General features: G+C 43.2%; 2 protein-coding genes across 7 annotated transcripts; one reads left to right on the plus strand and one right to left on the minus strand.

The window, feature by feature from the left end:
* Nucleotides 1–1,705: 1,705 nt before the first annotated feature.
* SRGAP2 (SLIT-ROBO Rho GTPase activating protein 2) lies at nucleotides 1,706–115,343 on the minus strand. 6 transcript variants are annotated; one of them, XR_012046152.1, is made up of 24 exons: nucleotides 115,260–115,343; nucleotides 113,696–114,238; nucleotides 76,553–76,745; nucleotides 66,661–66,823; nucleotides 51,642–51,704; nucleotides 47,691–47,906; nucleotides 46,648–46,776; nucleotides 41,686–41,910; nucleotides 39,886–39,987; nucleotides 38,755–38,952; nucleotides 34,080–34,164; nucleotides 31,279–31,306; nucleotides 29,297–29,327; nucleotides 27,200–27,260; nucleotides 25,132–25,209; nucleotides 23,053–23,187; nucleotides 21,578–21,683; nucleotides 19,888–20,112; nucleotides 16,456–16,535; nucleotides 12,063–12,243; nucleotides 11,503–11,649; nucleotides 9,059–9,386; nucleotides 5,983–6,474; nucleotides 1,706–3,785 (listed from the first exon to the last, which is right to left on the minus strand). XR_012046152.1 is itself a non-coding variant. In XM_072886249.1 (23 exons), the coding sequence occupies exons 2-23, from the start codon at nucleotides 113,760–113,762 to the stop codon at nucleotides 6,091–6,093; spliced, it is 3,222 nt and encodes a 1,073-aa protein (XP_072742350.1). In that variant the 5' UTR covers nucleotides 113,763–114,238; nucleotides 115,260–115,343; the 3' UTR covers nucleotides 1,706–6,090. The 6 variants fall into 6 exon arrangements, 5 of the variants coding, with proteins under 5 accessions (XP_072742350.1, XP_072742347.1, XP_072742348.1 ...); XM_072886249.1 differs by having other exon boundaries at nucleotides 1,706–6,474; nucleotides 41,686–41,907; XM_072886246.1 differs by having other exon boundaries at nucleotides 1,706–6,474.
* A 433-nt stretch (nucleotides 115,344–115,776) lies between these two features.
* Nucleotides 115,777–120,742, plus strand: FAM72A (family with sequence similarity 72 member A). The gene is made up of 4 exons (XM_072886252.1): nucleotides 115,777–116,038; nucleotides 117,013–117,090; nucleotides 118,208–118,332; nucleotides 119,254–120,742. Exons 1-4 carry the CDS (start codon nucleotides 115,887–115,889, stop codon nucleotides 119,346–119,348), a joined length of 450 nt encoding a protein of 149 aa, XP_072742353.1. The 5' UTR covers nucleotides 115,777–115,886; the 3' UTR covers nucleotides 119,349–120,742.
* Nucleotides 120,743–142,545: the final 21,803 nt, after the last annotated feature.

Raw genomic sequence — 142,545 nt, forward strand, 5'->3', positions numbered from 1 at the left:
TCTTCCTCACCTACTTACCGGTGCCAGTCGCTATTGAAAGAAAATTCCCCAGGACTCCCCCAAATTCCCCAAGTTGGTGCCCCTGCCGGGAAGGCACCCGCAGGCGATGCTCACCCTCTCTCCCGTTCAGACGCAGGCACCCGCGCTCGCAGACGCACACGCTCGCTCACGCAGACGCGCTCGCTCTGTACATCACGTACCGGTGTCCGTAGGTCAGTATTTCCACCATACCCAAAACATTTATTTCTCCAAAACTATTGCTAATGACAATGGATACATTTTGTTGCCCCAGTATGGATTTAACATTTCCAACACATATACTCCTAATACTGTACAATACTGTACCAAAAGGAAAAAAAAGGATGTACCTCCATATTGTACAGAGTTATATATACAAAGTACAACTTTACACAGTTTAATATATACACCATATATATATTGGTGTAGAAGACATGAAACAATGGAAACTGTTTTAGCAAGAACATTCCATCCCACCATTAAACAACTGCTCTTAATAAAAACCCAAAACCCAACGCACCATACGAGCCCGAGCCCACTATTGCAGGACTGAGGTTTCCGACCAACAGAGAAAACAGAGATTGCTAGACTTTGTGACCCAACTTTCCTACATTACAGCCGAACCATGACATCACTGCGATCCTTTAAAATGCGTCAGAGATGGTTTTCAATAATTGCCCTATTTTGGCTACATAGAGCTGGTCTTTCGAAGAACCTGCTGCTCACAAGTATTGCTCCAGCAGTTTGGCACACTCACGAGTCCAATCCCATTGGACTTCGGTTATTTAAATTACAGGACTCTGCCTGGAGAGAAAGGCTGGTGAAGTCCGCTTCAGAAGTAAGGTTACTATAGTGCCTTTAAAAGGAAGGGTCCATCTATTATTTCCATTGCAAACTGCTAAATATTTACCCTGTATGAAGCTTGGTATATCAAGTATTAGTGCAGTAGGGAGCTGCCCTCCCTCTCCGCCTTCACCTCTTTTTGGCCCATCGTTGAAAAACACCACTCTCGTCTCAAACTATGTTATAGGAAGCACAAAATATAACAGGGGAAAAAAAAATAAAAATCTTACATTTTCCAGGCCTTGAATTGCTGTTTTGGCATCTCTAGATCCACCAAAACAGACTCCTAGAACCAAGCCTGGAAAATAATTCATCTGCCTTCTGGCGGGGCGGTCAGCGGAGGCAGAGGTGAGCGATTAAAACCGCCCCTGCAGCCGCCGCCGCTTGTGCGCGACGCAGCTGCCGGACCATCCCGGCCCCGTGGGAGCCTCAGCGGGCACAAGGCAATGGGTCAAGTTTGGTTTTGGTGGGTTTTTTTGTTTTTTTTTTTTCAAGTACCAGGTTGTTGCACACACAGAGACACAAGCAGAAAGCTGGTCCAGAGAGGGGATTATCTTCAAAAGTGATATGTAAGCTCAAAGCCCAAAGTTCAGTCCAGAGCGCCAGTAAGTGCTGGGCGTTTTCCCAGACCCGGAGGCTGGAAGCATCTTGCGGGGAACGACCTTCACCCACGAGAACATCGCTCCCTTCTGCGAAGGCCTCTAGTGCTACCGGTCCGCTAAAGAAACAGCTTTATGTCTAGAACACTAGAATTTGTGGGATGTTAGCCAAGGCCAGATAAGCCCACAAAAAGGCTCATTATTTTTGCGAAAACTAAAAAAGTCAAAATAAATAAATCCCCAGCTTGTTAAACTCATTTTCTGTTCTGGACAGGCTCACTAGTGATGGGAGTGCCCAAATGCTTCTGTTTTCCTTTTAGTTTTGTTTTTTTTTTTTTTTTAAAGCAGTTTTCCTAGCTTGCGGTTCACAGGCCAGCGAGTAAATGTATTTGTACTTTGCAGCACATCCCTATACAGTCAGGGCTCGATCCTGCCAAGCGCAGGTACCCCTGGCCCGGCCCACTAAACCAGCACCGCACGCTTGAAGGCAGAGGGGTAACGGGCAGAGGCTGCTCCCGCGCCTAAACTCAAGGCTGCGCTCGCTGATGTGCTGGCCGGGGGCCAGACAGCTCAACGTCTTACCCAGTCGATCAGACAAATTGTCTCGATGGCTGTTTTTCCATCATTCCCGTTGCCTTACTAGCAAAGTACGCCCTGCTGAGAGCATAATCTCCTTTAAGTGTTCCCTCAATACGTATTTCATCAGGTGACAGAGCATTCCAGTCTATCAGGTACGCGTATGCAAAGGATCTGAAGTGCTAACTAGAGACATTTATTTCTATGGAAGAACATCTCTCAAATACTTAACAAATCCCCAACACCTATACAATGTTCAACTGAATTTGAGGTTTTGACACACAGAAGAAGAGAAATAAGGCAGCAAACTCCATCTGCAACGACCTCTTTTGTCTTAATATTGCTAGAGCTCTTCCAAGCGCGCAGGCGAACAGCCGAGCGACTGCTCACCCTGTACCAAGTGCAAGGTGGGGAACTATAACAGATGGAATTTCTTGCCAAACTCTGAAGTGTTTTGATTCGGTAAATAAATTTATGAGAACTCGGTTATCTTAACCTACTTTTGTGCAAGAACAATCTTGCCTTAAAAAAAAATTAAAAAAAAATCAACAAAAACTCCCCAAACCCAACATATGAGGTATTCATCACAGGAAACCCAAAGACTCTTTTTGAACAGGTATCAAAATACATACATATACAACAATTTTTTTCTGCTGTCACAGTGCACTCTAATTATTTAATCACTTTAATTGCAACAAAATATCCAGTACAGATAAAGTGAGAGAGTTTGATCATGTCCCACTGCTTTGACATGAAGAACAAATTTACAAGTTATAAACTGCGAGCCTTTGGATTACCTTAGAGAGGCAGAAATTTAGCAATCATTAAAGCACACTGCTCAATTCCCAACTAGGGAAATAAAACATAAAAGGTTAGAGCTTCAGAAACTATTAAGATTGATCACCTAAAATCGTATTTTATTTTAAAAGTTTTGCTTTGGATTATTTCAATCCAACATCTGATGAACAAGAATCCTTTGTTCATACAAAGCACTATCAAACAGACATACATTATTCCAGTTATCAAACACTTCTTGTCTTTATATTTGACACAAACATTACATAAAAGTCATGAAAGAATTTCCATGGAAGAGCTAATATTTCTTCTGAATATGAAGATATGAAGTAACATTGATACCTCCCCAAGCAAACCACTGTGTCGTCCTTGTCCACTCTACATCGGTCTCTCCTACAAGACGCCCACCGGTTTTGCAGGGAGCGGTGCTGACATTTCCAGTTTCTCCTTCCCACCTCTCCTGCAACGACTGGTCATAAAACAGTTGTGGCAAATGTTCTCTCAGCCTTGTATGTTCACAGAGTGAAGCAGACAAGCTAAAAGTTTCCTTTTTTTTTTTTTTTTTTTAATTCTCCCCTGTGTGTGTGCGTGTGTGAATTTTCTGCTGGCTGGCCAGACCCAGAGCACGTGGAAGAGGAAGGACGATCTTCAGCCTGCCATATTGCTTGCTGTAAGTGTAAGTGTCAATCACAGTGCACACCAAAATTCCAGTTGAGTTGCTCAATATACAAGTTATCCTGCTAAGCACATTCCCCTTGACAGTAGGATTGTCCCAGAGCTGTGGATGCTAGAGATAAGCACAGTAATTCACATACAGACAGTTGCTGTTACAGTAACCTGAAGTCTTTTTTCTCTCTTAATTTCCATTCATACTTCAGACCTCGAAGACAGAAAAGAGCATCTCCTCCAAATGTGCTGTGCGTGGCTGGACACTTATTCTTAGAAACATGAATGCTAGGCATAAAAATATGAAGAAAATAAGGCATTACAAATGAGTCGAAGTAAATTTACAGAGATCCTGCTCTTGACACAGATTAACTTTGGTCGTTCATGACCAAAAAGAAAACAAAACCAAAAACTCCCTACTTAAAGTAAATGCCAGAAAGTTCTGCCTGAGCAAAAAATTACAAGTTTAATTCTACTTTTCCCCAAAAGAACAAGTGATTCCTTGGTGGTAGAAGTCCATCAGAACCTGAGAGCAAAGGTCGCTGGTCGCACTGTTGGGGATCTTCCCCTGCGAGAGGAACAGGGTAAGGTCCAGTGACAGTCACACACGTACTGCGGTGCTTCCCAAGGGGAACTGCTGCTACAGATCAGCTAAGGAAAAACGAGTAATAGGCGTGTTCTCACTGAAATCTTGCCGGTGTTCCCCAATTTTCATATGTTCTTAATTTAGGGCACAGAGGAAGTTGGTCTTTTCAAAAACCATCATTAATATGGATATATTACATCTGTAGAGATGGGGGTGTGCGCATGGGATGGACAGGGACACAGTAAAACCCTGTTCATTTCTCTGAGTAACATCCTAAATGAATCAGAAGAGTACATTGAAGAAACCGTTCTTAGAAATGGAAGTTTTGTTTCTTCTTTTTTAATTACTAAGTGCCAATTAAAACAACATTGCAGTCACAAGGAAGCTAAGTGGGAGAAACCCACAAATTTAAAAGAAACTCAGCTAAACGGGAGAAGAAAATTATTTTTCTTATCTTGTCCTTGCCTGAATTTATTTGATGAAAACATAAGATGTGCAGCTTTTTTTAAATCCCAGAAAAGTTTGGGAACAAGGTGAACTGAGGGTCAGCCAGTCTCTCCTCTCTTGCAGGACCACGAGATCTTCTTTACTGTTGTAAGTGGTACATGCCTTTTTTTTTTTTTAAATTAAATAAATGTTAGCATTGTGAAAAATTCTCAGTAGAGTACAAAAGAGTTCATGCAGCCTGCTAGTGGCTGAAGCATTTGCTGCCTACCATATAAATACAAATACTAAGAATTCATTCACATGTCTGTGGAGTCCTATGGAGGCATGCCAGTCTACCAACGAACACGTAGGGAAGCCACTCCAGAAGCTGCATGCTGTCACATCACCGTCCCCAGCAGCGTTTCCTACACCGCTCTATAAGAGCGGAGGTCCCTAAAGCAGTTCACAGCGGTCACAGCCACCGACCGAAGCATTTGCAACCAGAAAGAGGGAGAAGATACAAAGCTTGAGAACTTCTGATTGAAGTTTTTACAGTGCTTGTAACTGGGATTTTGGTAAGGATCCATCTTGATATATGATCAAAACAAGAACGTGTGCGTTAGTAAATGAACTCCCATCAGAGTACCCTTAGTTTTCAAAAGTTAACTTGTTTTTACATTCAGTCTCCTGAGACCACACACCACATCATAGCCTATGGGCTGAAAATTACACTGAAAAACAATGAAGCTGTTTTTCAATATGGGAGAGCAAAGGGGGAAAACAGCTAGATTGTCCGTAAGCAACAACTGGGCTCTTTCTTATGTTCCTAAACCTCAGGAACATGTTTGTTTATATTTGCACAGACACATATTACGTATAACTCCACAAAATCTAAGAGTGTTCCAGAGTAAACTATTTTTCATGACAAGTGTCGACTAAAGGATGAGGCTGGATGGCCAAGAGCTTTGGCCCTGGGGGGAGGAATGAGGGAGCAAACAAACAAAACCAGAGGATGTGATGGAAGTCGAGACAGACCCTTAACCACCGTGGCACCAGCGGGCGACATAATAATAATAGTAATAATGCACAAGAAACAGGCATGTCCAAGCTCCACGTAAACAGTGGCACCAAAACATGCAGTAGACTAAAATCTATCCTATTGTTTCCCTGTGATAAATGAAACACAGAATATATAAGTCACTACACCAGTATTCAGAACATGATGCCACCAAACATTTCTTTCAGTGGCCAAACACTTGAACAAGGCATCAACTAGAAACCAAGATCCAACTCATCGCTTTTTACGTGTTTTCCTCCTCAGCTTCACAGTGACCCGATACTGGATTTCCTAAGCGTGGCATGAACTGTTTTGCCTTACGAACATCACTGATGCGGGTACATGGGACAAGGTTGTTAGCACTTAGTTTACTCCCAGGAAGTGCTCCCAGCAGTAAGGAGCAGTTCACAACTAACCTTCAGCAAAAGTTCAAAAAAATTAGTTAAATAGGAATTTTAATGTCTTTAACAGCGTCTCTTCATCTGAAACAATACAGTTATATCCACAGAGCAGCATCAAGTTTATCAGACAGTACAGGACTTGTCAGTAGGCTGCTGAGATGCAGAGGAGGCAACGCCGGGGCTCGTGGCGTTTGTTTTGGGGAAAACTGTAGGCTTCGGCCGAGTTGCCGGAGGTTTCACCTGGGTGGCCATTTTGACCGACTTCACTGGCCTGAAGGTGCACGGTATGTCGCCGGCTGTGCTAGCGCTGCGCTGGAAAGCTGGTTCAGTGTCCTTGAGGATCTGAGTGTGCAGAGGGCTGGAAGGTTCAGAGGTGGGGGCCACCACTGGAGACGTCTTCAAAGGCTCCAGGGTGTCGAGGACAACATCTGGCGTGTGCTTTACGCTGCTTTGCCTTTCCAGCTCCCGCAGCTCGTTCAGAGCAGAGTTCATAGTAGCTTCAATATCCTGCAAACACAAAAGAGAAACCGAGTGAATAACAGAACCCAGACACATAAATACAGAGATAAAAGTCAGTCTTTGAGAACGACGTATTTGTTTTCAGCCTGTAAACACCAACACTCAAATCAACTGGCGGGTCAAGGACCTTTAGGTGTCAAAGTGAAACCCATGCCAAACTACACAGCATTACATACTGAAGCCAATAAGCAGTAATATTTTCCATCAACAGGAAGCAACATAATTGCCAGCACTTTCTCGATGCTAATCTGGTCCTAACGCTGCTTGGACTTCAAAGACAAGTACAATCCCAAAATGCAGCAATGAAGAGAAAAGCATGTCATTCAAAGTATTAGGATCCCTTCTTGTACTTTATTTGGCACGTGAGATTCAGAAGAGTAAATTCTTGAAGAAAGGATTGATGATTTTGACACTGGCTGGTGGGCCACACACCGAATACTGAAATCTTTGTGTGCTCTTGCTGCCTCATTGGTTTTCCTGCTCTCCAAGTTGTCTTCCCTTCCCAGAAAGGTATCACACAGGACTCAAAATGTTAATGTTTTGGAAAACACAAAGATATCAGAAACATATACAGAAATTCAAGTTGGCACTTCTCCTTCCTCTTATAAAGTATTACAGTTATTAACAAATAAATATAAACAGAACTTTGAGATAAAAATGTGGTTTTTTTTGTTCTCAGCTGTAGCAGGACCTACAAGTTTGCTACAGCCCGCGCTGCGGAGCCCACTGGTGCAGAGAATTCACTGGAGAGCAGAAGAGCTCAGCCTTTCTGTGACTCACAGTTTGGCTACAGCTTTTTAGCTTCCTTAGAGGTTTTTCAGGGGGTGGGGAAGGTAAATCAGTCAAGGAATGGTGGAAGAAACCAGAGACAGTAATCCGACACCTCCGAGTCTATCTTGAGGCCAGGCAGATTTTACTTATGAAGTTAGGGAAAATATGTAAAATGCATGATGATTATTAGATGGTGTTTGAACAGATACTACAGGAAAGAGAAACACTAATTTAACACAGCCCCCCCCTTTCTTTTTTTCCCCCCGACTCTTCTCCAGTGAAAACAATGGAGTTAACGTTCTGGCAGGAAGAGGAGACAGAACAACTTCAGTTAGAACTTAATTGAAAAAACAAAAGAAACTGATTTATGTCAACCAAAGCCTTGGAAGGACAAGGAACTATGAAGACACCAAAAACCGTATATTATAATTCCACTGGAATAAGGGGGCTAAAGATATTTCATAATGGCAAAACACAACTTTCCATCAGAGTATGTATCACATTTTTATTTGGACCTTATTTACTACTTGACATTGCTGTTTTGTCAATAAAAATGATGTTTGACTTTCACCGATCTTCCCCCAGCTCTTTAGAAACCTACAAACTCCTGAACCAGGCAGAGAAGTCAGCTCTCCCAGGGCTGGCTTTGTAATCCGAGACCCAAGCATTCCTTGGCTTTAGATAGATCCATCACATACTGAAAACAGTTGGTACAGGCAACATACATGTGCAGACACATCTAACAGCTTGGAGTGGGAGAAAGGGAAGATCCTTCATGGAAGAGGGAAATCTGTAACATTTACATCATTCACCCTGTTAGTAGCTGCCACTTGTTCAAATCTGACTTTCAGTTGTTTTCTGTTCTACTTGTGAAACCACAGACGCACGGATGCGAAGACACCACTCGCGTTTGTGTTAACGACGCTCACTGCTGTGGCAGCTTACAGTCCCAGCCACGGGGACGGGACGGATCTCTGCGTATAGAGACGCAGAGAATACGCACAGAGACGAAGAATCTGTAATCAACCAGTCTGTGTCAAAATTAGCAAAGATGAAGAAAAATACTAAGAACACCTTTCCCTTTAAGCTGCACAGAAGGAATTTGAGAAGATGGTTTCCTTGTTGTCTGGTCAGCGTGTGGAGTCAGTCCCAAAAGCAGAGCTCTTTGCAAAGTTAAAACACAGCTGCATACGCATCGGTAGCCTGCCCTCATTTCAAGGCACTTGTCTAAATAACTAACGAACGAAAACTAGCAGTATTATGTTCAAAGTTGGTTTCTAATCACACACTGAACCCTGTAAGCATATAAAGATGCCACTGTGAGCACTGTACAACTCAGCAGCCTGCTTTTATTTTGACTGTACTACTCCATATGCTTCCAATGCCTAACCACAGGCAAGTTTGCACAACTGACAGGAGAATGTTAAATTGACACTAAATACTTTACTTTTCTCATGTCTTGAAGTTATGATTGTTTAATTTTTTGCTGACAGCTTTGGAATCTGTGTAACTTTCTGAAACGGACGTTTTTATTGTTGAAACTAAATTCTGAATAACGAACGGGGCCAAGTTTTTATGGAGGAAGGACCTGACTGTTTATCTTCACTCATGAAAGCAGCCTCAGTGACTTGCACAAAGCGAGGTTGAGAGACTAGACTCAAGCTGTGGAGTAAGTTAACATTGCATTGTGAGAAGGGAAGGGACACGAGATTAAATCAGACTTCGCATTAAAACATCTCATCGTATCCAACACCCTTTAAGTTTCCAAAACAAATCTTTAAGGCAAGGCACTCCTATTTACCTGTGCAATAACTTCAGGGTCCATGGGCCGATGGTTGTTGAAGCTCTTGGACCTCCCTGCTGTCACAGTTTTCCGGATCTGCGGGCTGTCTATCCTGTTCTTCAGAGACGAGTGTCGGCTGATAGAATTGAGGCTGCCATGGCCACTGATGGAGCATTTATCTGGAACCTCCTTGGGAAGACTTTGGCTCATAATGGGCTGAGATGAGGGTCTGGAACCGGCTATGGCTCCTGGGGAGGCTGGTTCTGCCATTGAACTACCTAGTCCATGGCTGTCACTTTGACGGAAGGCTCTTCTGATGCTGCCTGACTCTGGTTTCTTTCTTTGCCTTCAGTCACAAAAGCAAAACAAGTCAATACAAGCAGATACACATAACGGGCTGTAATTTGAAGATATCCCCCCAAAACAACACAGAGGACAACGGGAAGAGACATAAAGATACCCAGATTACAAATACACCCAGGATTTTAGGAGTCATTGTGAAACAGTAAAATTATCAATCATTCCAGTTTAACACTTCTAACAACAGGACTAAGTTTCTGGCAGCTGTGCACATTCATAGCAAAACCAGAAAACTTGGATGGAATGTAATTAACTTGGTCAAGAAGAAAAGAATTTATATTGAACAAAAAAAACCCTCTGTGCCATCAACAGGTTTTGATGATGTGTTTTTATTACATTAGAAGAGCAGAGCTACAATTTTTGACTGGAGGACACAGTATAAGTCTACTAAGCTCCTGGCCCAAGGCATCAAGTGATTATTTTCAGAGATTGGCAAGCAAAGAACCCCTTAGTTTGGGGTTAATGATAGTTTCCAATATTTGCTGGTGGTAACAGATGTTTCTTTTTCATTGCTTTAGCAGGACCATGAGGCATTATCTATGTAGGGCTACAGATATAACAAAAGATGATGTCAAATGGATGAGCTGGTCCAAACAATTTAGTTTCTACCCCAGCACCATGCGGTCTGACAGCACGATTCCATTCAAATCATATGAAGGCCAATGCAGCAGAATACTTTATGCCATAGGTCTGAAGCTTGGCATCCATTATACAGGGAAGGATCCATTTATATATAGCACCAGCCCCATGAATAACTGCAAGAAAGTGTTAACTCCAGTAGGATTTTGGCATCCAAATAATAATTCAGTGGGTGGCACAACTGTCATTGCGAAACCATCTGATTTAATTTTGCCCAAGTCTGTTCACACATAGGTCAGAAGATTCATTCCTAAAGAAAAAACAACAAAATGAGTCTTATGCTACTATTGCTAAATATCAGTTTCCCTAGTAAAGGGAAAAAAACTGGAGTGGACATTACCCAGGCTTCTTAAAAACACTACATACAACACTACCAAAGCCAGCAGATGGTGAAGCTCCAACATAGCTCTGTTCGTTATACAAATCTTTCCGTAACTGGCAGAATGGCATACTTCATTGGTTCATACAATAAATATCATAAAAGAAAGCCCAGATCCCAAGCTGATGCAGATTAACATAGCTTCACTGATACCAACGGAGCTCTGCCGACTCCCATAAACTAAGGACCAGGCTCTGTGTAGGACATTAGCAGGTCCAAACCTTGAAAGAGGATGCATTTCTGTTAATGCCTTTATAGACTACATTCTGTTAAATTAACCGAAGGTTAAAAATATCTGCTCCCATAAAACTGTAATTATCATATTAATACCTTCACTGCACAATAGAGAGACATGGTTTTTTTAATACTAAGGAAATAATCAGAAGGATATGGGGGATAAGTCTGCCCTAGAATAATTAAATAACAGATCAAGAAATTTAGTCTGTTACTAGCTTAATTTCCTAGGTTTTTTATTATGTTGAGTGTTGGCTGAAGTAGCAATTTCTGGTTGAGGAGGTAAAGTTAGAGCAACAGGGAGGTGTGTTGTTTCACTGCAAGCATATGGTTAGTAACCCAAGGTGAGAAGTACTGGAGAAACAAAAGAATGCTACGGGCAATGCCAGATGGCGGGACTTAAGGTATGTCATTTAGCACAAAATATGACACTAGTTTCTGAAGAAATTGTCCCTCTCCCCATAAAACAAAACATGTTAAATGTAAATAAGACATAACAAATCACAGAACATAACAAGGAACGGGATCACACGATTACAAGAACTCACTCCGCTATTCCCCTCCCTTTGTCTGTGTGCTTAGCTTATAAAATAGGACATATTTGGGAAAACGGGAACAGATGGCACCTTGGGGATAGGGAAGAGAAGCCAGTGGGATTTTAAATGAGCACTGGCCACACTGGTGACACAGACAGAGAGGACAGCAACACGTGAGCAAGTTAGAAGAGGGGGAAGCAGAGAATAATGGCAGCAGCGCTCATTAGTTAACCTTTTCCAGGGAAGGAAATATGTTACTGGACTCATCACCAAGATCTTTACAGTTAAGTAAAATAATGCAAGGCTGTTCTTACTTGTTGATGTTTGCAAGGTAAATATCTGCGACGTGACCCCCACTTGGGCAACTGGCACCAGCTCTAGCAGTCACTTTTTCTTCCGGTGGCTCAGAATTTATTTCTATTTCAGACTTCGGACTGGATCTTTCAGAGATACCATCCTCACTAGGAAGGAGGAGGGAAGGAAATCACAACCAAAACTGGACCAACACCACTGAATTTCAAATACAGCACTGTGTATGTAAGCATACGTACAGGACAACAGCACTGTGCTAGCATCTTTCTCTTAAGAATCATTACATATCTTTCAAATGAGAGAGCCTGATTTCTGCGAGCAACCTGGAGATCCCAGCTCTGCATCTTTAACAGGCTGGCAGCACCAGAACAATTTTTATATCGTGCCTCCACATACGTGGACACCTAATGCCTCTGCTTGTTTCAAGAGGACTCCCTTTTTGCAGGGAAGGTCAAAGGATGAACTCTCCCCACCTGGTGTCAACACCTTGACACAAACACTCCATTCCACACCTGAGTTTTAAGCAAGCCCATCTTGCAGATGGGCTTAAAGTGTAACATACGTGTCTTGAACGACGATATACTGATGAGGAATAAGGCCGTCAATTCCATTGTGGCGTCCCTCCCACCAGTCATCTGAGGCCCGCTGATAGAGTAAGAGAGAAGCTCCTTTTTTAAAGGACAGCTCTCGTGCAGTCCTGCCAATGTAGTCGAACTTCGCTATTGCTTCTATGGGCTCACACTCTAGGAGATAGAAGGGAATAAACAATAATTCACTAAACACTTGGCCTCAGGAAAGTATTCAACAGTTTAAACCTACCATAAAACAGCTTATGAAGAAAGCATGGAAGAGGATAAAGTGTTGCTTCTTAAGGCAGCAGAGGGTTGAAGCAGTAAGATTCAGAGGGCAACCCCTATAATATGAGGATGTTGCAATTTCACCATTTACCTAATCTCTACGTGGTGGACACATTCACGTTTTCCAAGTCATAAACCCACTTACAGCAATTCAAGTGTACAAAGATGGAAGTGGCAATGGCAAAATGAGTATCTCATTAAAATAAAAAAAATTTCAAAGCTGGGTAGCAATCAGCTATGTTTCAGACAAAAATCTGTGTATGGTATGCTTTCTAAAAGGCAGCTAAACTAAACCTCCTGGGCAGGCAAGCAGGAGTTGTTATTAGCATTTAGGGAGGGAAACATCCTCTGATTCCAAGCTGCTTCAGAATAAAGCATCTATTCAGAGGGAAATTTCTGCTGCCTGTGAGGTTCACCTGACCCAGGAGACCGGATTCTGGCACCGTGGGAGGCCGTGCTATTCATCGAACTGTCATGGAAGCTAAGGAAAACATTCAGTGCCTCCACCACTGCGGTTTGTGCAGCGATCAGGAGAGCAAGCGGCTCCCCCGGGCTCCGTACAGCTGGGCTGCGCCGTCCACGCCGAGCGCAGCAGCACTGCGCCTGGAGCTGCACAACGTGCTCCAAATCTGACTGCTCCGACTTGAAAAGCTCACAGAAGAACTACAGCCATGCTGTGTCTGCAACCAGCCACTAATCCGGGTCCCTGTAGGACTCTGATATTATACAGAGGGACAATATGGGCATTTAGACACTCAGGAAAATCAATATGAAATTCATGTGGATTATTTTTAAGACTTAGAAAAACCTGCCGTTGGCTGAGTCTAAATATATATTAAGCCAGTTCCCAATTCTAGGCAGGAATCAGGGGAACAGAGATGAGCTCAACCACACAGCCCCAGTGGACTTCAGCCTCTAATTACTTTAAAGGAGCTTTAACACAGCCAAGCGGTCCATGGAAATTGAGTTCTTTCCTGGAGAAAGAGATTTGTGGTTCCTCTTCCTGGACAAGGAAAGATATGCCATTTCATACAGAGATCTCCTCTGCATCACGGGAAGCTTCTACAGTGCAAGAGCCAGCCAAAAAGGACTGGAAGGCCAAACATGAGCCACAGCTTTTACAAGTATTCCTTGGGAGAGCGTATGCTCAAGAATTAGGTCTCCAAGGCTGCCCATAGGCAGGCAAGGGAGAAAATATATAGTGTAAATCCATCTGAGCAAGCTGATGCTGCAGTACCACTGTCTCATCAGCCGGTCTGAGAGAGCAGAGCAGAAGCATCCCCCACTAAAGAGCCCCATCAGCATCTGTAGGTACAAAGCACGAAGTGACCGAGCACGGAGGACAATCACAGCAACAGGATCTGCTAGATCGACCCCCAACAATTAATTTCTCCATTATTAAATCAGACAGCTCAGAATTCTGTCAAATCACACATTTCAGGTAAGCCTGTGGTCAGCCTCACACGAATCCCGTTATCAGCCCTCAGCAACTTGCAAAGAGATTTGCAAGGGTGAGAAAAGCCTGGCCCATGTTTGCAGCTTGCAACAGCCGCCTTGCTCCAGACTCCCCAAAGCACATGGTTATCTGGTTTGGGCTCCTTCTTTCCTCTTGCTGGTTTTGCCTCTAGAGCCAGCTTCTTCATAACACTAAAAAACCCGATAATGCTGTTTTTTGGTGTCCCCCTCCATTTATGAAGGGGATGGGAGTGTGGTTTTGTAAATTCCATCTGTTTCATTAAGAAGTGTTTATTGTTCCAGATGAGTGCAGCACTCAGGTTTCTTATGTTTCCAATTTGCTTTTTAGGACTCTGGCTTTCGTCCAGAGAAGTGATTTTAGACTCTAATTTCCAGTAGCTTTTTCCTACTACGCTTATGCTCGGAGAAGAAAGCTGTGCGAATAAAGAGCAATAAGGCTAAGCCAAACAATTACCCCTGCCAGTCTGACAGCCTGTGCAGGAAAGCAGCAGTTTAAAATCTTTCCACTCATACACATAATTTAATGGACATACAGCCTGCTTGTCTTTCAGCATTTCTGACCTCTTATGCCTGTCTCAAACCGGAGTGTCCACTCACTCGTACAGCGAGGCTGACGGTGAACAGCAGGGATGCTCTGCGAAACACGACCTCTCCCCCCACCCCAAAACCGATTCCTTCCTTCAACGAAGGCATCTGGGATGACAGCTTTACTTCGAGAGGACTAGTGCCAGCCTCACAAAAGAGCTAAAGGAGCAAGTGCCTGGTCGCATCTAAAGACTGAAGGAGTGAGAAAAACCTAAGAACATCCGTCCCACTGAGTCGCGGAGCTGTACGCTGCACTTCTGACAAGTACGCCCGAGGTGTGACGCTGCACAGCTCAATTAGAAGGACATGAGACTCCTTAGTTAACCAGACCTTGTTGCTCCCTGAAAAAGATAGAGGCCCAGCTCCCTCCTCTGCTTTGGTGCCAAACGCTCCCTCCCAAATGCTTCCTATGGAATATTCCATGTAGGTTGCAGAACTCCATCCAAAACTTCTCCAAATTTTACCTTGCTCAGGGGCCCCACATGATCTAGTTCCAGAGGCCGTAAAACAGTGTCCTTCTCTAATCTCTAACTGCTCATTTTCCCATCTTTGTGCCCTCACAGCTACATGAGCAATCTAAAAATCCCATGCAGAAACAATGCAAGTACACCCCATGGTGTTTCAGCCTGCAGGCTTTAGTCCCCGGCTTTACAGATGCTGGAAGAGTTAGCCTTTCCTTCATTACAGCAATGAAATTGCTCTTTATTTAGGTACAAACTCAAAAAGGACATGTTTTCATGCATTTTTAAGAAGCTAACACTTTTCAGAAAGAACACGCTGTTCAAGACAGACAGCGAACTCATGGTTCATTCCCATAGGCTTTATGTTTCCTCCCAACAACCTTGGTGAGGAGTCGCTGTGACAGTGCTTGACCTTGCTGAGGGAGAACTGATTTTCCAGTGTTTCTAGCAGTGCTCAGCATCATTTCGTTTGTTATTGGTGTGTGAACACCATGAAGGCAGCAGGAGCACAGCAATGCCATGGGAAAGGTTTGTTAGGCAACTGCTGGAGGAAAGAGAGCAAAAAGCAGCACAGGAGCACGTGGCAGGGCTATTGAGCAAATTCCTAAAGACCAGCTCAAAAAGGATGCCACCTAATTTTAAGGGAATGCTACCTTCTTCCCACCTGTACAGCTGAGGCCATCACAAGTAAAACCATCGCAGAACTTTCTGTAGACAATTGCAAGGGGCCAAAACCTAAGGATAAAACCATATTCTGTCCTGTTCTGGTCAGTCTGCTTTACATGCTGGTCAGTATTCTGGGGATCCCTGTTTCACATCAGTAACACAATCTTTTCCTCTGCTCTGGATGGAGCTCATGTGCAGCTGTTCCCCGTCGCAGAAAGAGGCTTTGGAAGTATCAACAGACACGCCAAGACCACGGTGTCACCTTTTCCTTAGGAAATAGCATGAAATTCTCAGCACTGGCACCTCTTTTTTCACTGATCAGACAAGAAGGGTAACAGAGTTTGCCAAAGACGACCCAAAAAACTAGAGAGGCCACCAGGACCCCCTAGCCTAAAACCTGGCTCCCAGTGGAAGACAGTTTTTGATTTTATTTTGCTTGCTTCCTTAAAGCAGAAGCACTGGGCCTTAAGGCACTCAACAATTCCCTTGCCAAAGCTACCGAAAGGGGAAATGCCTGGCACACGCAGAGGGGAGCAGGAGCGCACGCTGACACGTATCCAGCCTTTGGCTCTACACTTTCTCCATGACTTCCAACTCTAAGATCTTTCTAAGGTACAGATGAGCTCAAACAGTCATGCAAGTGTGGAGTGTGTCTAGGCCTGCTGCTAAGATAAGATACCCTTGAAAGAGAGATACTTTAAAAATAGTCAGGTAACTTCTAAAGATTCCTGTTGATCCCAGACCTTTTTACTTCTTGGCATCAAATGCTGCATGTGATGTTTCAAGTGACTATTCTGATCTAAACTCCACCTGGATCTAACTTTGAACTTAAATTGCAAGGCACTATCTCCTCTGCCTCTCCCACAGCAGGTTGCACCAGTTAACCAAGGAGTTAATAGACTTTGCATACCATCATCACTGGTGTGGTGTTCAGCTGTAACGTCCTGAACCGAGTCTTCTGTTGAGGCTCTCTCTCCGTGAGGACTTTCGCTACAACAGAAGGAAAGAGAGAAGATGCTTTACACTGGTAGAAATTGGATTTCCTCATTTACAAAAATCAGAGATAACTTAACTAGGAACATCCATATCGGATGTCAATATCTGCGTTCCACTGTGACAGACACTTTGCAGATGCATTTGCACATACTGAAGTCAGTCTGTCTAAAAATCAAGCTAAGTTCCTACTTGATCAAGCAAACCGAACATCTTCATTAACCTTCTTGTATGCTATCAGGAAAGTCCAACTTCAGATCTTACAACCTGGACCTCTGGAGATGTTCAGAAGTCAGCTAGCAGCAGCATGTTGGGTCTAGCTTCTCTCTGCCATGCCAAAATTATTCCCTCAGCTGTATAGTCCATTGCTCTAATTAGCTAATTAGATGACTGATGAGATAGCTGCCGCTTCCTGGAGGAAATTATTTCTCAATTCATACTGATATTTCCAGGTCTGAGTTTGTCATCTCCCTCCTTCCCTTTTATCACAATCTTAAATGTCCCATTCATTTAACTGAGTGACTCCCATAGCCAGATTAATTGCTTGGAACCTTTTATTTACAGAGCACCTAAACCACCAAGAGTACTCATTAATGTTTTGCATGAAGAAAAGCTTTGAAAGGATCAATAGACAACAAGTGGCAACCAAAGGTTATGTTTTTGTCAGAAGCTACACGAGCAGTTCCCTCAGGACAGGAGCAGAAAGGAAACTGGAAGAGGATCCATTGCCTCTCCCAAGCAGCTCCGCAGACCTGCAGCCAGCTGGCAGCGCTGCCTGCCTGCCCTGCCTGCTCGTCTTAGAAGAAAAAAAGTGCTCACTCCTCATCTTACCAGATGCTGTTGCTGAAGACAAAACGCGTTTGCTGCACTCTTACACTGTAACTCATTAGAAGCGATTTTTAATTCTCTTAACACAGTAATAACTTCATCCCTTGTTTTGGCCTTGCAATGGTTAAAGTAAGTGGTCACAGATGTAAAGTGCTCTCCCTTTGGTAATCTACCTCCTATACTCTTTTAAAGGAGAAAAAAAAAAGAAAAAGGAGAAGGGGTAAAATGTTTGGATAATTCTGGCATCTCATTATGCTTAATCCACATGACACGAAGCTGCCCCACCATCTTCTGAGTCAGTACCTCAGGAATCAACCTTTCCCATCCTTTGCAAAGCCTTTATGCTAGTTAATAAAGTTTACAGAAGAATTTGAAGCCAAATGGAGGTCCCAAGAGGAACACAGCATTGAGGGCTAAAGTTTCATGCAGACTGTGAAGTAATGTCGCGTACAGCCAACGCTAAAGATCCAAATACTGCATAAAGACCACGTGCCTCCTCCTACCCATGCCTCCCAACAGCACTTTCCACCAAAAAAACCTGTCCTTGCTGCAGGCTCAGTCTCTCTGTCACGTGAGCCCTGGGGATGCCGCAGTGGTTAGTGCTAGGCTGCTGGGTTTCACCCCGAGAGCTCCAAAAGTGTAAGCAATATATACCACCAGAGGAATGCAATGCAAGTTGAGCATCTATAAGCTATCTTCTTCCCTGCGATTCCAATGGTCTCACTTGCTGGTATGCAGGACTCCTAGACTCTCCCCATGCTGTCCTTGTGCAGTCTCAGATGGACAGGCAGATGCAGCACAGTCCTAGGCTTGACTCAAAGGCAGTATCCCAAAGATGCCTGCAGCACAGCCCTGAATTTGTCATAAACTCTGAACCTTGCCCTACCCTCCTCTGCCCGAGGCAAGCTGTTTGAAAGCTCCTCGGCAGCTGCCGACTCGAAGCGAGTGCTGCTCGCAGCGAAAGCGCAGGCACGGAGGCGCAGAGCACACGAGCCGTGGCGTCAAGCCCAGGCAGCCTCCACGCCAAAGCACCGCCTGCGAGTTCCCCGGCACAAAGACGACTCAGCCCAGTGAAGTGGCACCGGGAGATCACAAACATAGCACGCTCCATTCCCTGATGAATCAGCTGAACGACAAGGATTCACTCTGCTACTTGCACGCTTTGTGGCAAGGAGCCCTATGGGCAATAACTAACAACTATCTTAACACCGGGGCTATGAGAAGGCTTGAATGGGAACCAGATGCTTCCTCCTGGCTTTGAGCAGTCTCCCTTCCTTGCTTCTACCCTTCTCTGCTTAACAGGGTCTCAGGTCAGGGTGGTTAGGGAGAGCAATGAAGAAAAACCAAATGCCTTCAGAAAATTGATGTTACCTTCCAGGACATTTTGCCTCCTATATACTCACGAAGCATCACCTGTACTGAGCGTACCGATCATTTCACATTTTTATTCCCTTTACCTTATGGGACAAAACCTCTTGTCAAAGTTAATGTGTTTCCTTAAGGTCATAAAGATTCTTAAATTTTTTTTCTCTACAATTCTTTCACATACAACATCAGCTAAAAACATCAGAGTGAAGGGTAAAATTAACAGAATTTCCAAAAGAGGCTCTGGCAAGTCTCCTGCATACAGCAGTTAGTATAGAGGAGCCTCTCCTCACCACACGTACGTGGAGTGAGCTGATAGTTAAAGCTACTCTGAAACGAGTCAGGGAAACAAGGCTAGCTCTGTCACCGGAGTGACTTCATTTAAAAATGTATTTATTTTAGTATATGAAAATAATCATTTGCATTCCTGGGACACTGGAGGAGGGAAGGAGCAGGGGGAGAAGCAGGACACAATTTAACATTCCTCATTTTCAGAGGGAGAGATCAGCTTGGCCAGTAGGAAAGAAAACACCTCCTTTCCTTCCCCCACTCCCCAACCTTCCAACCCCAGATGACAGGAGCCGCTCTGCCTGAATTGCTTCCAGATGTGGCTTTCAGACTGAACACACGGCCGGGCCTCTCGAGCTTTAAGCTGGATGGAAACGGTGATTTTGCATTCCTCCCTCTTCCCTCCCCCACCATCAGTGCTGCCCTGAAAATTAAACCATGCCACAGCTTTCTAGGTTCAGTTGCAAGTGACCCCTGCATCTGAAGCAAAGGCACTCAAGACAAGCAGGAAAAAAAAAGGCAAAAGCAGGAGAAAAAAAGAAAAAAGAAAAAAAAGAAAAAGAAAAAAGGTTGATTTTGTCAGCTACCATACCAGAACATCCAAGAAAATCCCTACACAACCTTGCTCTTCAAGATAAGTGAGCTAGGTTTGACAACTGAACAGCTACTTTCTACCAGCTTATTTCTTTTAAGTTGATGACTCTCCAGAGATACCAGAGCCATGTTCTCTTCCATAAAACAGATTTTTGAAAGGCTGGGCCAGATGCTTGAATCCAGAATTAGACAACGCAGAACGCATGACTGTAGCATGCTAATCCGTAAATAAATATCCACCCATTCATTTTCTCCTCAGTGGTATCTGTCATACCAGTAATCCTCGGTGTTTCCACCTCTGCTATAGACTGGACCCTCCAGCTCCCTTGGTCCTGGGAAGATGTTCTCATGTTGGATGATGATGGTTTTGATCAATTCATTGACATGAGCTTGGCAAGAGACTTGATCATGACCTTCAGGCACAGACATCAGTGTTGGCCCAAAGCAGATGGCTAAATTGTAGGGATCCATCATGTTCTCTTCACTGAACTGAGATAAACTGCAGAAGACAGAAGTGGGGAGGAGGGTTAACAGCAGCAAACAACATTATCATCGTCATCACCTGCTGGCGAACACACAGCTGAGCTGGGGAGCTTTGCTTTGGGCTTTCTGCTGTCTAAAGCTGATCAGCTGGGACATGAATGTTCTGGGTCCATGTAAAAAATAAGATACTGATGGCCTTTACAGAGAAATGAAATAGAAACCCCAAAGGGAGTTTGAAAGCTTGAGACTATGCAAAAAGTACCGGGTGCTGACTTTACAAAGGGAGGACATTCTTCTTTAATTAATTAAATCTTTGTCTTTAATTCTTCTGTATTATTATTATTGTTCATAGTCCAGCACTCAATACCAGAGCTGTATCAGGTCCTCTCTGCCTAAATGCACATGATCAAGAGTGCCAAGGGTTACAACCTTTCTCCAAGGCCCAGGAGCTTCTCAAGTGGGCCTTTATCGGAACTCTTCTTCAGGATTTCCCAGCAAATCTGAATCTTATAGTTTCTATATGGTGCCTTTTTTTAAAAAACACAATTTTTATCTGACCAAATTTTGTCCCAAACCTACAATTTACGCCTTTTAGGTACCAATTAAAGATTGAACAGAAAACTAAGTTCCAATACAGTTCCCCTTGAAACTCCCTGTTTTCTAGATCACTACTTGGAATAATTAAAAGCTACTGAGACTGCAAAGTCACACATTTCAGTGACTCTGGGAGTGACATCTGTGAAACAAACCCCCTGCTTTCCAAAGAGAAATAACCACTTAAATATATGGATAGGTTTAGTAAGTGTCCTGCTCCATTTTAATACAAATCTTTTAGAAAAGCCTCAAGCCCTAACATTGTCTCAGTTTAATGTAAGGAATAAGATGTCCATCAAAAGTAGCTGATGAACTGGAGCTTTACAAAAGCAGACGGTAAACTTCAGGTCTCTCTTAGGTCCAAATATTGCCTTACAGTTATATTTCTCTTTCACCTAGACAGTATTCAAAGGGCTTTGACAATATATAACCTGGTTAGGACATTTTTCCTTTATGATACTTCAGGTGTCAAGACCACATTACTAGAGGAAACTATTGACTCCTTGCTGCCAATCTATCCAATGAACCAGCCAGATGCAGTGGACTGTTGTAAAAAAAATACACCCCCTCTCCACCACTCACACTATTTAGTACAGTGCAGGTGCAGAACCCAGTTTCCAACCCTCTCATATCACTTTTTGCTTGGATTACCAGCACATTATTCACTTTCATTTCTGGAACTCCTTTGAGATTGCATTCGTATCATTGGGATGAATTTCAGCAAGGCTGAAAAGCCCAGGAAGGCAGATGCAATAGCAAGGTACTGTGGCATTTGCACCTTGAACTGTTGCTCAGATCACACGCAGCAATGTTAAGGCTGGTTCTGCCATTTATCGTGTTTATACCAAGTCCTACAGCAGGGCCATGGTGCTCTCAAGGATACTCACTGATTGAGGAACGCAAAGAGGTATCTCATTACAATCAGAGTGGTCTTCGGCAGGTTCAGAAGCACTTTCCGGATGTGAAGTGCTCTCTCTTGTAAATTATCCATTGCTGAAAGGAAGAAAGAGCATCACAGAGTCACCATATCACCATACCCACAACTTGCCACTGAGTCCAAATGCAACCACTATACTATGATGGTTCCTGTGCAAACTATCAAGAAGGGCAGCCAGCAGAGCAGCAGCAGCAGCAGGAGGAAGGAAGGGTCTGCCCATTTTCCGGATCCTCCAGTGGTGCCCGGCATGGGAACGCAAAGGCTGCAGAACCTGCTGGCAAAGCCTTTGACAATGAAGGTTCCTGAACATGTGAAACTTCACTGCAAGTTCCTTCCTAGCGTGGGAGCACTGGATGTCATCTGTTTCAATAGTTCTGGCACAATAGCTCATTCAAGTTAGCTTAGAAAGGTGGGTGTTTAAAAAAGAAATTGTATAACACTCAAAGGAAAATTAACATAGTTAAAGGGTGAGGCAAAAAGCTCTGTGTGCAGCAGCCTACTGAGAAATAAGTGGGCAGCATAAATCATCTCAGAAGGGAGAACTTATTTGGAAGCAGATTTTGCTTTTCACATAATGTGAATTCAACTCTGTGAATGCATTTATCAGGAGAAGAAAACCACGAGTCATTTTAGAAGCAGTTATCTTCTGCTTTACTTCAAAGGCTGCCACCGTAAAGGCCATTTCACTACTTGGACAACAGCATAATTCTTCAATTCTGAAGGACATGGCAACAGTCAGGCCATTTAAAATGAGGTTGTTCACATACAAAAAACACAAACAACCCTCTGCCCACCAGAACCACCTTTAGAAACCATCAAAAATGTTAACAACTGGACTGTGGCTGCCCTCATGATCGATATTCTTTAACAGGAGACAATAGATGGCCCCTCACTGTTATGCAGCAAAAAGGTATATGACTACTATCTTGCCAGCTAAAGAGAACATGCAGAAGCATGGCAGCAGACATACAGGCAGCGTGTATCTATCAACGTCAGGGAAAGCACAGAGGGCAAGAAACCCTGCTGGCGATCCCTGCTTCTGAGAGGGCATTTCTGACACCTTCTGATGAGAGGTCTTAAAAGATTATTTTTTGAAGTGGAGGTTTTTGTTGTATTCTGTTTTAAAAGAATCCTGTCACAAAGCACTGTCTCAAAAATCCATGACGCAGCCCTTAAAATCTATTCATTTCTATCTCCTTGCTCATTCATAAAAAAATTGGTATCAGAATAAGGATGGCTATAACCAGGTAAATGCCCAGACTCTGGCTAATAGAGACCAGGATACCAGTGCAACACAAACCCAACCAAAGTAACCATAAAAAGATTATTTTGGAGCCAGGGAAAAGGGGGAGGGGAAGAGAGGAAAGCAGAAGATGAGATTGGAAAAAATTAATCCTATTTCTTTTCAGATCTTCACATACTTACTGACACAGGCCATCAGGTCATGAAAGATATCCTTGGGGAAGAGAGGGTGCTCCAATCCTCGAAAATAGAGCTTCAGAACTCCTGCTATTGAATCCATGTCATGGTCATTCTGGTCCCCAGCCAACGGATCTTCCCCTTTATGACAAGCAAAGAAAAACAGGCAAGAAAAATCACAATACTGGAGAAAAGAATCAGACTGGAAGGATGCACCTCAGCTGGAGAAAAGGATTTATGCAGCACAAAGTTAATCCCACCTACTCCAACTGCACTACAACCAGCGTGAGGTAGAGAGAGATCTCTCCTGTGCATCGCAGTCGAGAAGGGAAGCCTCTGACAGCAATCCCAGGAGACCTGGGACAGCTTTCTATGAAGCAGACTACAGTCTGACACCGGAGCGCCTGGCTCACACCCACGAAGGGTGGTGTTGCTCCTAGAGAGGTAGTAACGCTTCCAGGCTCTGTGATCCAGATATTTTGGTAGGGTGTGAACTTCACAGATCCACCACGGAGGTGAACGTTTCATCAGTCCCGGAGCGGGTCTTTATGCAAACTCACAACTTCAGCTAAGGTGGAGTCAGTGCACACGCAAGAGGCCGTTGAGCATCGTGCACTTGGCTCAGCAGGATGCAGACATCTTACGTTGAACTGGGGTGGGGGGGGGAGCATTTCTGGGACAGATAATGTGTCACTGCAGCTATGCCACAGCTTTGTCTGTATTACAAAAGAAAAGATGCCCACTTAAGGAGTTGTTCCCTAGGGAAAACTCCCTATCAGATATAATTCGATTTAATGATGGGGCAATCCTCAAATTGAAGCTATATATATCCATTATACGACTGAAATTACCAAAGCTTGCCTATTATCTTAATAACACACAGGATAATAAATGGGCCACTACAAACCGGAGCATTATCCTTGATATTAACTGCCACCAAGGGCTCTGGATGAAGTAATAAACTGCAGAGACATTATTGTTAACTTTGTCAGTTCTGTATATCATATGCTTTACAGAGACAAGTGAGATGAAGAAAAAAAAAAAACCACCCCCCTCCCCAACCCCCCCACCTTTTTATTTCTGCATGGTACTGCTGGAACCACTGGCTATTTGCCCAAGATGCCTGATATTTCCTTTATTTAAAAAAGAGGTTTTCCACTCTGATATCAAGCCTTTACTTGCAGCCTATGATACACATTTCTGCTTCCTCTATTCTTGAGGATTTTAATTCTCAGGTAGATGGAGATGAAGACAGGTGAAATTAGATGCCATGTTTCATACATGTTGTACATGAAACTCCTTTCTTCCCAAAAGCAAAATAAACTTGCTATGCCTAAGTAATTACTGCTCGTCTCTTCCAACAGCAAGCATAGAAACACACTAACTATGTTCTTTTAGAGTGATGTATTCAGGGAATTAACATGAGCCCCATGGTTTTCAGTCACCCAAGCAAGAATGGGGAGACGGCCTGCAAGGACTGCCTGAGGAGCAAGCTCTTCTGAACCTGCTCTGTTAGGGAGAGCAGCCCAGCTAGAAGCTGATGAGTCAGGAGGCTCCCAGCCGTTCTTTGCCTTTGTATGGAATGGTTCTTCACATAGAAAATCAAATCTATTAAAAGCTATGTCAAGTTAACAGTGTCTTGAAATTTACTTTCTCATTTGCTGATATTTAGAATAAATGTAGCCAAGCTGTGCCTCAAGAACATGGAAAAACAAAGAATTTCATCCTCTAGAAGCCAGCCTATTCACAAAGAGCTGGGGGGGAGAGGGTAGGAAAATGCAGTTACACCCAATAATGAAATTCTCTGTATCCTTTAGTGTTACGAACAATCAATAAACTATCAGACATGAGAGAAGATTGAATTCAGAATATTTATTATACAGACACTCTACAGGATATAAAGCAGAATGCCAAACAACTGAGTATTCAAGGTTAATGAGCACTAGAAAAGTGTTTGGGCTAGACTCACTTAGGAAAGAGAAAAATCAAAGGAACAAAATATAGCAAGTTGCATTCAAAAAACACCACTTCAGAACATTTAAACAAATTAATGCATTTGGCAGTAATTTCTGAGATCCTCCTTACCTCTCTCAAATGCATTTTTTATGTCATTTACTTCAACTTGTGACCCAGACACTCTGAATATCCCTTCATGCTGCAAACCTGTAAGACAATAAGAGATGTTGGCAACAAGAAGATAAGATAAGCTAGCACCTTCACCAGCTATAGCATATATGATAAAGAAAACATAAGCAACACAGGCAAAAGTATGCTGTTTTAAAAACCGTCTTTCCCTTATGTGTCCAGGCATGTACAGAATATGTAAAAACAGAACTCAGCACCACGGAGAAAAAATATTAACCCTTCTTCCTAAACTGACAGAGTAACTGGGTTAAAACAGCCATGCATGTTATCTTTTACCCTGAAGGATCCCCAAAGGATTTTACAACCCAGAGAAAGTCATAAACTAACGGTATATCAGCCAGAAGTAAAATACGGCTAACTACACAACGAAGCAGTTTATTTTGCAAGAGCGATACCGCAAAGGCCCAGAGCAAATCAGCCAATTGAAACGGAAGCATTTAATTACCCCAGCATGACCTGCTATCTAGGGTTTTAGGATAGGCTTTAAGATATTCTTGCTAAAAAGTAAGCATTAGCAACGTCATCAAAACCAATTATCAAGTAGGCGAGATGCTCCAATATACTACCATCATAATAGTTTTGTTGGTACATGCGAGATGAGCAGCAACCGTTACAAATCAACTAATGAACGAAGTATATGCTTCACGTAGGGAAATCAACTCCCATTCATTCAAGCCTTTTAACTGTAGCCTTTCTGAAACAGGGAATGCCACAACGCCTTTGCTTTATTTGTAATAACGGCTATAAACTCATAAGCTCTCTTGAATGCATCTGTGGCCTCTTCCTCTCAATTTCTGTGACTGGTTTTATTGCAAGGCAATGAAACCTTTGCAGTATGTGGCTGTAACTGATAGCTGTGACACACAGCTATGAACAGTGAAAAGAAACAATCCCGGGCACAGAGAAGCAAGAATGAAAATGACATTCATCCCACACCTACGCAGCAAAACATTTAGAAATGTCAGGCTACCTCCAACAAAATTCATTCCTGCAATGTAAGTGCGTCAGGCAGGCAGTTTTATCACTTCTTCTGCCCAAAGTGGATTTGTTGTATAAAAGCACATTCCTTCTAACTACAAACTGTACCTGTAAGGCCACAATCTGACATTCAGAGCAAAAATTAGTTGAGTCTGTTGGAAAATCTTTCTGTTGGGGATCTAAGCGAACCCAGGAATATGAGTCCAAAAAATCAAATCTCCTGATGGCCCCAATTTGGTTTGCATTGCCATGTGGTTTCAATGAATTTTCCAGCAAATGTCCAAGTATGGCCTTAATGAAGGATTATAGCACTTGGTTCTTCCAAGTGATGATGAGAATGGGACTCTAGATTATAGTTTCTAAAATGGTAATTAAACAAGGAAAATGAAACGGGACCTACTATCCGGCTCTGTGTCTTGGTTAATGAAGATAAATTCAACCTCTTTCTACATATGTTAATTAACAGCTGTTTCACATGCTACTAACAAATGACATCGATTAAAAATGAAAACAAATTACAACAAACATAGAAAATCTTTTACAGCATTCAAGGCTGTGAAGTTAACCTTCGAAACAGGTATAAATCATCTCATTGCAGCAATAAGCAAGTAATTAATTCACTACTTGACCTCCTACATTCAAATACTTAGAGTATTCCTCCTCCTCTAGAAAAAGTATGATTATTGTTGGTGAAGGCCACATTTCAGGGCCCAGAGCAAGGCGAGTGAAGGTGAGGCATGAGTGGTATCTAAGGATGGGAACCTTATTTTACAAGAAACAAAGGGATATTGTTGGAAGAAGAACATTTGCAAGGTCAGTTATTTGCAATAACCATTTGGAAAAGTGATCACACACACAATACCAACAATATAGCTAAAAAGTCAGTGATAATTTCCTTATATTGCAGTCTCTAGGATTCCTCTGCATAAGCACTGTGTCCTGAGCTACTCTGGAACATTTTTCAGAAGGCTTCTATATCACTGTTCATTTTATAGAAATATCACAGGATACCTGTCGTCCATAAACTCACCATGTCTGCTAATGAATCGTATGCAGCTCTCCACAACCAGGGGAATGGCTTGTGAGGAATCCTGCGCAAAAAGAAATTTAAACAAGAACAGCAGTCAGAATGCAGAGTGATGGTAAAAGTGGAGGGGGAGAACAAAAAGGGGAAAAAAAAAAAAAGAATGGAAAGCAAATTTATCCTCTCATATGCCATATTCTGCTTCCATGCAGCTCCAGATGTGTTTAGTTTCTGGACTGATTACCAAACATCTCAAATGTGAGCAATTTCAGGATTCCATCAAACTCCTGCTATTTTGTCACAAACATTTAAAATAGCTCATCAGTACCCTGTGGGCACAATCCACTAAGTAAGGTGCACCATACAGGTACCTGCTCATGGAAAACACTGTCTTCAGTCCGAACACAGTAAAACCTTCTAGATCACCAGTTTCCAGCTTAAACAGCAGTGAGACTTTCAGTATGGAAACAAGCCTTTACAATTCCCTAGTCTCTGCTTCACAGCATCACAGATTACTTTTCAGACAACTGAATTTCCGCAGTGATTCCTCCCACTTTGGGGAACAGCAACCAAGCAACAGAAGTGCTGCGGTTTGCTTAAGGTCAGATACCAGTGATTAAAATTACCATGGGATTAAAACTTGCAAGCTTCTGTTTATGTGTAGCCTCTTCTGCAGTAGCTTTGGACAGCAATGCCTCTAATTTATATCAAAATGCTCACTTGCTAGGATGCTACAGCATGACATTTCAGTTGGCTCAAAAGGATGACAGTCCTCTGCTCAAAAATATATATTAAAAAAATCACAGTTCAACCATTTTCCCAACTTGTTTAGGTTTAATATTTTTTTATTGAAATGTCATAGAACTTGGTCATATACTGACTATTAATAATTTCTCTACTAATTAGCCATAGCCAGTTAGAACCAGTTTTCTATATGCTGTACAGAACAACACTAACCAATTAAGAGTACTTCAGAAGCCATTCTGCTGCTCAACTGGCCCCTGAGGACATGCTTTATTAATAATAATCCAAAACAGCATTATAATCCCCCAGACTTATTTTGGAGTTTGACAGGAGGAACCCACAGAGGAGCACATATTCTGGGTCCCCAGCAGAGATTAAAACTCTCAGAGCAGTTATGTTTTAAACTGTTAGGGCACAATCAAAAAAACCCCATTAAAACCACATGTAAGTGATTTCATGTAGGTTACTGCGAGCTGTGGATTCAGTGTTTGCGGACAGATTAGTTTTTAATTTAGGTTTTCGAATCACAGACCAGTCTGCCAGCTCTACTCGAGTCAGAATATGTTTGAGACACCTCAAAAACTACTTGTGAAAATGGCAATCCAGACACACCCATACTTCATTTTCAGCATAGGAAAGGAGCATTTTTAGAGCATAAAGGAACAACTAAGCTCAGAAGAGGAAAAAGGGTTGATTCTGCAAACTGAAAACACAGCCTGCTCTCTCACTTCATTTCCAATATACAAGGATCCTAAAAACTACAAAGCAACACCCCAAGACAGACTGTGTGAAATGAAATTCCAAGCCAAATTTTGTCTTTACAGTATCAACAAGAAATGTGTTTGTTTTTTTTTTCCCCATCTCAAAAAAACATATTTTAGCTCATCAGGTACTAAAATGTAACAGATTATCCACCACAGCCAGGAAAACAAAGCATCGCTGTTCTAAGCCTTTATTACAAGAAGGCACAACAAGCGAGCAGTTACTGGCTTAATAGCATTGCAGTAGGATACAAGTGAAAATAAAGGGAAAGGGGACAAAGAAACAACAGCGTGAAACCCATAAACCGTGACTGTCCAGACAGCTCAAGGCTGTTTGCCACTTCTGGTTCCAGGTCTGTCAAAACACAGAGCAAAATGATTTTAAATTTTTTGTCAAAGAAAATGAATCAAGGCTGTGGACCCATGCTTTATTAATTTCAGTTACTGAACGAGCAGACACCAGTTCCACTTGAACAAGACTGAAAAGGGCCATGTAAGAGAGGGAGGGAAGGACAGAAACACTTCCCTGTTTTCCATCGATCCTCTACACAAACACACACCTATCCCCATTTTTGTTACTTAAGGAAATGTTTATTACCTGCTTCCTTATGGTGGAGCTGCGCCTGCCGCTGATGAGATCAGAACCGCCCATTGGGTGCAGGAGGGAAAAACAGAACAGAAAAGTCAAGATAATCCTCTACTATCATCCTTTCCTTCGTTCGGTATTCCAAACCACACGTATTTTGGAGGAGGGAAGGAACCATATATACAAGTCAATCATAATGACTTAGTCTCATTCAATTTATGAAACTTCAGAACGATTTTAAGTGACTTTAAATCAGTAAAAACCTGAAATAGAGACAAGGGAGTCCACTGCTTTGACAAAAGATTACCCTTGACATTTTAATTCCAACCATATGGAAATCTGTTCTATAGGGCTCCTTGTTCAAGATGAAGTTTGTTATAAATTGCATATAGCTGTTCTCTGAAAGAGCCACTCTACAGAGGGGAGACGTAGGTGGAAGCATGCTGGTTCCTACTGTGCTGTTAACAGCAGCCATTGTGGAATCTTTATTATATTTTCTGATAAGACTTCAAATCAATCAATAAATAAACCCCCCTCAAACACCAGCACACGCTAGCCAGGCTAAGCCTTTTTGGTATAAACCATTATGGTCTCATTTATGTATGTTGGTAGACATTAATTGTGGAAAAATAGGAAAAAAAAAGCCTTCCTTTGCCAGGATTTTTCCCTCAAAATTTATTACTGAGGTTTAAAATTCCTATAGTTTCTTGTAAAAATGAAGCATGAGAGATAATAGTAGAGAGGCCCTAATGTATCATTCAAGCCAATTCCCTGCTAGGGCAGATGGCTGCTGAATTATAAATAAGGTGATTAGAACTGTGATTTTTAAAAAGACTGTACATTGTGTTAATTCAGGGGAAATTCCTTTTATAAAAATCAAAAACACTGAATGAAAAAAAAAAAAAAGAAATCAGATTCCATGGGCTGTCACAGACAATAAGGTCTATTTTAAAGTATTAGCAGTAATGATTCTTTGATATTTAAAATTGTTTCACGATGAACAATATTTTATTATTACAGATGTCAGGCTCTAATTAGGACCTGTCAGCTTTGCTTTGCTGCAAGGAATGTGAAAAGTAGTAATGACTCCAGATCGGTAGTAATCACCTTCCTTTTGTTAACAAGGCAGGATGATGCACAGCCCCTACTCCAGCTCCTCATGCCCCGCGGAGCCCCTTGAATCCATCAATTTGGAGATGGTGATTTGTTATGTTTTATAAAAACCCCATCAGGAGAAGCTTAGTTATGGTTCCGTGATTGGTCCTAATTATAAATGAAAAGTTATTCTGTATGATCTCTATATGGCTGCAATCCAGTTCCACGGCAGAGCAGAGAGCATCAACAGGATAGAGAGTTTTCTGATGGACGTCACTCAGCCCCGCACACCAACCATGTGGATAGACCCTGCAGAGTCACGGGCCCATCTCCCTTACAGAAATAGGAATGCGTTTATAAAAATCTTAGTTCGAAGAATACTTCTCTGGGTGAGAGTGCCAAATTAAACAGTTTCTCACACCTGCCCATCCCCTTCCTGATCTGGATTAAATGCACTGGGGCAAGAAAAAGTGCAAGACCTCCATGCATCTTTTTTTTTGTTCCCCTTTGGTTATTTTTAACCCCAATCAGCTTCCCAACCTGTTGCAACGGGCAGCCCTGCCAGCAGGTGTACGGTCACAACTGCGGCGGCTGCACAGGGCAGCAACAAGCAAGGAGAGGTGCTTAAGCAGGCACTGCATCAAAGGAAATATTCATTACTCAGCTAAACAGAGGTTACTAAACATATGTGTAAGCTGTGCCACCACCTTGCGCTGATGTAGGTAATAGCGATGGTATTTAAAGCCATATTAACTAGCAGGAATTTGCTTATATATTAGCTAAATGAATATCTTTTTCTAACAGATATATATCCTGGATTGGTAACTGATCTGGAACGGCAGTGACCAATTAGCATCAGATTTTCCTTAAAAAAAAATGATTCCCTGAGCCGCACCTACCTGGCAAGGGAGCAGTCAGTCCTTTGACCTGTTAAGACAACAAAGAAATACAGCATTAGGAGAAAGGAACGGGAAAATACTTTTAACTGCTTTGTAAAGCCAGTTGTGGAAGGAGGTGGAGGAGAAAAACCATCAGGGAGGGAGGGGGCAGCTCTGAGGAGCCGGACAGGGGCTGCCTCCCCCCGGAGCGCTGCTGGGGGACCACCGAAGCCCACCCCTGCCAGCACAGCTCTGCCGCGGCCGACCAGGAAACGCAGCAAACAGCTCAGGCTGCCCAAGGACTCTTTCTTTGGAAAGTATTGTTTTCGAAAATTAGTTCCCTGTGAGTTCTAATTGTTGACTTCTGCTGCCAAAAAACTGGGCTCGTCAACCTCTCCCTCCCTCCTCCTTCTCAGGGGAATTGGTGGGGCGAGAGATTATACTTTATAAAGCCACTTAGTAAGATTGAAAACATTCACGGATTTGTTAGCCTACAGACTGAACGTGCTGGCATTAAGCTATTTTGGGAGACAGACGTTTAATGATATTTTACACAAACATATTTATAAAAGCGTTCCATTAACTTGCACTGAGTTTGCAAGGAAGCAGCCAAGCTAACGACTACTGCTAATGCAGGCATCATTTTAAAATAGCACAACAAGGAGTAAGAGAGACAGAAAACTAGTATGCGCCTTTGGGAATTGTACAGGCCAGATCTTTTGCTGGTATAGATCATCATCAGTGAAACCATACTGATTTACAGTAGCTGAAAATCCACCTTCCCTACGATGCCTTCCTGCTCCTGGGGAGATGGAAGAATGAACGAGGGAAACGTCTAATTGCTGATGGCTGACAATTAGTTGAACACATCTCGATAGTCACTTTCCTCTCCCCACGTAAAGCCAAAACAGTGCATAATTTACATGAAAATGTTATTCTGAAGCAGAATTTCCAGCCATCTGTCCCATTTCCATCATAGAATATTCATATATATAAATTACATGGCTGTGGCAACATCAAGGGGCTCCTACATTAGGGTGACAAATGTGTACAGTAGGCAGGGACATAATTACTTGTAGATAGGAAGACTTGCTGCTATTTTTATTACTGGAACTTGTCATCTTTAGATTAAGGTAATTTGCAAGAGGACTAATAAATGTCACCTGAGGATGGGGCAAAGAACAATAAAAATCATAACAAAACCATGAATTTTCCAGGGACTGAAGACACGCAGCTGTATGGGTATTTTTCGGTAAAGCTTCTAACCATGCTCCGGGGACTTGTGAAAGGAATTTTATTTGCCCATTTCCCAATTAAGTGACATTTTATGGATAAGCCTAGGCACGGTCCCCAGTTTGTACCATTAACCTGCTAACGTGGTTCTAGAGACAAAATGTACCTCCCTTTCTCAGCTCCTTTTGATCTCACAGATGACAGAAGTGATTTTTTTCAGAAGCTGCTGGAGCTTACCCTGACACACACTGGGTCTCTTCACAGAGTGACTAAGAAAGCTCTGGTATTGCAAAGCAACCACAAAAAAACAGAAGCAGCCTTTAAATCTACATCGCAATACAGAAATTGCATTTAATTTCCTCTTCGTTTCCCCCCACCACAGCTTGAGATGGGTTCAAGGGGCAGGCAGGTTAAGAGGAAATAGGTCTCGGTATGCAGAGGTCAGCTATGATCCAGGAATGTGATTAGTCACAGGGGCAGCATGGGTGTCATTTGGAGATATTTAGAGGCAGAAAAAAAATACCCTAAGGACATAGATCTTTGGCTTCATCCACCCTTTCTACAGGACAGCTGAAGAGACGAGCAACTTAAAACAATAAAGCTCAAAACGATGGCAACATCCTTTCCTTACCTTCTAGTGGTTTGGGTCTGATAAACATGAAACTCTTAATTACTGTAGCAATCAGTATTCTATTTTTATAGTGCATTTTTAAACTGAAAGCGAAGCACTTCAAAGACCACATGCTGTTTAAGTTTTCATTCAGAAGATTTGCACACCATAAACTGTGGGGAGTCCAGTTAAGTTACATATCAAACCACAAGCCCTGCTCCAGCATATAAACCCAGGAACGAGTTGAGCCATTTTTTGACCTGACATTTAGACTGTTAAAACCTTCTCCTCTGCAAATACGAGGCAGACAGGTTTCTATGGAAACTTGGATGCATAGTTTAAGCATGTTTGGCCAACAGGATTTGCCCATACCATGAAGGGAAAGAAATCTTCCTTTGTTCTGACGCTAATAGCAAACGCATATTCAGTTCTGGCTGCTGCCCCTTGCCTAATGCCCTCTAGATAGGCAACATATTTCACATGCTCTGAAATGTGTTTGTTATTCTCCTAATAAAAGCCTGTGCTCACATACATTAGTTTGGTTTGGACTGAACGCACAGAGGTGAGCAGCAGCTAAACTACCACGCAAATGAAACTTCTGACCAGCCTAACAAGGCAATACTTCTGAACTAAGCAGAAAACTGTAAATCATAAGGTATACCCCAATAGAGATTATTAAGTGAGAAGCAGAATGTGCGTGTATGGGGAGAGGACAGGATGAACGAATGGGCATATGCTTCATTTTAACAAATAAGCGATGCACATTAGTGATTCATTAAGCATTTTCCGTTCACCATTAATCAAGCAGCCACGTAGGTCATTTGGCTTTTCCATCACGCAGATCGGAAAAATAAATTCATAAAACATGAGTATGTCCACTTTGCATCAGTAATCCAAGACCATTACACTCAGTCATCTGACTAATTCAGTAAGTGCAATAGCCTGGCTAATAGCAGGGACGAGCGCGTCCCAGACTCACTTTCTCCCAGGGTCTTCTGAAGAAGGTCGTGTTTGGCTTGGAGCTTCGTTATCAGGTTCCTGCCTTCCAGGTACTCCTTCATTTTCTGTGAAGGTGGAAAAAACCAAGATCGTGAGTGGGCAATTAATTTCTTTGATTGCATCTTCAGGGTACTGGATTCTGAACATCATGCTGAAGTACAGAATTACCCTGACATTTACGGCGCAAAAGGTGCACTAAGTCCTCCCGCTTTATGTATCTACGCAAATCTGAAGCTCGGTCCATACGTATCTGCAGTGCAATTTCTATTGTTTCACTGTGGAATCAGCTGAATGTTTGGCATCTTTTAGACATCTGAGAAGCTGTCATGCACCTCCTCTCCAGACAGGGTGAAATGGAAATGCGCTTCCCTCGTGCGTCACAGGCAACTGAATGAGCAATCTGTTTTAACAAACTAAAAGGCTGCTACTGTGCTTATTCTCTCACTTAACCTCTCTCACCCCACTTTACTTGTCAAATAGTGTGTCTGCCTCCACGCTGGATGATACACAGGGTTGCAGGGGGGGCACGGGACAAAACAAATAAAGATACTATTTAAGTTCAGATTTGTTCTCTCGGTGAAATATTATACAATCATGCAGTCATTTTTCCCACTTCTTGATTTTTCACAGCTCTTCAAATGTTAGTTTTTTACAGCTCTCTCATCTCTTATTTTGCAGTTCAGAACGGCATTATTTATCTTCACCGTGCTGCAGCGCATAAAATACTCTGCTGTACGGTAGCCGTCTGCATTATAATTAGGACATGTTTACACTCAAAAATACATAAATAGCACATAACTCTTCAAATACCACAGGCCATTCTTTAGAAACATGAGATATTCTAAAAATTCAGCTGGCAAAATGAACACAAAAAGGATTCTCATTTAATAATGAAATGTTCCAGTTCTTGTCTTCACCTTCCCCCAATTCTGTCCACTTTCTTCCAGTTCTGGTCTAGTATTGCCAAATTAGACTGCAAATCCTTAAGGTAAAAAAATGGTATTTCAGCTAAGAGAGTGCCTGGACCCTGAGCAATATATACATATACCGCGACACTACTGAGGGTTGGGCGAAACCGTCCAGGAGCTAACGAAGTTTCCATTACGGGCTCCCCAGCAGTAGTGTGTACTGACACGACAAAAATGGCTGAGCTGAGGCTTTAATTAACTGCCAAAAGTCTGTGTTTTATGTCCCTTTGGTTGCAAGAAAAATTTCACAAGAATTAAGTCCCTTTGGAGACTCTCAGCAATTACTGCTTCCTATAATAATATTGAACTTTGTTGTTGTTTTAGAAGAAAACAGGAAGCGTGATCACTGTGGGGGAAAAAAAAAATTAACCATATTTTGTGGAATTTCCCCGTAGAATCTATTTGCCAAGCCCCGACTATGTATTTTGCTAAATCAGCTAAATTTTTGCATCAAATCTTGACAGAAAAAAACATGAAGAGTGTAAGCTGCAAAAATAGCAGGAGAATTTGCAGTGGGGATTTGAGGAGAAATCTGCTTCTGGGAGGTGCTGAGCTCCCCATCTCAAAGTCACAATCAGGCAAGGGCTAGAAGGCTCAGATCCAAAGAGCTCTAAGAGAAGCTTAAAGATCAGCAAATCAACTTGATTCAGAAGAGAGTTAAGCTTCCCTTTGAAGCAGATATAAAAGCTTAAGCTCAGCCTACCGATGGCTGCGGTTCAGCGTGGGGCAGGGCAGGGGCACGCTGCTGGCACTCGCCGATGCTCTGGCTGATCGCTCCGGCTTTGAGGCATTTGCAGCGGTCACATTAAGAACATTGCCTGCCCGCAGACGGGTACCAGGGATTGTTTTAAAGGAGAGAAAGATAAGGTTCCTATCCAGCGCAGTATTTCATGCGTTCTTTCTATTTCCTCATGCCTAACATTCTGTACCCTGCCTGTTACCAGTAGGCTTATGAAAAAATAAGTAATTTCAAAATCAGACTTCAGGCTTTTTTCAATGAATTACAAAGGTTCACTAGCATTTGATTTCTGGCTTAATAAAAGCAGTAAAGAAAAAAAAAAAAAAAGAAAAAATCAAACTACAGGAGAAGTCCTTCGGATTTCGTTTCTGGCAGAGCACAGCTGGAGTCAGACTAAGTACAATCAGACACAAAGCAGTAGAACTGTCCTCAAGTCACGTTTTCCACATTGTAAAAATTAAGAGGTGAAGATCTGTTGTTAACCAGAGACAGTGAGCATTTTGCACCTACCATCTCCTCAAAACCATGCAACTTTGACACCCTCTCCAAGCCCAAACTCACTGCAGTATTTTTCCAGCGAGAACCAGTTGTCAGGTGGCATACATAATAAAGCAAAATGCAAACTAGACCATATCTTCCTGCCTTGTGGGAAAGGAGATTTTATGCTTTTGAGGCTATAAAGAAAAACAGTTTCTGTCACTGTCCCACATCCTTAACTGTCTCCAAACTGGAAAGCTCAGCAGTCTTCCTCCCTCCCTCCGCCCCCCAAGAACGACTTCAAACAAGGCACGGGACTGAAGGAGCGGGTGAATCAGATCCCCGCTCCCCTGCTAGCGACTGAACGTGGGAACAGTGGCACATCGACACAACCAGCATGACATTTCTGTAGGATTGATTAGCAGGGGAACTTTATATAATACTTACCCATTAATTTACGTTAATTTTTAAAGCACTTCACAGAATGAGCATTGTACTGGGTTTTAATCTTTCTAGAGGAAAAAATAACATCTCGACTAAGAACTAAAATTATCCCCTGTTTTAGAGGTAAAGAGAGTCAAATCATTCATTCCCTTTTCCACTTCTCAGGTAGGGCGGAGTGCCGGCTGTATTACAACGAGCAGTACGACACCAGCTCTGACAGGCATCCTCACGCTAGCATCCTCACGCTAGCTCAGGAAGCAGGATTGTAGCCATGGCAGCGGTGGTACCCGCCTGCCACGCACCCAGGACACATCCCCAGACTCCAGCTCCCTGAAGTCACTGCTGCTTTCCTGCTTTAGCTACCTGCATTAGCTCAGTGCTAATGGAATCAGGAATCATCGTTCCTATGCTTTTCACTGACACGGGGAAGTTTAAGCTTCTGAATACAAATCTTCCTTCAAAGCCCTAACAACAGAGCCATCTCGGCACCAGCGTGCAATGATAAGCCTCTAGTGGAAATACAGCTTATACCAGCGTAGAGATACTACAGTCAGCACTCCCACAATTAAATTCCCATTGTGGCATCACTGTATTTACCCAAGAGCTCTGCCTAGCTAGCAATGCAGTAACGTGGCATTTCCAACTTGAGTTACATAGTAATATGTAATATTCTTTCAAATTAGTATTTTTCTTTCCGTTCGTATCCCTCAGCATTTAGCACATCATAAGGTACGAGGGGATTTAAATCTCTGTTCTGCACTACACTTTGTTTTTCCCCCCCTACACAAAGAATGCCTCGCCCATATTGCTACGCAGCTCTGCCCTCAGTCTCATTAATACTCATCTGAGCATTTTCTCATACACTGAAAAAACTGCTCCTTACAAATTCAAAGCTTGCAATCCTTATGAAGGATATTTTGTAAGTCTGGCCAAGGGTAGATCAATCAAGCAGCTGATACGGCTGGTTAAAGAGGGCCTCCACGTAACAGCTTTGTTCTGTTGATAGTTATTTTACCCACGTTGCGCAGGACATGACAGATTGCACCTCTGCTTACCGAGACGGCTCCGCAGTCCTGCTGGGACCTCACTGCTCTGCAGCAGGATACTAACACGATGAAATGGGAAAATATTACATCCAAATAAAGTCCTGGCTTCAGCCTCCTATTTGAACTTACAATAGTCCCTCTCTAGAGAGGGAACGCTTAGAGTTCAATTAAAAAAATAATTTTTCTAATTTCATAACCCTGGGCAGGGTGGTCAATCCCTTCTTAGTGGCATCGGTTTCTCCACCCACTTTTCTCAATAGCCAGTTTCACCTTCTACAAAGGCTTTTTAATTTTTCTAAGTCAAGGCCTGACAGCAGCCGTCCTGCCAGCTAGCGTAATTCGCACAGAAACTTCAGACTTTCAATCAGCAACACCATTCTTGGAAGAGGAATGTAAAGGGCAGCAAGTAGAGCAAAAGATGCCCAAAGGAATGACAAAGTAACCAGGATAAGAGGTATCATTTTCGTCTGCTATTTTGAAATATTTTTAACAGGGAAGTGAATTCAATAGTTTAACATAAATCTAACTTAGGAAAAAACATATAGTCTGGTATGAAATTCAATATAAAAAGCTCTTAGCATCTTGTAAAAATGCATTGACACCATTAAAAGCTTACATGAGCTGAAATTGTAAGATGATAGTAACAAGAAATGAAAAAGCTAAACATTCTTTTAGTTTGTATTATTTTTGAAAATTGATATTTACGAGCTATTAAGTTATTTCTCAGACAATTCCTTTCTAGATGCAGAAGAAATCAAATTTTACACAATTTATCCACAGACTAAGTTTGCATCAACAAAGGTATCCCAATACGTTTGCAAAGAATTCAAAGCACCCGTTTTTAACACCTAATATGTTTACTCTGCTTGTCCAAAATCAATTACAGAAGCATTTTTGTAAGAAGATAGCCTCATTTTGCACTCTCTTGTGATATAATTCTACATACATTCTATGTGCTCATACTGAAAATTAACTCCTTACTGTGAAATAGAACTGCTCTGTCTCCTGCTGGTTGGCCCGTCTCTTGGCAATGCTCGGTTTGCTCATGAACGTTTCCGAGACAGTGGATTTAACAGACTCCATAGAGTTGCTGTACTGAAAGCAGTCAGAGACATCAAAGTCCTCTATTGTGACTATATCCTGGATTGTCTGGAGTGTAGCTTCCATAGTCTTCTTAACCTGTCCGGCAAGAATGAGAGTACTTAAAAAGTGAAGACAGTATGTTGCAAGTAAAGAACAGAGGTAGTAAGTACCCTGGAGCTTTTTACTAATAAACAGATATTACTGGTTTCACATCCTGTGTGCCATAACTAAGGTGCAAGTTTTGCTCATTAACAGCACAGTCCATATAAACAAAGGGCTGGCAGCACACGGAACCTGCCAGGAGTAGGAAAATGCCTGTAATCTTACAGGCTGGGATGAGGAGGAGATGTAAGGAAATTTAACCTCAAAGCAAAGAGTGCTGGAACAAAGATCTTATCACCATCTTCTGTAACTACATCTACTGGGCATCAAACGTTAGATTTTAAAAAACAGGACTTTGCGGCACTGTAAATTTTTACTGAAGGCCAGAATCAACTTCATAGACATAAGGGAGTTGCAAATTTTGCCCAAGGACGATTAAAAATGCTTGAACACAGAGGTGCAGATTAGGTATTTTGACCTGTTCCCAAACACATGCCATTGATCTAGTCTTCTCATCTTAGATAGCCAATTAAACAAAAATTATCTCTTACCTTAAATTATACAAATTCACCGTCTTCACTTCAAAACATTAAATTCCCCTTTTTCTATTAGCTATTCAAATACAATTTTTGCAACATAGCCAGCCCTATCAACTTAAGGATGGGAAAAGAGATACGTGTGGGTATTTTAAAGGATCCTCTGCGTGCACCCAGTTTTCACGTGAAATCACACACTAATACACTCATAGGCCTCAGTTGAATGGATAAGGCCTCAGTTGAAAGAATAAGGCCTCAGTTGCCTTATTCTTTAATTTTACCATGAGTCTTCATAAAAAAGGATCACAGAAACTACATTCTTCCTTCTAATTAGTCCCCACTCCCCACTGGAAGTAGTAAAAGGGTTGTTGATTTTGGTTGTTTAGCTCACCTCTTCATTTTCAATCTTAAGCGTCGATAATCTAGACTGCAATTGCTGGCACCTCTGCACTAACTCACTCTGGACTGGTTGTTGGGCACATAGCTGTGACTCCTGGAAGAGAAACAGCACCATTTTCAGAGGGCTAGGAAAAAAATCCCACATAATCAAGAACATTGCAAATAGTTCATTATATTATTGTAAACAAACATCCTCCAAAGTGCTTAATTTTAAATCTTTGTAGCCCTGGATTTCAACCAGTGGAAAAAGCCTGTGTTCTACCGACTTGCAGTTCACTTCCCAACTGTGCTGAAAAGTGAGCAAGAGAGAGAACATGAACAACAAAGAACTAGAAAAAATTAGCTACTTTCAGTAATGTAAGCTTGTCACGAGTTTTGAAAGTCTGAACGTCCTCTATCACAGACATCAGGCTAAATCACACCCTAAAAACTCAAGGAGAAGCGAGCGTGCTTGTTAGCACATCAAGAAGAATTTGGTTCAATATACTATCCAGGCATCCTGGGGCAGGGGTATGAGTGGCTGAGCTTGCTCAGCTGAACTACCTGTACACTACAGCAACAGGTATGATTCACTATTTAATGAATGCACTGAAGTCAAAATAAAAAAGAGCAGGTTAGGGACCTGTCAAATATGCCAGAACAGTGGGCTTCCCTGTGCCGTTAAGAATTAGTCTTATTTCACAGCATGAGGCAGATTTCCTTTTAGTTCGGTATTTGGTTGGTTGTTTGTTTTTTTTTTTTTTTAAAGAAAAACATTGACCTAATTGCATAAGGCTACTGTTTCAAGACAGAAATTTGAATTGGAGTTTTATCATGCACATATACCATCATATATTCAATCTGGTATATGCAGGACCATTGCAACAAGACTATCAGCCTGCATTTATAAACGCTCATTCAGCCTCGAGAAGAACCACGATAAATGATTCAGTGAATGTGAGCTGTTAACTGAATGACAGTCTGCAGGTAATTCTTTTTCTTCTCACAATCTTACAGGATACTACCAAAGCACAGAAAAACCAAGAAAGGTCATTTGCAGTCTGAGGGTTTCACTTAAGAGGGAAGAGACAAAGAGAAGCCTTAAGCAGAGACTGTAAGAAGAGGCTGGCTGCAAGAGACCATCCTTACAGTTTTTTCTCAGTGTTCAGGAGGATAATCTAGAAATCCAACCAATTGACCTAAATTATTGCATTGTACATGTGTTCCCATTTAGATTTGTGAACCGGTTTCAGCTTGTGCGACTTTAAACAGTTCCCAGATGAGTAACCACATCTTGATAAACCTATAAAGAGAGAGATTTTCATTGCCAAAAATGAAAGTTCTCTGACCGTCTTGTCTCACAATGAAGATGCATAAAGCACCACTATAAACTTGTGCTCTAAGATTACACACTCAAATGCCTCAAAAACCAGCACTTAAGTCTCTTATCTTGTTGCCCCTTCAAATCTCTAACTTCAGAGTCTGTCTCGGGGTGCAGAAGTTAACTGTGGCTTGAACTAGAGGTTAAAACAGCATTTCCTATCTACATTTAGTATTATACCTAATTAAGCATTTTCAGCTTCAGTAGCTTTGATAGTCAAAAAGTGAGAGTCAGTCGCATTCAGACATCCGTGCCATGAGCCTCTGCTTAATCTTCAAATCAGCTCCCTTTTCCAAGGCTCCCTTCTACCTCCCAAAAATAGAGCCAAACAGGTGGCCTTGTAGTGGGTCTATCTATCAAAGACGAGGGAAGTAAACAGGCGAAGCTGCAAGTGTTTACCGAGCTAGAGCCAGAGGAGGAATATAAACTGACCATATCACCCATATGTGGCTGAAACTCGAACTTCATGGGCGGACAGAAGACATTGTTGTACATCTCCATCAGGCGCTGCTTATCACTGTTGGCATCCAGGTTCTCAACGGCGTTTTCAATGGCATCCAGACCCTCATGCTTTGACTGCTCCAGGTTTAGCTCAGCAGACAAGAATGTCCTGAGAGCTCTGTTGAGGCTAGCGTGGTATCCCAGGTCACAACACTGCTGGAAAAAGACACACAATTCCATATGAATAAGCGAAGAAATTCTGTAATGGAAATTAAAATGTTTCCAAAGCCAGAAGTTATATAAACAGATAACAAATCATGGATATTTTGTCATCTTCTGGGTACCAGAGCAGTCTCACATCTCTCATTGATCGCCAAGGCATCTTGACTAGGAGTCCTCCGAGTTGGCCCTACACAGAATTCTCAACCTCTAATCCCATACAAATTTCAACATCATGTTATAATTAGTCTCCAAGAGAAGTACAGCTTAAGCTATTATAACACTTTGTGGAGTCCTTAAGGAGTACTAGAGAGGTCATTTCATGCTGTTAAAAAAACAAAAAGTAACCTAGAAATGGGTATGTTCAGTGTATTTCTTTAGATTCTAACCTTACTTTCAGGGGTGCCGATTCCCATTGAAAACACTCCAAAATCCTTAAATAAAATTATTCCAAGTAAGAAGAAAACAATGCACTAAAGTACTACCCGGAGAAACAAGACACAGGATTTGGATCATCTGCAAAGGTTAATCTGCATCTAAATTATTCAACCCAAGATACAGAAAACTGCTTAATTCAGTGTACTTCAGGAAGCAAGAACATGACCTGTACATCACAGGCATAAAGAACAGAGTCATCCAAAAAGCAAGCAGCGATCAGTTGGGATGACTTCATTGCTGGGGTGAAACAGAAGAGCAAAAACTTTCAAGCAGAAAGTGGTCGTGGTCAAGAATTTCCTGGCTATTACTGACAGCAGGATGATGTCACTGGAAGACAATCAAGCAGCTTCATCTCCACCGTGGCTGCGCAGCCAAGTCTTAATGTTTCAGAAGGGAGAAAGGCGCTTTTCATTAGCTGATCAGAAACAGCCTGAATTTTTCAGACATCTAATAAAGTGAGCGAGAAAGGAGCCCACCTTCTTGGAATTACAAGCAAGATTACATACGCTAGGAGAATATCCAAAAAGAAAGAGACCATCTGCTTGATTGCTGTGCTGCTCTGTAAGCAAAATTCACATGAAATCTCCTCCTCACCCATCATTTGGGTCTCATCACTGTCATTGTGTGCAAACGGGAAAAAAGGGGGGGGGGGGGGGAGGAGGGGAGGAGCAGGGAGAGAGAAGAGAGAGCAACTACTAGACCATTCCCTGATTTCACAGAATTTCTGTCACCAAGTGCTGCTGGATGCCTGGCTCCTGTGCCAACAAGCTGTGGCAGGTGTGGAGTCTTGTAAAAAGAGCTGCAGTTGCTGGTTAGGCTGGAGGCAGAGAATTAAAGGACATTACATTCAATCAGAAAGAACAAAAACTAGACCAAAAAAAAAAAAAAAAAAAAAGATGCTTGATTGAGAATTTGCACGTGTGGAGGCAGTCTGGGATCAACAGCCACTCCAAGCTATTGCTCTTTTGCATGCACATTACAGTGCCATCCTCTGCAGTAATTTGGGGAAAGCTAGTCCAAGTTGGGCCAACAGACCAGCCAGGATTAGGATCAGCTCAGATTTAACAGCAGCAGTCGCTCCTTTTCTCCTCCTACTGTGGGCCAGACGGCTGCACACCCACCCAGGGCAACCAGCTTGTCCTCCCTGCGCTCACCCCGCTCCAGCACACATCTGCGTCCGCAAGGAAAGCTGATCTGCAGCGCAAGGGGAGTTCGCTGGTGGGACTGGGAAGGCAAATGGGACTTAGTATTTTACACCCCACCTCTCTGAGCAGCAGGACTACATTAAGACGGCAAAGTTTTTTAGCTCTATGTTATTGAAGCCAGTGACAGAAAACATTTTTCAGCCCACTCCCCCACTTTAACATTTTTAAAAGTCCGGCGTACCATATTTATAAATGTATCAGTCTTGCCGTCCCTTTTCTGGGTTATATAAATGTTTGATGGAATCGTTCTCCAAGGAAATCAATTTTTTATAAGAATTTAATGATAACTCATTCAAATTCACTTCCCAACATGACAGCTGATTAACCCTTTGCCAGTTAGCAGTTTTCAAACAGGCCCAAAATAGAAGATTTAAGGAGAAAGAGCCTTCTGTTTTAAAATGCAATTTATGTTTGGAAGGGAAAGTAGGAGATCCTGGAGTAAACAGCAATAGTATACCTATTCTTAGAAGAGTAAAGTTAAGCTTTAGGACTCGCACATACACACACATTTTTATCTTCTTTTAAAATTCTGTCCTAGTGACCCTTTCATAAATATGAGTTAATACAAGCTTCCCCATTACTGTAATATTTCATTAGCATCAAAGAGCTGCCTCAGTCCCCAAAGTCAGGAAATTCAAAACTACTGGGCTATGTCAGGAACAATTTATTGCTCTTAACTCATGATGAAGAATTAACTCACTGTTATCCTTCCGTGCACACTGGAGGGGGAACACAATGTGTTGTATAAACATGACAAGTTTAATGCTATTTGGCCTAACACAATCTACTTGTAAGTAACTTTGAAGATTGCTTTTGTATTATATTTCAAAATTCAATACCATCAAATGATTAGATCAAGGAAGAATTAAGACGTGGCTTAAAAACCACATTTTTATTTAAGTCAGATGCTTCAGACAACCATCGCTGGTTATAATTGTTACTTTTCGATCCTTTAGGATCAAAGGCATTAGTAAGTCTATGTTCCCTGTGTCTTAACAATGAGATAACTGAAATCCATCTCCTGTGCTCTCAGCAAGTCCCACATTTTTCCATGCCTTCTGAAAACAGAGCAGATAATACTTTCCTGTTAAAGATTATGAGAACTTGCGATGCAGCGTTAAATTGAATGCTTCAAGGAACACAGGCACGGACTCACCCAGAGTCACGATGGCTCCTCTCTAGGAACAGTGACAACTCCATGCACTGCAGAAGCTTGGCTTCTTGTCTTGCACCACTGCCTACCACGCCCCAGAGATGGCTGAGCGCTTCCTTCAAAGCCGGATAACCTATATTTGTCAGTGTAGTACTTAAAAGATCTCAGGTCTGTGCTTAAAGATTGTTATGGATTTATGAAATCCAAATGGATTCGTTACTAAATATGACTCATGAAAACGTGCTAAGAACGGTCTAGTGGCAGACAACTGAACCAAGCACATTTGCAGTATTTGGGGGAGGAATTATGGATAGGATTTAAAAAAAGAAAAAAAAATTTAAAGACAACTGAATTCCACTGATGTCAGCGAGATGAATCCCTATCTTTTATGTGTCAATATAAAAAAAATCCAATGCTATACAGATAGTTATCATTTGTTAAAAAACCAAGATGGCACAATTCAAGTTGAGCATGTTAACCAAAGAAAGGTCTCCTAAACAGGCAGCAGGCATAAACGAAACATGTCTCTTCAGTACAGCAATTTTGTGAAACGTGACATTTTGAAATGACAGTATTTTTCAAAACCATCCAGCATTGACAATCCTGACCTCCAATGGACAGGTTTAAATAAATACCTAGGAGAAGTGCACTTCATGTGATTTTATGATCAACTGAATACATTTATTATATATGCTGTTAGGTATTATAATAGCTGACTAATTAATAGTGATCCAAGTGCTCTTTATTGCCTGCGTCTAGAGACACTTCTGTTCATTACTCCCCCCTCCTACAAAGAAAGCTCCCTTCAGGCTTTGCAGTTGAGTGTTTCTAATAGTGACAGCAGCGGGCTGTCCTTGGCAAGCAGAATAATATCAAGCAACAGTCAGTGATCCAGACACAACGTGTTCAGTGCATTTGGTACTCTAGTTCTGCAGGTTGAAGTGGGTAGTTATGTATTTGTGAAAAATCTCAGGATTCCTAGCTGGCTTTTTGGAGTTTTCAAAGAGGAGAGATTTGGGGGCTCTTGTGCGTTTTACTAAGAGCAGAATCGATGGCCCCTGAACACTGGGGGCATCTTTCAGCTGCAGAACAGAGGGCTTGCAGGCAGCTGAGGAGGAAGCTCCCTCCACCTTCTGCTCCATTACCCACTTTCTGCAGAGAGCATTCTAAGGAAAGAGAGGACCGGTTTCTATAGCCAGTTTATTTCTTCATTTCTTTGCGTAGACAGAGAGATCGCGGAGTGGCAAGCAGTGGAACCTCCATCACTGCTGACACTCCTCTGACACCTTTCAGAACTGGACTGAAAGCACTCTGCAGTCCTAATGACAGAAGAAATGCATCAAGCTACTGTAGAGCTGGTAGGTTGGGGTATCAGAGAATGGGAAGTCTAAAAAGCAGGGAGGTTCACCCCTCTTGTGAAATATGCTAGAGAAAGCATTAACCTTGAAATAAATGGAATTTTTCAAAACAAGTTAAAAGCAGCTGTAGAAAATGCTTCTGTCCTCGATGTCTTTTACCAACTGGTATACTGTTTCTACACTTAACATTGTTTTTTTAAATGTGCTTCTGAGTTATAATCTTGCAGGTTTGCTTAAAATAGTAAATAGAAAATGTCAAGCAACAGTGTGATACTGAAGCTGAGTTCCATTTCAACTAAGCAACTCCTCCTTCTACACGTTCCAATGCCAGGTTTCTTGTGCAAGCTTCTACCTGTGCAACAAACTCTGAGTTAGCCATCTAAGAAAAGCTCACTTAAGAGCTTAATGACCAATTATCACGCCTGTTGTTACCCTCTAAGCTGCCCATCCAAGACCATCATTCCACAGCTGTACAGAGGCTACCAGTTGTGCTGGTATATAAGATGTTGAAGAAGAAGAGGCACATGTGAGGGTTAATGGCAATGATATTCATTGCAGGCACCCAAGCAGCAGCACTTACATCAATGAGATCAGACAGGTCATGAATGTAATACTTGAATACAGATGCATTGGTGGCTTCCAGAGCTAGCAGATACTCGTTTCTTGCTTTAATAGCCTTCAGTCTATTTTCTGTGTACTTCGCTTGGCGCTAAAAGAGAAACCAAAACCAGAATATATTTTAAAAAGAGGTGCAGCAGGAGTAGTAGCATTCTTAGTAACACCAGAGTATACTGAACAAACCTTACCCTGCTCACGCAGGTTTTGTTCATTTGGATCCCAGTTTTATCAAGACTCAAAGACTTAGAATTTAGATTAATTATTTAGACGTTTTTAACCATTACTATACTAGACAGCTTTGCATTTAAAGCCTTCTCTTAAAAACAGACTGTGAGTTGGGGAACATTAAGGGAAGAATGAAGGAACAAGGTGGGTTTATGAGGTTATGGCCCAGCTCCAGCACTACCAGAATGGCTGCTAGAAGCCCACAGGTAGTCTGAGGGCTGCAGCGAGCACTCCACCTCTTCCAGCAGAAATTAGACCTAAACTTGGTCCTTTCAGAGCCTAAATCAATCAAAAAATAACTCTTCACCTTCTATTGGGTTGAATCTTAGCGCTGAACTACTTAACTGACTGATCGATTGCTAAGGCAACTGGTTCTGCCCATGAAGTCAGTTTGGGATTGCATGTCTCCCTGTAGCACCAGTCAGATCTTAAGCTGGCATGAAATGGTAAACAAAAATCTTGTACACTGTACAAGAAAAAAAAAATACGTTAACCATGACTTCCAAGAAGGCAGTTGTTACTTTCATACTCTAATCTTGTTTTAGCTTTCTGTGCCATGCCCGTATAACCTGGGATAATACAAAATGCGTATGTGAATGTCCTAAAAGAAACCTGGTGCTAGCTTTTGCCTTTCCTAAATCTGAACATTTAAAACTTGTACAAAAAAGATTCGCATTTGAATGTTGCAAAGGAGGGAACTCAGTAGCTCCTGTGCTGGACTACGGCAAAGGTCCCCTCCTCAAGCACTCTACACAAGCAGTAGCAGTGCTACGAAAGTACCTTCTCCTTCATTTTCTCTATTTTTTTAACAGAGCTTCGTCGAACATGTTTTTCTTCAAACTTGACGTTGGAAGTTGAGTCAGGGGAGCGTGGCGTCTGCTTGTCCTCTTGTTTCACCGACTTCCCAATTTGCTTTTCTTCCTGCTTCTCTGCCTCTTTCAGTTTGCTCTGAGCACTAATGCTGTCAGCGTTGTACATATGGTAGGTTTTCATAACCTGCAGAAAATGATACACAAGAGTCAGAGAGCACCACAGTTTGATTTGCTGAGGAAGAAATGGGCTTACCTTCCAAAAAACTAGGCATACAGATATTTTGCCTTACTTTATCTGCATGACCAAGTCTCAAGGAGAACAGTTATACATATATCTGGAAAGCTCACAGGCTAGGAGGGAGGAAAAAAATCTTAAGAAAGAAGTCACAAGCTGCAACACCTTTTTTGGTTTTGTTTTGGTTGGGGTTTTTGTTTTGTTTTGTTTTTTAAATTTGGCCAGTACACTCCCCAAAGCTGTAAGTTTCTTTAACATAACTATTTCATAATAGCTGTCCATCATGTTTATATTAAGTACAAGATATCATACTAACTAAGCAAAGGCATTTGGACAGTGACCAGCAAGTCTGGTTGCTAGCTGGGAGGTAGACATAAACCAGCAAAATACTCAGGGAAATTTAACATCTCAAAAAAGCATGACAGAAGATGCATGAATGAATCTGGCTCTCAGAATGAATCTGAAATCTGAAATCAAAGTGGATTATTTTGCAGCTGCTTCTTTGTTTAACTTTGGCATGCGTCTTCTTGTACAACCCAATAAAGGAGTCATAAAACCCAAAAAAAGATACAGACTAAATCCAGCCTCCTTACTATTCAAAGAAAATTATATGCCAACGTTGGAAAATGATAGCTTTTCATCAGCAGGTAAGGTTTCAGAAGGGAGGCCTATCAGTCTTTCATCTGGATGAATCAGACCTTTAAACATCACAAGTCTCGAGGAACTGTATGCAAATCAATAGTCTGAAAGCAATGGCTGCAAAAGCAACTCGGGTTCGATTTGTTTAAATCAAATTTGATATGCAAACCACCTCTGTTCACCTTATGTAATAAAAATATTAGTAAAGAGTGTGGTTCTTTTGCTCAGGGAGACCTGGACCCTGTACTATATGGACAACTTTTATTATAGCACATTTTTTAAGTAAGTATAGATAAATATCCCCCAAAGTCACAAAAAAATCCCATTTGTTTCACAGGATATTCATGTCTAGCTTTGTGTGACGAAAACAGAACCAGAAAAACAAAGGGCATAATATATAGACTAGCTTTTTTTATCCACGATTGCAAAGCAATTCAATTCACACACCAAAGCAAACATTATTATGATATAACTTTGATAGAGGGCCAAAAAAATGCAAAGTTGCATAAAGAGACTCCAGTAGCATTGTTCCAGCATTAATAAAGGTCCCACCTGCAAATCATTTGATTTATTTCAGATGAAAACCCATTTATACCTATTTCACCTTAGTTTGAACCATAACATAATTTTACATAAGTAGGATGCATGCTCTCTCTTTATGCAGGGATCAGCAAAGGTTCTCAGATACAAAGAGACATTGTATTTAAACATGAAAGAGAATGTGAACGCAGCCAGTATTAAAGAGAGACTTTCTGAATAATTTACACACACACATTTTCAGCTCCCGCATATGCTTAGACTATAAAGCAGGCATTTATAATAATAGATGCAAAGTAGTTTCTTTTCCTCTATCACTGAAAGTGGAACTGGCAGAAAGTAAGAGAAGCAGAAAAAGAAATCAGGATTTTAACGATTTTATCCTGCTGACGGTGCCACATTGGCAACCACAAGCTCTGCCTGCCCTGTGTTTGGCGACGGGGTTACTGTTGACTCACCTGTGCCTGCTGAGGGCAACAGCACACTTGAGGACGGATTGCACAGGACAATTCAGGACAAAAAACTTACAAGTAACAACCCTCTGTATTTCACCGGTGTAGGGAAACTAAAGACTTTGTCCATTGTCATGGACATGCATTTTGCCTGAAAACATGAATTCTGCCAATCCTTTAGATGCCCAGCAGAACAAGAGGTTAGTTTGTGGACGTACTTCTTAAAGTACCAACGAAAGCAATTCCACTGGTGATTGAGTCCAGCAAGAAATCTCTTTTAATACAATCAGCAGAAGTGGCTTTTTCAAAGGAAAATAAATTTTCTGGTAAAGGGACAATTTAAAATTTTAGAGCAGAAGGAATGCATAAATAGACATCAAGTTCCTAGCACTGACATTGAAAAAAGTTAATACGCCAGCTTTGGTTATCAAAGGCTGAGTTCTGGAAGGTCTTCCTTCCAGTGATAGAGAAATTATCAGGACTCGGTATTTGGCTCAATGATCTGTCAGAGCCTGGCATGCAGAAATGATTACCTATGTCTATGTAAACTCCACTAACCAGCCACCTTATCAACTCAAGTGCCGTGTGAACTTGGATTAGAAATAAATCTCAGCTCCTCAAAGTCTGTGTTTAGAGACAGCTCTATAGTCTTCCTTAGGATCCCATCCAAGTACATGACTCAAAAGTTGAATCAGATTGTGCCCTCAAATAAAAAATAATTTCTAGAGTAGGCAGCGCTGATGACAGGCACTGCTACATTTACAAAGCCACCTTCATACCCAAAGTAAATTCTCTGCTTTTCAGGAACATGAGCACAACGCAGTTTGCTCATGCTATTGTAAACCAAGGCTGTACTAACAACTACAGCCACAGTACATCGAACCACAGGTCAGCTTCAAAATGCCTCCAGCTTCCACCGTACTGCTCGGTCTTGGCTTTCCTGTCGAGGAACACAAACCCTCTTTGCCCACAGAAAAGGCTCAGTAATGCTAAACGCTCTAATGCACAAAAGGACAAAATCATAAACTGGATTCACAGTCTCACCTCTTCAACTGCCAAGAACATTGGTGCATAATGAATTCCCTTTTCCAACTCCTAAGCTCCCTTTTTTTCCTAAAAGAGCAGTCTAAATATTTGGCTTTGATGCTCTAATGAAACAATTCCCTTCTCTACCTTTTGTCAATATGGGACATTTCAGAGACATTCCCCTCCCCCCCCATACCCTAGCATTGATATTCATACCAAATTTCATCACAAGATTGATATGCCATGGCTTGAGAAACATCCCTGGATCATCTTTTGAAAGAATGAAGGAAATAACATGTACCTCAGTGTAATGACCCAATGTATCATTAGGGGAGGACAAAAGAAAAGACTTTTTGAGCAACAAAACCATGTGTAGGTTCTGCTTTTAAAACAAGAACTAGCTCAGTAACAGCTGCAGAAAGCAAAAATTTAATCAAACAACAGGCTTTTCCATTCATCTACGTGAACAGAAAAATCCCCAAGCAGCATATGAACTTTTATGAACACATTCCTTCTCCTTCCCCAGGCAATGCCTCTTTCTTGGTGTCTCCAATGGATATACTGAGAAGCAAAAAGCACAGATGGAAGACTATTACTCTAAAGGGAGCTGTTTTGCTGAAAGAGTTGAGGAACAAATAAACACAGTGGGTCCCCCCCCGAAGCTGTACGCTGCCTGTTGTATGCTCAGACCACACAAAACCACGGACTGAAGATTTTTAGCGTATTTGGAAATAATTCTATCATCTCTTACTCTTGTTAAAACCAACACTGCAGCTAGTAGCAGGTGTGCGCTAAGGTGAGATCTTTGAGAAGTAGAGCCAACACTTCCAGAGCTGAAACAATATAAGGATAGAGTGAAAAAGTAAGATTTATGGTGCTCTGTAGACTGGTGAATACAAGCTGCCTCAAACTGAAGACTGCAGACATTTATCAGTCTTGGTGCTTAGTCTCTGCTGTAACAGCAGGCTGGGAGAAATCAAACACTTCTTCCTTCTGCCTGAAAAGATGCCAAGAAGTCAGTTTGATTTACCGTGTAGAGTTCATTCAAGACCTTCATCAAGTCTTCCTGGAGCTGCAATCCCACTTCCTTGCTCTGCAACAAAACAGAGAAATGAAAGTTAATTGGGGAAGACGGTAACAAGGCAGAGGAAGTGAGCATGCTCCGCATCTACAAATAATTTAGGCTTAATTAAGCACCGCTATTTATGCTAGCAAATCCAATAACTGCTCAGCCCAGAGGCACTTATGGTCAAATTGCACCAACAGTATTAATAAAGTGAAATGTTATATATGCACAGTCAGAAAAGCCTTACAGTATGGAGACAGGGAAATTTCCAGAGACCGTGAGATTTTCAACATTACAAGCCTGGAAACACATAGATTTGCCCATTTTAGCGGGATCAAGCAAGACTATGAATATAGGACAGCTTGGCATGGAAGCTGAAGAAATGCAGGATAAGAAAGCCAACAGGGATGATCTTCCTCTATTGAACATCATATCACAAAACAGGCAATAGTTCAATTTTTGCTGATGTAAGGTACCTCCCTGACAAAGCCAGACTCTGAGGCTGCGATGACAGCAGGCCATCACCTCCTTCACACTCCCATCTCTCTAGGCAGTCCTGCTGCTCTTTCCTTTGACCTCGCATCTCACTCCCAGCCCTACAGTACTGCCTGCCAGCCCCTCTTATCTTTATTCCTTGTCCCTCGACCACACGCACATCACAAGTTGCCTGTGCCACCCCATCATAATGATTCTTGAGGAAACGAGGTTGCTCAGATGGGGTCTGGCAAGGTGTTACAACTTACAGAGACGGATCCAGGAGGGAAACCTTACTGCAGTGTCCGCCAGCTCTTACTTGATAAGCCTTGTGCACAGATTATTCCCAGATTCACTAGGGCTACAGTCACTCTTGGATACTTTGGATACTGGAGTGGAAACGGCTTGCTGAAGAAGCAGTGTTTGTCACAGAGAAGTTTGGAGGAGCAGGGAGATGTGCTCGACAGCAGGTCTTTTTGCCTGTTGGTACTGCAGCAGATGCTTTGATCCAACTAGAGTTTGTGCTCACTGTATTTGAAAGACTATACAGAGCTGCAGCCTATTTCTGAGCACAGTGCTAATGTCAATGTATTTATTCTTTTAGTTTTGTATGATAAAGCCAGAGTTAAAAAAAAAAGTACATGCTTTCACATGCACAATCTCTCCTTTGAGTCTCCATGAGATTTACCGAAAGTTTAACTCTTCTTCCACAAATACCACAATAGCCTGCTACACCCTCTAGCCTCCTCTGGCAAATGTTCCTTCACTTCTGTATTTCATTACAAAAAGAATCACCACATCAACACTGGAAAAAAAATAAAATTGTTCTGACAGGGCTTTACATGCATACATTCCCATTTCCATTCAAATTTTAAATCAATATGGGATTTAAATAGACAAAGCAATTGGCTTTTTTTTTTTTTTTAAACTACAAGGACTACAATACAATTTAACCATATCAATACAAATTATTCTGTCCTGGGGGACGCTTGCATTAGTGAGCTGCCTAGTTAAACCTAAGGCTATATGACTCAGGAACTTGTTTCCTTCACTAAAACAGTATAATGAAAAGAAAAAAAAAGGTGCAGATAAACATGACTGGTTGTCAAACCCAGCTGACACCCAAACTAGCCTGCAGCCGAGTGTCAGATTTTAAAAATAGATTTACTTATTTAAACTCCCTGTTAGGCAACAAGCAGCCAGCACTTCAATGTTGTGTGCAAGCGGGCTCAACTACTGCATGAAGGGCCGGTGCTGGCACACATTTGGCTTTAGCTAAATACAGGAACAGATAAGCTTCTGCTTTTCTAATAAAGACACTGGAATGCCCAAAGACGTGCATCCATAATTACTGACAGACAGCACCTCTGCATGCAAAGCCCTGTTTGAAGAGGCGTTTCTGCGTGCAATATAGCTTGTATGCAAAGGAGGGCGAAGCAACTTCCTTAATGAGTTCAATGGTACTATTAATCTTTACTTCATTAGAGACAGGATTTCATGCTAAAACTGTCACTGTTCGCATTCTGAAGAGCTTCCATGAGAAAAGCTGAGAAATTCAGACACATCAAAAAGCACACCGAGCCAGCAGTTGCTGACACGCCTTGCGGAGCAAAGCAAAGGTGCAGCCACACGCTCCAGCCTTGCCGTCTCCAGCTGCCACAGCGCAGCACTGCCCTGCACACAGACCTTAACAAATCCCCTTCTTCTACAGCAGGAGTATAAATTACCAAGAAAAACCTCTGTATTTGTAAGACAATTTACATCTTTCAGTCTACAGTTCTTGAAAGATATTAAAGCCAATAAAGTTACAGTTAGACCCAAACAGATGTTTCCCTTCTTTGCTGTTGAAGACTCCAAGAAGTGATGTCCCAACTGTTATCCGTTCATCCGAACGGGCTGCTGCTATGATTTTAACTTACTGCTTCAATCCTGTTCTGTGGCACACATTATCATGCCCGATCATACCTTTGAAATTCCAGGAAAATCCATATCCATTCTGACAGGGAGCTGATTATCATCCCTGCCTTGTAGCAAGCAGCCACGATTGCCACATATTATAAAAATACCAGAGCTGTTGGGTTCAGAGCGTTATACAATGCATCCTTTAAGGTGAAAAAAAGGAAGAGGAGGGGAAACGGGAGAGATCAATCATCAACTATTTATAAAGCCATATATTAGGCCAAACACACAACCGAAGGGGAAAGCTCTGTCAAAAACCCCAAACTTAAGGATAACGGGCAATTGTTTCTTACGTGAAGCGTGGCACAGCCCACTATAGGAGGAGGAGGCCTTTGAGTCAACCTTGTAAGCTGGGTACCCAAACAGGGAGATACGGGGGTGGGGAGGAGTATAAAACAGAGATGCCTTTGTCAGCCATCGGACATGATGTTTCTCTCAGTCTGGTGGAAGGGAAGGAATCGTACCAGCAGCTCCAGAGAGCACACGGAAAAAGCTACGGGGGCAAAGTCTATCCCCAAGGTTTTCGTTGTAGCATCTTCCCCGACAGACGGAGAGATGGGAGCAGAAAGACACACGGGGATTTGTTACCTTGTCAAAAACAAAAAACCCAACTGCATGCTGTCCAGAGGGAAAGGATGGACCCATCTCCAAGTGACATTCACTAATGATGTCTCTGCTTGGGCTGCCTGGGAGCCAGGCAGCTTCAACAGCTTTGCTCCTACAAAATGTTTAACCGGAAAAAATCCCAACAGTTACTAGTATTTAATGATAGAAATCTCAAATGCAGTCTTAGCCCTTGCAGTACTATCTTTAATGTTTCCAAACCCCTGTCTGTATTTCATAGCTCTAATCATTCTGAGGTGCAGGAAAGAGATAAAGCACAATGAATTTTACTTTTTCTGAGGTTTTGTTAATAAAAGACATCCAGGTGAGCAATTGGAGAAGCCAAGGAAGAGAGCAGACATCTTGTCTCTCTACACTAACATTTCTATCCACAAAAAAACCAGACAGGCTTAAACACTCATAATCTAATACCGACGTTTTCTCCACATTTTCCCACTAATTAGAAAGTGCAAATGCGTCTACTGCTACATGTAACAAGAATAACTTTATTCAGTTTCTAGATTTTACTCATTCACTACCTACTAAGGCAGCATTTGTCTGATTGAACCTTCACGCTCTGCACATTAGAAACATATAATATCTACTGGGTCAAGCAAATTTGATAGGTTCAAGACTATTTATGCCTACATACTTCAGGAAAAGAAAAAGATAAAGAGGTAATGCAGACAACCCCACACTTAAACCAGCATTTCTGCCTAAGAAGTAAAGATAGCATTAAGCCATGAGAAAAAAAAAAAATACTGATAAGTTAAAAAGCAGAAGGAGAAAGATTATATAATTTAATTTTAAATTTTCCTTTTTTGAATACCATCCAGTTCAGCAGCGCTCAGAGCTCACCGCGTTTCTGAGATGATAGATGTTTTATTATAGACTGTTTATGTATGTTGTGGCCCATTCAGACCAGCCAGGCATCGTGCTGTTGGCAGCGCAATGGGATGTACAAGCAGAAGCATCCAAGGTCAGGTCCTCTGCATTTTCATACCTTCCAGTCCCATGTTCCTAAACCTGCTCCCCAGGTAGCCAGATGTGCTACTGGACAAACGAGTGTCTGACAAACACTGACAAAGGCGAGCATCCTGCTTTTTCTGAGGAGTCTTTCATTTAAAGAAAAGACAAAAGTTGGTGATTCCCAATCTCCAAGGGGGTTTGCAGAAACAAGATCTGCATTTTTTCCATCTCTGAAAGCAGAAAAAAAAGCTGAAGCTGCTGCTCATCACTGCAGTGATATGGGTTGCAAAGATTTTATGACTGCCTTTTCCTCAACATCGGAGATGATTAATGAAGGTGACTGGCTGGGTCTGTTTTAAATGCCCTGAGCACTGAACTTTTCACACAGAAGGAGCTTTTCAGCAGCACGCTTCACTGTGCTGGTTAAACTGCCTGGACTGGACCAATCATCTGCCTTTCACCCAGCTCTTTTCAGCCCATTTGCTTATTTCTTGCATAAAATTGCTCATTCACTGTATAAGCTGCTGAAGCATCAATTATGCGAAATAGATTAAAATGAATATTTTAATGCATATTCAGTTTGAAGAAGAAAAGAAGAAGTGTAAGTGCCAAATTGTCAAAACACAAAACTCTTTATGCTTCCAAACGAGCTCTCAAGAAAGAAACTGCCAGATTGCTGGACTGGAAAAAACCTTACATTAAGATGAAGGTAAGACAGATCACAGGTGTCATGAAAACAAGAGCTATGCGATGAACACTGTTAATTTAATGCTGCTCCCTGTACTGATTCCACCAAAATAAAAGGTTTAGGAAAAAAAAGCTGAGCTAGCTGACCCTTATAAATGAAAATACATTGGAGGAAGCAGAATGGTTAGCTTGGGAAAGTCAAAAGAAAATGCCTTAGGCATTAGCAAAAAAGTTGTTGCTCAAGTGCTGTCGAGGTTGGTGCACCTGATGCACAAAGAGAACTTTTCTGAGGTCCCATGGAGTTCAAAGTGCATCCAGATTAAAGGCTGCTGATCTTAACCACTGCCATACAGGCATAAGAGATTTCAAGATCATGCTAGAATGTGGCGTGGAATTACGAATGAAATGCATGCCAAGGAAAAACAACAACATAGTCTCTGCAGCTGCAAACGTCTCCAGGTATCAATTTCTATTTCAACATCAAATTCTATATCATGTTTTTCAAAGGCAGACAGAGTTTAGAATGATTCATTTTGTAAACAATCTTCCAGGAAAAAGCAATAAATAAAAGCAAAAGAAAATCTGATAAATTTTATCATTATCTATTCCTGGCTGTACCTGTAACTAGAGTCTATCTGTACATCCCTTAAAAAGCCTGAGGAAGGGCTTGTGCAACAAAATCTTATCTAATGGGCTCCAATAATAAACTGTGTGCGCATGTGGGGAGTGGGCGTCCCCACAAACCTTGTCTCCTCCTTATCCCATCAGGGCTAAACACTCGTCCTCTTGATCTGGGAGATTATCTAGTTTGATATGCATCATTAATGCTCTTGGAAGGTGGCACAGCATGGGAGCCCCCCGCACGCCTGAGGCTGGGGAAGGGGGAGAGCAGGGCACCAGCACCACCTCACCTGTGCTGCTGCAACGGTACGTGCTGGTCAGTGACAAACACAGGCTTCCTTTCCTCTGCAAATCAGGAAAATCATCAACAGCACCCAAGAGAATGAGAAAGTTATTTCAGCAAGGTGACAACAGTACCTCTTCCCCAGGAGCGCTACCTTGCAACCTCAATATTTTTCTCACAAGCTGCCTTTCTCAAGCCTTTTCTTCAGCCCGAAACAAGAAAGCAAAAGAAGCTGCCCTAAGCGTGCCTGCGCACACATGCATACACATACACGCTCACACATGCACACATACTCCTTTGTTACAACAGGGTGTATATGCACCATGTGCAGAGCTGTAGGTTGCTGCCACCCCTCGCTGGAACATAAATTCCCAGCACGCTGTGCCAGCTTCTCAACGGCCTCTTTGTTCCAGCCCTCCTCCCCTCCACCTCCCCTCTAATTTAATCAAGATGTTTTTGGGATCTACTGCACACTCGCTTGGCTGTTCCGCATTCCACCAAACATTAACGACTTCAGCTTCAAAATATTTAGGGGGGATAATAAATATGAGAGCTAAGGAATGCTGTCAACATTTTATGGCCCGGATCTCAAGCCTCAGTAACGTAGTTCCAAATCTGATAGAAAGACGGTACGGCTTCAAAACAAACATACCGTGAAGTTCACGAGATGCTTTCTGTATAAACTCAACAACAGCAAGGAAGCGCTCAGAAACCATTGGTGGGTGAATGCGTAACACACTGAGATAAGAGATTTTATCTAATACATTGCCTAAAATTATGTCAGCCAGTGACAGGGCTGGAACTGGAACCCAGATCTGCTGATCCTGAAAACTGCTCTCTAACAAGACCATTTCTCTACATCTTTTAAAAAGGAATAACTAAATATACATAGGTGGAAAACAAACATTACATGTTCTAATGTTTTTTGAAGCAACAGTGGGAGCTGGGAGGCAAGTGGATTGAGTTCTTGCTGAGACCAGTGAGGAAATTTGCAGAAGTGCAAGATCCTTTTTAGTCCTGTCTAAGTCAAGGTTACAATATAGGGTATTCATTATGCATTAGTTAACATCTACTTACGAAGTTTGTAAAAGAGAAGGCTTGCCAGGTAAAATTTTCCAAGATCATACATGTAGCACTTAAATAGAATTTGCTAATTAAAGCTTAGAATTCTTTATAGGTAGATTCTTGACAATGTTCTTCCCCCTTCCCCCCCGCCTTTTTTTTTTTTTTAAACAGGCCTGCCTTTAATTCATTTGCATGCAGTAGCAAATATGATTTATCAATCACCTTCATGTTCTCATCTAAACAACCAGCTAGCTTCACTGTATAGAAGTACTCCATCACCACCATCAGTACAATCCATCTGTTATAAAGGTACCCCTTATTTTACAAGGACGTGCTCTCAATGAAGCCTGTAATCCACCTGAAGCCTGTGTAAGTTTTATGCAAGTTTCTCCCACAACTTTTACGGATAAAGTGCTCAGCCATTGGCACTACAGAACAGGAATTCTGTAAAACTTCTTCTAAAGTTTCAAACTCTCCAGAATTTAAAGAAAAGCTAGGAACACAAAAATCTATGTCCTACCATATACACGCATATTTTGGGTGATAGATCATCAGTTTCCAGTTTAATGACCCATTATACATTGGTCAGTCATATTTAAATTACAGCTGTATTATCTAGTTTTCTCCACCATTTCACTAGTGATTTGTTTCACCACTATGTCAGTAATAAGGAATTTTCCTTATTACAGCGGAATACTGTACTCTGAAAAGCCATGCCTACATGAAACCACGTCACACTGCTGCCTCCCATATTCTGGGCTGAAAGAGTTCCTTCCGAACAACCCCCCCCCCTCCTTTTTCTCCTTTTTTTTTTTTTTGCCGAATTCTGTGCTGATCCCATTGAATCTTGGGCTTCAGGCACTCAATCCCAACAAACCAAGCAATTTTATGGCTGAGAGCATTCATTCTTGTTGTGAAGCCAGCTACATTTGCCCTCACTGAATGAGTCACATGTGAAACGGGCTTCAGAAGGTGGCCAGACCTACCAGCATGTGGTGAAGTCCTGTAAAATACTGGAAGTAATGTTCTGTAATTCTGCTCACAGTTTTAATGCTCTGCACGACAGCTTTGTGCTACCGACTTCCCCCAATACCCTTTTTCAAACTGCTGTGATTTATCTCTAGGAAAATGTGACTGGAGGGATGAGAGTCAGATGAATGACCTGGACTGTAAAAGTGCTGTTACCTTGTTCCTGCCTGACCTGAATTCACACTGCAGCAAAATAAAGACGAGCATACCAGTGTAGTGAAGACAACAAAAGCATACAGGAAATTAGGAACAAAATGCAATAACAATGGACTACTTTCACACATTTAAAAGGGCCAAATGCATCATATTCCTTGCCCAATCTATATGCAGAAGTGACATTTTTAGCCTGTAACATATGTAGAAAAATTACTCCAGCTGCAGCCTTCGGTATTCAGTACATCATCCTGGGCAATAGGCTCTGATCACATCGTTCTATCTGACCAGGTACTAAGTGTTAGCAGCGTAACAGAGACCATCCACTCCATTTACAGGTGGGGGGAATCAAATCTCTAACTCCGAAGCAGATTTATGTACTGCTAACTCAGATAAGAGCACCACACAAATAATTTCACTCCCTTTCCCTTCCCCCGCTCCACTTGTTCTAAAAATAAGCAGGTAGGAAAACCGGGAGATTTCATTTCCCCAATGAGAAATCAGAAAGTATCATTTCACAACAGGCCTCTGTGTCCTTTAACTTCTGGGAAAACAGTAAGAACTCAACATTACTATTTCCTAAGGCACCGAAGGCAGAGGAAGACACAGTGGGTAAGGATGCAAGCGTGAGAGCAGGGATATAGCACATACTTACCAACTCTGCACCTCAGTGACAGTTTCACTTATGGCATTTGTATATTTACGTGTTTACACTCCAACACAGGTATATTAGGTGTTATGGAGAAATATTTTTACAAATGCCCAGCATTTTGGCTGGTGCATTTCTTTCATGTGCGTGGCTTTTCTATGTGTGGTGTATTTTAAGATTTTTCATATGCAGCAATGAGACATACTGCAGCTGTAAAGTAGGTCATCTTAAGCACGGACCCCTTAAGAGAATTAATAATTCTTCTTCCTTGATTACTGCAAGGCTTTTAACCAACTCATTGTGGATTTTTCATTTCACATCAAACACTGTGCAGTGTACTCGTAGATAAACTGTTTTTTTCCACGATCAAAGGTATTAAACAGGAAGCAAATTTCAAACCCAGTTTTGTTTTCTTCATTCCTTACAGGGTTTTCTCCCCATAAATATCATAATTGAACTTGATACAATAGCGTAAAGGAATGCTACGCTCTCAAACAAGATCTGTAGGGCAACCACCCCTCCCTGTCCCCACTACTCTACACCAAGAGGACACGTCTACCTGAACAAGCCAGAAGGCAGGGCAGGACGGGGTTACTGCTCCGAGCATCTCCAGCGAGCCTCCCAGTTAACACTGCTGCAAGGAGCCCCAGGTTAAAAACAGAGCAGAAGAGGTATGTTTCGAATGCAGTAGGACCAATGCTGCATGAAAGGGACACGTAACAGCAAGGCAGGCAGATGCTGAGAAGGTACCTGGCTCTGTTTAGAGGCACAGCGCTAGACAGCAGCCGATAACAGCCACTGCCTGTCCTGAGGCCCCTTCTCGACACAGGAACTCACACGTATGCAGAATAAATCTGCCTTTCTGCCTATTAACACTTTCCAATTATTTCACAATTTTGTTATGTAAAAATCTGTCAAGTTAAAAAAAAAAAAACCACCACCACAACAAAAAACCAGTTCAGTTTGTTCAGAAACTACTCAAAGTGACTCAGGCTTCCACAGTCCATTCTTTTAAAAAGATGTAATTTTTTCTATTAATTTGAGCTATTGGTCTGCTTCTAGGGAAATCTCAAAGAGACAACAGAGAAAGAGTGATTAAAGATACCAAATTAAAGAGACTGCTTCTCAAAAGGCTACACATGTATATATAATACCAAGGGATCCCACTAAAAATATACATTCGTAGGCAAGAAAAGCCGATACTCATAGCAGAAAGAGAAAGGTTGCACTATGCAGAGAAATCAAGGGCCACATTAAAACAACAGGGTGACAGGGGGGTAGAGTGAAAAGCGAGAAAAGGGTAATTCAAAAGGGAAATCAGTGAAGAATATTTTGAATACATGTATATAAATATATAAATAAAAGGGCCACGCTGAAGGAGGATAAGCAGGAAGAAATCAAAGGAGTGCTCTCTACAAAAGCAGATGGAGGAATGAAGAGGAGCATGCACGAGGACAGGCGCTGACATCAAAGCAGGACAGTCTTCCAGGGGAGGGAGAGGTGACCAGAATAGCAACGCCGGGTGGCACACCGGCTTTAAACTTCAACCTTGTACAAAACCCAGGGCTAAATCATTAACTGCTGCACAAATAAGAAAATATTACCTCCTTCCCAAGGTGTAACAATTTCTTATTGGGACAATTCCACCAGTTCCCCTCCAGTTTTATTTGTTCGAGAGAGCGGTTATTTATTTCACCATTTATCTTCCTTTTCTTTTGTAGTAGCGCAGAATTGCACTGACACGGTTCCTGGGGCCAGCGGCGTCGCTGAAGCTGAACACCAGATCCCCACCAACGCCAACAAGATTCATCTGCAAGACTGCTATAGCAGCAAGCCCCTTATTGACAACATCTTTTACTGAAATGTCTAAGTGTTTCCTCAGGAGAAACCAAAACAAAGGGCACAGAAGGAGTACAGCGTTCAAAGAATACCTACACCTTAGGTTGCACGTTTCCAATAAGATATAAAACCACGTTTGGTGCCTACAGCCCAGTGCTCAGACATGTAAAGGTTTTGCAGGGAGAGCTAACCGAGGAAGTAAACAAATCTGAGAGGCAGGAAGAAACGGGGCTGACACACTGTACATCCAGCACCACTTCAGTGCTGGCTTTGGCAGCAAACACAGCTTCTCTTATCAGCAAAGATACCTTTGAAGTGGCTGGCAAGCTTCCATCTAACACTCAAACAAATAAGACCCTCCACATCGTAACACAGCCCTGGAGAGGGATCTCTTCATCATAAGACACGAACAGTAAAACTGCATGAGACAAAGCCACAGACCATGCAGGCTTCCCATGACACTGCAAATCCAAACACTGCAAACATAAACCCTCTGAAAACCTGTGGGCAATGCAGGCACCACTGCTGGAATTTCAGAAGCTCACTGACTTCAAGACAGACCCGTCCAAGCTCGACCGTCAGCACTGCTGTACCCTTCATATAACTGGTCCGAGGGGTCCAAGAGTGAACACACGAGAATCTGCCTCAGCCTGAGGATTCTCCACCGCAGCCACTGGAAGAGACAAACCCCACATTGCCACCACTACTGTTGCTCTTCCAGGCAGAGGGAGACCTGGTTTGCCCACCTTGGGCTCCGTGCTGCTCCGGCTGCAACACAGCCAGCTCCCACCCTGTTTCCCTCCGCATCTCCGCTGCCCTTGAGGATGTGTTTCCTTCCCAGCGTAGACCTTATCACACCCATCCAGGCCCTCTGCAGCCTTAAGGCTGGATTACGACTGCACGCTGTACTTAGATCTCTCGCGTTTGAAAAAGCTCACCACTTCAGAGAGTGCAAGATACAGCAACTCAAGAATTTAGCAACAAAAGGGATCTTAAGTACATCCTTTTTACCCTGTCTGTCCTTCCTAGCTCACCTGCTCAATCCCAGCATGATACAAAGCACTGATGCGAGAAAGCCCTAAATTATAAATGGTCCAAGAAAAGGATCTCATGCTTCACGATTTTATTTCAACTGCCCTCAGCAAACGAGGATCGCTATATCGCTATTCTCTCCAGATTTCACAGCATTATTTACAACCCAGTGAGTAGTTCCTAAATGTAAGTTACTAGAGCACCTGCAATCAGCCAGACACACAAGTTTTTTTAGAAGGTATTTTCCAAACAGAAGTGTAAAAAATAATGTTCCTCACACTTTCAAATAATAAGAGTGTCCTTGTTTTTAATACAGGTTCCCTGTGTAGCAGGAGACAAGGACAGAGAGCTCCCAAACCAGCAGCAAGACTGGCAGCACAATTCCAACAGCTACAATTTCCATTGGAAAACAGTAAAAACCAACCTCTTGTGTTAAGCCAAACCTGAGTGCCCTAACAGCATCACAGCTAAGGCTTTTCCTCCTGCAGGCTGCATTTCCTTAAACTGCAGCGCATTTTAGCTTGACTACACTGCATGCGTTAGACCAGACAGGAGAGAGTGCAGAATCAGTGAATGAGCTGGAACGACCGCATGGCACAAGAGAGGCAGGAAACTCAGGTCTCAGAAGTAATACAGCCAGTTATTTCACTGACGTAGCCTGGTTAATTAGATCTGTGTAGAAGCAACATAAATTTGCCGAAACGTAGCACCACACTAATTCAGCTACGCCATTCAGAGCTTGTTCACATTTGGTTTTTGATTGGGACCTCCAAATGTGCCTTCCACAGCTTCATGGAAAGTTTTGCAGCATGGCACAGTAGCGTTATTTCCCATATAGCTCCTGTATAAACTACAACTGTTTCAAGACTGCTAAAAAGCACTCAGTCTTCTGAGCTGTCACATACTACGACAGCTCTTCTCCATTAAAAAATGGGAAAGGATGTCTCAAAAGGTTAAAAAAGCACGGGAGAAGCTAAGGGGAGAGGGAGGAGAATGCTCTTTTAGTTTTTCTCATCAATGTGACTAATTTCCCTTTGGGCTAGCTTTGAGTTTTAACTTCCGGTTAGAGGCACAAAAATACATGCCACTCCTAAATATCTTGCTAAGTCATCTAATTATTCCTCTTCAATACCTACAGATACCGATCAGAAAGGCATCCTGGCTTTGCCAGCAACTTGCTGAGCAACCCTGGAAAAGTGACTTCATCCACTTGTCCCTGTTTTTTCATCCAGGACAAGGCACCATTTGCCTGCCCACAGTCCAGAGATATTCTGAAGATTGTTTGTATTGCTCTTGGGATATACTGAGTACTACAAGCATGCTACGTAGGGGTTTTACAAACAGATAGCATTTTTTTAAATCCACGGAACATAAAGCTGATTCTGCAATATTTTAACCACACACCACGTCTGTTTTCTAGCCTACAGTAGCTTTTGTACCAATTCATGCTGCTTCTTGTGGCTCAGGAAGGTAAGAGATTCTAGAGAAAAAGCACAAGTAGTGGCAGATCCAAGTTCAGCTAAATTTCTCTATTTATCAGCTGCTATCTTACTCAACTATGTGACTCTCTAGATAAGACAGGATGCAATTTTTGTTTTTAACCACCCAGCACAAGTGGAATAGCAACCTAATACCTGTTTTGGCCTTCAGCCATTTTGGTATGCCTGGCAAACAGTCAGACAACAAGTAGTTGGAATTTAGTAACAAGTGCCTTTTTGTTTGCACAAATTAATATGGAGTTCGTGTTTGGTCTGCGAGAAAGAAACCAGAGGGGTATTTTGTTGGTGGTCGGTTATTTGTTTTCATTCAAGTCCTACTGCCCAAAATAAAACAGGGCAAAACCATGCTTATACAAGGGGCTGAAAATTAAGATGCTAGTTTCCAGCCAAACTGGAATAATATAAATTTCCATGACTTCTTTGCCGAGGCATTTTCTCAGCCACCTTCCTCAAGCACAGCCCTTGTTGAAATTCAGTGGGGAGATTACTTATCCTTTGGAAGGATTAGAGGAATTGAAGAGTAACTGCCATTCAATAATCCCGTGTAAGTATCTAATCAACCATAATGTAATTACCAGAAAGTTTTAAAAGGTCAAAAAGGCCTTAGCATGACGTTACTTGAAAAAGAGAAGGTTCGTCATCTGCTTGGGCAATGTCTCAAAAAAAGAAGTAAGAGAGAAACAGAACGTAACACTCGAATGTGTTTTTCGTGCTCTTTTGCCATCCATTAAAAACTCAAGAAATACTCATAGCAATGACCAGGAACACAGCAGTGCACTTGCACTCATTTTCATTCTCCTATAGAAATCAGTTGCCACCAGACACAAATACCTGCTGTAAAAGAGCAAATGCATCCTGCTCTCCAGGTAACACACAACAAGGCGTTGCTCCTTCAAGCGCATCTTAACATGAAACATCATGCACAATATCGAGCATTGTTCATTTCCAGCAGTCTAAACTGACTGCATTAGATAGACTCTCTTCATCAGTTAAAGCAATATAGAGATATTAAAAAATATCTGAACGCTCTTTCCCCAAGACATTTCAAAAGACTTGTCAAGACCGGAGTGAAAAGCCAACGAGGCCTCCAATTACTGCCGACTGCAGCTAAACAGATTTTAATCTTGAAGTCACACACTACTCACATGACTGTCTTTTAATATAACAACTGACACCACTGAAGGCAAAAAGACAGACATGAAAGTATGCTAGGAGTTTTTTATCAAAAGTGTTCCTCTTCCATTTCTCTCTCAGGGGCAATGTGATTTAGGATGACTCTCCACAAAAGTATTTTTTAGAAAGCTCGAGTCCTTCTGCAACCCCCTTCTCTAGGCCTTGCAGTAGTAGAAATAACTCTCCAAGATCATGACACATTGCAAGGGGGGGAGTGGGAGAAGAGAAATTGCTTTCAAAGTTTGAATTGCGATGTTTTTAACATGTTAACTAGCAGATGTTACAGCGATTGACAAATCTCTGAAGAGACTAGGCATTAGAGTTTAATGGGAGTTTCAAAGCTTCCATATCATGTTTCTTCAACTGGAAGAACAGATTCTTAATAGAAACACACCCTCCCACACTGTCCCACCTTTTTTCCCAGGTGGAAATCAAGGGCAGAGAAAGGGGACAAGGCTAAAAAGAGAGACCTCAGCTGCATTGTCTCCTTTTTCCAGAGAAGGACAATACATCCTTTTATTATCTAGCATGGTAGGAATTCTCCTTAATTTTTCTTTTAACAGTAGTTTCTCCTCCATGGTGGATATAATTTTGTCTTTAGAGACTTATTCTTGATTATATTCAGAGTTGCAGATCTGGAGGGTTTCTGCTTATTTAACAAAAGTTTCAAAATGTATACAAAACTGCGAGCAGGTTAAGAGGAAAAAACACGGCCTGAATTTAGACCAACAAATCTCAACTGACCACTTCTAGGAAAATCCTAAAATACTAGAAGAAGAAAATTACTAAAGAAATCAAAGGCAAGTCAAGCACAGTTATCCACAAAGAGGAAAAAAGCCCCATATGTTAGACACAGTCAACAATCAATTGATCCACCAGAAGTAATAGCTAAAACTTTGTACTTCAGAACGGCCAAACAAAAACACATGCGTTGTAGCAGTCAGTTACCTTCTTGAACAGCCGCCCCGAATCTTCGCTGACCTGGACAAAGCGCGGGATGATGTTGTTGAGATAGATGTCGCTTAGGGTGGTGTGATCCCTGCTCTCCCGCTTCACTTGATTTAGCAGGAGATTCCAGCAATTGACTGGCGATAGCACATTCTGATCCTTCCTATAAAGGACACAAAATAGAAACAAGAATTGGATAGTACTTTACCCAAAGTGGACAAAACAATTCTGTTCATGATGTTCTCTATCTATAAACGCTAGAAACCCAGCTATGGGACATATGGATTTGCTGAGGGAGAGGAGAGCAGAGGAAGGCTATAAAAAGGCTATTGCATGTACAGAAAATACGCCCTCAATTACACATGACTACACGCACACAGCCATGGGCTTTTGTCCCCCAACAAACAGATCAGGCAAATGTGAGCTACAGTATGCCAAATGTAGGCTCTAATTTCTTCTTTTGAATCCAAGATTTTGTGCATAAATTACAGTGCCTGAGGGAGAGCGATGGCTCCAGTGTCTGACAATAGGTCTCACAGAGCTGTCTCAGGCATTTGCGACTTAACCACAATAAAAAGATTTCAAGCATCCAGTTAGCTAAATAGCATCTGCATAGGAAACAAAATGTTATGTTTCATGTACAGAAACAATTATGTGCAAGCATCTGTATCTGTCCTGAGCAGAAGAGAAAGCAACATTCATTGAAAGCCGTGTAGATGTGGTGCTTAGGGACATGGCTTAGTGGTGGACTTGGCAGGGCTGGGTTAACGCTTGGACTTGATGATCTTAAGGGACTTTTCCAACCTAAATGATTCTAACATTCATACAACAAGCTTTATTTTCTCATCTTTGAACTTTCTCCACCTTATTATGGCTGATTCACTCTGCACCCTGCAAATAAGCAATACAAAGGGCAAAAGGGGAGATGAGAGGAACCTCAGTTTATTTGGATCGACATTTCATCTACTGAAAGGAGTAAGCCATTTCTTAAGGGCACCATTTCTCACTAGATGAAAGCAAGGACGTTAGCAGTGATTGTGCATGGTCATCCAGCAGCCCCACAGCAGTGTTTGGAACTGGCAGATCTAGGTGTAGCCTTTACTACATCATTTACTTCTCTAGATCTGTTTATCGTTTGTTTACAGTACAATAATATTTATTTAGAAATCAGTAAGTCAATCTCTGGTGGAAAGCCAAAGCTCCTCTTGATTATTGTATGTGATTGTATCAGATTTCTTTCCTCTTAAAAAAAATGCGGTTTAATTTCCATTGAAAAAGGGAATATTCTGCACTTAAAAGGACAGCAATCTCTGCTGCAAAAGACATCTGATATTGTGAAAACGTGAAAATTAAGCCATGGCAGACTTTCATTACCCTTCTCATGACATCAATGGTTGGATTTCTAGGGCAATATGGATAATTTTAGATAAAGAAGAACAGTTTCAGAACAGCTGATCGTGATGCTTTTTTTCTTTTCCTCAAAAAAAAAAAGAAAAGCTCAGGAAATTACTGCAGCTTGTGATCTGGACTGCTTGAAGGTTTGGAGCGTGTGTGTGTGTATAGTGGGAGGGGGTATAAAAAGGATTCTGGGCTTTTGGTTCTCCTGGTGTTTTGAGTAAAATAAAATAGAAAATAAAATGTGAGAAGGCATAGATTTTATTTAGAGACAATATTTTCCTTCATACTCTAGTGTCCTGTATTGCAGATACTGCTGATGCGCAAAACCAGATGGAACAATCAAATTGCAGAACTGTACAAGGTTGAAACTACCAGATGTTAAGCTATATAAATCAAATAGTTGCCCCCCGATCTGCAATCAGCGTTTGCAGCATACCATTTGTTTTGTTAAAATGCCAGAGAGCTAATTAGTAACTGCAAGACCCGGCTAATAGAATTGTGAAGCTATGGGTACCGACCACACTGCAGCCAGCCCTCGAAGGGCACGTGCACAGGTAAGAAGCCGTGTGCTCGGGCTCCTGCTGGAACAGAGATAAAAGCTGCCACCACAAGAGAAGGTAATATACACATTACGGTGTTTTGGGTTTTTTTTTTTTATTTAGGTGAGACAAGAAACAACACCCAGCTTTCTTCCACTAAAGAAAGGGCAGGAGGAGGAAAGGCATCTCCAGAAAGAGCTCCTCCAAGGAGCAGCGCTGGGTCGGAGGTGTACGCACCATCTCTACCAACAGACAAACTGTGGTTCAGGTGGAAGACAGGAAGCAACCAAATAAGATAGTATTGTGGATGGTTGTAAAGAGAAGTTTATGAAGGACGGTACTAAAAGATGTTAAAAATTGGTTGGTTTGCTCCTCTACACCAATGATATAAAAGGACTTTACACACTGACTTAATATTTGTCCTCTAAGGCTGGAAGAGCTACGGCAAGTGAAAATCGATCAACTACCATAAAAAGTTAGGGAATGAAACTTAGGAACAAAAAGCTCAGACTCTCCACCAACTGATCTTGTTCTAGCTGTTCAAAATCCTGCCCCAAAACCCTTAACAGCCTGTTACTGCTTCATCACTTTGCTGCTTCACTCTTTTCCCAAGACCAGCGCAGCCGCAGATCTCCTCTAAGCAGCCAGAAGAAGTCCAGCTGCGTGCAGGCTGCTAACTTGCCTTCTCAGGCTTTGTACCATTCATCTGTGTGAACCGCCAACCCAAAAACTCAGCTGTTTTGATCCTTAATATCTCCCATGGTATTCTCCATTTCATTATGAATTTTTGCTATCGACTCCACTAAGAGCCCCTGGCTGTTCATGGATGCCCCCACTGAGGTACCAGTCCAACCCCACCTTGAGCAGCTTGGAAGACCTGTGAGCAACAAGGACCAAGGGTTATGACTATAGACAAGAATACATGCAAGGGACCAGAGAGCAGCACGGGACGAGCGCCTTGCTTTCCAGAGACAACTGAAACACCAAATGGGAACAAGAAGAGATGCAATAGTTAACTGGACAATTCCCAGCTGTCCAGGCTGCCCTACCACAACACCCGAAGCTATTCTAAGGCAGCACATAGCACGAATACCAAGAGCCCATGAAAAGCATGGTGAGTAAAATTGCTGGTGTCTAATGGCGCCAGATGGGTTGTTGACACACTCCGTGTGGTTAGACATGAAAGGCCATCCTGCAGGAAAAAATAATCACAACCCCACATGCTTCCAATCCGCGACCGGGATTGTCACCTTTGGGTCTGTGCAGTGAGCGCCGCACCCTGAGCGCAACCTCATGCAACCACAGCTCTGCGCGTTTCAAGATTTTTCATTTAAATTCCTTCAATTTCTTGGTGTCTGTTGGTTTCACTAACCCCTTCAGCACCTTGTTAAAATGGCCTGTCTTGCTTTTGTACAGGTTCAAAGTTTTCATGGTGAGGTTTTTATAGGAAGCAAGACAAAAAATCTGCTTCATTACTTGCTAGTGACAATTTTCCTAGCACTGGCAAAAAGCAGATAAAGGCAGGCCTTAAGACAGAAATGAAACAGAAAAGGAAAGAGGCAATTACTTGCTTCAAACCTTCCAAGTAGCCTTTAAAACTACACGCACATTAACTGTTAAAGCACCTCTAAAAACGCAGCATTTTCTGGGGTGGAACATGGCAACAGTTTTCACAACACAGAGCAGAAGTTATACAACTGTTTACAACAGACCCCTTTCTATCATAACCACAAGCAGATGGCAGAGAAGCAAATTGCGATTTTCATTAGCCATTTCAATTCTCGAAGGAGCTGGCAAATATACTCTGCTTCCAGTTTCATGTCACCACAGAGGAGGGATGAAAAAGGGAAGAAAAATATGCAATAGGGACTGCTGGGTATAATTGAGAGCGAGCTCCATTTCCACAGATTCTGCAGAATGACTGGAGTCAGTATTCGCCCTTAAGAAGTAAAATTGATGAGATCAACCCAAAACTTTAGGACCTGGATATGAACTTTCCCAAAGCGCTGGCGATTTCACATTCACAACTGTTTGACTCAAACTTCCCCCGCGAGGAGAGGAGGAGGAGGAAGAAGATGCCAAGATCCAGGTTTATTTCAAGCACTATTTATACCCGTTTAAAGATCGTGTGATGATAGTGAATCTGAGGAGTTTATTTAGGTTAGCCTAAATTACACCAGATCACAGCAGTTGGGGGTGCTTGGGAGCAGGAAGAGGAAGTTGTGCGCAGATTTTTAAGGAACCACAAAGTATGAAGCTCTGTGGTTTCTCGGGTGTTATCTTGATCGGGTCCTGCGCAACTTCCACTTCAAAGGTTTCAGTCGGTCTCAAAAGATCAGAAGGGAAGATTGAGTCCCAACTATCTGAAATGTCTTAATTAAATTACTCATTCATACAGGGAACTCACAGACAATCCAAGATTTATCTGCTTTAAGGCAAGCAGGAGAGAGCGACAAAGGCCAGCGACACTTAGTTGGGCATTGCAAGGTAACCCCGTTCAGAGCAACAGCAGAAAAATTATTTTAAAAAGCAACCTCCTCCCCCCCCACTAGATTAAAAAACAAAACAAAACAAAAACACACCCATAAACCAGAAATGGGAATACTGGGTTTCCATAAGGAGCGCAAGACGAAGGAATGAGTCAGATGAGAATGAAAATATTACTAAAGAGAGAAACATTTAAATTAACATAGGCATGTCATCATCCATGTGAACAGAAAACTTCTCCGACCTCCCTTCTTTGAATGGAGGTTTTTAAAGCAAGTCTCCTGGTGGTACATACAAAAACTGAAGTTTCCTGTTCCACCTCCCTGCCCCCCCAAATATTTGGGATCTGTTTCCTAGAGGTGCGCAACAGACACTTCCAGACCTGGTACATCCCAAAATAGTGATCAAGATCCTGGGAAGCGAGAAACTGATTTATTTCCCACTCTGCGGAGTGACCTGCATGCACTACGTTTCCCATCTCAACAGTGACCCGTGGGCTCAGGTCTCTGAGCTCTACAGGGTGCACGCTCTGCAGTGCTGACCTCATGCCCAGCTCACCTGAACTACCTGCTAAAATTAGGTATGAGGTGAAGGGAGAGATGAAAAAGTTATTTTCAGATCTGTACAATTGTCAAGTCCACCCTGCAAACCACCAGAGCTACAGCTAGACAAAGTGCTAGAGCAGAGACGTAATTTTTTTATGTATATACTTTTTCAAACCTGTCTGAATTTTGTTCTCTGCAATGTGCTCCATAAGAGTAGCTACAATCATATCAACCAAGACAGTGCGATTCTGGGATCACTGATATGATGAAAAACACCACAGAGATCCTCCCTGGGGTTTTACATCCATTTTCGCTGGTCATGTATCCCTAGTTCTCCGTGTTCAGTGAGGTCACTGCATAAATGAATGCTTTATGCTTGTAAAAATCTTCCAAATGTTGTTATTTGAAAGACTCAGAAAAAAATGTTCAGGACTCAGCTCCATCAAAAAGAATCACAGGTCAAAATAGCCTCTGACAATATTTATCAATAATAATAATAATAATAATAGCAGCAACAACAACGTAACTGAAGTCCACATGACAAATGCTTTTGTCGATACCTCCCTCACAGCCTGTATCACCTCTCCTTTAAAGGAACCATTTCACTTTTATGAAAACTAAAGTTGAACTTCTCTGCAAGCTGCTCATTCAAATCGACGTTTGATTTCCCCTTAAAGTCTTCCTGACACAGCTTGGTGTTAACTGCAGATTTTGAGAATTACAAGCATGGACATACATGCTGCTCCCTGCCCTTCTCTTCCAAAAGATTCCAGTTATGAACATCTGTTGTTTACAAGTGCTCAGCCTGAAGGTTGCCAGACTTATTCTGCATCTTCTACTTCAAGGCAAAGGCTGCCAGAAAGCCATCTGAATTTCATGCTGGGATATCCTGGACATTCGGCTCTCCAGCTGACAATTGCTACTCAGTATCCTACTTCCAAAGATTATCTTGATTTAAGACATGGCCTTAAAATAGCATCGTCTTTTCATTTTTTCTTTATTTTTTTCTTTTTTGTTTTTTTCTTTTTTCCCATTTTCTCCCTTGAAAGGAATCACTCAAGGTTTGCCACAGTTTTTATGTTGTTAACTGATTATCTGAATAGGCAAATGCCTTTAGGACAAAATCACATTAAACAGGAGAACTGAAGGCTGGAGTTAAAGGTCCCAGGGTTTCACTGCAGTGGGAGAGCGCCTTCCTCTGAGGATGAAGTCAGACCCACACCCAGCGCTGCTGCCTGCAGGGACCCCCGAGACCCAACAGGGAGGACAGAGACCTGCTGAGATGGAGGCTCTCATCTAACTGCTACACAAGAGGCCTTCAGTTAGGCAGATCTTTAAGGAGCGATGACTATACCAAACTTGTGACCAAGAAGCTCTTGTAACAACTGGAGTTATAAGACTCAGGCTGTGAAAGGCATTCTTTTTTTTCCTCCAGTCCTTACATCTTGTGCAAGGATATTTACCAATGGGTACTGAAGAAGCCTTACCAAATATATACATTTTATATGACTATTCTCTTTAATAGTTCTGTTCTAATTGAAAAAACATTTTTAAAAGAGAATAGGCAAAGTGAGGTCTAACAGCCATGGCAGAGTAGTTAAAAGCAAATAAAACCTGGGATATAGCCAACTGTCATCAACTCATATGTCACCTTGGCTAAACCAATCTGTTTCCCTTCTTCAAAGATATGAAATGAGAATAACATACACCTACCTCTGTAAATCATTTTAAGATGCTCCAGTGAAGCTAGCTTCAAACTGTGCAATGCGCAAGCACCCTTTAAGTCCATCACCAGCTATACACAGTTTGCTGTCAAGCCCTAACCACCTACATTTCAAAACCCATATGGAAAACGTAGCCACCTGATCAGCTTACCCTCTGATGCAGCCACATCTAAGAAAAATAAACCCCATGCAATGCATTTGTTAGAAACCCAACACAAGCCTGCGCTTCACATTGCTCTTTCCTTTCAGCATGTGCTTTTACCAGCCTGGAGATGGATGGTGGAGGAAGCCACACAATCCCATTTCAAGGGTCAGACTGAAGCCTCCTGCCCTTGACAGCATTCCCTTAAATGAACACATTCGGAGCAACTTGGCAATTACATAATAGCTATCGAGTATGAAAGCACATGCAAATTACAGGGTTACTGCCTGACAGATTTCCTCCTTGACAGTGTGTTATGAGATCTAAAACCGGCAAGTGACATGGTAAGCAGTCACTGAATGATATAGTACCTTCTGACATAATTATCATGTTATCGAAAGAACATGCTATTACTGTATATTTATAGGGTCACAGCCAGGCAATTACAGAGTAGCCACCCGCCTGTGCACATCTCGTAGTCATGTAATACCAGGCTCCTTAGCAGGAGAGATCTGATGGTTGGCTTTGATCAAATGGTCTTCTGGGGGCTTCCAAATGAGATTACAGCCTCAGTATCTACAGAAAAGACAGCAGCCAAGTTACTCTTCACTGTTCAGACAAAGCAGTGTTGGGGATAGGTAATTATAATTGGAATTGCTTCCTTACTGATCCCTGCAGTATTCTGACACATTTCTGAATGTTACAGCCAGCAGACACAAATGACCAAACAAGTAATAGATGGAGCTACCCAGGACAGACAGCTTTACAACCGTGTGCCACCGCTGTGACAAATACTGCCCACAGACCCAGCAGCCTTTGAGTTAAGAGTTACTTTCTTGCCTTATTCCAACTCTTGACCGAATTAACAACTTGTACATTTGGGACTCAAACCTTGCAGGGGTGACATATTTCAAGAGCAAGGTGCTTTTCTGCCAGGAGCTATCTGCTGCTAATGTAAGCAAAATCGGGAGCCTGAGCAGCGTTATCCCTCTCTCTGCAAAGCAAAGTGAAACTCGCGCTTAGTAACAGATTTCAGAGTATTTCGGGCAATGCCCTGGACTTGACCACAAAAGCATGGACATTTAATTCAGAAATTCAAGGGAAAGTTTTATGTGCTGATAGAAATCACCTGTCCAATTCAGGCTACAATCAATAGCTAGGATATTTGAGGTCAATTTTGTCCAGATACAACTTTATAAAGCCTACCTAAAGTACAAACAGCTCAAAAACTGGGTGCAGGGGGCAATGAGGAAAATGCATTAGAACAAGCAAACAAAATTAAAAGAACCCTGCAGTATCACAGCCAGCATATTTAATTGACATGACGCGTGACACCATGTAGGATTCTGTTCAACTATGGTGAAAACTTCCACATCAAAAATTCACTCTAAACCTCAAAATAGGAAGTAAGCTATATACAATTTTCCCAATGCTGAAAGCTGAATACAAAAGCGTTTCTGATGGGATGTTTCATATCATGTAATATAAAGGAAATCACCTCAATTTTCATGAGAAATAACAACAAAAAACTGAAAAAGACCAAATCATAATGCAGAGGAAAATTATAGCTTGAGACATCATTTCTTTAGTGCCATCTTAAAGGCATGTGTAGAATATGCGCAGCTTATAGTGACAAGAACACTTTCACTGTAAAGGAAAAGAAAAAAAATACTTAAGACAATTACAGCTCTATAGATATGCAGAATAACACTTCTCCAACCTGTCAAATAGCTATGCTTGGGAGTCCTGTTTCCCAACAATGTAGCACAACGTGCATTTTAAATGAGAACTAAAGTAAATGACATCAAAGCTGTACAGAAAGGAAACTGAAATGGTGCCTACTTAATGGCTTTCACAAAAAGAGCTTCTAGCGGAAAGGGAAAGCTGATATATCCCCACATCCCTCCAAACACAGCAACAACAAAAAAACAAAAACACAGATAATGGCCTGACCCAAACAATGCTAAAAGTTACATTGTACTTTGGGTGGAGGCAGACCCAGATGGATCCTCTCAGACCAATCTGTCCAAAGCAGAAGTGATTCACATCCCAAGGCTGCTTTTGCTCCGTGTTTTCCCCCAGCTGCTACCCTGACAACAAAACCCAACAAGCTTGTGCACTGCCCAGATGTCAGCTACAGGAGACCCGTGGCTGTGGCTTCGTGCTGGCCACCTACTCAGTGGGCTGATGTCTCTGTGCCATACAGCCTGCACCAGCCCCTCCTTCATTCACAGGTCCTCTCCTGCATCCCCCTTCCTGGGAAAAGCACCTGTGTCCCTTCCTCCAGGCAGGAGTCAGTAGTAAATCAGAAGGCTCTGAATCCACAAAACCATGTTCGATATGCGTTAGTCATCCCAACTCAAACAGCAAAGCAGGTAACAACCAAAGCAGTATGGTCAGACCTACCTGTAAATAATGTTTCAAGCAGGTGAGAAAACTGATTGTCAGTAAGGATATCTTTAAATTTGAATTGAGTCCCATCAGATTAATATATAGGGATTCCCTCCCCACCCACTCCCCAAAATGGCACAGCTCTATTTGGAAGTATTATTGGCTTATTTCTCTACTGTTTTGAAGTGATAGCAGCAGATACACAACACTCTTAAATCCTACACTGAGTATGTGTAGGATATTGAAAACAGAGTGCTACAATGGCAAATCACAGCATATAACAGATTAGAAACAGTTACTCGTAAAAAAACCAGACCAAAGCCACTGACACTGAAGGAAATCCTGCCTTCGTCCATCAAATCCGGTGTACAGCTTTGCCCACTTTCCCAAGAAAACTACCCGGTTTAGATTGTGCCAATTTTTACTGTTCCACTCCCTGCTGACAACATATGACCTACCAGGAATTACTGAAATGAAGCTAGCAACCGGGCTGCGTGGAAACATGAAATGGGTTCTGTGTTTATCACAAACTTGGGAAACATTTTATTCTGACATCCACAACAGTGCCGACACCTACATTCACTATATCAGCTCTCTTTTTGCATTCCTACCCTTGCGACCACATCTGCAGGGAAAAAGGGCAAAAACAAAAGGCAAATACTCTACTTGAATTGCTGGTCTTTGGTGCTCCTAGTTTTAGCCAGGAATCTCTCAGCCAACTTCTCCAAATTCCTTGAGTAATCCATCTCAATCTCTGCCTTCTTGCGGAAGAAATCCTGCAAGTCCTGCAGTAACTGGACCCGAAGCTCACACTGTTGGTCAAGGCATTTCAGCTGCTCTACCAATTGGGCACGGATCTCTGTAACAAATAAAAGCACTGAAGATTAAACAAAATCCCATTAAAGAAAAGACCATAAAAATTCCCCAGTAAAACATAGTTAAAAATATATTCCCTCATTAGTAATATGTCAGCAAAGCTCCACTATGATTAACTATATCTGCAGACAGAAAATGATGACGATTGCATCTCGGATGCACCGGTCGCAGGAAAGCCATCCAATAACCTGCAGTCCGGTGCACAGATCTACAAGCAAGGCTTTACTGCTGAACAGTGCATCAATTACAAGTGTCAAGTGCGTTTTTGGCATCAAAAAGAAGTGGTCACTGCCCAAAAATGTACTGAATCTCAGTCTGGAAAAAGGACTGAATGCTGCAATACCCCACGTCAGCTCAGAAAATCACTTCAGGGAATTTCTATCAAATTCCTTTGCAGACTACTCTTGATGCAGAAACAAGACGTTGCGCATACTGGGGCACTCCCCAAAGGCACCCATTTTGGATTATTCAGTTAGTTACTGAGTCTCCAGCTGTGCAGCTCTCATTATAAACCAAGCCATCAAAACAGATAAAGACATCCCTTGAGAGAGCCAACATGACAGCACTTCCCATTAGGGAATTATCTCCAGTAAGACTATTTTTCTTTTTAAAATATCTGCAAGTAACATATCTATGTCTAAAGGACCCATAAAGCACACAGATACAGGCGTTAATATTATTATTATGCATAATGGTTACTGAGGATATCTATTTGTATTTACACAATATTTTACAAAAAGTTTTACAAGTTTTTACAAATATGAAAACTTCTCACATTAGCCCTTTAAGCCAGGGTGTTGTTCTCCTTATCTTACTGATTCTGTATTTGAGGGACAGAATAGTGAAATGGCAGACAAACAGGGCAAGAAAACATAGCAGAAATGCATCAGTCCCTTAGCCTAAAAATGCAGAAATATTCAGTGATACAGCTAGTAGAGGTTATTTGGCTTTTATACAGGCAATAAACTCAATGTGAAAACAATAAAATATGCACTTTCATCTAAAGGTCTTTGAGCACTCAAACTTTAGAGATGCCTGCTACTGCTTGACTGTTATCGCTGCTCTTTCCAAAGGTTTTCAGAGATGGGTTGTTCCAAGCTGAATTCAGAATCAGCAATAAAACAAGTAACATTCAGATCTTCAGCATGCACAGCTTTGTTTATATCTATGCATTGCAACTGCGGGCTCCCACAACTTTGTCACCACAACTGAAGATGGGTTAGTATCATTTTCCAAATGCAATTTTTTAATCAACTACTTCATTGCTAATTCCTGAGATACGTAATAATAGAGGCCAGCTTGGCCTCCTCAGCATGCTTGTCCCTTTGCCCAGAAAAAGCATGCCATCTGGACCTCTGAGAGCCTTACTCTTGCCATGCACTATGAGTATCAGTTGCCTTGAAGTGTGCTCACAGCTGCGGGAACAGTTTCAGGGGGTCCAGGATTTGCAATGAAGAAAGCGTGCATCTTTATTTTAGGGACTCCAAAACCCAACACACATGTATACAAATACGGATAATAGTTAGGCTTGCCAAAAAAAAAAAAAAAAAAAAATCTGCAAAAGTGTGGGGTTTTCAAGCTTGAAGATGACCTTGATTAGCACTTGAGTTTGGTAGTACCACTTCTCTGAGACTGTAGTACCCAGGGGCTTCTGTAGCTTTCACTGCGAGGAGAAAAGACAGGCAGCAAGGTCGTAACACAGAACGAAACGGAGTAGTCAAAACGGCGACGTGTGGGCAAAGCCGGTCAAGTTTATTTTTTTCTCAGGAGAGAATTTTAGGAAACAGAAAACTTCTGTCTCTTCATCACGAAATACAACTACAAGCAAATACACAGGCCTGAGTTGTCCACATACTTCTTTAATCAAAACCACTTCAGCAGGCCCGTTTCTCCGGGCCCAGGGAAGCCCCAGTTACACTTCCCTCTCCAGCCCAGGTGGCTGCGGCAGGAAGGGTGCGGGTTCACCCCTGGGCAGGGCCCAGCACCTCCTGGTCCTCCTGGGAGGGCTGGCTGCAAGGGCACTGCAGAAGCAAACCCTGAGGAAGCTACAAGGAGCCTCTACCCTACAGCGGGGTCCGCAGGGAAGGCAGCACAGGAGGCATGAGCAACACCAGGTAAAACCTGCGTATTGCGTTTCTTGCAAGTTTGAGAGATTTCTTTGTTGGTGAGATTTCTTTGTTGGTTGCTCAGTTCCAGCTAGCAAAAGTATTTCGGGATTAGCGGGGGTTAGGAGGGGTACGGGGAAAGAACAAATATGTACGTTAGATCTGCTAGCACTTACTTAAAATTTGCTGTTGATGCTCAACATATACTATATACATCTTCTCCATTCACTTCAGTCCCCAATTACAAAACCACTAATGGATTTGCAAAACTCTGCGCGAGTGACAGGTTTAGTCCCGTGCAATGCAAACAAGACAACCCCACTCTACCTGTGGTTTTGTCATTACGACTTTCATAAAGAAAATAAGGCGAGGTAGCTAGACGATAATAGCACCAAAATGCACAGTAACGTAGTGTTTCCTTGCTGCAATGAATCAGTCTGCCTAATCCTTAACCTAATACTCATCTGCAGGTCTGACATTCAAGAGAGAACATCCTTCAAGGCAAGAAGTAGTAGAAAGCTCTTCCTCCCTTTGTGTCTTCTCCTCCACCCTTTCCTCAACAAAAGGGATGGTCCCAACATAGAAACAACTCTGTGACCTTTTGAAAACTCATTGGGCAAAGACACTAATTTTAATAAGCTGTGCCTTAGTTCCTAGACCCATGAAAAGGTATCACACAAAGAAAATACTTGAGCAGATCTGGCATTTTCTGCTGAGCGGATAACGAACGAGACACAAAATTCAAACGCAGCAAATATCTCAACTGAATATGACGTATTCATGCATTTAGGGCTTGGTCATCTGCAGAGTTTTATTTTCCAGAAAAAGTCAGCTACACTATTAGCATTGATGAACACTAGGCACCACATTTAAAAAGAAGATTGGAGTAGAAATAGGAAATACCAGATACAGCTCTGACAGGTAACGGTGTGGCTACCTACCCTTCTCTGTGCTACAACTGACAGATCTTTTACAAGGGCGACAACCTGGCAAACTGCAAGGTTCTCTATCAGTCATGTTCTCAACTGAGAAACTAGCTCCAGGAGAAAAAGCAGAAATCCAAAGGACCAGTTCCAAAAAACTAGTAGTTCTCAAAGACTAGACCTGGCTGATCTCAAGGCTGATCTCAGAGATCAGCAGAGCACATGTATTTTAATATTAAGTTACAACGAAGCTCAAGCTCTTGGTCCTCAAGGTGGGATACTTCACACACAGCTCTCCTGCTAAACAGCAGCAAGAACTAGTAACCTTTTCCTTTAGTAAGAAATGTGCTATCAGCACTTTTTCTTTATAAATAAACTCAGTGTTTTTTGAGGGGAACAGTGACAGCTGATCGGGCTGCCCGCAGGGGAACAATAAGCTATTCAGCTCCAGCTTATCGAATCTGTGGCGCTGGGCTGGAGAAGGGCAACCTTGCTCATCTTTCAAAAACACACCACACAGTACTTTGCCACAAAATAAAATCAAGAATGTAGGAATTTCCTGAGGCTTACTGGGCTTTCTAGAGTATAAAGTGTCTGCTTGTTTTCCCATTGCTTACACAAGCAAAAGATTTTTTTTTCAGACTTACTCTGAGAACATACCACGGCAGAGTCAGAGGCTGTGCGTGCTCTAACCCGCGGGTCACCGTACTACACAGGACCTTTTTATGTCTGCAGTCACAACCACCACTTTAATTTTGAATTCACTGCTTTCGCATCTTTTAATTTACACAGGTTATTAGGTTAACAGCCACTTTAAACACCAAAAAGCCTTCCACCTCCTTTCCTTTTCTAAAACTTGTAGACCTTCGCGATCCCACCCACTGTGATCATTCAAGACAAGGACCAGCATCCTCAAGACTGTGCTCCTGCTGCCAGTGCTTCAAGTGCCTGAAGGTGAATAAACACATTTAATTCAAGGTCAAGATGCCTGTAGCAGAATTCAGATTAAACACCAGGTATTCTTACTCTCACACTAAGCCTTGCCCTGTATCACAGAACCCTTTCTATCGTATTTGTAGCTCTTGTGGCTGACAACTACATAATTAAAATGTCCCTAATAGCAATAAAAAGTTTTCCATCCGTTTAAAACAAGCCATTTACTCACTTCCATCCCCAGATCATAAAGTCACCTAGGTCACAGAGGGACAGAGTATTGTATAATTCTAGACAGTTGCATAATTTTATTTCTATCCTTTTTGCAGCTACCTTTTCAATATTCCCTGTAGCAGTCAGCAGGCACATCTAGTTATTAACAAATTCAAAGGGCAAGGAAGGATCTTCTACCTTCTGTATTTTAGTCACATTTGTCACTCTGGATATTTATAATCGATTTGACTTTTTTTTTCCCCCTTTTTAAACTTTGAAGTATATAAAGTATTGATAGGCACAAATGCTACTGCATTATCATGAAGGTAATTGTCCTGAACAAAATGCTGGCATTTAATTGATGGTGCCTCTAATACTTCCATGGAAAGGTCATCACCAGTCATTTCCATCACAGGCAAGCTAAGAGACACACTACAGTGTAAGCTGCCACCACACCTAGTCATATCTTTAAAAAATACGGATGATCTTCATGAATTGATTGTTCCTTCTTGAAAAAGCCCGCTAGTTTGAACTAGATGAGTCTCTAGGTGGCTAGTTACATGACAAATCCAAGGTCCCAAAACGCTCCTAACCCTACAATCTTGGGAAGGATCCAGTAAACAAAATTAATAGTAGGTTATCCTTAATTTTAAAAAAGGTGTTGTTTGTTTGTTTTTAAACACTTGAGCAGATTGTAAGAATCATGGTGCAATTACAGACCTCTACTGAACAGTGGGGGCTTCTCAAACTACACCAACCAGGAGAGGGTTTCTACAACGCTCCTGGCAGGAATTTGCGCTATCATAAAACAATATCATAAAACCCAGAGCAAGCGCACATATACACTCTGACTGGAACTATACCTTGCTCTTCTATGGCATGCAACGTTCGGCTTCTGAAAAAGAATTTACCAAAATGATTTTTTTTTTTTTTTGGCTTAAGCATCCTATAAACTAAAGTTGGAAGAAAGAAACAAAGAAATTTCTGTACCAACTTGTTCATTCTTCAGTAAGTCATGTACAGAGCTAGAAGCACAAACTCAGACCCAGGAGACCTCCTCGCCCAGTCATCTCGTGCAGTCTGAGCAACGTTCCTGTTCCAAGCAGGATCATCTCCCTAGGCAGGGTTTCAACTCTTCCCAGCGATAAGCTTTAACTGCTCTAAGTGGATAGCAACACGGTGAATCACGGCCTGCACAGCACAGAGTACCAGGAGAAGGCACAAGCAGCCTGAGCTGCTTTTCAGTATCTAGCTACATCTCCATGTAGCTGCTCTGTAGCTTTCTCAAGATGTCCCCACCCCTATCCCAAATGCCATGCTGTATAAAAAGATGACAAGCTTGGGAAAGGAGTGGGATGACAAAACAAAACAGAACCACCAACCCCCAGCTCCCGCCCAGATTAAACAGCAATCGTCTCACCCACACAAATCTGCTCCAACTGGCAGAGCTGAACTCCAAAACCGGACGCACTCTTGCCTTGAATTAGTGGTCCCCCATGGCTGCTTTGTGAGGAGCAGTCCTCCTCCCATGTTAATGCCATGTAAGCTCAATACAAGCAGGAGGCACATCAAAATCAAAGCAAAACAGAATCAAACCACGAATTAGAAGGTGGAAGTCAGCAGATTCAAACCTTCGCCTGTAGCTCAGTTGCCCCTGACTTTTCAGGACCCTTGCCCAGCACATAAGAAGCAATTACACAGAAGGATTGGAAGTCACCAAGCATTAAATTGCACGCACAGCTCTAACACAATCTTATCTTTCAGGCTACTCGGCAGCATATGAAAGACAGAGCAGTCCAAAATGAACAAAATCTCCGCTTCATACAGAAGGCTGGAGCAGTAATTTCAGATCTTGCGCCTTGTCTGTGATGAATTTCTTAAATCCCCGTCTCCTGAAAGCTGCCACGCACTCGGGTGCTGAACATCAGAGTACGACGGCAGCGGCACAGCATCCACCTGCCCCTCTGCCAACCCCGCTGAGGTTTAGGTTAAGATTGCAGTGTCGTTGGAAGTTAAGACTCCATTCAGTTTCAAAAAATTAACCAACCACCAACACTACAGCTTCGAGTAAAAGTTAAAACCATTTGAATATATAAATAAGTTTCAGAAAATGGTTTGGATTACGTATTTTGACGTATTCCCAGCACATTACTAATTGCTCAGAATTGTTCGCATTTCTCCTACCAACGTATATAAGAAAGGCTGTACTCCAAAAGTGAAAGACTTTGTAGCTTTGTGAAAACAGCCTCAATATTTTTTTTTGGTACATGATACAAATAGGGCTGTGACAAATGACAGACAACAGCCCAACAACCCTGACTATGGCTGGGAGGTTTAAGGACTGAGAAAAGCCTTTATACAGTAACAGTGAGAATTTCATGGAACAAACTACTTTGCTAGCCAAAAGCTGTTGATCATCACAGCCTTAAAAATCTCACTGGTAATCTAAAAACTAGGCTTTGAAGTGAAAATGATATAAGAGGAGGAAATAGAGTCTTTTGTTTAAGACCCAGAGCCAGGAGGGAGATTCAGGTTCATAATCCTGTCAGAAACTGCATGCCCTGGAAAAGGTAAATTTTCCTTTAAAAAACAGGATATTCCTTACCCATTTGAGAAATCGTAGCACTGGGTCATACACATTGATAAGAATCCCTTTATAGTTACAAATATATAAACAGAATTGTAGGAGTTAGTAGTGAAATTCTTTCTAATACAGATTGATAAAACTTTTGAGGTGTAAGATGAGCGCATGAAGTTTTGCATTAGTGAAGTAAAAGAAGAGGACGCAAAACATGCTTTAAAGCAAAAATTAAGGCTGCTCTCAGTGAAGTAATGAGGATGCTCATCTTTTATTTTCATACCTACATCATAATATATTTGCATCACTAATTACTTGGGTCTACCAGCTTTTCTAGGCACAACCAGAGTGTCACTTAAAAGGCAGAAAGCATCGACTGCCTCGCTCCTTATTACAGTTGTTTAATGCCGCCATCACAACTGGTAGCTTGGAAATTTTATAACTAAGCACCTTTCCACTGAACACAGCAAGCCTGTACATTGGTTTTCCATGTCCATACAAAAACTCACTCATCTGCAATTCACAGACTGCAACCTGATGCAAGGCTTCAGCTCTGCAAAGCTTTTAAGCAAATGCTCAAAATTATGCAATTAAACATGTTGACAAAGTTGCCAAGGGATTTCATCCACACAGAATTCAAATAAAATATTTAGATCCTTTCTGTCTAATGAAATAGCCATGAAAGTCTCCTTTGCTATTATCAAAACACAGTCCACGCTGTTGACTTTTCATGGAGGATGTTTAAAAACAGAATCCAGATTAAATTACCCTGTGCAGGGATTCACTGCCCCAATTCCAAAGCAGAGCATGGGTAACTCCTCCTGTGCGCACGAGCAAAGGCCTCATCTTTGTAACGAACCTATAGCACATAAAAACCCTGATAAAGGTAACATGTCTAAGTACATCAGGCAATATAATATTTTTAGGTTCTACAACTGTTTATTCAAAACAAATAAAAGTTTATCAATACATTTCAAATAAGTGAAAACCCAAAACCTACATGCAAGCCGGAGGAGCATTACAACTCCTTCTGCCTGCAGGAAGTTTCACAGCTATTTTAGGATTGGCGGTACTCACTTAAAGGTTTCCCCCAGATGACATCAGGCCAAAAAAAACCTCAGACAATCCTTTGCTTATGCTTTCCCACTTTCTGAATGCAGGATAAAATAGTATGGACAAGTAGCAAAACCACATTTTATCACTGGTTTGCAGCATGGATTTATATAATAAATAATTTAAAAGTCATTTTGACACATGGACTGTTAGTGTAATCAAAAGCAATACACACAGACACCAGTTCTGTTTTCAGTACTCAGAAAATAGCTTGTGCTGACGAACTCTTCGTAGCCTCCAGTAACGAGCATCCCAAGTGCCTGTGCACTCTGGGAGGCAGAAATCGCTTTGGGCTCATTAAGCAACCTGAAATAACATGCTCTCCAAACAACTTTTTAATAGTTATTTGAACAGCTTCCTCTCATGCAGGGTGACGAAGCCAACACTGCATAGATGGCCAAAAATTTGGTGAACATTTTTAACTTAAGGGGTTTTTTTCCTGCTTGAAATGCCCTTTCTGCTTCTGGCCCAGGGCAAACCAAGTCTCCCTGAAGCACCAGACTCTCAGGTATTGTTCGTCACACACTCCTACTGACCGCTCAAACCTTCCTCCCAGAAAGAAGAGATTCCTTCCTCAAACGTGGCTGTGTTAATTACAAAAAAAGGTGGTTAGCAATGCAAGGAGCCTGGATGTGTGCTCCCAGTTCTAGGAAGTCAGGCAATAAATGCAGTAAGGAATAAAGCTAGGCACATGCTGGACACATTTTCAATCAAATGACTGCTGATTTCTCACAAAACCAAGGCTGGCTACCACTAAAATGTAAGTTTCTGGATCCTTTTTGGGAGAGAGGACAGGAGCGGGGATTTCCACCGGGTATTGCACAAGGCGCTCACGCTCCAAGGAGCAGCAGTTTAACTCCTGCTCCCCCACCAGCCCCGGGACCACCCCTGTCCTCCCCGACCACCTTCTGTTTCCAACACGGGCCGTTCTGTCCAGCACGCTACTGACACCACTATTGAACATTTTAAACACCACGAGAAAGTTATGAAGGAATGAAATGTCAGTCTGGGGAAGGCTCATGAGCAGTGATCAATCCTGGGCTTCCCCGTGGAGCATCAGAGTGCAAGAATTAATCAGACTGACCAAAAAGTGTGGGAAATGTACAGAAACACCCTTCAGAAACCACATTAATTCATTTGCAAGCAATGAGCCTCCTGGGTGTGGAGAGAGAGAGGGAGGGGAGCCAGGTACTCATGGCTCTTCATTTCAAAACAGGAGATTTGAATGAAGAATGCTGTACTGTGGCGTTTCACTCTGCACAAAGGAAGTTAAATTCCTCTGTAAAGGGAGAGGCTGGCATTTGCTTTCAACCAAAATGTCTATTTATTCTAGAATGGAAATCCATCAGGAAGAGACAGCAGAACAGGTCCGTGAGACAAAAGCAGAGCTGAGACGCTGCTGGCCCGGCTGAGCTCCGCCAGCACAGGGTGTACTGGCTCTCGCCCCGCGGTTCAGAAATGCCCCAGCCCCACGCACGACGAGGGCTGCGGGACATCTCTCTGCTCCAGACCAGCTTCATTCATTTCTTGATGCTGTCATGAGCGTGCTTTACAGAAAGCAGTTTGAAAAACCATACCTTATTGAAGAAAGCCAGAAAAAACAAAGAAGAAAAACAAGCAGCTAGAACTACGTCCTGAAGTTACCATGAAGCAGGAGATGTAGGATCATTCTGCATATCATTCTGCAGCATGCTAGTACTTCTCCTATGCATTACACAAAACACCCCCCTACCCCCAAAATGGAAAAGTGCATTGTAAAATGCAGAATTATCAACATTATCTTTGCTTTTAGTTCAGATGCAACAAAAGACAAACTGGGCTGGTTATATCTGTTTTGCTCATTCGATGAAGAATCAGCCTTGGTCTATGCCATTAGCTACCTGACACCAGAAGTTAGGAGAGATATTTTCTATTCCTAACTTCTGCAGCCCTGCTTTAGGCTTTTATACACCCACCTTCACAGGCAATGTTAGGTACCTACAGTGCCACTGCCTCTTCCTACTGTCCAAGTAGGACACCTAATTTCCATTCCAAACACTCCTACTCCTTTAACAAATAGTTAAGGCTGTGCCTCACTTTCTCCATTTGTAAAGCTATGCAGGATACCCAACATGAGAGCTCTGTGAGCATTTAGTAAAACTCAAGCCTAAACAGCATCCAGCACCTGCAGAAATGTTCACATCCCCCTCCCCAAAACACACCCCTCGAGTGACAGGGGGCAGAACTTTTTTTCAAAAGAGCTCAAAAATATTTGGGTGTCTTTTTTTGCCCCAAATCTACGAGTACTCTAATTCAGAATGGTGGACTTTAGGCTTAGGAGAAAGGGTTGGGTTTTTTTCCCCTTCTCATTTTTAAAAGTAATTCTGGCACATTTCTCCCAACTGTTGTTTCTAGTAGTTTCTGCTGTGCTTTCCTGGCCTATTTTAGAAACAGTTTCTCTTTGCAGCTCCACAGCAGCCCTTCATGACCACTGTCCTTCCTCCTGAAGTCCGCTCCCCTACTACACAACGTAGAAGAGCTGTTTAATAGCCACAGCTCTAGCCCAAGACTTTACATATGTCTTCATTCTAAGCGTTAAGATTTCCTCTACCGGTGGTGATTAAAACAGAAGTGAAACAACTGCTTCTTTCGCCTTCCAAAATTTTTTCTCCAAGTGTTTCAGCTGCATTATATCAAATATTGTGAGGGGTTTATTTTAATGGCGGAACAGTACTAAACTGAATTGAATTATTCATCAGAGATGTGTAATGCGATCATTATTTCTGGCATTTGCCATATGTTCTTACTGCCTCAATTCACTTCAGGAATCCCAAATTAAACTCACTATATGCTATACATCACCAGACTACCACGTTCATATGCATGCACACACAGAAACATCTATAGGTGAGAAAGTAGCATCCATACACGCACAGACACATGAAATCCATAGCACTAATTGCTTCTTCAGGAAAATGGTCTAGGGATGGACCAGATTCCCCAGACCCAATCCCCAGCCGCCTTTGGTCCTACTGCAAAAACTTGTTAATTTGACATTATAGTTCCATTTCTCTATCTGTCAAGGGTGCTCCAAAGGTCAAGTAAAGTTTGGAAGCGCTGAAAGATACTGGGACGTAAGAAACCAGGAGTAGTATTAATATGAAAAATTATTACTTCTTCCTAATTCATAATACCTAATAGTTACACTCTTACACACAAGTATTTCACGCAAAGTAACATCAAGTGTATTTTTCAAATCAATAAAATTGCTAGAACAAAAGTGGCAATTTACAACTTATATGTTTTAATCTCTCCAATGAAAGGAAAAGCCTGTGGTGAGTTATGTCATATATTTAGAGATACAAACAGAATTATTAATGCTGGTGTCTAATTTAATTTCACCTCAAGATTTCTTCTCCTCCCTCTCCTCTTTGGTACCTAACACGTTAACATGCATAAATGATCGAGAAATAAATGAAGAGGAACAAAGCGGGACGGGTAAACACTTCTCAAGCACAGCACAGCAAACCAAATTTCAAAATCATTCCAGTAGACTGCCAAATTCCACAGTTGTCTTAGGCAGCCAGGGGAAAGACAGATAAATGTGGTGTTGGTTTTCTAATTGCATCAACGATTTTTATCCTTGCTTTGTGTTTAAGTTGACATTTTGAAGAACCAACACCAGTTTCCCCGGAATATTTCTTAAAGATACCAAAAAAGCAACAGGACAAGGCTTCACTTTAAAATCCAATAACTATTTAACAGTGAAAGACTGTTCCAGAGGCATCCTGAAGCTGCCATGGAAATGGTACCTGGTACCCTGGTATCCCTGGTACCCCCATCACGTTCCCCTTCCACTCCTCGGTCTCATTTAGATAAACGACACTTCGGAGCTGCCGCAGTCCGAAAGCGGACATCAGATCTGCAGCCCTCCCGCTCCCTCAGACACCTCCCAACTCCTGTAGCTGAGGGTCCCGAGGAGATCCAAGGCTGGACGTGCTCCCGGCTGACTGTCACGTCGCAGCGGGGACAGACCCACCTGGTCGGTCACGAATAACCCAGCGAGCGCCCAAGCCAGCTGCAGGCCAGCAGCCCGGAGACTTGTACAAGTGAACCATGAAGGATCTCTGCAGCCTTCCTCCTTATACTCCTATTTCCCTTCCCGCTGGAACACCGGGTAAGGCTCTCAGCCCATTGAGAAGGAAGACGACTGTGCAAAGAAGGCAACAAGGTGAGTCAAATATATTGCAGCAGCCCGATCTAGTTGTCGCTGCCTCCCTGTCAGTCCTGGCGGAGACACTGCCCTGCGTGTTTCTGGGAGGTTTTGAGAACTATTAATTACCCATAAACATTCCAGGAGAGGTGAATAATAAGCATCATTACCGACATTTCACAGATGACTTCAACAAGATCAAAAAGGTCCGAGTTATTTGCTCGCGGTACCAGTGGACACTGATGACAGAGCTAGTTTCCACCAGAGCAGCCTCTTATTTTCCTCACTGTAATAATAACTAACACCTGCCATTAAACCAAAACCATTACATAAAATCAAAGTCATGCCTCTTTAAACTGGCATGAGAGTTTACGATAAATCAGTCTTAACTGTTTACATAAGAAATCAAATCGGAGCATTGTTTTTAATACATATATAGCACACCTGAAAAACAGCAGATATAAGCTTAATTTCAAACCACAAAAAAAGTTTATGTAAAAATTTTGTTCCAGTCTCCCTGTTGCTTTCTGGCTCAGTCTTTGTTCACATTCATAAGAAGTTTACACCAGGAATACTCAAGGAAAGCAAAGGTATCCCAAGCAGGCTTTTCCTATACAATCATAGGAAACACAGAAGTCATTCCTTTAGTTATACATATTCAGCTGTGGAAGTGGAGGACTTCTGTCTTTAAGGGAACTTACATTTTATTCTGTAGCACCTCTTTTGTGAAGAGGGGAAATTAATCTTTGACAGAGCCTGCAAAGCTCAAATTATGTGAATCATCATTTTTCTATCAGTTCTTTGTCAGCTACAGCAACACCCATTAATCAGCACAGCTTAGACCAGACCAGGAACAGGGAGATGCTTATTTTTCATGTGCCTTTGTCAGAAAACTGACCTTAAAACTCAGGTCCTCTTTTTTACACACACAGATGCATGCACACTTTATCATTTAGAAATCATTTCTGTGGCTCCAACTTTTACAATAAATTACTCAAAGTTCAATAAAAGCAAACCATACCACATAACACTGTTTGGAAGACATGTAAGGTTCTACCTAGTTTTTGCATAGTAGGTAACTTCTGCAATAAAAAATAAAATTAAAATCCTCTCTGCTCCCCCCCAGTCCCCTCTGGGGAAAACCACCTACTTCCCAGAAAAAGCTTTTTCCAAAGAAACACAGATGCAACCCACCACACAAATCACAGCCATTCATTAAGATGATCATGTAGAAATACGACTAATAGTTAAAAGGAAAAAAAAACATTTTTAAAATAGGTATAAATTTGAATCAGTTGAAGCCAGAGTATGAGACACAAAACCAAGTACTAATCTGGATTCCCAGTACCGATCAGATAATAGAATCAAAGTATTCCCTGAAATCAAGCATCCTGTACAGCAGACATCAAGTACGTGTTCACTGAAAAGCAGAAGATTGTCCAGTGTCATTTCCTTCCACTTCTGAGAAGTCAAAAGGAGCCTTTTTATCAAACAGACGGAAGCAGGGACAGAGGGAAGGAAATAATCCTGCTCTTCTAGAGCATTTGAAAGACTAGGCAAAAACAGAGAAAAAGCACTTGTTAGAAGTAGCTGAATAAAGCTGTGCAAGAGCCAAAGCTTTGCAGGATTTGATGCTTCTAGAAAAATTCAACCCCTAGATACACAAATTATCACTATTAAAAAAAAGCACATTAGGAAACTGAAGTCCTTCCGCACCTATCAACATCAGAAAGCTCTTCCCTCTAAGCAGAGAGCAGAGCAAAACTGACAACCACACACATTTTCCAAAGGCAGGAACAAAAAGCCCTTTTATGCAAAAGCGGGCACGAAACGTGTCTTCTGTACCCCTCAAAGGGCAAGGAGGGGGAGCACAGGCAGGGAAGCTCTGCTTCAGCATCCTCGACACACAGAAGAGCCTGCAACCGGGAGCTTTACTCTTCAGACCACGTCAGGTGGATTTTAGCTTCTGCTGCCGATGCCCAGAGAAATGGAAGACTGTAAGTACGTCTGATAAACTGAAGCCTCTGCCCAGAGATCTGCCTCTGAGCCTGAGCTGGCAGCAGGAGACGGGCACAACCGCAAGTCGCAATGGGGCTGGCATATTTCAAAGAAAGAGTGGAAAAAAAAAATCACCTGGATACGCAGTACGATCTCTTGGTGCACATCCTGGCTTCCCCTCACGTTTGCAAGCACAGGAACCTTTCCTGACCTCTACGCTGTACCCAAGTAGTTTCCACGCCTGGCCAAGTGCTTCTGCTTCCAGGCCCCCAATATCTGACCTCAGCAGTTTATCTTCAGTGGTTTGAAACCCCTAAAGATCTGCACTACAACTCGGTTTCTTTTCTTCTTTTTTTTTTGTGTTGGACCCCCAAAAGACAATACTGAGTTTAGAAATTTTTTATTTTTCCCTGCAGACTGATCCCAGCAGGGCAGGTGCCGTACCGTGCCTCCTCCATACAGCTCGAGCTCTATTCGAGCCCTGATTAGCAACTCACTTCATTTTTCATTTGCTTAATGCAACTCCACAAAGAACAATTCAGTCCCTAGAAAATGCCACCAAAAAAAAAAAAAAAGAAAATCAAGGTTTATTGAAGCCGTGTGGACAGGAGGAAACCAAAGCACACGTAACCCATTCACTGTTGCAATTCAGATACTGGGTGTGACTTATTTACCCTTACTATTTGAAGATCCAGCCATCTGCCAAAAGGAGCCCGTGAACGAGCACCGTACAGCACCAGCCAAAGTCAACATGGAAGCCGGGAGCGAAGCGTTCGGCTTCGGCTCTTCCGCCAGCCTCACTACAAGGAATGTTTATGTTGGTTCATTTACCAGTGACTTAAAACAACACGCCCAAATCAGCCAACCAACCAACCAGCCCAGCACAGAAATATGAGAAATAGCTTGGAAGACTTCTGAGTGCCAACTATTTATTTTATGGGCCAGTCATTCTCAGTTTCAGTGTGAATTCAGGTTCAAGTTACTTCAAGACATCTCTCCATCCTCCCTTTGAAAAAAGCACTTGGGATTGGAGACAGGAAATGTCGCCCTATAAAAGTCCTTCATTGGCACGCCAGTTTATCCAGAGATTTAAGCAGCCCAGGAATATCCATGTTTCTCAATCTCATTAAGATGCCAAAGATGGTGGAGCATTTTGTTTGGTTTTGGGGGGGTTTGTTTTGGGGGTTTTTTTGGAAATACATATACTTAACAAAAGCCTATGTCGGGAAGGGCTATGAATAATACTGCCTTAACAAGATGGAGCAAGAAAATAAATAGTGTAGTAAAATCTCCATTGATAAAGTTACATGTGTAACTTTCGATAAAACTTACTTAAATTTGATTTATATGCTGACAACACCTCAGATAATGTATGAAATCCAGTTATTGACATCCTTGAGTTATGAATTATCAATACAAGACATTTCATTTTCTTTTATTGTTCATTATGTGCATAAATCATTAATGCCACGAAGCTGTGACTGACATTTGTAAATTCTCATAGTGGTGGACCATTATTATCAAGAAACATTCCTGCGAAGAGCCAGGACAGATGGATTTGTTATCACCATTTAAAATCCAACACTTTCGCAGGAACATCAGAATAACTTACAGTGGGAAGTGAGCAGTGAAAGCTTCAGATGCTCTGGTCCTATTTTCGTTTTCAAGAGAATGAATGGTAATTTCCCATTAACATGAGAGATCTGTTCTTTTATTGCTAGAAAGCCATCAGCTATCTGAACAGAACGAGTAACCTTATCAAAGCAAGACACTGCACCTTACAGTCTGACTCACACTGAGACCATCTGGACAAAACATTCAGACAAGAGCTTTAAAAAAAACCCAACATCTTGAAACAAATTGCCAGACAGGATTACACAAAACGATCTGTCGAACGTGTTAGAGACAGCCAGAAAATCTTTGAAAGTAGACAGAGGATAGGAAATGTGTATCCTTTTGGGATCTGCGTACGACTTATCTCTTTACATTTCAACGTTTTCAGATATAAAACCCGAGAGCAGGTAACGCACTGGGGGTTAAAGGAAGCCCACGGTCCTAAGGTGTCTTAAGAGCCATTAAAGGATCAAGTCACGGTTTGCCATAAAGAATCGATCCCCACCCACCCCCTTAAGTTATTGCCATGTAGGAGCAATTCTGGACCTGCTAACCCATCTTCGTCAGCTGCTTTTCTAAGTTAAAACAGCAATCCCCAAACACAAGTGCTGGGACACTGTTTCTTCTTACCAACTAGAAAATAAATACTCAGACCCCAGGTATTCTCGGTCGTTTCTACCTCAATTTCCCCTGACAGCAGTCAGCAATGGCTCCAGCTACTAGTAAAAACCCAAACCTTAGACTTGATTACCCAGGGTAGTTTTTAATCCTTTATCTGCGAAAGCTGCGCGCTGACAGAGACAAACCACTGAATACAGGTCATTTCACATTTGCCTTTCCCGTTGAGTCCATACGTCATTTGCCAAAGGACATACAGATAAAGTCAGCCGAACTTCCCACTACTCCCCCTGACAGCTTAATTACTGTCTCAAATTTGGAGCAAGCCATGACAACTTCGCATTTGTTTCCACATTTCATTTTTATGACACTCCAACATCTGCAGAGGATGCTGTAATTAAAAAGGAATAAAATTATGTTTAAAAAAAACCTGGACGCAATCAGCTTATTTGCCTGAAGAAAATGGATTACATAGCAAGTGAGCAAGTACAGATGCTCTTCAGCAAGAGCAAGTAGTCAGCCAGCAAACTGTAAAGGCCTGAATTACACACAGTACTGCAACTCCAAAAAATAAAGCTTGTGAAAAGCAAAGCAGATGCTCTGTCTTGTTCTTAAGTATTTCACTGTTTTAAGAACCCTGGGCTTTTTTGTTTGATAAATTCCAGCAGTTTGATGGTAAGTTACTTTTAGGGGGAAGTCGGGGTTGAGCTTAGGGGAAGGCAAAAGGACACCATGTAGAAGCAAACCAAGAGAAAAAGGATAAATCGAAGTGTATTTTTGCTATTAAACGTCCAGCACCATTTCAAAAGGAAAAAAAGCCACTAAGAAATGCAGTTCAGGGAAAGTAGTGATACTGCAGTATCATTGCAAAGGAAGCAAGAACACAGATGTAAAGCGCTGTGTGTACCAACACGGCAACAGCCCATTTCACCGCAGGACAAACGCCTGCCCCTTGCCCTGTCCCATATTTACGGAGTACAGCAACTAGACTCCCATCCCTAACGTTGCATTCTCCCTTGTTCTTCCTCCTGTGTCTGCAGACAGGGCAGACTAAAAAGAACTGTAAGAAAATCCCCTGCATTGAACAGCACCGTGTTCAGCACAGCTGCTGACGTTACATTTGGCTGCCTCATAGCATGGCTGGAAGTTTACTCTATGTTGGACTGGGAATACCATCACACTAATGAGATAAGCATAAGGCATCAGTCGTTGCAGCATTCCTACTTACAAGTAACCTACTCTGCAAGCCAGCAGTGCAAAACCTCCTCAAGAACAGGATGTCCAGCTTTTAATCTCCTTCTAAAGTATAGCTAAGAAACCATTGCATGGGAAGGAAGTCAAGCCAATCAGTCTGAAGGCAGCCCAATACATTCTGGCTTTCCACCTCACCCCACCTGAAAAACTTCATTTTTCGCTGCTGTGACACTCAGCAGCACTCCTGTGCATCCTCATAGATGATGTACAGAAGGACTGGACCGAAACGAACAGCTCCACATTTGGAGCTTGCATCAGCAACATACTCAGCAATGCAAATGATCTTCCTCAAATTCAAGAGCCTGCAGAGAAGTCAACGTGCCTGGTGACCGCAGCTGCTTCCCCTACGGCCAAGACCGACAGCAGCCACTGGAAGCAGAAGCATGCAGCAGCTTCCTTACAAAAAACCCCGCACTTCAAAATGAAGTTCTAAGAGAAACTGCTTCTTCCCCCTATACTTTGTAGGGAGGATTTTAGATGACCGTTCTCCCAGAGGAGAGTTTCAAAGCAAATCCCCACCACTGCAGACCACTCTAAACAACACTATGGTTTAACCCCATCACTTCTCTGCTCAGTATCTCTTACTGCAGTTCAGTTCAAAACCTGTATTTCAACACAATTAAAGGGCTGTTAGTGCAAGACTGCCTGATGGATACACTCTCCTGATCACCACACACTTCACCCTAAGTGTTGATTCTTGCTGCAGCATACACAACTATCTAAATTTTAAGTTTAATATTAGTTTGTACTTTCCTTGATTTCACAATAAACTCAAAATAGCATGAACAGAAAATTCGTCTTTCAAGAGGTTTCAGTTCCTTCTTTTCGAAAACTGCGTCAACGACTTAAGACAAAACTGTTCTTTGTCCACATGTTCAGATCTCCAAAAGCAGACACTTGCCAATTATTCTTTGGGCTCAACTTAATATTTTTGAAAGTCACAGATAAATTATCATTAACCATACAAAACTGCAAATCAAAACAGAAGACGACAGGATACAATGCCGATGGAGAAACAGACCAAGATTTCACTCTGTAAACAAGACAGGTAAAGAGCTATTAAAATGATATTCAACTAATAAAATTACATTCAGTGCTGTGGGACAGTTGGGATTGTTTCTTAGGTGCCAGATATGTCATTTCAGGAGACACAAAATGACCGGAGGGCTTGTGCTAGGAGATGTTCCACTCTATAGCATCATACATGAAAAATGCCTTTATCAACTGTGAAACTGGCAAATTTGCCTCCTAGGACCTCCTCCTAATGCCAGAAAAAGTGATGTTCAATTTGTGTAGCTGCTGCTTTTTTCCTCTAAAGCTTGGGAAGGTAAAGGGAAAAAGGCACATTGAGGAAACCAGACTTGAAAAAGGCATTCCACACAGCATATTGTGAAAAATACGATGCAGTTGTCTACCTATGGCTTCAAATAAGATTTTATTTTGCAATGTAAATATTTAACCCCTCTCTCTTTCCCTGGCCCATACAGTTACCAGAAATTGCATGCCCTTGAAATCGAGGCGCTCTCTTACATGGGCACATCTGCGGAGATGCATAACTTGAGTAACCTGTGCCAGAGAAATTACAAACAAACAGCCTACTTTCTTGCAAAGAAGTTACACCTGCTCAGTCAAAAAACCCTGTTCCTTAAAAATTAAGGCTTTGTTACTCCTAAGCTGACTCAGTCCATCACTCTGCAAAATGCCAACAAATCCTCTTCATTTCTGGCATCAGTCACGGTCAAGATGAACGCCACTCAGCTACATCAGCTTCCTCCACAGCCCTGGGAGTTTTCAGCTTTTCATAGAATCATTTAGGTTGGAAAAGACCTTTAAGATCCAGCCTAACCATTAACCCAGCACTGCCAAGTCCACTACTAAGCCATGTCCCTAAGCACCACATCTACACGTCTTTTAATACCTCCAGGGATGGGGACTCCACCACTTCCCTGGGCAGCCTGTTCCAATGCTTGACAGCCCTTGCAGTGAAGAAATTTTTCTTCATACCTGATCTAAACCTCCCCTGGCACAACTTGAGGCCATTTCCTCTTGTCATTTCCTCTGGTCCTATGGCTTGTTACTTGGGAGAAGAGACCAACCCCACCTCTCTACACCCTCCTTTCAGGCAGTTGTAGAGAGCGATGAGGTCTCCCCTCAGCCTCCTTTTCTCCAGGCTGAACAACCCCAGGTCCCTCAGCCGCTCCTCATCAGACTTGTGCTCCAGACCCTTCCCCAGCTTCGTTGCCCTTCTTTGGGCACGCATTACTTTGAGTAATACACACACAGATCATCACCTTTCTTTTGCGTGCGTGAACCTCCTTTTGAAAAGAGAAACATTAACAAAAAGGTATCAAGACAGCCACATTTTGAACTTACAGTTGACTCATCTTTGCAAAAACTGTCACCTTCCAAGCACACCATGGGGAAAATGCATACAGCCTGTTAGACAGTCTTAAACCTTATCCCATGCAAGCAGAATTTGTAAGTCTGCTTTAAAAGCAGCCACCTAGCAGCCATTTTCCTTCATAACCTCCACTGTCTCCAGCAAAGAAAAATAGCAAGAGGTCTCCAACGAGGAGCTCCTATGAGGAGCCTCAAAGACCTCTGGCTCTCCAAATTAAAAATATCGCTCACACACAATGGCCCAAACGCAATGCAGCGTCTACAGCATTTCATTCCGGTTATTGTAATCTAATAATAGCCCTGCAGAGCCCCCACAACCCAGCGCTGGCCGTATTGTGTGCTCTCACTATCCACCTCCCCATTGGAGAGCTATTTAAAGTGTAAAACAAGCAAGTTTCTCTTTGAATGTCAGCTCCGTACAGGAAGTCAGACCTAACACTGGATTTTAAAAACTCTACCCACTAACTAAGCAGTGCAGAGTGGATCTTGTATTTAAAAACAGTAGCTGGGGAAATAACTTGCTAAGAGAAATGCACCGGTGCAGGTCTGGAAAGCTGCACACAACACGCATCTCTCTAAGCCAGCACCTCCACAACGGGAGCCAGCTGCTACTGCATCCAGGCCACCGCGATTTTCAACTTGGTTAAGGTTTTAAAGAGCATCCATGATAAATAGAGGCACAGAAAACTACAGAAGGGAGACTGCGCAGTGAGTTGTCCTCACACGGTAAATATATCCCAATTACAACCACTGCCTCCTAGTATACCTGCAATAAGCCAAGCAATTCAGTAATTTTCTATTGAATTATCTGAAAAGGTTCGTAAAAGTACTAAAATCCCGCTATGCTCTCTCATTCAGCATCATACCTATGCTGATGAAGATGATGGGTAGTAAGTTAACCAGGCAAAATCAAACAGCATGTCAGTCACAGAAGTTGAAATCCAAAGCCACGGCTGTGCCTCTGCTTTCCAAGAACAAGACAACACTCACTCACCTCCATCATCTTGTAAGGAAGTCAAAATATATCAAAACCAGTAGGCACATACTGGGAATGAATGCCATTGCCTAGGGATAGTGCACACATCTCAGCACGACTTCATCATTATTTATGAAGTGATACTCCATTCACAAAATACAGCAATGTACTTGGGTTATTTCTATAAAAGTTAATTTTTTTTATTTGTAATTGACACAGAAATATCAGCCTTTAGAAAAACATGTTACTTAAGCCCCAGGAGCCCCATCACAGCCTCAGGGCTCATAAGACATCTGCAAAAACCCAAGGCAGAATTTCTTCTATCTGCAGCCATGTGGAGCCAAAAGCTCCTCCCAGCTCCAGTCTGGGTCCAGAGGAGCAGAAAAGTGATTCATCCTCCCACTCCCCATCCAGGCTCCTGCTTCTCTGGCAGAGCTGCCAGGAGGAGTGGGAGCCCACCACCTTTGGCAGCGTGGTGCAATCTATCATCGAGGCAGGAGTCACTCCCAGCAATTTCGACAGTGTGAACATTTGGTGACATTTCAATTGCTACAAACAGGGAATGAATTTGAATCGAGACCTAAAAAAGATGAAGGTTGAGTCACCCACATTGACTTCTCACTCATTAAAATAGATTTTACTTATTCCCAATTTGCAGGTTGCTACATATGAACACTATATTAAAGAAAATAGAATTGAGGAACCCTTTAGCAAGCAAAGGAAAAAGCCAGCCCCCAAAAGTGAACTCGCCGATACCCGGCTCTCTTCCACTTACTGTGTTCACTGGACTTTCCACTTCATCTAGAACAACTGTGCCAACCGGAGAAAACTGAAACTAACCTCTATCCAAAACAAAATGACAGCAATTAAGCCATAAACAAGTTGCTCGGCTTGATAAAAATGAGTTCAAGCCCCGCGCCTGTAGTATTCAATGGCATTTTTAAGCCTTCCTAGGGAGGAGTCACCACTTGCTGTTAAAACCCTCCCGAGGCCCGAGTGGATGGTTACAGAACTGATGTACAAAAAAGCTGCATCTTGCTGAGCAAAAGAACTAAAATTAAACCCCCCCAAAAAAACCCACACCAGAAGGTTAATAGTAGGTGTATAAAAATATTAACTTAGGCAATGAAAGAAACACAGTCTGCACTATTAGTTTATTTAGAGTAACCACATTATTAACCAATTTGCGATCAGTAATAATAGACATACCCGCTGTCACCACTATGCAGAGAACATCCATTTTGTAAAACATGTTAGTAAGAACAGTCTAACCTCAAACCAAGCTAAGGCATGTAGAAAATGAAATCACCAAGGGCCAGGTACTTGCTAAAATTTTGAGTCCACCCTAATTACCGACAAGGCAAAGCGGATTTTTCTTTGCTCTTGACACACTCTTCCTCCAACACGTCTGATTGCTTTGTATCTTTTTCCTTGTCTATTCTAGTCCCAACTGACAAGAAAAAAAAGAAAGCATTAACACCTTCATCTGGATTAACAGCATTTGGGAGCATTGAGAAAGCTTCCTAAAAATGCAGCTTTTGACAAAAGCGGGGCCCCGCAGCAGCCTCCCTGACCCTGTTCTTGCTGGACAAAATAAATGGGTGAGAAAGCAAGAGGCAATTCCCAGCACCGTGCCTTAAAGCCAAGGAGAAGGTCTTTGCAGCACAGGGGCTCTTCTGTTTGCTCTGGAACAACCCCTCTTCACCACAAACACAAAAAAGACATCCCCTAGGACCGGGCAAGTCCACTCCAAGGATCCAGAGCACTTTAGACACAAGAAAAGGAATCAGCCCCCAAACGGTTTGCAGTGACAAGCGTTTCCTGCTTGCTCTGCCACCAAGAGAAATATTTAACGTTCACAAACTTTCTCCTATTTAACCTGAAAATCTTCACAAAGCTCTGAAGTTCAACTTCAGTGGGAACAGTGAAGGTTTGCTGCAACACTAAGTGTTTCTCACAGATGTAAGAAAGTGTCAACAAAACCCCGGTACAAGAGGCAGCGACATGAGCATCTCTTTCAAGATTCTCAACTGGCCTCTCTTCTTGGCAGCTTAAAAGATTTAAAAATTTTAAAATATCAACTTGACGTCTAGGACTGGCAATCTAGTATCTTTGCCAGCACTGAAATTCACATAAGCCTTTAACTCCTAAAAATAAATCTTAAAGAAAACATTCATTCAAGACTCAATCCCAGTGGAGCAAAAAACTCTGGAAGAATCATAAAAAAAAAGGGCACTTAAAAATAGCAAACCTGTTTATTTGTGTTAGGAAATTTCAGGGGAGTGTTTATTTCCTACTTATTACCCCAACCACTTCCCAATGGCAGAAGTCAGGGAAGAAGAAAAGAGAAGGGAGATAGGAGTCAAAAGAGGGGATACCCATAGACACATTTCAGCTACCTGACAATCCAATTCAAGGCTGCACAAACTTTGACTCATTCATGGAATTGTTTTTGACAGTTCTTCGCAGTAAACTCCACTGAGTTTTATTTGAGCGGTGAGCTGCGTTCCCCGCTCCCTGTTTCCACTCGGACCAGCGAGCGCCTCTTGACTCGACAGCCGTCTCATTCAAAACAATGCTGGGATTTGTCATTCCATCACCTCCAAAAAAACCAAACAAGAACAAAAAATAAAAAAGTAAAAACCCCACATATACAACTATGCAATTATCTCCTCTGTCCTAGTAACTTTTCTTAAAAAGAAAAGGCAAATCCTTTCCAGCCACGCAGGCTGCACTGCCAGACAAAAAAAAAAAAAAAAAGAGTTTAATGTTCTCTCAACATGTTTCAAGATCTGTAACTGAATCCCATAAATCTCACTGGAGACCCTGATTTAGGTCATTGCGAGTAACTCACTACCCTTTAATCTTTTTACCTACTGTCAGTCTACTTGGAACACAATGGCATTCAACTGGGCAAGATCTGCTGAAAGGCCTAATTCAGCAACCCAAAGAACACAGACTCCTCAAAAATAGCTCTGAAATAACAGCACCGAACACAGCCTCTGCTCGCCTGAGGGGAAAACAGCACCCACAAAGCTCCGACACTGTCAAAACAGTAAAAATGCTAATTTAGACTGGATGTTCTTCCAATGATCATAAAACATGTAAAGCTATTTGAAAGGAAAATGGATGGAATTTTGAAGAGGAAAGAAAGTAAATTGTTATTACACATGTTATAAATACACATGCAGTTTTGCCCACAGTTATACCCAGAAATAATTTGCTTTATTTACCTTCGAAGTAGACAAGGAATAACATCTATAACGCTTAAAATATGCTACAGGAAGTTTCACAATCAGAGAATTCTGCAAAAGACAACTCTGGCTTTTGGGCAGCTTTTTTTTTCTTAAAATATCAGAGATACAAGAGTTATCAATTATCAATATTATGTATGATGTATTAACGTCCTCATTTTCACTGATAGGTGAGGGGTCATCGCAAAGACTGAAAGTAGATTTAAGATGTTAAGTGAAACAGGAGTTTAGGAAGTGATGTAGTAATAAAGCATGAACCGTAAGAGACTATGGTACAGCTGAATAGCTCTTTAGCACATTGAACAGAACAGGCATTTTGTTTGAGCTACTTAAAAAAATCCTCACCTCTCCCAAGTAAATAAATACTTCATACATTGAAAGATAAAAAAATAAAAATAAAAAGAGCTTTCCACATATCCGATAAAAACCACTCTCTGTAAAAGAAAGGAGAACACCTGTGCTCTAAAAAGTTAATGGTCAACAGATTTTAGTGTTATTGCCATAAGCTAAAAGCATGTGTAGTGAGGCTTCAGGGGGATCTTTCTTCAGTTAACAAAATAAGCTTTGAGAGGCACACGACTAGAAGCAACAAAGAAAAAAAAAAGAGGGGATGCAGGGAAAGAAAAGGAACCTGTTTTCCTTGTACAGCAGAGAGCCCTTGTGCAGAGATTGGGCTTGTGCAGCCCTTTCCTTGTGCAGAGAGTTGAACTGATTCTTCCTATCGCTGTCAAAGATTCAAAGCAGTTCTGTAAGCACAGCGTAACCTCTCCACAACAGACAGCCCAGGCAGGCCTGGCTGAATACTGATCGCTTTCAAAAAAAAAAGAAAATCAATTTACTCTTTCCTACAGATACATGCAGCTGTCATCCTCTGCATGCACCTTTCCATGTAAGGTCTCAAAGCAACCTCCTTCTTGAAAGGAGAGGCAACGATCTTTTAGAACTGATAAATGTGTTTAAATAGTCAACATATAAATAACTTCTTACAGCAAGGACAACAGCAAACCTTTCACAAGATCCAGAATCCTTAAACTAAAGGTAACAGCAAATTAGCAGCACTTTCATCCCAACCATAGCAGCTGGCCATGCTGCTCTGGGTTTGGTAGAGGGTGGGGCATGAATGAGAACTATTTCATGAAGCCTAATCATAAAACCACTGAAACGATGCGAGTGAGCTGGAAAAGGCAACAGAGTGCAGAGAAAATTATAGCTGATCCTTCAACTTACAGCAAGTATTTATTATAGAACTACACAAGCTACAGATGCTGCTTTCTGGAGAAACCTCCAGCAGCAGCAAACCAACATGGTCATCTGCTCCGTACGTGTTGGTCTGGCGATCGCAAGCTCCTTCCCAAAATACTGACGGAGCCTTCTCCTGTAGCACTGTAATGCACTGTAGCACTCCTGCCATGGGTGCTCCTTAAGGTCAAGCTAGAAATTAATCAGTAACAGTCAAGCAAATTTATAAATCACAGCAAGAATGACCAACTGTTAAGAGTATGTTAACCAGAAAGTGACTTGAAGTTTCAGAATAAAGCCAAACAAAAACAAAAACCCAAAACAAAACCAAACCAAAACAAAAAACTCTCTCATTTGCTGGCAACAGCTCTTGCTGCTTTCAAGACATAAAAGACCACTCTACCTATAAGGATTTTCCAGAGAGGCCAGTGCCAGAATGTGTTCCCTTGTTTTAAATTTGAAACAAACCTAGTACCTGAACCTCCAAGGGCATGGTGGGGGGGGGTGGGGGTGGGGGTATTTTTAGCCAAGATTTCTGGGGAGAAAGAGTGAAAGGTGGAAATTAATGGATGCAAGGAGCCCTTTACAGCCACCCTCTGTCAAGTTCATTCTGATGGGGATGAGGGAAATAATTTGATTCAAAGCCTAAGTAAAGATTAATTCCTTAAGTGTGAAGGCAATGCATGTGAACGTGTTTGGCATTAAACAACTGGGCTAAATTAAAGGATTTCTCTTACACTTTTGGGTAAAGTAATTTATCATTACAGGCAGAAATTAATCATATAATGGCAGGTAACAACAACATATGGATTGATAAGAGATCAAACCAACCTCAGAGAAAATACAGACAATCTGGATGGGATAAGAGCACATGGAGGGAGAAAAGGCAATTTAGCAATCAGTAACAAGACTTCACGCCACACAGGAAACAAGTCAACACTCAAGAGTCAGCTCCAAGGGGTGCTAAGCCCAAGTTCTGAGTTTATCCAACAACCCTGGTCAGCAGTGCTGACATCTTTGGTAACGTAGTAAGTTCCCTGCTAAGAAACCTTACACATTTGTTTAGCACAGACAAAACTTTGACTTGCAAACAATTGTAGTAGATTAACCAGAAACTAATAACGTCACAGCTCTGATAAACCCAATAAAGATTAGTGTATTTAAGCCTCTCCTAGCATGTGTGTGGATGCTGTCCGTCCTCTCTTTTTCCATTTTTTTCCTTTCTGTAGCACAACTCATGGAAGCTCACAAGAACCAAAAAAAGAAAAGGAAAAAAAAGAAACAGAACAAGAAGTATCCAGAGTTTTTAGACATTCAGCTCCAGGGGGAAAACACAAGAGCGCAGTTTCATTCATAGCAAGTTAAGTTTCCATCCAAACATCATTACTGTATCCTGTGACCTTTGTAGCGTTGCATTTGTTCCTCCCTCTATACAGCACAGAAACCCTTTCCCCCTCCCTTTTCCAGCTGCTCACTTTTAAGTCGTTTACTGGCAAAGTCTTTTGTTCATATTTCAGCATCTTTCTGCAGCACTGGAGTCCGCCCCGTTGAGCTGGGACACAGAGGGGTACAAGCAGCCCGCTATGCAGCAGAAATACTGGTGGCTTACCCATTGTTTTTTTTAAAGGGTAAATAGGATGAAGCAGGCTTCCTTCTTCAACAGATGGAGAGAACACAGAAAAGTTAGGAAGAGTTACTTTCATTAAAGAGACCAAAGCAAAACCAGGCTCCTTTCCAAAACCACTTCACAGAGATATTAATTTATTAAATTTCTCAATAACTGGTTATCGAACACAGGGGAAGAACCTCCACGGGCCTGCTCAGAGCTCTGTACTTCTACAGTCCATGAAACACTTTGTATGCTATCGTTTGTCATTATAATTCATCAATATATCCACTGCACATATTAACAAAAATGGAGACAATTTTTTTTTTCACAGTAATAATGGCTGCTTCTTATTTACATGTTTTCTGACCTGAGCTTTCAAAGCACTTCACGTTCATCAGACAGGACTCTTCAAAACACACCTGTAATATACCTGCTTTATGGTCCATAGAACTTATATCTTACATGAATTTACATCTACTGATGACAAAAAATTTAAATAAATAAATAAAAGAACCCTGTCCGTGGATTTGCCAAATGCTCTGGTCAGGAAAGCAACCCTTTCAGAGGGCAGGCATGTCAGCATCTTAGCAAACTTCACACTGCCTTGCCTTTGTGCTGCGTGTCCACATTCTGCTTTAAAGGCTGTGGATACTGATGTGGGTTTCCAAGGAGGTGGAAGAGCATCAGTTTTCTAGAAAGCTTCATTACCGTTCACTGATCAGAACTGCCTGGATGGTTATCTGTAGTGCCATCAATAGCCTTAGGAGAAGTTAACTCGTCATAGTTGTGATTTCCAAGTAAAACACTTAAGACAGCCCTCCCCAGATGAACTGGGATGGAGGATGGAGAATTGCCGTACACCAGTGAGTACACAGCAGCTACCACCTGCCTGTGGTTGCCACAGTACTGCCCAAGTTGAGTAACGACATCTGGTAGCTGAGTGGAAGTTTCTTGGACCCATAATCCTGTCCTTATATAAAATTTCTTCATATTTTAATAACAAGCAGTGCTAATGAAATATGTTAATAACACCTCTTTTTTTTCTTCTTCCTAAAAGCAAGAACGTCACATAAAATGTGTTTTGGATACCAGGTACTCTTAGCAGTAGAATAGCAAGAGCACTGCCCCAGTGTTAACCTGCATAAAGAAAAGGATTTTGTGGAATTTACCGTAACACCTAACTTCACAAATTAAGTGCTAATGAGTAGGAGCATCCTCAAAGACACAAGAGGAATTTATCCCACTATATTTAAACCTCATCCAACAAGCATCTTAAATATTCCCCAAATAAAGGCATAATCATACGTAACATGCCACAGCCCAGAAAGTTCCTTGAAATTGTCCGTCAACTTGGTTTCCTCCTGCCCTGCATGGATCACTCCCTCCCTGCTGAGACAGGGAACGAAGGGATCAATTAATGCCTAAATATAATGGTTGACACTGGGAAATGACAATCCCTACCTCATTTCATTCAGATCACTAAACCAACAGAGTTGTGAAGGACTTACTACCACAAACTGGGTTTCCCCTTAAGATTTCTCACCACTAAGCCTCCGTCAGCAGCAGACAGTACCGTATTTTATTATTGCAATATCCAGACACACTCTGAACAACACTGAACGGCCTGGTGATTAAAACATCAGCATTCACCACATTATCTGCAGCACCATCCTCACTATTTCTAGAAGTGGCTGAACAGGATGGATGGGAAATTGGGAGGCAAGAAATGAGAAACAGAATGGCACCCCATCCATCATTACCAAATCTCAAGCTGCAAATGCAAGGGGGGAAAAAAACCTTCACATGTTATAACAATAGCTTAAAGCCCTGTACTCTCCCTTACTGTAGGGATCAATGATGATGTGACCAGCAGCCAAACAAATGCAGCTTTTCAGCCTTCCCTCATGCCATGGGCATGCCATGCAGCGGCTAAAACCCAAAGAAAATAGAAAAATATCTTTCTAAACCATCCCATTTGTAGAATAAGCACTAGTTTGTGCTGCTAATCACTCTCTCCCTTTTCAGGTAGCAAGTAAAAGCTACAGCAAGAAAAACACATTCGTTACCCTGTACAGTTTGCCTTACGAAAACCCGCCAATGACACAGAACTGTTTCGATTGACTGAAGCTTAGGATCTTTGGTTAGCAAACAGTCAGTCCACTCGTTCAGCGCGAGCAGTTTAGCAATCCTGGCAGCTACAGGTCTGTCGGGAACAAACCCCCCTTCCTCGTGGGACCATCGGAGCATGCCCCCACAGTGGGACCAGACTGCTGTCCAAAGAAAGAGTCAGGGACTAATTCCCAGGCAACAACTGTCGTTATTTTAAGCAGATTCAATTTGCAAGCACTCCCCATCTATAAATTGCATAGCTTCATGGCTTACTTGCTGCATGAAAACCGTTGTCCAATGACAGCAGTACAAGAACAAGCCAAAAACCCTTCCCTAATTAAAAGAAGGGAAGCCAAAAGGCTCTTCCTGGAAAGTCCTACGATAAAAAAAACAACTTCAAAATTAGTAGGACTGACCAAATCACCCTGCCGCAGCACTTCACGACTGTAGATTAAAATCCACTCTTGGTTTAGAGTTAATCTGTTTATTTGGCTCCCCCTCAAGAGTCAAAAAGCCAGGAGCTGCTTATGTGCCACATAAGGATAAGGCAGCTCCCTGGGCCTAATTCAGCCGATTTCGCAGAAATAAATGTGAAGCAAAAGTTGTTTCTGCAGCATGCTGAAAACACTTAAGACCTAAGAATTTTTGCACCACATTTAGCAACACCTTGAGAGAAAATGTTGGCGAAAAAGCACTCATTAAAGGAGAAGGGGGAACCCTATGAATGTTTGGAGTATTTGCTGCTTGTATATGCCAAAGATTTACCGTGCTATTCTGCACGGCATGCTGCAGCATACAAAAGGGTGCACACTAGATTAAACCGCACGGCTGCACCAGGCATATCAGCTGAGATTTACACCCAGGCACAGCTCAAATTTACATTTATACTTGCTTCCATTTCTGCTGCCTTGCTTGGTTAAAGAACAGCAAATGCTGGGCTCATTTATCCCAACGCGTCCATCCTCGCCATGCCGCCTGTCCACGGCCATCCGAACTCATGCCCACGCTGCTTCAGAGTGCAAGCAACACTCCCAAGTAACTCTGGGTCTTGTGAACACATGGTCCTTTTACATTCAGAATTGCAGAGGAAGTGATTTTTTTTTTTTTTTCTAATTCCCAGCCCCTTACTTTTTTTCCAAGCAATGATTAACTCTCACCATACCAACTCAAAGCAAAATGACTGGGTCAGAAGCTTTAAACAACAGTAAATAGTTAATTTGATGGCAAAAAAAAAAAATTAAATGGTTCAAATGCATTTGCAGCACCTACTGCAAAAATGAAAAAAATACCAGCTGAGCTTCCTTGACACAGTTACTCTATATCCAAATGTGTTTTCTGACTTTAAACACTCACACCAAGAGTTTCACTGACCACTACTGAGAGATTTCACAAAAAGAAGGTCCTGTTTTGTCTTTTGCGATATTGCTATTTTGGAAGAAAAGGAGAAGGAGAAAGTAGAAATGAAGAATGGTCTCTAATGATGGAATTACTGTGAAGTCAAGACCCTTTCTCCTATTTCCTCCCATACTTTTTTATCCCTCAGCAAATCAAACCATAACTCTATATTTGCTTCCATTGCCTACAAAACGTTGCCAATATTCAGAGAGCAGGACTCCCATGATGTTGTAGAAATTCTCAAAAAGAAAGCATGAAGTCTGCAAAAGTCATACAAAAATGAACTAAATAAAGTCATAAGTAATGAATATCAACTGTGCATGGCATAGCGAAAGCTATTCAAAAGAACATGTGTTTAAACATACTTTCCATCTCCACAAAGGTTTAGATTTTTCACTCTTCATAAAGACAGCTGAAAAAGTTGACCAGCCAAATAGGTTCTTCCAAGTAAATCCCCAAAATGGGCAAAAGTTAGTAAGCATTAAAAGCAAAAAAAAAGAAAAGTCAAGCCTTTTAACTAACAGAAAAAGGAAAAGATACTAATGTGTACCCATACCACGAAAGGAAATCATTCAGAGCTAAGGAAAAATGTCGTGGGGCTCCCTTAGTTGGGAGTTAGGGAAAACTGGCTATCACTAGTAAACTTTTTATAGAAACCCTACTGAGTTACACTGGCAATTCCTTCTGCTTTTGGAAGAAACTGCAACGCTTAAGTGGACTGAGGTCTTTTGGTCAGCTTTGGGCTCTAGCCTTGCGGCACGTGATGAATCTGCAACGGAGGGATTTTGGAGATGGAGAGGAGAGAAGAAAGACTCTGCATTCTTTCACCTCTTCCCGTCCTCATTAACAATCCATTAGTAGGAACTGTACATAGGACAAAAAGAAATACAAACTATTGCTGTAACATCAAGCCAGTCTCCCAACAGCCCCTTCCCCCTTTCTGGCAGTAGGCTGCTTCGTTGGCCCAATCCAGCTCCAAAACTCCAGGGATTAGCACTATCAAGAACTGCAGAAAACCAGATGATCTTGCAGCAATTCCGTAGCCGGAGTTTGGAGCAAGTCATTGTTGCAAACAAATGGAATCACTTACACGCACAGAGTAATGATTAACTGTAAAAACCCCTTAAAAGGTAGTTTTACATGTTCAATGTAAATGGTAATCCAATATATACAAACTCAAATCTCAAAATTCAAAACTATTCCACTCCACCACACCGGGGTGCGTGGCTGAAAAGTCTATTTACACGGTGTATTAAATGGGTGTTGCCAAAGAAGAGGCCAAGAGCTCAGCCCTAACTCTCCAAAGCGCACACACGTGGTGCTAGCATCTGCAAACAGAGCAATTGCGTGCAGTGACCAACTTGGTGACCTGAACAGAAGGCAGACACGAAAGAGAAATCATCACACACACGTAACATCAACAGTACTGCAAATCCCCAGGTGCACAGGTTTAGCAGCAAAATAAGTTACAGTGATTTCAATAGATTGGTCTAAAAATCAAAAGATAGTTCTACAAATGGCTGCTTTCTAGACAAGCGCTGCATGTCCAGTGTTAACAAGAAAACTTTTGACAGTTGAGAGAAATCCCAATTTTGTTTCAAATCACCACCAAAGTATCACACTTCCTATCCCCAAAATTGCAGCTGCTGACCCAGTCATGCCTACTTTTGTCATCTTTGGCACAGAGAAGGTCTGTACCACTCCTAGGAGTTTACCAGTATTAAACTGCTGACCATCGCTCAAGGTGCTCAGAAGATGTAGCACGCAAACGAGGTTTGTATGCAGCATTTAAGGCATTTTTAAGCAATATTTAAGGCAAAAGACCACAATCAGCCATTCAACCCAGAGAAGAAAAAAGGACTTATCTGAAATTTATCACCAATTTTGGGGAGATTAAAAAGAAAGTTTTAGACATTACAGTAGCCTGAATCTGATGGCAGCTGGGAGGCTTGCCTGAAGTTCCTCGTATCAGGCATCTTCTCTTCATTCAAGACAGACTCAGCTAAATAACCACGCAGCCACCTCTGTGCTGTGCTCGCTCCTGCTATAAATTACCTCATCTATTTTTCATATTCCTAGTGCTTTTTGGACTGTGCTGCAAGATCTGCAAGAGAGGCATTTTAACCTTTGCTAGAGACTACTCAAGGACAGAAGTGGCTTATGAACCCTTGCTGTGTAAAAAATTTCAGTATTAAATTTCTGGAGCCCAAACCATGAAGCTATTTACTGAAGCTTTATACAAACTAATTAAATATAAGGCTCTCGTGGGACATGAGGAGAAAGAAAAGAAGAATTAAGAGATAAATCACTGGCTTTTCTTTCCTCAGCAAATGTACACTCCAATTTAATACATTAAACCGAAAACCAGTTTGACAGTCCTTGGTCGGGCATAGATAGGCAGCGTCCAAATCTCACATGGAACACACTGCACAGCATAAATTAATTATCTCAGCTTTACCACAACTTGCACAAAGGAATTGGGAGAGACAATCCAGACAAGGGGATGAGCTTGAGATATCAAAGGCTCCATATGGAGACCATGGAATCTCACTTTCCAGCTTCACAGAACTCATAATCTTTGTGAGCACATGGTACAGAAACATATCAAAGCAGCACTTCCCTCCCCTGCTGACCCCATGTCATCTTGTCAGGAGAATTCCTACCGCATGACACGCAGCCAATTCAAAGTTTCCTCAAAGAGAGGAGCACTCTCAACAAGTCTTGCAAGAAGAACCCACTAATAGTGGCAACCTCTCTTCTCCTCGCCAACAGTGTGAAACATTCAGGTGCAGATAGCACAGCCATGCAACCAAACACGAGGCAGACTTTGCTTGCATCATCTAAAGGCAAAAGACTCAAGGTCAATGCAGTTGTTGAGGGTAGCCACCCTGTCTGGACACCTCTGCAGGTTAATTCACTTCTGCAGAAGACAGCGAGTTTGTAATTGAACCTCCAGATACTAGAGACCACAGGATCATTGGACAATTCAGGTTGGGAGGGAGCTCAGGAAGTCATCCAGCCCAACCTCCAGTGGTCACCTGTAAGGTCAGACCAAGTCTGGTTCCAGCAACCTCCAAGGATGGATGTACTGCACCAGCACCTACAGACTGCAAAGCCTGTCCTCAACCACGCTGCACGAGTAATCGGGAAGAAACACATTGCTCCCTCCCTGTCCCCTGACCACTGCACAGTAAGTCTGATGTGTAAGAGGTGAATTGCCTTCATCTTCAGAAACTCATTTCATCCTAACGTTGATCTCCCCTGCCATTAGCTGCATGCACAACCACGGGAAGAGCTCACTTCAATCCAAAAGAAGCAAAGAACCGGCTGTTGGAAGAAGACAACAAATACCTATAGCTCACAGCCATGGAAGAACAAAAGGTTTCACTCATCAACACCCTGTCGCCCCTACACACCTTTTACAAGAAAAATTACCAAGTTCATTCAGCAACAGAAAACCAAAAATTTCCCATAACAATGATCTATTAACCATAAACCATACTATTCTTTCAATAGTTTTTTATTAACAACTGAAGAGTATTAAATTTTTAAACAAAGCTCAATCATTCTGGTATTACTAATCTAAAGTGCTTAAGTACATGTTTGTGGATTAATGGTTTTAAATGAAGCCTCTAAACACGGTTTCCAACGCACAGCCAGAATGGCATAGCAAAAAACTTATTAAGTTTCTAAATGCTAGTGAAAAATATCAGAGATCTCATCTGAGGAACAGATGACACCTTATGATCTATGTAACACACCAACACCTGATTCATCTCACTCCCACAGCGACTGCTTCATGGCATCATTTCACAACACAAGAGAAAAGATACCAAACACCCCATAAGCAGAGTTAACACCATTTCTATGCCATTCCTGCAGGTAAAGTCAGAATTTGATCAGGACGCTAAAATTTTTTATGTAAGGACCATGATATGTTTAATGACTAGGCAGCACCACACTTTTGGATTTAAGTGTGTCTTTAGCACCATCTCATCTTCCCACTGTGGTAGAGAGACCAGCACATCTCTGGAATTAGAGAGGCAAGAGGTCCTACCACTCATGAGTTTTCCTGTAGAGCCAAATCACTATCCAACTCAGAACCAAGGCATCTATGAGATGCAAAGCAAGTTTCATGAAATTTTAAGAAGAGCTTATAACTTCAAAGTCTCCCCCCAAACGTGGTACCTAAAAGCAGAGGAACGACGATCCCCATTGTCAAAGCAGCTCATGAAGGGTTGAAGCCAGGTGGAGAAGGGAAGCTCCCTGCTGTACTTTGAAACAAATGAGGTGATGGGGGAGAGGATTGTTACCGTACGGTTGTGTGTATTTTTGAGCTGTTTGGCCCATCTACACCTCCCTCTCAAAGGAAGAGCAGGAGATGGATTAGCACCTTCCATTAGCCACTTCTGGGGTTGTTTCTAGGTGTCCAACGCAAGGCTGCCCCGGCATCACACAACTGACCTTAACCTCCCTGCAATCCCCCACGGCAGGCGTGCGCCTCGAGGAGTCCCTGCGCAAGGAGAGCTGAACTGCGAGAGGGATGAGTATCCCGAGACAAACTCATAGCTGCCCTCGCCACTAATTCAGGAAGGAAACCCTCTTCTCCCAGCTCCTCGTGATCTATTTACACAGTTCCGCTCTTCTTAACCTCCCATATTGAAGATAGGAACGTTTTATAAGGCAAAAGGCACAAATGTCGATATGCCCTGACAACAATTCACTTTTGGGACCACATTTACAGGCTGAATTGACAGGTCTCTGCACGACCACCTTCAGAGATGAACTGAATTTTGGCAGTAATGGTCTCTGCACACAGGGAAGGCTCATTTCCATTTTACCCGTCTGGTTGGTCTCTTTTTTGAAAAGGAAGGGAAAGATTTCTTTTCTAATGCATGAAAAAACTGAGAGGTGAGAAGATGCGCTTTACTAATTCTAAAGCCTTGTTTCTTATTATTGCATCCAATTCACAAATATTGTGACTACAAGCTTGTATCTATCACACACATTTTGATGGGGTAAATAATGAAAGAACATATAAGCCTCTAATTTTACACTGCCTTCAATTCCCATTTCCAAAGACAGCTAGAAAACAGGAATAGAAACTAAGACAGTAAAAAAGAAACACGCTCTTCTCCATTTCTAACTTTAAGAACCTGAAAATTAAAAAAAAAACAACCACCAAAATTAAAAATTAAAATAAACTCCGACCCAGCTTTATATTTGCTCAGATGAGCATTTTAAACATAAATGTCAAAACTACGTCTAGGTACAGAGTACCAGGGTCAGTGTAGGACATGCATCTTGTAGGACAACACGTTTTAATGATTTGCAACCAGTGAGCAGCCCCCCCAGTAGGAAAAATAACTAAGTACATAATTGCAAAACAATATTTTAATTGTCAGTTTTAATCTAGGTTTCCTACTCAGATTTAAATCACATTTTTTTAAATCGCATTGATTTAACTCAATCAACCCTGCCCGAAGGCCATCTTTCCTGCATGCTATGAGCATACCAAGCAAGTTTTAACCGATTAGACAAATCACTAAATCTCATAACTTCCTAACAGCAATATATCACGCCATACCCAAGCCATAATTATTTTTTTAAATAAGCGTTATCTTGAAAACTTTGCAAAAATAAGAAGCTAAGTAGACATTTCACCATTTTTTTTTTAACCTAGGGCACATGATAGCTTGAAACCCAGCCAACTGAATTCTGCAGAACTCTTGCACGATCACTGCAAATATGCCTCCGACTCCTTATTGCCTTCCTTATGATGATGGGAATAACACCGATGCATTAGTTTTATTCATTTATATATGTATGCATATATATGTGTCTATACACACACACTGCAACCTTAAGGTGTTACACCCAAGAGCACAGTAAGAAAAACCAGGCAGTAATATTATGGACTCACCAAGAGCAAAATCCTGAATAATGGAACTTTCTAGCACAAACAGCTTTACAGGGACCCTCAGCACAGTCCCCGTTACTACCAGTGGAAATATGCTCTTCTGACACTACACAGATTTTTAAAAGATTCCCATGATAGGAGGAAGATTAAAAAGCAATTAACTGGCTCTCACATTTCAAATGCAAAGCCATATTTTAGAACAGCAGACAGAAAAATATGGATCTCTCAGAACTCAAAGATTTGTTACATTCCATAAAAAAGCCCTTACCATGATACCTTAAAACAGCAATACCATAGTAGGAACCTACCCCATGGGAACGAGAAAAAGCATTGCAAACCCAATCCAGCATTGTATTATGAAAAAGCCCTGCAAATTCCAGGCAATCTGCAAATGATTTCCCCCTTCCCCACCCAAACATCTACTGCAAACTCCTACAATTGCAAGTCAGGACTGCAAGAGCAAAAGAGACGAAAATAAAACCATTCCTACCTTTAACTTGAGTGTCATATTCAGCTATGATCTCCTTATCCTTTTTGAATTTTGCTGGCGACGTCATGTTTTCTTTTCCAAAAAGATTAACCTCAACACAGATCCACCAGAACACAAGATATAAATGCAATTTCGCTCCTCTCAGTGCAATGCCTTGATTTTCCGCTTGTCCTCCCCCCCACAAAAAGGAAAAAAAAAACCTAAATCAGTCCATGGAGAGAGGGTATGAGACGGAGCACAGCAGCAGCAAAATGCAGATGTTGAGAGATCAGTGGATGGAAGAGGCAGCAGTTTTGTCTCCCTGCACCAAAACCTTTAGCAGCAGCATCAGACTAGCGAGATCCTGCAGCCCCCAAAGGCTCTTCCTGATTGCTAACATTAATAGCACAGCCAGGGAGTGGAAGTCCTTCCGCACAACATGTTTTGTGTGGGTTTGGTTTGCCTTTTCTTTTTTTTTTAAAATGTGCTCAGAGATGATGCAAATCAAATCCCAAACGAGAGCAGAAACGGAGGACAAGAAGCCGTTTTCTTTGGTTTGCTTGCCTGCAAATGCAAAAAAAAAAAAAAAGAAAATATATATAAATTTAGAAAATTACAGCTTGCAGCCAGCAGTCACAAGATGCCCAGCCAAAATTTGCGATCGAAAGAAAAGCTGCCCTGACATTGCAAATTGTCCTTTAAGCAGCAGCATGAGGTTAGAAATGCAGACCGGCCAGGTAACCAAGGGAAAACGCCTACACGGCAGCCAGCCCCAAGGGGGGAGCAGGGGCTCATTTGGCAAGCGGGGTCCCCAGGGGAGCGAGGGGAGGGAGGGGAACCAGCCTGCGCAGAGAGAAAGCGCTTCTCCAAATGAGCAGCAATGCGGGGGGACGAACAGGCAGAGCCCGGCCAAGCTGCAGCATCCTCCGCTGGAAAACTGCACCCCAGCCCTCATCACACCAGCGGCGGGAGCCGGAGGACGAGCCCAGCAGCTCCCCGACACCCCAGACCCGTCCCCTCCGGAGCGGCTCCGTCCGCAGCTTTTCCTTCGGCAGCTCCGGGTTGGGGTTTGGGGTTTTTCTCCGGTTATTTTGGGTTTTCCGGCGGCCCCTCGCCGAGGCAGGGGTCAGAGCCGGCCCGCGGCCGGGGCGGCTCACCCGGCATGTGCGAGGCAGACGGGACCCTGCCCGCAGGGGGACGGCGGGACACAACTTTTCTCCCGTCCTTTTTTTTTTAATTATTATTTTTTCCCCCTTTTTTCGGGGATGGGATGGGGCGAGGCTGCAGCCCGGCGGGCGGGCAGCCCCCGCAGAAGATGCGCGTACGGGAGGAAGGAATAAATAAACACGGCACCCGCCGGATCCGCATCCCGCCCGGGAAGAACAATGAGGGCGGCGGGGAGAGGAAGCGTGGGGGTGTCCCGGGGGGGCCGGGGCTGAGGGACGCGGCCCCGCGCCCCGCCTCAGGGCCGCGCTGAGGGGAGGCTGAGGGGAGGCGGCGGGGCCGGCCGGCGGGGGCAGCCCGCGGCCCCCCGGCGGGCTGCCAGGGGAGGGGAGGGGGCCCGGCGGCCGGGCGGGGCGATTACCTGGGCGCTGCGGAGCCGCCTCCCCACCTCCCGCAGCCGGGCGTCCTCCGGCCGCTGGCGCCCGCCACCCGGTCCCCCCTCACCGGCCTGCCGCCGCCCCGCCCCGCCGCGCGGACCGCCCAATCGGCGGAGAGCGCTGGGTAGGAGCGACGGGCGCCCCGACCAACCAGACGGCTCCATCTTTCAGCTGGGCCCGCCCCTCTTCCCGCCGCTTGGCACCCGTAGCACCGCCCCGCCAGGACGGGGTGGGCGGGGCCCGGCGGACCGCAGTAGCCTCCGCCCCAAGGACTGCTCAGGGGCGGGACGAGTCATGCAAAGCGGCTGCCGGCTGGGCCAATGGGAGCAAGGCAGGGCGTGCCCCTCCGCCAATACCCAGGCGGTAGGGGTGGTGCCACCCGTCTCCTCCAACGGCCAGCAGGGAGAGGGTGGGCCCCGCCGCTGATCTCCACTAATCAGATTGGGGGGCGGGGCCTCCCGCGCCCAATGGGAGACTGAGGTCGGGAATTCAAACTGACAGGTGGGAGCGTGGCCGTTGGCGGCGGACGGCACGGCCCGGCCCGGCCCGGCGGGGAGCAGCGGCGGGGAGCGGCGGCGGGGCCCGGCCCGGCCCGGCGGTGGCCGCCCGCCATGTCGGCCAGCAGCTGCACCTTCGAGGACCGGTGCGTGGCCGTGCTGTGCTGCCGCTTCTGCCAGCAGGTGCTGAGCTCGCGGGGGATGAAGGCCGTGCTGCTGGCGGACACCGACATCGACCTCTACTCCACCGACATCCCGCCCTCGGGGTAAGCGCCGGGCCTCGGGGGGGCGCGGCTGGTCCCCGCAGGCCGCGGGGTCCCTCCGGCGGGGCACGGCGACAGCCCCGAGGCCCCGCACAGCCGGGCCGGGCGTTGCGGCCTGTCAGCCTCGGGGCCGCGGCCTCCCCCGCTGCGATCCCGCCGGCTCCCGGAGGATCCCTCAGCCGGCTGTCACCAGGAAAACGGCCCCGAAGCGGAGGACTGAACCCGATCCTCCATTTCCAGTTCCACCTGGCTCTCCATCAGCCCCGGGGAAGCCACGGCGAGAGCAAGGCTGTCCCTCGTCCAGCAAACCACAAGTCTAATTTAATCTATTCGCGGGGAAGACGTAGGCCTAGGAAGCCACAGGGAGTTCCTCCAGCCCCTTCCTTAAGCAAAGATTAGAATTTGCAATAAATATCTGTAAACAGGACAAACCTGATCTTGTGCTGGTTCCGGAACAGCTCTGCTCCGAGTCGGTTGCGTGTTGCTTTCCCATAACAATATTTGAATACTAAGGAAATCAGATTGCAAAACAACATGGTAATAAGTAAGTATGGGCTAAAAAGGAGATAAGAAATCAAAGGTTTGGTTTTAAACGTCCTAGCCTTTAAGCTATTGTTCTGTAGTCTTAGCTGAGATTTGCCAGGAACCAGGGCAAATAATCAGATTTCTGACCGACAGTGCCACACAGCCAGCAGCACGCGAGCGTTCGTGAGTACTAAGAGAAGCGGTGCTTCCCCGTTTAATTTGAGAGGACTTACGATATATTCGTGTAGTGTCGCATGGGTCTCTTTTTGTTTCCACATGAGTATGGCTGGTAGCTGACAGGAAATGGAATTGTGTGGTCTTGGGAAAGTTTAAAAAAAAACACACAAGACTACAGTCACTTTGTTGTGACTTCAGACCTGTATTATCGAAACGTTACAGTTGTGATCATCGCCACATCTAAACTTCTGTATTTTTACTTTCTTCCCATCTAGTACTGTTGATTTCATCGGAAGCTGCTATTTTACTGAGATCTGCAAATGCAAACTGAAGAACATCGCGTGTTTAAAGTGGTAAGAACGCCATTCAACGACACTAACACCTCCTCAAGCACACTGCAGTGCTGCTTAACCTTCTCACTGCAGACTACTGCAGTGCAAGAGTTAAGGGATGAATGAACAGATTGCATACTCTATTTCAAATTTAATGCTGCTTGATAGAAACTCAGCCCACGACTTCTGGGCATGGCTGCCAGTCTATTTCTGTGCAAGTCCCAAGTGGAAGTGTGACAACCTTGTCAGTAGTCTGAGTATACGGGAAAGCTTGCATGCCACCTGCCTGATTAAATGTCTGCTTCAACACTGAGATAATTGTGTGAATAAGGCCACAGTAAGAAGTAGTTACTCATATTCTAATTAATAGAACATCCTCTTGGCAGATCTAGTTGTTGCTAGCAGATGGAACATGCTGTCACTAAAGTTCTTGGAGTTCTTTTATCCTCTTTATTAATGCCTGATATTTAAGAGTAAAAACAACAACTCTCAAATAGCTCGCAGTTATTTGAGACGATCCTTTCAGCTTCATAATCAAGACTTCTACCTTGTTCAGATTTGAACAGTGGGGGGGTTGCGACAGGAACACAGTATTTTATTTTTGAGACAGAAGTAGAGAAACACAAATATCTCACTGGAGCACATGACTGAGAAAGTAGAAAAATGGTTGTTCTAGGTTTCAACCTAGGAGAGCAGATAAGGCTTTGATATTCTCAGTCTCATTACTCCTACTACTGATACTCTCCCACGCACAGTGCTTCTGGTCAGATGGATTTTATGTGCATGATGAACTTCTACATTGATTCCAATGGAATCATGTGCCTTCCAAAAAACAACAAAAAAAAAGATACAGCACCATTTGTTGGTATGTAAACTAATCTGGATTACACAATTTAAGTTACTAAATGGTTCTCTATGCCAAAGATCTAAAACTTAGATATTCTGTAAATCCTGACAGATGTTCCCTAAATATTTAAGATGCTTGTTTAACTATGTTCACTGAACTTTATCAAAATAGGAGCATTACATAATAGTCTGGTACTGTGGCTATTTAACATTAGTTTGAGCTGGAAAAGCCAACAACATCTATCTTTTCACCAGGCATTTGTGTTGCTCATTATTTCACTTGTCTTTCTAGTGGTAACATTGTCGGTTATCATGTGATTTCTCCCTGCAAACCTTGCCTGCTGTCCTGTAATAATGGCCACTTCTGGATGTTTCATAGCCAAGCAGTCTTTGGCATCAACAGACTAGACCCTTCTGGTAAGGAACACATATGTTTCCTTCTCTTCCCTAAACTCTTGAATTCTAAGTCCTCCTAATGAGGCATCTCAATATAGTTAAAGCATATGGAGAGAGTGTAACATATGGAGGCATAAGGCAAGCGTTACTGTATTGCTAATCTAGCAAACTACTTTGGGGGAGGTAGTTGTAGCTACTTTGCAAATGAAAATTTCTAAGTGGAAATTTATCTTCATCAGAAAACTTAACCTACCCCTTTTGTAGACAGAAGTCAGGATTTTCTCAAGCAATATTATAACTAGTATAAACACAGCCACCAGCTGCTATTTATAGCAGTATGTATAGCTTTACTGTGCTATTAGGCAGCTGTCCAATGGGCACTCTTTTGGGGTGAGTCATGTTGTCACTTTGACCCTGTATAACTGAGTCCTCATTAGCTCAAGCTGCAGCTACAGCTCCTGCTAGCTAGTTTCTTCAGCTAGGTGGTGGTTGGATGCCAAGTGTCTAGCATAATTTGCCTTCAGTCCTCAGGAATGCACAGCATTCTGACAAATCATTTCTCCTCCTTGCAGATGGGAGTAACTTCTTGTCTAAATCTTTCAGTGTCACCTGTGTTTCAGATCAATGCATTTAAAAATAAATCAGCCATGAGGGGATTATCGATAGCTACATGAATTAGCTATATAAATACGTCTGTGGGCAGGGACTTACTCTTTGAACTATGCTGTAAACAACAACACTTACAAGATCACTTTGGAAGAAAAATAGGAAATAGTCTAGATATACTTATCATGAACATGTCTTAACAGGTTTTGCAATGATTAGAGTAGTTATTTTCTCTGAAAATAGACCGTTGTGTAACTTAAAAATAAGGTCACAATCCAAAAAGACTTTTTTTTTTTTTTCCCCCTCTCCTTTGTCTTCTTACCTCCTTCCCACCAGGTGTGAATGTATTGCTCTGGGGCAACTTGCCAGATTTGGAGGAAAGCACAGATGAAGATATGTCCTGCATCTCTGAGGAAGAGTATATCAGATAAATGTTGTCTTCAATATACTACAGTATCTTCCCTAGATTCGTTGCATTGCTGTTTGGTTTGGATTTTTTTTTTTCCTGCTGGCCCATCAGAGCTTAAACAATAGAGGAAACCAGGAAATCTGGAAAACAATCCTAAAAAAGGAAGGTATCATCTTCCTCTTTCCCTGTAGCCTTCCTTAGACTCTTGAGTCTGCCTAGCGTGTATCTTCTGACTAGAGAACATGCCTTGGTCAGATCTGCAAATGCAGATGGAAGGTGCATTTACTGACGTCTAGGTCTGTTTTGTTTTTTACATTTAAGTCTCAACAGTTGATAATCCTTCTTAACTGTATTTTTTTTTCTTCTTTCCTAAAACAGTATTCACAGAGCAAAGTCTTTCAGTTGCTGTAAGTACAGCTTAAAAATCTTAAGAAATAGTCAGTCTGGTTGACAAAGTTCTGAAAGAGCTCTGCTTTTGTGGTCACACGGACCATTGCCCAGAGCTTCTATTCTGAGTATACAGACTTGCTGAGTAAGTGGCTTAAAGTATTGGAGCTTTGGCTCTACGATCTGGCTCTCCTGCTTTTAGCAGCTTGTTCTCTGGGCATCTGAGGCATGCTAGGATGCTCCTGAATGCGGACTGGGGAGCTGTCTTATGGAGTCTTCCCATCTTCATCTTTCAGTACTTTTAGGATCATGTTTCTGTAGAGATTGAGGGGGTTTTGTTGGGTTTTTGTTTATTTGGTTTTTTTTTCCCTGATAAAACCTTAATACTGAAGTTATTTAATGTCTAATATAACTTCAGTACTACACTGGAGTTTTTATTAGGGTCAACAATAAAATCCATCCAGTTCTATGTGTTATTTTTTTTCCCCTTATAGGATAGGCATCCCTCCAAAACAGAACTCAGTCATCCGATTGGGTCTGTTGGGGGGGGGGGGGGAGGAAGAGATCAGGTTAAATATTTGGTGTTCATACCTAACCTTACATCCTGAAGCGTACAGACAATCTGGTTCCTGTAAGCAGTAATGGATTCAAAGCTCATTATCCGAGTTGTTACAGCCATAGTATTTAACTTATAAACTAAATGCTGTCCCCTTCAGCTAGTCACCTGAAGGATCACCTTTAGAAAATTCAGGGTACAATCATATAAGAGAACAGAGTACATTTTTAAATTTGGATTGATGCTGAATAAATCGTTCTATAGTCTCTTGTGATACTTGGAAGAGGTGCAATGAAGGCAGATCTGAATTGTCTTAGTATTTTTACTGCACGTTATATATTTCTTAATTAACGGTACTACCTCTTCTGCATTGTTTAAATGTATATTGGTATATATATGTACGTGTGTGTACGTGTATGTCTTGTTTTGACTTCCTGTGTTATGTCTGCTCATTAAATAAAAGGTTTGGGCTACATAGTCTTCAGGGTTGTAATAAATATGGATGTGTAAAGATATCAGATAATCAAAACAATGAAATAGCATCTTGAACTTGTACTAACTAGTTGAATAATTAGGTTCTTACTACTATGACTTTGTTTTAGAGACCCCAAAAAAAGTCACCTCCTTTTTAGGTTGACAAACCTGACAGTTTCTCAGTCTTAAAGGTGTTTAGTAAGTTAACTCTTCTATAACACAACATCCCCTTTTTTGCCAGTTTTCTGTTCAGTTTTCAATTTGATCATGTTGTGACTACGGTATTAAGCTGGCAAGGGGACATCTCACACAAAGATTTTTCCAACAGAATTCATGAGCTAAAAATACATCTGATTGTTTTTGTGTAAGTAGCACAATAGTTGAAATAAAATTCCGATAATATATTTCTGCTTTGTTGCAAGTTCAACACTTGCCATTTATAAGCTTCACAATTCCGAGTCAACTCCATGTCGGTGGCAGGGCGGGCTGTAGAGCTATTCTCCCACAGAGAAGTAGAGGACTGTAATTTCTTCACATCAAGTCAATAATGCTGGTTTTGCTCCCTATCTGTTTGTACACATAGAACTGGAAGTTCTACTGTGAACTACTTTAATTACATAGGCCTGTTTGAGCTAGTTCATCTCAACCAGGCATCAGCTTGAAATAAAAAATGAGCCAACTCTTAAGTAAGTTCAGTCCCTTTTTTTTTTGACAATAAAGAAGTTGTAGGTATTCTATACCAAGTAAACAAACATCATCTGTGCCGCAGCTGTCATGAATGTTACCAAACTAATCACGTCTAGGGCTGCTTCTATTCTTTCTATCTGAAATTAAAGAGAACTGACTAAGCAGTTTGTGGTAAAGCCACGGCTCCTTACTCGCAGGGCCCTAATGTTTTGGGTTAACTTTCCAAGGATCACCCTGTGTGGGGAAACACTTTCCAGGTTGATAGATATATCTAACACTAAACAGCTGGCACAAAACCAGATCAATATTTCTAGAAACACTCCTAAGTACTTCGCCCCACCCAAAGCTTTGTTTGACATAAAAAAACTCGGGTCTCTCTGGGTTTTTTGTTTGCTCTGTACTCTTCGACGTACAAGGTAAGTATGTTGCAGCAAAACCCTGGAATCTGTTGTGAATCATTTGGAAGGTAAGGGTTGCAAGGCATTTGGTATAATAATGGTGAACATTAAGACAGATAACTTCCAGAATGAGTACATCAGCAGGATTCAACTTCCCGATAGATCTGTGGTCAGTCTGATGCAGGAACAGCTGGGGAGCTGTTGTCATTTCGGTAAGGATTTTACAGTGAAATTTTATGTGATCTTTGCTCTGCAGCCAATGAAGTCAAAACCAGAGCACAAAGCTGAAAAACAAGAACCGAGTCCTAAGGCCTTTCTCTTCTGCTCATTAAGGTACACAAGGCAAGTAATTAAAGAACTTTAGTGTCTCTAAGCAGATCTGATTTTATTCAGAAGGGACTGAACACCAGGCAAAGAGTCTTACATTTTAGTGCTTCCACAAGACTTCCCAAGTCTCCTGGCACTAACCGCACAGCTGAAATCGCTGCAGCAGCCTTAATGCCCGTGCTATTGCATCTGCCACGGGGCACGCATCGCTCACACAACGCACCAGGCCCGTTCCCAGCAGCTCTGCAGCTATACGATATTGTGTAATACAGACTTGTAGGTTCAGGGTCACAGACTTGTTTGGATGAAAACATCGGAAAGTAGAATTCCAAAAGCCACTGAGGATGAATAACTTTGATTTGATTTTTAAATCACAGGGACCTGTGTAATCATGCTGCCATCGATAGTCAACCATTTTCTTTCCTGCAATGCATTATCTGCAATGCACAATACTAGCTGGAGGGGTAGGAGAAAGTCATAGCAAGACAGTGACAAATTGATTCCCCTTCTTATTAAATAAGACTTAGTAGAAAAAGCACGTTTCAATATTCTTCCTTATTGCAGTACAGATTAATGCCTAATCATAACCTCACATTTATGTAACACCATTCATCCCAAAGTGCTTTACAATGACAAACAGTTAAAAATTCTTTTACCACTGAACTGCAGCCAAGTTCAGGATGCAAAGCAGCTGCCAAGTAGACAGCATGCTGCAAGGACCATGGTAAGCATCATTCTGTAATGAAATTCAGTATGTGATCTCTATCAGTACAAACCGATATGTTGATTATCGAGGGAGGTTCGACTTGAAAGACACTCTCTTCTTACGCAGCCTGGAATGCAGTTCATCCACTTCGAGCCAGATGACAGATGGGTCACCTCTCCTAGGACAGAACTTGGAGTCCCAGGGTCTGAATCTGAGAGAGAGTCCTACAACAAGAGACAGAAATTACTGAGCGATCTTTTATTTTCTGCTCTTCTCTCTGGCATGCGAGAGCTGGCACGCTTTTTAAATTCAAGTTAAATGGTCATTTATTATAAATCACCCAATTACTTTGTCGTGAGAGGTCATTGTTACATATTTTATTACGTTTGTAGTCAGTGTGGTTTCTGAAAGCATACCCCAAGGAACAGTGCATATCCCAAGTAAACAGCCTTTGTGTGCTGTTATTTGGATTAAGGGAGTGTCTACAGGCTGGTATAGTATAACAGCTACGGGTGCCTATTGTGCAAGAAACTGGGTGAGCATAGCGACCTGTAGACTCAGAGAACTTACACTGTAAAGAAAGCAGCCAAGGGCTGGTAGGGGAACGGCACCATTGGCTCTATCAGAGATCAGAGGTAAAGCCCGAACTCTGTAAGCCTGAAGAGGAGACTCCTTAGTTCCAAGACTACAACAGAGAACTGAGCCGCGCCTGTTCCTGCAGCTATGGATCGCTTCTTCCCATTCCAACAGGCATTTGCAAGTCTATGAATAGATTCAGCTCTTCCAGCACACATGCTCAATCACCTCATACTTAAAGCAAGGATCCTTCCCTATGCCAGTGTTTCTGGATTTCTACTGCATTATTAGGTTCGTCTCTTGCTCTAGCATACAAAGTGGATATCGCCTCTAGCCAACTACCCATAAAAAGCCTACAAAGAAAACAGGTTATTCCAAACCTGTGCAGATACAGCATTCATAGGACTGAGAGACGTGCTTTGCAATTTATGCAGTATACAAGAATGACAAGAGAGAAAAGCAGGATGCCTGCCTTGAAATTAACTCCAAGTTGTTGATGCACCACCCAAAATTCCCTCTTCTCATCAGGAAATATCAACTATGCTATTCTCTGAAAAAAAAGTCAGCATTTCCAAGCAGCTATTAGCCAGGGGGACATTTTAGCTGCTTTGCTGTCTCTTGTCATCTTGCACGCGCGACACAAGCTTAACAAAGTGAGTCTGCACTCTATTGATTTCTCATTAGAAAGCACGCCTCACATTTTGGACAGCAATGAGGGGAAAAAAACAACAGGGAGCAAAGCTGGTCAAATAGAAGCCAAACAAAATCTCTGGTGCTTCACTTCTTATGTCATCTGAATGCTGACAGCTTGATGTCTCTGGGTAATGCCACACCAGGGAAATTAGCACCATAGCACTCTTAGGCACTGCCATCTGCATGTCAACGTATGTAGAAATTTGTGCAGGCAGTTATAAAGCAAGACTGATAAAAAAGACTTGATCTTTTGCATTTCTCTGACTACACTTATTTCCTGGAGGAAAGTGCTAATTAAAAATAACCCAGTATCGCTCCAACGTAACTGCAGCCACACTAGGATTCTTCCCTGCTGTGCTATGGCAGAAGCTTATTAGTTCATCCCACTCCAGCATATGGCCTGTTTTGGAATAGGAAATTTCCACTAACAGAGGAGACAATGCTGGAAATACAGGTGTTTTGGGACTCTCATCCTAACTTATATAGGAACATAAAGAGAAACTGGTCCTGTGTCTACTGGGCACATCTGACAGTTCCATACACAAAAGCAAGCTAATAAGAAATTTTTTTTTTAAAAAAAGCACCTGATTTTGCCTCTTCCTATCATCTCTCTGCCTCTCAGAGCCAATGCCACACTCCAGCAACAGACTGCCCAGATAAGCAAAGCGGTTTCAGGACCAAAGGACACTGAGAAAACTGGGAATACAAAGCTCACACACCCTTTGTCTACGCCTTTTGCCGGCTTTGCCAGTAGCTGTTCTTTTATTACAAATTTTTATTACAAATTTATTTGCCTTCATTTTAAAAAGTATTCATTTTAGTTCTGAGACTAGCAAAGCTTCAACAAGAATGAATCTGGTCTATTATTTCTGCTACGCTTATAGAACATACCCAGAAAGCTTTTTCAGCGGACGTTGGCAATGGAAGAGCTACAAGATGGTATGCAGCAAGCTGCTTTGGATGTGGAGAGTGCCAGTCTTCATTGTGAGCGTTGCAAGCAGACCTCGGCCTAAATTAAAAACACAGTGTGTGAAACTAGAGACGCAAAAACATCTGAAGACGGCATAGATAGGATCTATGCCCAAAACAGGACTAAGAATGCACCTTCAAAAACCACGTATTCAAGCAAAACTATGTGTTAGGCTACTATGCTAGACAAAATCTAGACACTTCCAATTACGGAATTTTTAAACCGCTTTAGAGCCACTTGCTTGGACCAATTCACTTATTCTCTTGATTCATCATGGTGTAAGTGGACATAGAGAGAGAAGTAGATGGTTTTAGACCACGAGAATACCAAAGCTGCAATAGTTTCCTCACAGGCTGGTCAATGAAGCCAACACAATCAGAGAATTATTTGGTTAAAAACACAGATGGAATAACACAGGGTCGCATTTGAGGGAAGATTGTGAAAGCTACGGCCGATTCACCCTAGCATCCACTCAGATGTTAATGAGCACCTCAAATGTTTGGAAAAAATTAAGCAATCTGCTCTTGTGCAAAGGCCCATCACAAGACTTTCCACAATGTCGCTCTGCTTTTTATTGGAACCCGGGTTGAAAGTGAGTTTTGCTCTGTAAAGTGAATTTTTCTCTGCTTCAAATTTTACCCAAAGTCCAAATTGCTTGCTTTGTAGCTTAGACTTTAAAATTCAGACAAATACATTTTTTCATCTCACCTGCTACCAGAAGGCAGCATTCATAAGTGTCAGGAAGTAAATATTCAGCAGAATATGTCTGGTATTTTATTCCAGTCCTTACGGGAAATCAAAATCCAAAAACTGCTTAAAAGCACCTGGCACTGGCCACTATAAGAAACCTTTTACCTTATTAACTGGATCCCCACTCTGATTTGATACGAACATGCCAGCGATGCGTGAACTTGAATTGCTCCTTACCTTTGTGCCACTCTGACGGAAGATTCTCAGCAAATTGAGCAGTGCTTGCTGTAAGTCAACCACAAAAAATCACAGGACTTGATAACAAGCAGCTTTTGGACAGCGGCAGGCACTTCGATAACAACCTGCCACTCTTCCTGCGTCACTTGAGCCTCTTCTTGCTCCTGCCAGGGGGGTCAAAAAGTGAGCACTGATGGCTTTGGCATTAATTGTAGTGTACGGTGCCAGGCCTGACAACAGCGGCAGCATTACTTTCCCCTCCCAATGCCTCGCTAGTGTATTTAAAGCAGTCACATCTCGTCGTAGCCTATCATGGCTAGCAAGCGATGCCAGGTGGATCCAAGCCTGCCGTTTTCCAGAGCCCAAGGGAAAGCAGTGCAGTTATCCCCATGCTCTGTCCCTAATAATAAGTTTGATCTTATAGTCTCTGTATTCTCCCTAGCCTCCCAGCAGAGATCAAAGACAGCTATGTTTGGGTGTGTGCATGCACATACATGCATGGAGAAGACACATTAATTATGGTCTGAAAATTTCTCTGCTAGAAAAAGAACTGGTTCCCTCTTTGTCGCTTACCTCTCCCCCACAAAAACTCATGCTGCCCCAATTTACTCCTTGAAAACAACCTTGGATTGTAAATGACCTAGGGATAAGAGGCATTAACCAAGTATATCTTGGCTGAAAAACGTGTGCTTTGAAGAGCAGAAACTCAACACCAAGACAGGCTTTGATGCCATAGCGCAGACCCAGTGACTTGTTTCTTAAGCTTTACCTTCCCTGTTCAGCGAGCGGTCAGATCAGCAGTCATGTTTATGGCTAAACGACTGATTCATTGGGTTGCTAATTTCACAGACGCTGCTGATGGTACGGCTGGAGAAAAATCAGGAAACCATCATTTTCCTTTTGCTGACTTGGTTACGAAAAGGGAACAGTGCTGGGAGCTCACAAATGATGCCATAGGACTTTCAGCTTGGATTGTAAGTCAAAACTCTGCCTAATAAGAGTGAAGGAGAAGCATCCCTTCAGCCAAAAACTGCGCAGGGTTTTGACATCATCTTCTGGCCACTGCTAGAAAGGGAAAGGAGAACACCCTCCGGGAGGGATCACAGCCTGACCCGGTGCTTTACATCTCAGAGGAGAGTCGGTGGGGCCGTGGTGGCCACCGACAGACAAAGCCAACCCAGGATATTCCCCGCGATGCAGTATTCCATAGCGCAGGCACCGTGCCAGCGTGGCATCGCCTTTGCAGGCTGCCACGCCACACAGTTGGGCTGTTGGTCAGGACACAGACCAACGTCAAGAACGATCTTGTTTCTTTTGCTCCTGCAAGGGAGGCTGCTGTTTGCAAGACGTGGCCTCTGAGCGGCTATAACAAAGCAGTGGGAGGGAAAGTATAAAGTACAGGTTTAGTCGGGTGAATCCATCAAGCCTGCAAGGTCTGTGCACACCTTCGCAAATTGACCCCAGGTGCTGAACCAGTTGGAATGTGCTCAGGGGAAAAAGGTGTATAAAAAGTTGACAAGACTCACCCTTTCTCTCGCTGGAGAGGTGGGGAGGCTGGCTTCATAGCAAGTGATGTCTGGGCATGCCAATCTGAGCAAGGGAGCATGTTTGTGCCACTCAAAAGGTAGGTCTATTCCTATGCTTGAGCAGCCTGCTGGTCCCTCTAGCGCATATACATCCCTTTGCCTTGGCTAACGCTTCAGGAGACAACTCTCTTTATTCCTACAGTGCTTGAACACCCCAGATCTTGCCAGATAGCTATGCTATGCTTCAAAAGCTCTACTAACAATTTTGTATGCCAAAAAGGAGCCCTTCTACCTCCCTCACTACCTGCCAAATTCCTTTGTAAAACAGACAATCCGATTCCTTCCTCTTCCCATTTTTAAACACAAACCAGTACTTGTTTCACGGTAAATAACAAGTGTTTCATGCTTGATAAACTGGCTTTTTTTTTTTTGCTGCTGTAAATTGCTGCTAGTCTGTTGTCCCCAAAAGACGCCTTTCTCAGCCCCTGCATATACCCAACTGTACCCTCTGATCCCCCTTCAGTATCCTCATGGTGTCGATGTACTCTGGAGGTGACGGTGTCCCTATTGCTGAGGTCACACCGCTTGGCGTCCTGCTGGTTACTGCTGGAAAAGCATCATCCCAAGATCACCACCCTCACAAACTGTGCCCCAGACATGAAATGCCTTCTCCAGCTGGTGGAGTCCCGCAGGCAGAGCAGGACGCCTGCGCTTCCTTGTAACCAAGGCAGCTCTCTGCAGAAGGAGGTTGAAGCACAGAAATAAGCAGAGCTGGAGGTGGGGGTAGCACAGCAAATGCATGCGTGTGCACGTTCCATGGTGATCTGAGGGTCTTCCAGCTCTGGGTCTCAGCACGATAGCTGTCATCAGGCCACAGACTAAGAGACACCAGCATTACACTCAACAAATTTGCATTAAGAGTGATAACAGAAAATCCAACTGAATTTATAACTTCAGCCAATTCTAAAGACAGAAAGGTTCCTCAACACAACACTAAGTATTTAATTCTCTGATAACAGAGTGAAATAAAGATAGCAGGGAAAAAGCAAAAGCTCACTATCAATGGAAACAGAGAAAGGGACACCGATATTTTAAGGCATTCACCTTTAGGTTATAAGCCGCTTATCTCAGGCTGCTACACATGTGGTCTCCTTGGGAACCGAGTCAGACAATAAATCAGATGTGCCAACATTTATCAGAAGCTCCAACTAGCCAAAAACATCAGCTCTCCTAAGAATGCCAAATCGGTTTTGCAAGATGCAGGGCCAAGCCTGGAGTCACTCTTGAGGCACGCAGCAGGGGTAAGAAATGCCGCTATTAAACTCAAAAGAAATGTCGCTTATTTTCCTCTTCCTCATTGCCGTGTCCTCCTGGAGCCACGGGCTGTGTCAGAAGCTTCAGAGGAAGGCGAAAAGAGAAAAATCAACCTGGCATTGCATAGGCATGGTTAATGCACACATCAGGACAACGTCTGTGTCTCATGTGCCCAGTCAGCCACAAAAATAACCCTACCCCTTCTCCTCACAGTTTGAAGCATGTAAGAGATTATTCTTGTCTTAGTCTGAAGACGGGGGGGAGAGAGCAATATACGGGTAGAGTAGTGGTAGGAATAAAAACAGCTTGAGGAAAGTCAGCAAGATCAGTGTATGAATATTCTCTAACTGCAACTCTCCTGCCAGACACGAGGAAAAAAATCCAGACATTTCACATGTGCAAAAACAAACAAAACAATCTCAACCAAATCTCTCTTTTAAACTGGTGAAAAATTTCCCAACCAGTTCCAAAATGTTTAGCTGCTTATGTGTAACCAAAAGAATGTCATGGCAGGCGTTCGCAGGGCAAAGACCTGTGTCTCGTTTACAAGGGGTTTGGCCAGGAATTAACTAGTGGGAAAGCAATGGCAGCAACACCACTTGGCGAGACTTATTTATCCAGAAATCCTGACCTTGGTGGCATCAGACATACTTTGGTGGGCATGCGATGTGGTAACTGACCCATGGACTAGGAGCAAAAGCCTTCAGCAGCAGTATCAGGGGAACTGGGTGAAAACAGTGCCCACATCTGCTCGTGACACAGCTTTCCATGTGGCCCAAAAGAGGGAAAAGAAGTCACCCTTTCCCTTGAACATTGTGAAGTGACTCAAGCAATACACGTCTTTTTAAAAAAAAATAATAAGTAAAACAGCTTACACCTGGTCTGGCCACACGCTGGTGACTATTTGTCAAGGGTGGCAACCACTGACCCCTGTCCAAGCACGGACATGATGGTACCAGCTCCCTGGCTATCACAGACCCCACGGGCAACACGTTTCGGAGCACGCCTGAGCGCAACCACAGCCAGACAAGATGGGGCTGAAGGGTGCGGGCAGTCGAACCGCGGCCCCCGCACGCTCCGACCGCGTCCCTGCCAAGCTGCAGCGCTCACAACCGAGACAGCTACACCGCAGCCCCCTCCCTCATCCCAGCGCTTTCCCAGACTGCAAAAACGATTCCCAGCATCCGCCTGCAGCCAGGTCTGGAAGGGGAGCAGCAGAGCGAGGGGTAACTCCCCGCCACTTGCGGTGAAACCAGAGAGGCCCCCGGGGCAGCAGAGGAGCTGCAGAGGCTTTTGCCTGCCCGGGAGCGCCTGACCAGCCGGCTTCGCCCCATCTGAACGCCGCTGCCAGCGCCTCCGCCCCGGGCCGGGGCTAATGACAGAGCTCGGGCTTCCCGAGCTCATGCACGGCCAGGCCCGCCGGCACTGCCGCCCTGCCTGACCCCCCCCAAGCACTGCCGTGCCCCCCACCCCCCCCCCCGGCACTGCCTGACCCGACCCCCCAAGGCACTGCCTGACACCCCCAAGCATTGCCAGACCCCCCCGCACCCCCCGGCACTGCTGGTGCCCCCCAAGCACTGCCAGACCCCCCGCCCCGCCCGTGCCTCCCCCCCAGCACTGCCTGACCCCCAAGCACTGCCCGTACCCCGCCCGGCACTCCCTGTGCCCCCCAGCACTGCCCGTACCCCCCCAGCACTGCCTGACCCCCAAGCACTCCCTGTGCCCCCCAGCACTGCCCGACCCCCAAGCACTCCCTGTGCCCCCCAAGCACTGCCAGACCCCCCCCCGCCCCGCCCGTGCCTCCCCCCCCAGCACTGCCCGTACCCCCCGGCACTCCCTGTGCCCCCCCCGCCCAGCACTGCCTGACCCCCAAGCACTCCCTGTGCCCCCAAGCACTGCCAGACCCCCCCGCCCCGCCCGTGCCTCCCCCCGGCACTCCTGTGCCCCCCGCCCAGCACTGCCCGTGCCCCCCAGCACTCCCTGTGCCCCCCCGCCCCCGGCCGCGCCCCTGCGGCACCCGGCGCCACGGCGCCACCTGGCGGAGCGCGGGGGACCGCGCCCCGGGCCCTGGCTGGAGAGCTCGCAGAATGAGCTTTTTTAATTCTTTTTTTTTTTTTTTTTAACCCATGATCATGGGGCAGAGATACGGCCGGAGCGGGCCAGCATAGGTCAGTGGCACTTCTGCATGAAACCCAGCCCCGGTATCGACAATGGCAGGAGGGAGGGGAGAGCACTGCTTCGGAGAAAACTAACAGTCCCTACCAGGCAGGCGCTCGAATGCACGACTCACATCTTTCCCTTTCTACGCGAGTTGCAGCTGAACCTCTTCTGAGGTCATTCTCCGTTAGCAAAATAAGAAATGAGGAGAAAGTAAAGTCTGTAGAGTCTCAGAAATGGTTCATTTAAAGTCTTTGCTGAAGTTTTCTTCTGGTTAGTCTTTTGATTTGACTTTGCAAACCTTTTTGCAGCTGTGTTTTGACTTTTGGTGAAGGGCAGATTTTCCATAGCCACAAACAGCTTCAAAATACCGTAACTGCCATTACCTCTCCTTCACTGGCCAAACCAAGATAATCCCTGGAGAATATGATGGCTGGGACTTGGCTTCCCTTTGGCAAACTGCTTCTCTTGGAATTTGCACTGAAGTTCAGTGCATACTTACCGGTCTGTTTTCCCTCAGAAGTGCCATCAAGTGAATAATAGGTAGTGGAGAGCCATTTAAATCCAATTAAGCAACTCCTTACCTATTCCAGACTATCAAAGAGAAAGAAAACAGCTATTGAGGGGTCATCCAGAGAGAAGGCCTTTAGCAGAGGTAATCATGGACATCAGGATTTAAGAACATTCAAAAATGGTGTTCACAATTTAACAAGCTTTGATCTAAGTTTGCATCCACTCTGCAGCACTGAGCTTTTCAGGAAGCAAGCAATCCTTGGGGACTGTGTGGGAACAACTCCTTAAAACAGTCTTTCCCCATAGCAATTCTACTCCCTTTTTTCTGTCCCCTTCTCTCCCTCGATCATACCGTGCATTTGAAAGCAGAAGGCAGCAATTACCTAGGATGTCAGAAAGGTTGTGCTGTTTTACTGCGTGTCAGGTTGGACGCTTGAGCTTATCTTAAATTTCCCAAATTGGACTGGTCGTTGCTGCTGCTTGGCCAAAAGGTTACAAACGGTTCCCGGAGTGACTGCGTCCCAGCAAATATTTATTGACTGTTCAGGACTTGCTTTCCCCTTGCTCCACGGAAGAGCTCATTAGTGCTCAGCCCTTCACCATGAACACGGAGTCTCCAGAGACCCCAGCTGTTCAGACTGGAAAGAACCTCGAGGGGTGAAATCAGGAGCCACCCAGGCCTCTGCCCCTGGAAGTGCTGGTGCAGGACCAGCCGAGACCTCTTTGCCCACAGGCTGCCCAGCACCCTCGGCCGACCAGCTCGGCTCTAAGCCAGCTCACGCTTTACTCCAGTCAGCCCCACAAAAGCAGAATTGTTGAGCTGATTCACTTTGATTTCCTCCATTAACAACCAGCCTGCCTGAAGTGAAGCAAAACCAAGCAAATGAGGTGAAGAATGAGGTTTTCAGAAGAGGCAGATTCAGGTCCCGATCATTAATACTTATGTAGTTTTTAAATGTTTCCCAACACTGCCATTGCTTTTCTCTCTCTCTGGCGACAGACTCTGCTGCTGCTTCACTTGTCTCCAAGCTGAGGTCCAAAACAAAACAACAATAAAATTCTACGTTTAATCTAACACGGCCTCCCAGCAGTGCACACTTTGTTGGAACTTATTAACCAGCTCCCAGCTTGTTCCCTGCATAATCAGTTTGTACTTCAAAGTCCCCGCTAGCACAGAGCTAAATGATGGTGTAAATTCACTCATGTATAAAATTAATTAGTTTTGTGGCAGGACATTGGATATTGGTTGTAAGAAGTTGGGATATTAGTCGAATGGGGTTGCCCAGGGCCCTGGGGATCTTTGTAGCCTCCCAAGCAATACCTCGTGCTCTTCTCTCCTGAATGTGGTCTTTCAAGTGGGGCGGATGTGAAGAGTACTGGTGACTCCCTGCAGCGAATTGTTCAGGAGCATGAGAATTATCCTTGAATGGAGCAAAAAGCTGCGCTTGCTCCCGTTAAAGGCAGAGGGACTGCTCCCGCACTTAGCATAAACGCACGCTTGCAAGATCAAGACACGTTAAGCCAGATACCAATCGCTGCTGCAGAAGTCACCCAGCAGTCTAATTCCCCTCAGAACCACTGCGCTGTCAGAGCTGCTCTGCTCTCCATCCGGGGGTGGCTGAGGTGTCCAGCAAGGTGTCTCAAGGCCAGGTTTCCCAAGAGGTTGGTAGTCCAGGCTAGGGTTCATTGAGACCCCAGCCCGGCTGCTGGGGCTCGCAGGGGATTCTGTGACACGCAAATCACCAGGAGGGAAAACAGCATCTGGCTCGTCACCTGCTGAAGCAGCAAGCGCAGGTCACATCAGGAGCTGTCCCTCTTCCTCTGCATCTCTGGTTTCCTTCTAGGATAATCCTTTCCCAATTAGCTTTTGAGGACTTAGACATTAATTTAATTATTTTTAAGTCTCACCATCGAAGCTAACAATCAAAGAGGCTCTGGACCCGTGAGGCATCAGGGGCAGGTTCAAGTCTCCTTGCCTCGCTTGGCTAAACACAAGGTGTTTAGCAGCGATTTTCACATTTCATCTTAATCCAACAGTTAGCTGTAAATCCGTCCCCCTCATTGAGGCTGTGCTTGCTCTCACCTCGGTGTGACAGGCATGACGCTTCGTTAAGCCTCAGCGTGGGATTTGATGCCCTGAATTGATATGAATGATCTGCACGGGGAGCCAACAGCTCTCTGGGTTACAGTCCCAGAACATGCCAGCCCCAAACTCCTGCCCGACTCGATGGTGATCTCTCTTTGGTGCTCAATAGTAAGGCAAAAGCTCCTTAGATATAACCAGGCACAGACTATCTACTAAACACAAGCAAATACAGGGCTTTGGAAGGCCCATGGCAGAACCGTGTAGGCAAATCCCCGTCTAATTTGGAAACAACAGGACCGCGATCAGAGCACGCTCTCCCTCATTTTTCTGTTTTGCCAAACAAAACCCCGTAAAACCTCAAACAACCAACGCACAAAAATCCAAGCATCTGTCCCTCCTACCTTAAACACGCTCTGCGATTCCCCGTGCTCACCCACTTCTGCAGCTAACTCGGTGTGTGAGCAACCCTGAAGACGGGATGCAGAACAGATGTAATTATTTTGTTGCTGCTGCAGCAATATCCATATTCTCATGCCCATACAGAAACCCTAAAGAAAAATCACCCATTGAGGCTTGACCTGCATGTAATTTGGTTCATTCTCTAGATGACAGCAGCTCGGTGAGACAGGGAGATAATGTAAAGGCCAATGAAGAAATCCATTGATTTCAGTCTGTGGTTTCCCTACCAGCAGGCTCTCACTACAGACTGTGATTTGCTTGCATGATGAAGTGATAATCCATTCCAGCCAAAAATACTGGTCCACAGATCATCTGAATTGTAAGTGATAAAACTATGCATTTGGCAGGTTCCAAAATGTCATTATTCTGAAGCACGGGGCAACATTTCCCATTTGCAGCAGTGCTAAGTACATCCTCATGGCCTTTCAAATCTGTTGTGCAAATGCATATGAAAATAGCTTTTAAGAGATGCCTTGGCAATTAGCACTGTACACGCAGAGAAGAGTCAGAGACAAAGCAATTGTCTGGTAATGTTGAACGGTGTTCTTTGGAGGCACACAAACCAGACTGCCACAGACTAATCCAGCCTTCAACTAAAATAATCCCTTCAATCTATGATCTGCCTGAAAAATAAGAGTTTTTCTCCTGCCACGGCTTTTACCTTCGCTTGCCATTATCAGGCACTTAGAGGCACCAAGTTGGATACTTCTCAAAATCAGATTCTGAGGAGGGGGCAGAATAATTTCTATTCCGTGCTGCTTGAATACCTTATTGGACAATCAGTATGAAGTGAAACAAGTTGCTTTTGTAACAGCTCTAGATTGTTGGATTTACCTTCAAAGCAACCGACCGTTCTTAAGCACAGCTGCTGTCCCCCCAGAGAAGTCCTGGTCTACAAGGCGCTCTTCAAAACAGATGGACAATCTTTCTACTTCGGAGACCAAAACCACCAGTTTCTGCCAGTTCTTCACAAGAGCCCAAAAGGAATCAGAGGTTGAACTTCGGGTTAAAAAAAAAAAAAAAGAGATGTAGAAGAATATTCAGATGTTTATCTATGGATCCCTGGGAGGTTTAAACCTGATTTCCCATTGAGCTGAATAATCCCCTGAACACTGCAGCACACACCTGAGTTAGAGGACAAACACACCCACCTCTAGCACTAACATTAGTGGGCATAATCCTAAATCCTCACCACAACAAGTGTCCATTCAACATCCCAGATGCTGGGGAAAGGTGTCCATGGGGTTTCAAACCCACGCAGGGCAGAGCAACAGGGACAACGCGGCTCTGCACCGTGCTGCTGCTGGGTGCAGAATCAGTCCCGTGGAGCCTGCCCCGGCCAGCAGCGCTCATTCCTGCACCATCCCTTTCGCCTCAGCGCTGCTGCCGGGAACAGGTCTGGGCTGCCTGATCTGACCCCAGCCATCCATCTCCCAGGCAGACGGTACATTATGTGCAGCCGCTGTACTTTATCACCTTCTCCTCAGACACCCCGCATCGGGAGAGGATTAAACAGCATTAACTGCCTTCCCGAAGGCTCCCATCCTGCTGCTCTGCCTGCCAGAGAACTGAGACGAGAGCGGTTTGAGGATTAACTACTCTTGTCCTAACCAAAGAACAAAGAGGTGGTGGGTGGGTGTTAGTGAAGCTGCAAGGGAAGGGCTCACCACACTTGTGCAAGCCCTTGAAGCTGCTGCCCTTTTCCAAACAAGACCTGGCACCGGTGATGGCGGTGCCACAGCCTTGGGCAGAGCGGGTAGGGGAAGGACTCCCCAGTGGGGTGTCACCTCTCACCAAACCCTCTGCTGTTGTCCAAAGGGCTGAAGCTGCATCTCCCAGTTCACACCAGGAAAGTCTGCTCCCCTGCTCGCGGTCAGAACAGACCTCGGGCAGCATCTCCTTCGGCGCGCAGAGCTGCGGTGCTCTCCAGCCTCCGTGTCTGGGACCTCCGCCCTGGCAATCCCTGCGACAGCGGAGATTGTCAGAGCACAGTAATGAACCACGGATGCCCGAGAATCAAGAGCTACAGCAAGAAACTGCCAAACAAAGCCATCATCCCAGCATTACAGCTCCATCAACACTACAAGGATCTTCTGCCCACAGCCATTTAATTAGGCGAACCAGATAGCGTATTTGGAGCACAGCTTTCTGCTTTGTTTGCAAGAACGGCAGCACAGGGAGGAGGCAGACCATTAGGGCTACGTTTCCTAGGAGATTTTCACACACTAAGATGGGAGAGAGGAGAGAAAAAAAAAAAGGACCCACATCTCATGCAAGCTGAAGGTAGTAATTCCACTGGCACTTCTGATCTGTTAAGCATGTTGAGCTAAACTACTAGTGAAACAGCAGTAACGCGCTTTAATTGGGCTTATTTTGTCCTATTCTCCACATACACAGAAAGGCAGCAAGAAAAGGGAAGCAGTTGCTCAAACAGCTTAAGAGAAGCAGCATGTCTCGTAGCAGTACTTCTAGTGGCCAAGAACTTGTCTCTTAGCATCTTAAAGTCCCTTAGATGGACAGTTCAAGAGCTTTCAGGGTAATAATGTCAGGGCAGTTAAGAAATACGCAGTGTTTTAACTGGATGATACAGGCTGAGCTCAGTGCTGGTCGCTCGGTGGGAAGCGGTCCCATCGCGGCAGCCGCACAATCCCAGACAAGTTTCCCCGTATTTGGGCATAACCTGGGCCTGGCTATCAAACAGGCAAGAACAACCTTTAATCATGAAGCCTTGAACTTTGCTTTAGCAGGGAGAGTGCAGATCCCTGCAGACATTTTCTCTAGGATTCATCATCTTCTAATACATTGTCCTGAAACAGCTGCTCCTCTCCTTTCATAATCCTGATTGATGCCTCTCTTACCTGGAAGGCAGTGGGTTCTGAATAACCGCAGCATTTCCGTCAGGCAACAAGGGAAACAGTAGACAAAGCAGATCTGAGGTCACGGAAAGGTTCTTGTTCACTTCCCCCCTGCATTGAGATTTTCAATTAAACCTGTCTTAAATCCTGTGCTCTTCTTTGTCTGCACCAAAGGGGCAGGAGGAGGGTAAGAGCAGGCTGCCTCCAGCAGCCCCCCGCCCAGGGACACCATTGCAACCCTGACGGCAGCTGCTGGAAGGCGACGTGGGCTGAAGCGGCTGTTGGTGCTGATGCCCGAAGCAGCCCAAGCACCCACCCGGCCCTGAGCTGCCTGCGGGGCCAGCTCTGCCAGCCCGGCCCCACGCAGCCACGCTTGGGACCGGAGCCTGGGAGTTGTCCACGCGACCAATGCACATTTCCTAGCAAGGCGTTTATTAAAAATAACACAAACCATCTCGTCTCTAGAGGCTGTAGGGCCTGAAAATCCCATGCACAGGTCAGACCTCCACTGTATAAAGCAAAATCCAGGACCTAAAGAAAGTATCTTTCCCAGCCTGGCCACGGTGTCACTGCTGCCTCGGTGGCACTTCCGACCCGGGCGAATTCTCCTGTCCCCGCCGCCTGCCAGGCGGCTGTTGACTGGCTTGTCTGTCTGTCCACACCAAAGCTAACAGACATATATTTTCCCCACACAGCCTGTCAGGAGAGGACAAGAAAAAGCTGTTTGTTTCCAGCCTTGAAATGTAATTTTGGGTTTTTTATTATTGCTTTTAAGGTTGTAAATGCTCTGGCTGTGTCTGGTTTTTAAATGCTAATGATGATAACAGCAAAGGGAGATGAGGGAGCAGGGAAGGAAATTGAAGCATTTCGCAGCTACCAAAGTCTTTAAACATCCCTGGCTATACAAGGAAACCAACAGGGAGAACGTAAGGATGATAAACAAGTAATTTGCTATCTTGAAGATGCCTGTAGCTTCAATTTTTCCTCTGGCAGTTGCCTCTACTTAAGCAGACTGTTTCCACACATATGGGTCAAATGAAAAGACACAGCAAAACAACAAAGAAAGTAAACTGTAATAGAGTTATCAGCTGCAGAACACCCCAGGATTGGGTTTATTTTATCCAACAGAAATCCCCTGGTGCTCTTCACCAGCCTGCCAGGCATTTCAGGCTCACCTTCCAGACCATGCCAGGGAGAGGAGGCTGGTCCAAACCCCACCGGTGCTGGCTGGCTTGCCTCCGCGGGGTTTGGGGGGGCACACGTGCTTCTGGGCATGGTTTTGAGAGACTCGGGGTATTTGGGTAGGTAGAGCTGTGCCTAAACAGCAGAGGCACCGGCAGCAGCGTGGGGGACGAAGGGAGCGATGCTCTGAGGTAGCTGGGCTGAGTCAAAGTCACAGCTTGGACACAGCACCTCCAGGGAGGGCAGCTCAGCCCCCCACGTTTATGTTCAAGGCGATGTTTTTAAGCACTGATACTTTAAAGTCTAGGTCTTTAATGCAACGCTGTCAGCTTTTGTTATTCCGCTTGCCAATTTTTACAGCTTCACATGGATTTTCCATTAAAATCAAAACTGCTTGTTCTGCCTAGCAGTGTCCCTAACAGGCACCGCTTTGGGGCATTTGCCATGTGCTTAGCATATTTATTTATGCACCCAGACATGCTCTCCGATATTAAGCAGCATCAGAGGTTTTAATTAAATGGAAAAAACAAATCCGAATGAGGGAAAGGGGGGAGGAAAAGGGGAGACTGACTGACACATCTGGCTTATAATTACCTTAAAATTATAGAAGCTCCTGTCTTCAGTTCCCAGAGCTGTATGACAGATATTGCTGCCCAATTATACAGCAATGTTTTCTCTCTCCAGAGGGTAATGGGAGTCACAGTGCAAGTGTTGAACCAGGTGTCCATTTAGAGACAGTTTAATATTTTGGGGCATTTCACATGGTATCAGGATGGACCAGGGCTGTGCTAAATCCTTCAGCACTCCCAGTAATGGGTGCAATCCCATGCTCTGTTTGATGACCACACTGCAGAGAAATTGGTTTCCCCAGTAAGGCAGACATGGTCACTTTTCTGAGAACTCTTCACAAACATTGCAAGCAGCAAAAATCAAATTTTATCAAGTTTTCAGCTTCCAAACTCCCCAAGTCTGAGAAAAACGAAGGACTGCCCTACACGGAGTTAAGTCAGTGGCAAGAGCGAGCTAGCCTTCTAAAGGCCCTGAAGACTTTAAGAACTGGAAAGTCTCAGCAGTTTATATTTTCAGGAGGTGGAAGTCATTCATGGCTTAATTTTGACAGAGAGTTGGCGTTAAAAGTAGCTTTAGATACCAGGAACTCCCAGCCCTCATTCCCGCCCTCAGTCTTTCCAAGGAGATGATCCCAAGCTGCTGTAAAGCAGTTGCAACACCATCAATTTTGTAGCATCTGAACCAGCGCAAAATGACCAAATCTTGCTTTTTCCAGACCTGAACCACAAAAGGCATTCCAGTGATTAAATGCTAAAGACAGAAGACAGAGCGAGTATGCTTTGTGCTGTCAGCAATGTCAGTTTAACACCATCACATACCACAAATAAAACATTTATGTTGAAAAGTGAGCCAAATCAGCATTTAAATCCAAGCCAACAAATTTTATTTATTTATTTAACCAACAAGCTACCCACAAAGCAAAGTAACTGGCTACTGTGCCAAATTATTTAGCAAGCACAAAACCTCTGCCTCTGTGCTCTACAGTAAAAAAACCACAGGATGCCAGCCGGTAATAGAAACAGCATTTTATGTGCAATGCTTCACGGTGTATTGATGCTACCAGCTGCCAAAAATTAGCTGTGTAATACAGTGTACCTTGACAAACCAAATGTTAAGAGCTTAGAAATCTGGTTACATGGTCCCATACCTCAGCATCACATCACACCCAGAGGGAAGGGAGGAAACACAAGACCTTGCGACAACAGCTTTCCCAGAGTCTCAGATCACCCTGTGGCAGCAATAACCAGCAGCGCAGAGCCCTGAGGGTTACCCCAATACTGCACACGCACCCCCCCTCCGCTGGGCACACAAACCACCAGAGCACAAAAAGATGCATTACCAGAAGACAGCAGCATTTTCCCCATCCTGCAACACCTCCAGCCTCCGCTGCCCCAGGGCTTGGCTTATGGGAAACAGCCTAAAGAGCTGCAGCTGGGGCTGGGCTGGGCTGGGCTGCCCGGGCACAGCTGGGCACAGCTGGACCGTCGGCTCCCAGAGCACTAAACAAACCAGCACCCTTCTCGGCGAGTAATTCCCAAGCTGCCTAGTTGGAGAACCCAGTATTGGTTTTGCTGAAACACGTACAGCCTGGCAATACTAGTGATGTGTCAAAATGTTCAGGAAACCAATGAAAGAAAATGAGTTTATTTTTTAATCCATCGGTTTGAAAAATTTCCTTGCTGTGATAATCTCTCTCTCTAAAGAAAATGAATCTCTCTTTTCCAAGGATCATTTTTCTTCTGTGAATTAGCTTCACTTTCCTCCAAGTGCCTTTGCAGAAGTATTCCCCCCACAACTAAACTTAGGTAAATCTGGAGTAAAAGCTCTAACGCCGAAGGAATTGCTCCCAAATCAAACTGGTGCCAGCAAAAGCCGAGTCTGTCCTCAAAACGCTTTAAAAGTTCCTTTCTCTCTGCAGAATCTGCCCCTCCATCTCTACTTTCATCTTAGCTTTCCATTGCTTTGGAGGTTTTTTTGCCCTGCCCTCTATTAATCTTCCAGAAAATCAGCTGTCTGATCATAAATACAGAAAATTACATTATTTTCTGAAATACCTTCCTATCTCCAACTCCAGCACCTCAGCCAGGCACTTTCCTGTGGTGGGTACTTTATATCCATAGGGTCTCTTATAAGGATTAATGTCTTTTAATTAGATACAAACTGCGCTCATTTATGGTTATTAGAGGTGATCTGCAAATCTTTATTCAGCAAACAACAGCCTTCTCACAGGCAACTTAATTGTAATATCACAGCCAGCGAGCCAGAGCAGGCTCTGCAAGCAGCAAAGCTCGTGTCGAGCAGACAAGTGCTAGAAGAAGCCCGTGTCGGTGCGTTTCTTTTCGTTGCTGCTGTCATCTTTCCCCAGCAGAGAAAGGAAAAAACACTGGAAATACGTGGGTGGCTTTATTTCTTATTGACATAATTCAATAGCCAGTAGGGGAAATACAAAGCCTTAATGTTGCAAAACAAAAGTGAAACTGTGTATATATACACACGTATCTGTATACCTATGCAGTGAAAATATTTTGCAACCGCACACCGTGTGGGAAGACACATTGATGGCTCAAAGAAGAGTGGGAAGATCAGGAGAAGAGGCAGGTGAGGAGATGCCCAGGCTCCTGGCCCCACGCTCAGCCGCAGCTCTGCCAAGGATGGCGAGACGCAAGAGCATTTCGGCTATAGTCTCGTCTGTATTTTCAGCCACGCAATTTGTAGTGCATTTGTCCTTTGACTGAGGGTGTTTCTGTTGTCCGTCGCCTTTCCTCTGGCTCATACCGCGCCTTTGCATAAAGTCTGCAACTGCTGGGGCCTCTTCAGCTCACTTCTCCCCATCAGCTTTTCCTTCCCCATGAATTTTTTCCAGGCTCTGTGTGGATGAGAGATGGGGCAAATACTGACGACCAGAGGCAGAGGCTGCTCCGCAGATGAGCGGGATCCTGCTCCCCACCTTTGGGGTGGTTTTCTGTCAGATGGAGTAAAATGACAGCGTTTAGCTGAGCACTAAGCAGGCAGACTCGAGCTTTTGCCATGTCTCAGTGACCATCTCCATCCCCTTCCTACACAGAAGGAAAGGCACAGCAGATCAAAACAGGCAGCCCCAGGACGTGGTGCCAGTAAATGATGTTTCCACCAACTTTGCTGCAGGGCTGAGACCCAGCTGCACAAAGCCAATGGACATCTGTCTCCTGCTGCTCTGGTGGACCCACGCCCCCTTGTCCCCCCATGCCCAGGCTCTGGGGACAGAGGCTTCTCCTGCTGGGCCAGGAGAAGCCAAGGGCAAGGATTCGGGGGGGTCTGACTAGCAGGGACAGTGCAAATCGGGGGCAGAGTGTCCCCAGTCCTGACACGCTGCAGAAGAGGGGCTGCAGGGGACAAGGACAGGGGGAGTCCCAGCCTTTGGCTCTTGCCCAGAAATTGCAAAGCCCAGGGATCGCAGCTCCCGAGAGAGCGGCAGGAGGGGAACCAGCTCTCACCTGCCCGCTGCAGCATCCGGCAGCGCTCGGTTCAGCGCAGCGGCAGAACCAGCGCGGTGGAGCCAAGAGGCTGGAGCCAGCCAGGGAGGGGAGCTGCCAGGCTATAAAACCCGGACCCGGGCAGGCAGCGTTCACACACACACGGCGACCGAGAGCCACCGCCGGCAGACGGCCACCCGCTTCCTGCCGAGACATGGACGCTCGGACACCGCTCACCTGACTTTTAGCATTCTTGGAATGAAAAGGCCAAAAAGATGCAGCCTCTGTAGTGTTTTCTATTACTTTTGCTGCACTAGAAAGAAGCAACAGAGAGGACTCCCTTTCCCCCTTCAATTTACCAGTGCAGGGAGGAGAGAGGACACACAAGATGAGCAGTCCAGGGA

This window comes from Ciconia boyciana, chromosome 23 (assembly GCF_034638445.1).
Source record: "Ciconia boyciana chromosome 23, ASM3463844v1, whole genome shotgun sequence".
In the NCBI taxonomy this organism is placed as follows: Eukaryota; Metazoa; Chordata; class Aves; order Ciconiiformes; family Ciconiidae; genus Ciconia; species Ciconia boyciana.

What these genes read in the sequence shown, in the direction of transcription:
- SRGAP2 (XM_072886246.1), bottom strand. Translation starts at nt 113,762, where the DNA reads ATGACGTCGCCAGCAAAATTCAAAAAGGATAAGGAGATCATAGCTGAA. An exon ending in ACCTGTCTGATCTCATTGAT is followed by an intron (nt 41,911 to 46,647) that starts GTAAGTGCTGCT and finishes GTCTTTTTCCAG; the next exon opens with CAGTGTTGTGACCTGGGATA. An exon ending in ACCCTGAAGTTATTGCACAG is followed by an intron (nt 6,475 to 9,058) that starts GTAAATAGGAGT and finishes TTGTGTTTGCAG; the next exon opens with GATATTGAAGCTACTATGAA.
- FAM72A (XM_072886252.1), top strand. Translation starts at nt 115,887, where the DNA reads ATGTCGGCCAGCAGCTGCACCTTCGAGGACCGGTGCGTGGCCGTGCTG. An exon ending in AACATCGCGTGTTTAAAGTG is followed by an intron (nt 117,091 to 118,207) that starts GTAAGAACGCCA and finishes TTGTCTTTCTAG; the next exon opens with TGGTAACATTGTCGGTTATC. An exon ending in CAACAGACTAGACCCTTCTG is followed by an intron (nt 118,333 to 119,253) that starts GTAAGGAACACA and finishes CCTTCCCACCAG; the next exon opens with GTGTGAATGTATTGCTCTGG.